Source organism: Poeciliopsis prolifica, unplaced genomic scaffold, assembly GCF_027474105.1.
Source record: "Poeciliopsis prolifica strain line A6 unplaced genomic scaffold, Auburn_PproV2 SCAFFOLD066, whole genome shotgun sequence".
NCBI lineage: Eukaryota > Metazoa > Chordata > Actinopteri > Cyprinodontiformes > Poeciliidae > Poeciliopsis > Poeciliopsis prolifica.
Genome location: NW_026562441.1, coordinates 1,108,076 through 1,239,675, shown reverse-complemented (window position 1 = coordinate 1,239,675; position 131,600 = coordinate 1,108,076). Strand labels below are relative to the sequence as shown.

Sequence of the window (131,600 nt, the reverse complement as noted above, 5' to 3'; positions counted from 1 at the left end):
TGTTTGTTCTGCTGGTTTCAGGGCTCGTGGGTGAAAATCTATTTACTCTACATGGAAACATTTTAGTTGACCTTTGCAAACAGTTGACCCACATTTGACCCACGTCATTCAGCTAAAAACAGATACTGAATTAACTTATGTAAACTTCTGGATTGTGTGAAAAATGTTCTGGAATTTACCAAATAGAAATAATTTTGTAATCCCAACAAGTTCGGTCTGATTTAATTTCAAAGAGTGGGAGAAAAAGTTTTGTCTTTTTATTTTGCGTGTTTAAATCTCTGGCTTAACTGTGCATTTACTGCATTAATAGGAGCTTATCTTAATATTTTTTTGTGGCATGAAGGTTTAATAAAACAACCTTTTCGATCATTTTCATGATATAGTTTTAGGTCACTTCAGAGTTTATTTATGGGAAGTTTGACCGATTTGTTCTCTTGCTCCTAGGCTGGGATGACTCGTCGTGTAATAACAAGCATCCTTCTGTCTGCGTCAGGAAACTCTGAAAACTGTGAGCTTCCCAAAAAGGCCTGATGTGTAAAACAGAACCAGTGGAGGATCAGAGCTGCTGTTTCTGTTTTCCTGCCTTTTTAACCTTCATAGACCTTTATAAGGTCTATGTTTCTGCCTTTTTGCTTTCTATAATTTCTGTCTTTAATGCAACCTAAGGAATGAAACGACAAGCAAACAGCAGCTGGATTGTCTCTCTGTAATAAAGTCAGACTGAATAAGTTTTAAGAAAGAATATTCTATGCAAAACTTTCTGCTATTCTTTGGCCAAGAAAAAATAAAACTTTGAGCAATCAAAACAAGATGGTGTGTGGTTTATTCATCAAATTCTTGTGATGCTCTGTTTTCTGAACTATTTTATAAAATCAGCACTATCTGGTTAAAATAAACAGGAGTAACATTTGAGAAAGATACTGCAAACAGTTAATGTAAAAACTGCATAAATAAGATGTGTTTTAATGTAAGGTCATGCAGAGGAACCGGGATTCTGCACTGGCACAGAAAGACCTGAAATGTTCAACTTTGACCACTAGATGGCGCAATGTGAGAATAATTTAATTGATATGTTCTGGGTCACACAGTGGATGTGTGTTGTTTTTATATTCATTGTGATAAATGATAATATTGTTGTTTTTGCTCATGGAAGAACAGATTCTCAAAGATCAATACACCTGAAATTCTGATGAACATTTATCACTGGAATTGGAAGATATTTTAAATACCCCAAATTAACAAACAAACACGGGCGTTTTACGTTCTGTAAAAAGCCTGTCCTGCCTATTTTGGCTGATACGGGTAGCAAGGAAGTTGCTGAATAAGCAACTGTGGGGCGACTATTGTTACTTGCTGCTGTGCAGACATGACCTGGTTTTTTGTACTGTCTGAATTTACAGTTTATGCTAATGAGCTATATGTGAATGTTCTCTGCTTGTCACCTGCCAGAGCTGATGTCTGCAGCTGCAAGAACCAGATGAGTAAGACACTTCTCAGCACCAGACCCCTGCAATCCTGCAAGGATCAAAGATGTTTTCCTTAAAAATCTAACATCGTAGGTGTTCCTAAACTTTAAAGATCCACTCCTTATAATTCCTAGTATGACACTGCTCAGTTTTCCCGTTCGCCCATGTGTCGTATCTTTTACAAGCACCTGCTTCAGGCTGGCGTGGGAGCTGCATTCTGTCTTTGGGTGTGGTTGGACTAATCCAGAGACACTGTTTATTGGGCAAATATGACCGGCAAGTTTTGGAGTTGAGTACACAGAGAACCGGTGCATGCACAGAGAGCATTTTTGGACTTAGTCGTAAATACGTTAAAAAAACGAATCAATTTTATCTCCTCCAGGATTTGATCTTAAAGTTAAAAAAAATCCCAAATCCAGATGTGTTCATGGTTCAGATACTAAACAAAGACAGTTGAGACTAAATCACTATCATCTGTGGCGCTTGATGCCAGTACAGAATATTCTAGTGAAAGTTTGAGTCATATCCTCCCTTCAACACCTGAGGAGAGATTTGATTGACCTCTGTCAGAAGCCCCGCCCACAAGAGAGAGAGAGATTTTCTGAATGAAGTTTGTTCACATTCATATCAGATGTTTGAACCTGATGGGGTCAGGTGTGTAAAGGTTTAGTCAAACTTGAGGGTTTTTCTCATAAAAGCAGAGAACAGTGATGCATTTTTGTCTTTACTTTGTCCTGGGACTGCTCTCATCAAAAGGTATGTGTAGTTTGAAGTTATTTCCTCTGGAGTTCATCTTAATGAATTATAAATGTGCCTTGACATGTTGAATGTGTTGTGGAACTCAGTAAACTGGCAAAAATGCCATTTAAAGTGAGATTTTTATTTCACTGGAACTAAAGAAAGTTTTTAAAGTGGAAAAAGTTTTCAGTTTCTCGTTGCTTTCTATGATGCAGTGTAAACAGTTAAAGTGCAGCTGCTCCAAAACCAGTTTAAACTGGTATTAAATTGAACATGAAGTGAGGTTTAGGTTTGCTTGACGTCAGTGTGTGGAAAACTTTCATTCATTTTACAATGATCCACGTAAGAGGGGACTTCCAGGGTTTGTTATCTTATCTGCTTTGGCTGCAAGGTTCAGGCTCAAGTTCAACACTTTTGTTTAGTTAACTCTCTGCCCCATTTGCTTGTGATAATAGTTTGTTCCGTGGTATTTGGTGTCAGACAGGGTTCCAGCAGCAGGTGTTGATACGTGATATGGAAATGTAACAAAGATAACAAAGCCCTGTGGCAAAGTGTGTCACAATCATTGGTGCTTGAAATACTGTGAATGCTTTCTCTTTTAAAGATTATCTTAAGGTTGTTTAGCCATGCAGCTGGTAATGCTGCTGCCTTTTAGGCTGGGCTCCTCATTCAGGGTTTTCTCTGCATGTCCTGGTTTCCTCCATTAATGCAAAACATGACTGTTGGACTAATTGGGTCCTCTAAATTAACGCTGAGATAAAGGAGAATGTAAATTGTCATTTGTTGTGTGTGCGGCGCTGTGATGGACTGACCTTATTGCATCCAGCCTTTCGGCCAACGATGTCTCAGCAGGAACTTCTGGTATTGAGGGGAAGCCTATGGCAATACTTGAAGTAGAAAGAAACAGCTATTTGCAGACTATTTGGGCTTGTGGTTGTCATCCTGATGGAGACCACAAGCTGAAACACGTTGCTCTGCAAATAAAGTCTTTTTAGTTTCTGCAGGTGCTGCTGGAGTTTTCCCTTCAGCAGATCTTTGATCCTCTCTGCTCACCAAAAATGGCCAAAACATTTTTGGATTTCAGGCTCTGGTTCCCTGTGTGGTGATAAACCGTGTGGACGGTTCTGAGGTGCATTATACGGCACATCGTTTGAGATTGAGCATCACAACTCAAGTCCAACAGTCATGCAATAAAAACAGTATTAAGACTGGTTTCATTACTGTCGACTCAAGATCTTGATGTAAGTTAAGTTGATGTAGGAATTGGAATAGAACAGGAATTCATTTCTGTACAACAGAACAAACATGACAGGCAATCAGCACAAAAAGATTCATACAAAGATATACAAATATAAACAAAAGGAAATAAAAATACAGTTACAGCAGGTACAGTTTTTCAACATAAATATTGCATTGCCATGAAAAGCAGTATATCCCAGTCCACAATAATGAGCAGCTCAGTAGGTTAATTTAATTTTATTGCACAAAATGTGCATGTGAATTAATTAGATCAACATTCCTTTCATATTTAGTGATCCTAATGACGCTGAAACATCAACGTCAACAACCACGGGAATTTCCCTTCACATTCACTGCAGAATGAAGCCAAGACTTTGATGATGACATTTGTTCATGATCGTAACATTATGTCCTCCTGCATTTAGCTGGGTACTTTTTGACTGACCAACTATTTTCTGAGTACATCTGTTTCAAAGTTGCACAATATTCAAACTTTACAGTTGTAGCTTGTAAACTGAGAGCGTGAGTCACGTCTGTGTTGTGTCTTAAGGCGGTACTGAAACTGACGACGGTTTATTTTTGACATTCCAGAAGATTTATTTGCTTGATCCATTCGGGTTTCCAGGCTTTGCATGTGAACTGCACCTTCAGGAGTGGAAAAGTTTAGTCTGCGTGAAAAGTGATCACACCCTGAAAGAGCTGCAAACCTGCTGCTTTTTATCTTATGAACGCTTGAGTTATTGTTTTATACTTTGCCTAAACAAGTTGTCTGAATCACGGGGCTGATATGTTGGTTCTTCTCACTTGATGGGAGAGTCTTCCGTGCAGAAAAGTGGGTCGTTTGGGATCAAAGGCCTGTGAGGAAAGTACAGGATTGCATAATTACATGAAGAATGTGGAAGAGCTTCTTCAGAAACCTGTTTGCATTAAGAGTCAAATCAGTTTTAGTGACTAAAACTGAAAATCTCTAAGACCGTCTTAAAGCAAGAGTTTTAAAAGGAGAGAAAATATGTTTCTATCATTTTGTCATAATTTACTAATCATCTATTACTTTTATTTTAACCTAAACAATATTTATTTCACACAAACATTGTTTGTGAAATTAAAACTTATATTGCATTTTGCATCCTTAATCTTGTCTTGCAGGTTGTTTCTCTGAAAATCCTGACCCCCAGAAGGTCGTGGCCTTTGCAGGTGAGAATGCCGTCCTGCCCTGCAGTTTGAAAAACTCTGGCAGCGATGATCTGCCTACAGTGGAGTGGTCCAAGGAGGGCCTGAAGCCCAACGTGGTCTTCTTGTACCGCAATGGCTTTGAGACGTTTGAGATGAAGAACCCGGCCTTCGAGTTCAGGACGAGCCTCTTCATGAGGGAGGTGAAAAACGGGAACGTCTCGCTGAGGATCTGCAACGTGAAGCCGTCGGACGCCGGGATCTATCAGTGTTTGATCATCCAGAGGAACGGAAGCAGAGATGCTACCAACATGCAGCTGGATGTTGGTATGACGGCTTCAGCTCCTGTCGGCTCAACATTTTCCATATTGATGCTGGATTTTAATGTTTTCTTATTTGTCCAGCTGCAGTGTCTGACCCAAAGCTTTCAGTGGATTCTGTCCAGAACCAGAGAGTGACGGTGGCCTGTGAGGCGACCTGCTGGCTGCCGGCTCCACTGATGGAGATTGTGGATGAAAACGGGAAGAACATCACAGACACTGTGGAGATACGAGCAGCAGATCCCACTGAATGTTACACAGTGAGGCAAACGGCCAGCGTGCCGAGTCACACAACCAGGTAACAGAACAAGACTTCAGGTTTTCTTCTGCCTTTTTACTCAACTGGGCAAGAAAGTCAGGATTTATTTCAGTTTGTCGGTCAATTAACCAACCAACTATTTAATTATCTACCTGCTTACTGTTAAACCTGCTTTTCTTTTCCTTACTTTCCAATTACCAGAAAAAGCAAGATATTTCTTCACAACAGAGCTACTAGTAGGGTGGAAAGATTAAATTGGGAATAAAACAAAGAAATAAGAAAGAAATTAAAGTCAAGATTATTAGAATAGCACATTTCAGAAACAAGGCAGTTTGAACCAAAAACATATAATAACCAATTAAGGAACAACCAACAAACATTAGATTTAGTCAAATGCCATCATCAAAATCACCAACCAAATACACATCAATGATGCAATTCTGCCACCTGCTGACAGCCAATGGTAGCTGCAGCTGAAAGAGTGAAAATATTTCAAGATTTTATTTATTTGTTTATTTATTTATTTTCATTTTAATCGGGTCTTGAGCCTCCAGAAAATGGTGCTTGTCTCCCTCTACAGTAGGGAAAAGAATGGTGGCTTTTCACAGAATGCTGTATCCAAGCATAGTTAAAGAAAGTTGAGTGGAAGAAAAAAGTGTGAATCAGAAACAGTGATGATTGCAGCCTTAAGAAAAGTGTTAGATCCTGAACATTTTATGAAAAAGGCTTAACAAAAACGGTTGTTGAGTGTTCTAATATCAACAAGCCTAAAAGCAAGTCAACATGGCCTTTCTGTGTCTGATTATTTTCACCACTAGAGGGAGCTCAAAAGGAGTCATTAGGAATTTGACAGTTTTAGAAATTTTGGGAGATTAATGTTGTCATCTGTTTAATATTCTTTAAATGGTTAATAACAAGTCCAAGACAAAGTGTTCATAATGAGACAAAAAGTAGGTCCAGAACTAAAAGCATAAAATATAAATTTATTTAAACACTGATCTGTGTCAACAGGATCGTCTGCAGAGTCAAACAGCCGCAGACGAACCAGAGCAGAACTGCAGAAATCCTCCTTCCAGGTACAAAGATGTCTAATCTAATCAATATGTTATATTTCATTATAGTCGCACCGTTAAACTATTCTGTATTCTATATGTATATTGTGATCTAACATTTTATTGGAGACAACATAAAATAAAATGCAAAACAGGCTAAAATGCTTTATACCAAAGATCATTCAGTGATGCTGGAACAAATTTAGGAATTTAATTGCTAATTAAATTTTTAGCAGTTGATCTGAATGTTAATCTTTCCATATTGTTGCTCCAGCTCAGTGGATGAGGTCCAGACCCGTCCAGCTCGCCGTCTTCTCCATTGAAGCGACAGCTGCAGTTTGCTTTCTTGGACTCTGTGTCTGTGGCGTCTGGTGGGCATGTTCCAAACTCGGTAAATCTGAACTTTATTCAACAAATTAAACATTTTAAAAGGAGATTGTTAATGCAGTAGTTGTTTGAACGCAGACAAGCAGAGCTGATATTACAAACTCAAGATTTTAAATGTAGAGTATGGTTTTTATTCCAACGCCTTTATAGTGGCCAATAAAAGGAGATGTCATTAAATCCTGATTATTTTTGTTTTTGTCTGTGTAGCTGAGCGAAAGCAGCAAACCCAGGGAATTTCATCGGATCATGAATTAATAGGAGTCACCTGTGAAGGTACGTTCCTACTAAACCCACTAAGTGAGACTGATGAGGTCGACAATACGGCAAACAGGATCATCGAGAATCTGCAAACAGAGTTGGCTCATCTCAAGTTGGAGAACTGCAACAAAGACCAGACTATCCTGAAACTGTTGGGGAAAATCCAATCCATGCCTGCTGCTCCCCAACACAACCAGCCAAGAAACTCCCCTCACTGGGATTACCCAATTCTTCAGGTCTTCAGACCACAACTTGAAGAGCACAGAGTTTCCTGTAACAAAACCAGGCTCCTCAAAACTGCTGAGCTCCCAAAGCCAAAGTGGGAATCTCGACCTTGGCCACAGAAAACACAGAGTCGTCCGTATTCACAGCTGCCCAGCTGAGCTGATTTCAGCACCGGTGGTCCGATGGGACGAGGAAACCGCTTCCCCGCCTCACATGGTTCTCCACAGCGACTCACGTCAGAACGCTCGGCTGCTTCAACGCAAACACTCTTTAGGGCTGCTTCCATCTTTTCCTTCCAAAAACTTTTACTTTCCTCTCCCTCGTTTACCAGAGCAGTGAAGAACCTTTCAGCAAATGAGTCAAATCTTTCTTAATCCAAGTTTACCTCTGAAATGTGGGCCTGATGTTTTACAAGAGGATCAACTATGAATTCATGAGGATGACTTTCATACAGTAAATAATATGTATTTTTGCCGTGTGATGGTTTATTGCAAGATGAATCACTATGCAGTCAAGAAAGGTGAGTTCTTGACTGAGTGACTTGATGTTTTCTTGCCAGAAAAACCTGCTGAATTTCTAGAATTAGAATAAAATAGAAACAGAATAGAAAAGAAATTCCTTCTTCCAGAGAGGAAATTATGGTGCAAATGGAAATTAAAGCTTGTACATTCACACAAAAATAAAATTATAAAAATGCTTGAAAGTGGAATAAAGAATTATGTCTTAATGCAATTTAAATTTTTAACATTTTCCTCTGCTGCTTTTCTTCTAAAAAAGTTTTTTTATATCAGAGTTCATCGTAGTGAAGATGAAACAAATTTCTCTAATGTTTGTTGAAAGATGAAGATTAGAAACTAACTTGGTGTTTTCTTAATTTAAATATTCCCTCTCATGCTCCGAGGTGTTTCTGTCCTGCTGCAAAGACACTGACTGTGTGCAACAGTTTATCTCCAGATACGTTACTGTTACATTGCTGGTTGGATAATTGAATATTTAATCTCTAACACTAGTTGGCTGGATGGAAATGTGAGAAATAATTTTTATTCTCAGGTTTTTAAAATGCTATGTAATGGGTCCATTTTGCTTTTATTGTAGTTGCATCCAGCTTCATTTTTTTGTGCTCCTACTTTTAGAGCGCGCACTTTTATTATTTATTTATTTTTATTTTTATTTTAATGTTTGAATTGTTTAGTTTCTACACTATTGAGCTCTGGGATGGTTTCCATCCTTTTCTTTTCTCCTGTTTCCTACTGTAGATGTTCATGTTCATGTAAACTTCTGCACTTGATAAATTTTATTTTTAACAAGTATGTGTGTTATGACCTTTTGTATATTTTTGTTACGTTGTAGAATAATTTTCACAAATGTTTGTTCATTTATTCAGAATAAAATGTAAATTGTAATGATCAAAACTGTTTTATTGGGATATCTTGGACTAGACAACAACTTTGTACTTGAATGTAAAATATATTTATTTATCACCAAAAGTGCAATGTCTTCATTATGAGCACAAGGAAAACAAAGATGAGAAAAGGAACCAATAATTAACTGTTGCAGAACCTAGAAAGTTACAAATTATTGAAACCTGCAGGAATCTTATGATGAATAAGATATTTAATCAAATAAAACTGAAACAGTGTTTGTAAGTTTCTTGATTTTGCTGTTTTCTTTAAATATGTTCCTTGGAGCAGCTGCAGGAAGCGGCTCCTCCTCGGCGCCGTTGTGTCTTTGTGAATCCTGAATGTTTTACTGCAGGCTGAACTCATGGCCTCCGGTTCACTGGAAGTCTTTCAGTCATTGGAAATTTGCAAAGAGGAAACTGAATGTTGCTTCAATAAAAGTGGCATCCGCCCCTCTGTCTTCGCCTTTCAGACTATTTACCAATTGACTTGTTTTCAGTGTCACCTCAGTTTTAATTCTACAGCAATGATCAAGAATTATTAAACGAATTTAGTCTTCAGTGAAAATGACATGCTTTTTATCCCCAATTGTGTTTGTTTGTTTATTTCAACAGCAGATATTTGACATCAGTAACAATTAGACTAATCAGAAAAACAAAAACAGGTTTCCCTCCAGGAACGCTAACCTCCACAAAACGACTATAAGAGCTGCAGAAAATTTGAGATTTGTCAAATCAGAAAAAAGAAACTCCAAACATCATTAAAATTACTACAATTTAGTTTTTGGTTTTGCTATTGGATCTTTTCTGCTGTTTTTTTGTGTAAAGAAATGTAGACATTTTTATTCTCGATCCATCTCTGTTTCCTCTCTGGATGCATAATGGCTACTGGACACAGGAAAACAATTTAACAGAACTTTACTTTTGTGACTAAATAAATAAGTTGGAAATTAATTTTTATTTTTATTTTAAATTAAGTATTTGCTTGAGGCAAACAGAAAATGGAACTTATTGCAGTTTTCTTTATGGACAAAAACAATTATATTATTTATAAGACTGTACATTATTAATGTTGTGATAGTGTTTCTCTAAGACTTTCTTGCTTCATTATTATAATTTGAGCCTCGTGTCTGATCACCAGACAGACACAAGGACAGGTCAAAGGTCATCTGTCAAAACAGTTTGATTAAAGGGAGAACGTTTACTTTTCTCTCAGATGCTAGAATTGCCAAATATTTCTTCTCTTTCGCGTCTTGTTGTTTATGACATGTCTTCTACTCCGATTAGGCCGGGTCCATTGTAGGTTGAGGCTAAACTTGAGTTGAAAATCCAGCCAATCAGATCAATCAGGAAAGTTACTAAATGGAAATATGAAGCTATATTTGCATTTTATTTATGGGATAAAAGCTTAAAGCATCCTGACCTCTGGCAGGTTCAGAACAGAATGGCCTTTAGGAAAATCTCCAGACCGTTTGGCCAATCTGATATCTGAGCTGCTGCAGCTTGGAGCTCCTTCAGCCTGGTCATGGTTGTCCTGCTCTCCTCTCACTGCTCTCTTTCTTCCACAGTCACTCAATCTGTGAGGACGACCTGATTAGAGGCAAATGCCTGATTATTGTGCTCAGTCTAACGGGTTCATCTGCGTTTTGCCTTCTCAATAGAAATGGAAAGATAAATATCTTATTTTGATATGTGAACTTAGTTGCAACACTTTAGTTCCTGTTCAACCAGATGTGAACTAACAGTTCATTTCTTTGGAATTTCATTTCCTCATCTTGCGAAAGTAGCAAAATCAGAAGCTCTATAAATATTAAGTGATTCTACAGTGAAGTTAAAGGCGCTGGCTTTCTGAAAAGACAGATCATTCTGCATCAGGTTTGCTGATCAAATTCCTGCTCATCTTTTTTGTGCCATTGTTTGAATGTTCTTGACATGAATGCTTTATTTCAATTTGCCTTCAGCTTTTATATTTCCATCGTCTCCATCATGAAGTTGTTGGCTGTGTTCCTCGTTTTCTCCATGATGGTTGTGACCATTGCTACCTGTGAGTATTTATTACTTTTGAAGAAATCAGAAAGTGACTAAAATACAAGCAGAAACACTAATTCCTGTTTTAAATGTCAACAGCTGTCTCCAATGATGGCACTCCTGGTGATGATCGGTGGGTGTTTTTGTTATGTTTTATTTCCTTAGACTGAATACTCAAACACAAATTCTAAAATACGTTGATCTTCTTGTCGAGTACTTTATTAAAACATAACACATATTTTCTTTTCAGAATATTTAATAGACTTTTATTAAAATGTCTCCACTGTTTTTTGCAAAGCACACATGTAGTTTTGACCTGCACAAGGGTCAGTGTGTTATGTAATTTATACTTAATTTAATCTTACATCATTTTGATTCAACGAAACAATGTCACTGTATAAAGCCACATAAACCTCTTGATCTGAACTCTGAATCCATTTGTTTATTATCAGATCTCCTTCTTGTCCTTTCGGCTGGACTCTGATCAACAGTCGCTGTTTTCAATATGTTGCCAATGAGATGACTTGGGCTGGAGCCGAGGTGACTTCCAACGAGACTCCTCTCTGATTTCTTTCACACATTTCTTTAGCACATCATTATTTGTTTATCTATAGAGAAACTGTCTGTCCATGGGGGCAAACCTTGCATCAATTCACAACATGAACGAGAACCATCAGATTCAGACTCTGATATTTACAGCAAGTCATGAGTCCAATGAAACATGGATTGGAGGCTCTAATGCACAAGAGGTATTGTTACCAGTGCACTTTATTATTTTGAGTATATTGTGAAAGATTGAATGAAATGTATCATCTGCTGAACTCTGTCTTCCAGGAGAGCATCTGGTTATGGAGTGATGGAAATCTATTTAGCCACACAAACTGGTGTCCAGCAGAGCCTAATAATACTAATGGCATGCAGCACTGCTTACAGATAAACTATTCAGGTAAAAGAAAATTATTTTTGAATTGCTATAACAACTAATAGGTAAAGGCTTATTTACTGTGCATGCAAACTTTTTGGTTGATCTACATCTACATTTATTGCAGTAGCAGTAGGAGGATAGGTTAAAAAGCTTTAGTTGATCAAACTTTATAAAAAATGATACTGTGTCAGGTTTTATTAGGATTCTGTGTTTGCGATGACTCATTTATTCCCTTACTTCTAGGTGCAAAGTGCTGGGATGACTTCGACTGTGGTGCCCGTAAACCTTCTGTCTGTGTCAAGACAATGTGAAAACTGTGAGCTTCCCAAAAAGGCCTGATGTGTAAAACAGAACCAGTGGAGAATCAGAGCTGCTGTTTCTGTTTTCCTGCCTTTTTGCACCTTCATAGAAAACCCAAAAGATATTTCTGCTTCTCTACTTCCTATCATTTCTCTCTTTAATGCAACCTAAGCAATGAAGCGACAAGCAAACAGCAGCTGGATTGTCTCTCTGTAATAAAGTCAGACTGAATGAGTTATAAGAAAGAATTTTCTATGCAAAACTTTCTTCTATTCTTTGGCTGAGCAAAAATAAAACTTTGAGCAATCAAACAAGATGATGTGTGTTTTATTCTCAGTCTTTGCTGTGTTTAGTTTTAACACTATCATACACTAGTTATGATGTCATTAGAATTTAAATATCACAGTAAACATGACATTTTGCAAAGTGTTGTCATTACACGTCAAACTGTTGGTCAGTGCTGTAATGCAATGTGTTGTGTTGCTAAGGCATTTATTGATTTATAAACTACCAACAGTATTTTAAAGTGTTTTCTCTCAGTGGAAGAACTTTAGGGCTGGGTGATGTGCTCGATCATCCTGTTTTAGTCAGGCTGCCAGCAGCAGCGTTCTGCAGAAGTAAAGTACTTCATTAAGTAAAGTTATCTTCATTAATTAAAGAAATTAATTCTGTTGATTCCATTATTTAGTCATTTGGAATCCACAACTTTTTCATTTAAACTTAAATAGATCCTCATTGACTAACATATTCTTGATAACATGACACATATTTGCTTAAGTCACAAAGTCCCAGGTCTTTGAAGAAGAGAAAACTTTAGTCTTATCACAACAGCAAACGCTCTCACCAAGCACCACAAAAATAAAAATGTCACAAGTTACAGAGACAACATATCATAACTCGGTGTATAAAATGTCAACTGTTGACAAAATCTACAAAAAATATGTTTTAACAAATCATTTTAAATGTGTGGTGGTTGTAGAAATTGCAGCTATTTAAAGTTCTGAGAGAATTTGGATTTTTGTGAATGTTTGAGAATCATTGAATGTTAAGTTTTTGAGCTTCCACCTCTCCTCCTCCTCTCAGCTCCTTCAGACTAGTGGCAGCAGCATTTAGCAACAGGGACTGCACATCTACAACACTCCTAATAGCGACTGTAAATAGCATCAGTGGACTGGAGGAGAAATGTTGTGAAGGAAGGTCTTTCTTAAAGAGACAGAGCCCAATTTCAATGTAACATGTCATTTCTGTTCAGTTGTTTTACTTCATTGTGCTAGAAAATGGAACCATGTGATATAGATATATAATAGATAAATAGATGATAAAGATGATAATATCCCCTTTAGATGATGTTAGAACCTATTAACATATTATTATGGACTGACAGTAGAGAAAATTCAGTTTATACCACCTGGTGATGTGTTATCTTCTTTGCTTTGTGTTTGGAGCGCTCCTGATCAAAGGTAAGAAAGAAAGCATATTACAACACTTACGTCATAGTTTACAGAACTTAAAATAATATCGAAGTGGTTGGATTTCTCTCAATAAAGCAAGTCTGTTAATAATAAATGATACAAAGGAGTAAAAGGCTTTAAATGAAAATGAAACAGTTTATACATGAATGCAGATTAAATGTATTAAGCAAACAGCAAAAAGAATAAAAACTTAAATTTGGGAATCTGTGGAATCCAGTTTATTTTTTACTAACTGCTCGATGAATTGGTTAAAAAGTTTATTTTCTCTATTTTTTATGTCTGTAGTTCAGTTAAGAGAGTTTAGGTTTAAATTTGAGAGGCTGGGAAGTTTCCAGAAATGATTTAGTAACATAAAGCTGCATGTAGAAACATCTATTTTAAATTGTTTGCTTTCACTTTAAAACCAGACAACTTCAATGGCATGAGTTCAGACCAGGTTACTCAGTAACCAGCTGGACTTTGTCTCAACATGAAACCTGACCAGCTCGTTTTACGGTATAGAACCGGAAATTTCATACTCCAACTTAAATGCTATTATTATGGACTGACAGTAGAGAAAATTCAGTTTATACCGCCTGGTGATGTGTTATCTTCTTTGCTTTGTGTTGGAGCGCTCCTGATCAAAGGTAAGAAAGAAAGCATATTACAACACTTACGTCATAGTTTACAGAACTTAAAATAATATCGAAGTGGTTGGATTTCTCTAAATAAAGCAAGTCTGTTAATAATAAATGTTACAAAGGAGTAAAAGGCTTTAAATGAAAATGAAACAGTTTATTGTGAAGCCAAATCAGATCGTGTGTGTGCATGTATGAAGAAATATCAGGCTTCCTCTAATCTCTGACGGCCAAATAGTTTCACTTTCCAAGCTGCTTTTTGCCTTCTTGCTCATTGTTTGTTCATCCAACTCAATCTAACAGAGTTTGCTCTTCAGTCGGATGCACTTGCTAGGATTTAGGACAGAAGTTTGTCTTTTGTTTCACCTGTACTACAAAAACCACACTTTGATTCAGAAGGTAAGTTCTCTGCAGGCAGTTACTGTAAATCACGTGAACATGACAACGCACTTTCTTCAGCTGCCTTTACAACATGGAGAAAGTCCATTTGGAAAAAACCCATCATCCAGGCCTCTGCTTCTATATTTAGGTAAATGCAGACACACTCAGTGTGCATTCTGCAGAAAAAGTTCTATTGCAATCAATTTTTAGATATAAAATAAGAAAATTGGGCAGCAATGGTTTCTAAATGGAGAATTAAAAATGTATTCGTCTGATAGGGATGTTTTAATGAAACAAAATATATCTGACTTCATTTACACATTAACAAATATTAAATAAAGGAAGTGGAAAATTATTTGTATTGAAGTTACTGTTAATAAAATAATTTTTAGATTTGCCAACTTCAAGGATTAGAGCGATAAAACTTTATATCTGTTCAGAATCTGTTTTTATTTCCTCAGCTGTTTTCCAGCTCAGATATTATTTAACAACATAAAGCAAGTAAACTGTTGGCTAAAGTAGAATAATTCATCATAAGTTGCTTCCTGATGATGTTTGTTGTATTTTACAGGACATGCGTGTCTGTCTGCTCAGCCTGGGCAGGTCGAGGCCTTCACTGCTGGGATCGTCGTTCTCCCCTGCAGACTGAACATCCGTCCCAGTGACTATGTTCAGACAGTGGAGTGGTCCAAACTGGTCGAAGGCCAGAAGCCAGTCGTCGTTTTCCTGTACCGTCACGGCTGCGAAACCTTCGAGATGAAGGATTCCGACTTCGAGTATCGGACGAGCCTCGCCATGAGGGAGGTGAAGAACGGCAACGTTTCGCTGAGGATCTCCGGCGTGAAGCTGTCCGATGGCGGGACGTATCGGTGCCTCGCCATTCAGAACAACGGCCGCAGACAGGAAACCAACGTGGAGCTGCTGGTTGGTGAGTCAACTGAAGTGACCTGTCAAGTTTAAACCAAACAACCATGGCAGAACAGCACACACTTTAAAAATATATCCTCTTTATAACACTGTTTTTAATCTTTATATAACAGAACTGAAGTCTTATTTTATCCTTTATCATGTCTGATTACATCATTTCTGAAAACCACTGTTTACTTCAGATGCTTTTATTTTGAAGTAGCATTATCATTTTGGCCTCTGTTCACAATTTGCTTTCCATCTAAAAGTTCACATGGAAAAATAAGGATTTTAATTTGACATTTTTGTTTGTTTAGTGCTCAATATGAAACTCAGAAGGAAATAATCTGACTTCTGAAACTCAACAGTTCATATCTGGCAACAGTTCTGAACATTTTACTTATATTCTGATCTTAACATAAAGTTTCTTGTCATTCCAGCTTCCTGGGTTGAATCCACCACCACAACCACTCTGATATATGTTGCTTTAACAGTTTCATTTGCCTTTAATCTACTGTTGGTGTCATATCTGTTGGTAACAAAGAAGCCAATGAATTGTGGTAAGTTAATGTTCTTATTTAGCAGAATAAATACGTCAATAACTAAAGTGATGGTATTTCCAGAGAGAGACCAGATGGGGAAATATGAGCAGAAAAAACTGACGTCACACAGGAATTAGGAAAAGAACATTGTAATATGAATTACTTTTGCATATCTTGTTATCAGTTGATAAGAGAAAATATATTTGATTGAATGAGATCTGCTAAATGTGATATTTATCCAAACAGATAACAGAAACCATATGGCATATTGTACAATTTACTTACATCAGTTTTCTGTGAAACTGAAAGAGGATAAATAAAAAATACATATTAGTATCATTGTTGTAACACAGTCAAAATCACTACATACATAATTTTTATGCACACACATATGATCTTTTCATTAGTGACAAACAGAGCAAACTATAAAAATGCAGAACTTCTCCCCAGATCAAAGTGTTTGTAGCAATTTAACTTATAATACTAACAGATGATGTTTCAACAGGCAACAAACAACAAACAGGACTGAGAAACTGCTGCTGATTTTCAGAAAACTGACCAGGAGCGACCACTAGAGGGCATAGTTTAGCAAGAAATAAGACAATACTTAAACAGCTAAGCAATGAACATAAGATAATTTTAAACATAATTTACTCTGAAAACTAGATTTGTTATGTAAACTACTTCTCTTTGAACCTTTTTATAAACACTAGTGGTTGATTAGGAACCTCTAACTGTTAATAACTGATTATTCTTCTTTAAGAGTTTGCACTAAATGGGCTTTTAGTGATTTGTAAGAATCCCCAGATGTGTTTTTTAAAGCTCTAAAACAATAAAAAATTGTTTAAATTTTAAAAGGGGTAGATCAAAAGAGAAATGTAAACTGGAAAAATTAATAGTGTGAATTATAGTAACTTAGAGAAATTATACAAATGGGATAACAGTCTCAACTTCTGCTTCTTCCATTCTGTCCATTTCCTGTCATTCCTCTTTGTGGTTTTGTGGGTTTTTTAATACAAAACGCTTCATACCTCATTCTGCATAGGATACATTTTTTTCACACATTGTCATATTCCCAAAATAAAGGTTTCATCGAGTATTTTTTTATTTATTTTACTTTTTTGCCTTAATCTTTTTCTTTTCTTTTTTGCAAATAAGTCACATTATTTTAGGAAGGTAACAAAATGCTTGTGCCTGGTTGCTCATGTTTTCCTTATTGTTTAAAAAAAACATTCTTAAAAACATTAAATGTTTCTGATGTTTCCATCTGGCTCTTTTCTGACTGTCTGAACCCAGATGGAGAAAAACCATCACAGCAAAGGACAAGTTGGACCAAACCGTGACGACTGACGTCAGTGAATCCAATTCCCTTCTGAACCAGCTGAGTCTGACTGAAAACAAGCAGAACTGCATCTTGGAGGAGCTGCACCACCAGAGGCGCAAAGCGGACACCATCCAAATAGAGGACATCAGTTTCTGGAGCCGTTCGATCTGTCGACACCAACATCCAACAATCAGCCAGAGCTCCACCGGATCGCCCCGGATCCCTGGAAAACCCGATCTCTCATGTCTGATCCCGATCCTGACGCTGAGGCAGCAAACTCACCAGGAGATCAGGAGCCAAACCAGGCCTGTTCCTGACCCGAAACATCTGTCCAAAAACCAAATGCAGAAAAACCTCTCAACTCCTGAATGATCATCGTTCACAAAGCAAGTTAACAAATTTTGTTGGTTTAACTCTGAAGTTGAGGTTAATATATTATGACTGATCTTAAATAAATCGTGTTCCTGAATGTTTCTAAGAAACTGAATGACGGACAGCATGCAGACTTGTTGCCGCTACTTGTTGCCGCGACTTGTTTTGGTGTTTTTGATTTAAGCTTTTGATGGATAAACTTCATGACGATCAGAGTAAAACTCTGAACTGAACAAATGTTTCTTATTCATTTATTGACGCTGAAGTGAATCAATAAAGGAAACCTGAAACTTTTCAAAAACATCTCATGTGGGCGGAGCCTCAAGGTCACGTTATAATATTAGAAAAGGTTAAAAGTTTAGTGAAAAACTTTTCCAAGGTTCTGTAAATATTCAGAATGTTTAGACCGGAGTTAGCTTTAGACTAAGTTAGATTATTAAAGATTGTGAGAATTAAATGTAGCATATTTGAAAAGACAATCTAAATTGTTATTCAATATAAATGGCTTTTAACCAAGATAATAGGCCAGTTTCCTTTCTTTTTTCTTTCAGAAGAATAGGTCCGACTCAAGAAAGAGCAGTTAGACTAGAGTTTTGCAGCTGCGAGTGTTTTGTATTTGCAATGTGAATATCATATTTACATATTTACAACCACAACATTGGGATATGCAAATGGCCATCAAGGAAAAAAACAAAACAATGAAAAAAAAGAAAAATAGAGGAGAAAAGAAAACACAACAAAGGGGAAAAAACAAATTAATCAATCGTTCCCAAAGTTCATCTTACAACTCCTTAGTCCATCCACCCCGAATGGGGATTAATCAGGCTCGCAAACAAGGCGAGTATCCAGGCGTGGTTCACGTCCTGGGTAATGAAAGTCCAATCAAAGAAGGAACAGAGTCTTCTGTCATCAACAGGTGAAATCTTTCTTTGGCTCTAGGCCTCGTCTCATAGCTCACCATCCACCTGGCCTGTTCCGCAGTTTTGCGTCATACTACCGGATCTTTTTCATCTCCCTTTCCGGCTCACAATAATGGGCTCCTGCCAGCTCTGCTCCTTCCAACGCGTTCTACCCTTCACGCCCCTTCGCTTGAGCTAATATACCTACCCGGTAAACTGGAAAGGTACATGTGACCCCAGTACTCAACCGCGATTGGCTAAATGATAATCTCGCGAGAATCACTCATAATACTATTAAAACATCGCGAGATTTGAGGCTAAAAGGCAAAAGAGTAGAAAATCAGAGGAAATGAAGGTTTAAAATTACACTCGGGTTACATAAAGGATATGAAATAAATGTTTGACTCTGAGATTAAACTGAGATTTTGTGGGACTAAATAAGAATTAAATATTTTGTTCTTTTAATAATCTTATAAGAGTAAAAAGATAGATAGATAGATAGATAGATAGATAGATAGATATAGATAGATAGATAGATAGATAGATAGATAGATAGATAGATAGATAGATAGATAGATAGATAGATAGATAGATAGATAGATAGATAGATAGATAGATGATAGATAGATAGATAGATAGATAGATAGATAGATAGATAGATAGATAGAGAGAGAGAGAAGCTGTTATGTCCGACTGCAGTGAAAGCAGCATGACGCACCATTGAATTAAATAACCTATAAATCTCAGTTTTCATGGTTTACCTTTGATTTTATACTGACAAATTGAAACCAAGCACTTCACTACCAGAAGTTAAATGACAGCAGAAGGAGCTTAATGACCATTAAATCGTCACTATTACTGATCAGTTTTAAATGTTTCGTGAGAAATGCAAGAATCTGGAATGATTTTTTTTCCGAGTTACAATGAATGCATCATTTTGTAATAAAGTTTTTTTTTTTTTTTTTTTTTTTTTTTTTTTTTTTTGCGGAAGTCTCAGTTCCTGTCTGGTTCTGATTGTGAATGAATCCCTGCTGCTGTATCTCCTGTAAATAAAGACAGGAACTCCGTTTCATCCTCGGTGATGTATTTGCATCTCTTCCTGGTTGGACTGTCGCTGTTATTCTCAGGTAAGGGGTCAGAGGTCATAAATGTTTTTTTCCTGTAGTTTCAGAGACGATCTGTGGAGAATTTGCTCAGTCATCCGATAACGTCTTTTGTTAGTGATCGATTACATAAAGTTGTATCTATTGATAAGGACCAAGGAGTTAAATGACAGCAGAAGGAGCTTAATGATCATTAAATCGCCTCTATTATTGATTATTGACGAATCAGGAGTAAAATATTGGTTTGTACTCCATGATTCATTTGACTGTGTAAATGTGCGCTAATAATAGTCTATTGTTCTCACCGCAAGCTGTTGCTTTCTCTTTTCCTTTTAAAACAATGTGACGTCAGATGAGATGTTATTCAGATAACTTTATATAAACCTGGAAGCGTAAAAACTAACTGTGACTCAAAGGGTATGAGGAGTTTCTTCTGCTTCCTCTCTATGGCTCTTGACTCCAAGTTCACCACCAGTTTCACAATTTGTGCACAAATTGTGATGGGTTTGGGTTTTATGTATCTATTTAGTCCAAATGTAAACACATGTCCTGTGTTTACATTTCAGTCTGATCAAGTTGTGTCCTCATCCTAATTTTTAGCTCCCTCCACAGATTTCCCTGCTAAATTGTGATTAACCCTGAAAAACCCCTATAGTTGGAGTTTAGGTTGATAATTAATTGTAAATTAATTCATAGATGATTGAAAAATCCCATCTTTACTTTCAGTTTTATTATGCCTAATCAGCCGATGCTGTGGTAACGTTTTTATTTGATGGGGTGTTTACAACACCCCATCATAAAAATGAAGGAGTCTTCATAAACGTCTGGCTGTTGTGATGAAACGTTATTAGATAAATATGACTCTTTTAATGCAAAATTGCACTAAAAGCCCATTAGATGTGTTAACTTGCATTACAAGTGTCATTATTTACTGAATGATATTTCATGACAACATTCATAAAGACTCCTTTATGATCATAACATCATGTTTATGATGATGTCAATAAATGTTTCCGATGCGGCTAATATTTTGGTTTTGTCTGGAAAAGTCAGTAATCTGCTAGTGATGCTCATTTTTGCAGGAGTTTCTTCCACAGATGCTCAATCTAATCAAGTCGATGCTTTTGCTGATGAAGACGTCATCCTTCCCTGCACCTTCAACATCCCAGCTAATGAAGACATTCCCACGGTGGAGTGGTCCAAAGTGGTGGAAAGGGTCCAAGCCAGTAATCGTCTTCTTGTACCGCGACGGCTGCGAGACCTTCGGGATGAAGGATCCAGACTTCGAGTACCGGACGAACCTCATCTTGAAACGGCTGCAAAACGGGAACTACTCACTGAGAATCTCCAAACTGAAGCTGTCCGACTCCGGAACGTACCAATGTTTGGTCATCCAAAAGAACGGAACCAAAGAACAAACACGAGTGGAGCTGGTGGTTGGTACGTTTCTTTCAGTCACTTTTGTTTGGTAACTCCTCTGTTATTGATGGAGAGTTAACGCAGCGCAGTATGTCATTTTATTCTAATAGCATCTGTTAAAATCAAAGTTACAAAGGGCTTCATCTATGATCTTGACAACTGGGGAAAACCTTTTTTGCTGTAAGCAGGAGTCCAATATTTTGTTGTTTTAGAGAAGAAAAAGAATTATGACATGATTTGGACTTATGGGCTCAAATCAGTGACATGCAGTGAGACTCTACCAGCTCAAATGCACCAATCCTCAATCCAACATAGAAGCTGTATTTTAATTCTGATCACACCTAAATAAAGTGTCTAACAACATGATTACAAGAAAGATAAAATAATATTTAATAAGGTCAAATGTTTCATTTGGCTGACCTCTCTTCTGATTAAAACTGATTATTTTACAATGTCAAATATTTCTTTCATTCAGTTAAAAGAAAACAAATGACATCCTTGTTTCTCATTTTTCTTTCACTTTCAAGTATCTGGCAGCTGAAGAGCGTGACCTTGAACGGTTTTCTTCAAGAACATCTCTTGCTTGTTGTGTCTGTGGGGCTCAACACTGCCCCCTGTCAGTGAGGCATGATGCTTTCTGCCTCTGCATTTTCTCTGCATATGGCCGATCAGAAATAAGTCACATTAAATGTATCAAACAGACAAATACATTGGGAATATAAAGACAGACAGCAATAAGTAGTTGAAATACCCATTTTTAAATACCGGGATTACAGGCCCACACTTCACTGTCTCCAATCTATACATATCAGCAAGTAACAGAGGAAACTCTCCCTTTGAGTTGGTGAATTTTTTTCTTTTAAACACTCTTCACAGCAGTGGTAGTGATGGTCTGTAATCTCTGTCTCCACAGATTCGTGGTCTGAGCCGAAGCTTTCTGTGGTTTCTACCGACGGCGGAGAAGTGACCGTTGAGTGCAAAGCCCTCTGCTGGAGGCCAGCGCCGCTTATGACGATCCTGGACAATGAAGGAAACAGATTGACTGAAGAACCGGCGAAACAAGAAGAAGATCCCAGAGGATGTTACAACACAAAGCAAAATGTCACCCTGCTAAAAGCAGTAAGCAGGTGAGTTACCTTTAGAGTCTCTTTATATTCCTGGTTGTGTTTGAACAGACTGACCGATTAATGTGATAAAAGTGTTTTGGAGCATGAGCATCTCTTTTTATGCCAACCACTAGAGGGAGCTAATGCCTCACTGGTGTCCAGAATGAAGGATTTTTACATTATTATTAGATCAGCATTATTTCAATTCGGCAATTAAACTGTTTGTTTCACTAAATGTCTCTAAGATCTACTTGGGCACTTTCAATTTTACTGCAATTCTTTGTGTTGTTAATACCAACATTTCTCAGAAAAAGCTGCTAATTTCGTTACATGTTATTTAATTCATTACAGGGTTTTGTGCAGAGTCCAGCAGACAGAGAGGAATCAAAGCAAGGTGGCAGAAATACTCCTTCCAGGTACAAATATGATAGTTTTCATTTTCAATCATTTTTTAAATGATTTTTCCATCTTAGGCAATAATTTATTTCCTTTACATGATGCTGGATGATGTCAACTTATTAAAACATGCTTTAAACGAGAGATGCATGATCCACTATTAATATCAGTGACAATGTGGCCACTCCATGAGGGCAGATCTATTCAGTCTATTTCTATGCTTTGTGCTCTGAGTGACATCATAGTTTATTTATTTTACATTATATGTAGAATTTCTAATTTCTGAACCATTTCAAAGGTTTGTTGACGTTTATTTTGTACATATTTGACCAACATGATCAGTTTAGTTTATTTTCTATTTGTGTTACTTTGGCTGTTTAAACTCACTAATTGAACTGACTGAACAAATTCAGGATGTTTTTACATGTTTGACCACGAATGCGAAGCCATTGGTTTACTGGTGCAGAGTAAATGTGTTGTTGTCTGTTTTACAAAGAAGAAACAAAAAAAAAGGACATAATACAAATTCTTTAAAAAATAAATCTTGGGTATATTTAGGGCTGATATTTATCACATGTTTCACTGCAGGTCTCTGGAAGGAATCCCACACTACAGTCATTTCAATCTCAGTAGCAACAACAGTGATATTGTGCCTGACGGGTTTTATTTTGTATTGGTATTTCTGCAAGAAACGCTCCAGTTCTGGTAAGTTGTCATTTTAAATCACGTTAAAAAAATACAAATCTATGAGTGAAACAACATGGCAGACAAGCTCCAATAGATTATTTATATATTGTATTATATTTACACACTCACCGGCCACTTCATTGGGTACACCTGTCAGCCAATCACATGGCAGCGACTCAATGCATTTAGGGATGTAGAAATGGCCAAGACTATCTGCTGCAGTTCAAACCGAGCATCAAGACGAGGATGAAAGGTGATGTAAGTGACTGAATGTGTTATGGTTGTTGGTTCCTGACGGGCTGGACCGAGTATTTCAGAAACTCCTGATCTGCTGAGGTTTTCATGCAACCATCTGTAGGTTTTACACAGAATGGGCCGAAAAGAGAAAATATCCATTGAGTCTCAGTTCTGTGGGAACGAACACGTTGTTGATGCCAGAGGTCAGAGGTGAACGGCCAGGCTGGTTGAACTGATAGAACGACAACAGCAACTCATTTAACCACCGATTCAACCGAGGCCTGCAGAAGAGCAGCTCTGAACACACAACATGTCAAACCTTGAGGCGGCTGAGCTACAGCAGCAGAAGACCACAGCGGCGCCACTCCTGTCAGCTAAGAACAGGAAACCGAGGCTCCAATTCACACAGACTCACCAAAACTGGACAATAGAAGATCAGAAAACGTCGTCCGGTCTGGTGAGTCTGGATTTCTGCTGCCACATTCGGATTGAAGGGCCAGAATTTGGCCTCAACAAGAGGAAGCATGAATCCATCCTGCCTTGTGTTAACAGTTCAGGCTGGTGGTGATGATGTCATGGTGTGGAGGATATTTTCCTGGTACTTTGGGCCCATTAGTACCAACTGAGCATCACAGCCTACCTGAGTATTGCTGCTGACCAGAAGACCATGGCTACTTCCATCAGGATAACACACCATGTCATAAAGCACCAATCATCTCAGACTGGTTTCTTGGACAATGAGTTCACTGAACTGGAATGACTCCACAGCCACCAGATCCAACAGAAACCTTTGGGATGTGGTGGGAGATTCATGTCATGGATCTGCAGCATCTATCAGGTCAATATGGACCCGATTCTCTGAGGAATGTTTCCAGTACCATGAAGGATTAAGGAAGTAAAGGGTCCAACCCGGTACTATCAGGGTGTACCTAATAAAGTGGCCGGTGAATGTATAGATGCAGCAGCATAGATCTGCTGCGTGGAGAAGATCTCAAAACCAGCAGCTAACAACCAAAGTATATAATTAATAAATGACATACAAACAATTTAAGAAAAGACATGTAAAAAGGATAAACTTAGGTAAGAAATAACAGAATTAAGACAAAACTGATTCAGATTAAAACCCAAAGAATGAAACTGAGACTTTTAAGTGGTTTTAAAAATGTCTAATGTTTGAGTGGACCTGATATAAAGAGACAGTTTGTTCATAAATTTATTTTATCCAGAGCTGGTGTCAGTTAGATCAGAAATATATGAGAACTGAACAAACCTATTGTTCATTTTTTGACTCATGCAATGACTGTCCAATGAGAGAATCTATGAAACACTGTTGATATTTAATGTTTTCACACAGAGAGAGGGACGAAACTACAGATGACCATCAACTCGGACCAAATCAAAGAAAGTGACTCTCCTGACCCCTTAATCCAGCAAAGCATAACGGACAACAAACTAAACAGCATGAATGAACAAAAAGAAACAAACGATCCTAACCTGAAATTCTTAAACAAGTCAAGTTACTGGAAAACCTAAACATGTCCTTTATTTTCCTGAAAGAGTGGCTTGAACAAGCACATTGAAACACTAGCAGAGCAGATGTCTTCAGTTCATCAGCTCTTCTGGTGCTGCTGTGACCCAATCTGTAAAAATCTGTGTGCCAGAAAAATTCAACCAAAACTTGAAGACATCTGACAAATATGTTTCCAAATAATCTTAACAAAGGCGCATGTTTAATTTTTAACCTAAAGAAAACAAACAGCTTCAATCATGAATTAACTCATTATTTTCTTTGAACAGAATTCATAAAACCATTAAGAAACATGATTCTGTTCAATAATCAGAGCTGATGACTGTGTGCAAATATATGTCAGCCAAATCCAGGTGAAGGTGTTGATTTTTACAGGAACGGTTTCAGAAGGTTTAAGACAGAATATGCTGCACAGCTTACTGAGCAAAGCAAACCTTTTAGAGAAGTTAGAGGAATATAATGCCAGATATTAAGCATTTAAATGTATTTTCAGTTACTTTTTCAATAAGTTTACCAGTTTTAATAAGCACAGACAAAGTTGTGGTCACTGTGTCATGAACACTTTTAGCACCTCTACTGTATTAAAGGCCATTTTAGTTTTTGAAGTTCAGTAAATATAAATCCTGTTGAATGTTGTAACATAAACCTAACAGAGCCATCACTCCTACCTAAATATATTCTTAGCTTAAAACAAAAAAAAAAATCATTGCCTGGTTCCCAAACTAGTGAGAGAAGTTCAAACCAATACATTTTCTGCATTATGCATTGATTGTTCGTTAGTTTAAAACATTAATGACCTGCTGTACATCAGGCTCTGGACGTTTTTAGCTCTCGCCAGCGAGCGTCTGAGTGCGGACTGTCTGAAGGGTCAGTGTGGTTGATGTTTGCCTTTTCTTTAAGGGCTGCATGTTTTCAATGCTCCAGCATATCCACTGGATGAACGGTTTGAATCTTACCCATTCAGTTCTCCAGAGGCCTTGTAATAAAATACTCAGGTGTGTAAAGTTAGAGGGGAATGATTATGGACGATGTCGGCCTTAAAGACTAACTTTGGACGCGTCTGGAAGAAATGCTGGAGTCAAAAGTAACGAACATGAAACTTGTATTTTTATGACCTATCGCATCTTTTTTCTCAGGGATTTATTTACAAGGGAGGAATCACTTGCTGCACTTGAGCCAGTTTGACATTTTTAGAAAGAAAAGCTGGTGACTATTTTTTGTAAATGTTTTTTATTGTAGGAACATATGTATATTTTTATATTTATCTTTACATTATTGTTACTTATTGTAAAGTCTGACATTTGTCATACATGAACTTGAGGAAAAAAGAATGCTATGATTAGCATTATGATGTTATATTATTGCTGACAGTATGCACATGAACCCCTGTCAGGTAAAGTGTTTGGTTGACTGCTCTATTTAAAAACTGTTTATTCCCAATTATTGATGTTTATTTAATTGTGATACTGTATTAATAATGTATTTGTTCATCCATGGTGCTGGTACACATCCAAAGGACACATCCTTTGTGTCCATTTGTTGATGTTTGTTATGTATATGTGTTATTAAGCTGCAGGTTTCTCTCATGTATTTGTTTCTACACAAATGCAAATGAACAAGAATAAATAAAATAAACATTTGGATAAAGTTGCATTTCAAAAGTCAATATATTTTCTCTGGATTTTCAGTTATAGATGGAAACAGCTGAACACAGAACTACAAGTTCCAGATATTTAGCATGATCAGCAAGTTACAACTGATGCAACACCGTAACGTTCATGTAAGGTTATGGTGTTGATGTTCTGCCTGATGCTCTGCTTGATACCATCAGTGTATTCAGACAGTTTGAATTCACTTTTTCCATCTTGAAGCTTGACTATTTGTGCTTCCCATTTGGTCTGGATGTCAAACACAATCTGCCTGCCTCCTGAATAACTTTCCGTTTTTCCACCTGCCTGTCTCTGTTGTTGAAAGCGAGATGCTAACACTCACAAATGAAATCCAGGGCAATCCAGGGTGTTGTGTGTGTGTGTGTTAGCATCTTGTGGTATTTGTAGGCCTGCATTCTCCCATGTGAAGATGGTCTAATTAAAGTACAGATCCACTATGCCTGACAAACACCTGCTGACCTGCATAAGGCTCATCCTGCCACGACTGAGAAAGTGTTAGAACTTCCTCTAAACCAGGTTTAGAGGAAACTGTATTAGTATTAGTTTTTAGTTTCATTTTAAAGCAGTTTCTGTCACTTATGTCAATGAAGATGTTTTAATCTTTGTTGCAAGTGGTAGCTTCAAGTCTGCTGCTTTCTCTCAGAGAAAATGTAGAAAATCTAGCTCTCTGGCACCCTTTCTCCAGACATTTGTGCTGTATTGGATTTAGACTTAGACTTGTACTTTATTGATCCCTTGGGAAGACTCCATCAGGAAATTAAAGTTACCAGCAGCTCACAGGCAAAAAGTGGCACACAGTAAGCATACGCAAAAGAATACAAAAAAATACAAATTAAATACAATACACAGTAAATTAACCCTCAATAAAGAACCATTCCTAGTTGGAATAGTTTGTACAGTTTGTTCTGTGAACCTTCATTTTCAGAAAGGAAATGCATGTATCCGACACCTTCAGTAGCCTCTGCAGATCTTTGCTTCTCACAAAGGAAGTGAAAAGCGTGTTTTTCAGTCAGTCGACGGTCAGACAGGATGCTGGTAACAGAGTTCTGCCTGATGCTGAGTGAGTAAAAACATTTTCCATCCTTTTGTCTGTTTGTAATCTCTCATTATGTCCTAAACTGATTGTATGTTTTTCTGATAAAACTGTATACAAATATTTTCCAGCACATTTTCTTTTTTCCTCTCAATGTTCACGTTGATTTTCTAGAGCAGTTTCGTTTCATACTGTCTGTGCAACTTCCTCTGTTATTTTTTCTGTTTCAACTGCTCACCATTTTTTATTTGTTGATTTCTTCAGTTTTGTCTTATAGTCAATGAGTTTTGCTCTGTTTTTTGTTCCTAATGCGACATTGTGAGTTTGAATTCCACTTCATCCTCTCATCAGTTCTCTATTTCGATCAATTAGTTTTTGTGTCTAAAATGATATTTTCCTGAATGTATTGCTGATGTGAGCCGTCTGATCCGCCTCAGCCTGCCTCCAGGTCAGCCCTGACCGCTCCCAGTTCTTCCGGTACGACTCAGTCGCCCTGAGCTGCAAGGATCCGATCAACTCCACCGGCTGGAAGGTGAAGAGAAGAACTTCAGACGGCGGGGTCAGGCCGTGCAACTCCGGCTGGGGCTACCCCTCGGTGGCGTCCACCTGCACCATTGGCAACACCTACCCCACCGACACGGGGGTCTACTGGTGTGAGCTGGACACAGGGGAGCGAAGCAATGAGGTCAACATCACCATCACAGGTACAGTGGATGTTTAGAAATAAATTCTAGAAATCTGTCAGTTTGGGTTTTGATGACCTTCTGCAAAATGGCGACTGTTTTGATCCTTATTTGAAGCTTATTTTGTCTTTTCTGTGCCAAAAAAATTCAAACTGTGTTTTTTATACGTTTTCGATCATTTGGCTTTTATTAAAAAGATGACTGAAAGCACATGAATGAAACTAACCTGTTATTGTGCATATTATGCATACAATACAACAGTCTGACCATTATTTTCTTCTAACACAGTTTACCTTTCTGATGTTGCTGTTAAACATTTTCACTTCCTGTTTCTTGTTAGCCGTAAACTTGATTGGAACGAAGTGCAACAAAAGTGGAAAATTACCTACAGAAATGTCCAAACGAAGCCACAAAAGTAAAATCAAAGAACAAAATGTAGATATGGCCTGGATCTGGAGTTCCCCTAGGTTCCATTTTGGAGCCCCTCATTTTTCTACTAGTTCTAATAAATAAATTATGCAGATGATGTACAGCTCTACTTTACAATGTCACCAGGTAATTATGAACCCATTAAAGCTTTGAGTAGATCAGTAGAACAAATTAAAGTCTGGATGTGGAATAACTTTATTCAATTTTCTCAAGTTGTTATTTTTGGATGTAGAGTCAACAGAGAGCTTCAGTTATTACATCCGGAAACTAGAAATCTAGCCTAAAATCACAATGTAGCGATGGACTTTAAGAGCCACATAAAGACGGTTACAAAGTCAACCTTCTGTCACCTGGAGATAGAAGGTTAATTTTCCAGAATTAAAGGATTAATGTTCTAGAAAGATATAGAAAAACTCATCCATCCATGCATCTATCTATCTATTTTTCCTTCTTTCCTTCCTTCCTTCCTTCCTTCAGGATTCAGTTTTTATACTTCTTGAGAGTTGCCTTTGACTAAAAGCATGTTGAACATTTATTAATATTATTGCCTTCCTGTATTTTCTCACTTTAAAGTAAGGATTCTTGTTGTTTTATGTTTTCTTCTTGTGCTCCAAACCCAGATTGTTACAAGTAAAAAAAAAAACTGTGCTGTAGCTTTAAATTAAAAACTACTTCAGCCAAAGTGACTGCATAGTGGATCTGAAATATTAAGGCTCAAATACAAAAACCTATTTTCCCCCAAAGATCGCACAGTGATTCTGGAGAGTCCTGCCATGCCGGTGTCAGAAGGAGCTGATGCGGTCCTGTACTGTAAAGCTGAGACCAACCCCTCCAAACACAAATACAACTTCTTCAAAGATGGCCGCCTCATCAGGAGCAACTGCTCAGGAGAGATGACCATTCTCAGCGCTTCCAAATCCGATGAGGGGCTCTACACCTGCAGCGCCGCAGGGCTTGGAGAATCAGAAAGCAGCTGGCTGACGGTTTTCAGTGACCAAAACAATCAAGACATCCAATTGAGTGAGGAGAATCCTTCATATCCCTGCAGCATTTGATAGATTTATTAGACCTCCATTTCAGAGCTGTCTGAAGTCAGATCATTTCCATAAAATATTTTTTACATAAACACCATCACTTGAATTTAAAAAGAAAATATTGTTTTTATCTACAGCATCTCTGTCACCAGCATCTTCAGCTTTGCCCACAGCCCCAGTTTCATTTCCTGGTTCCAGACTGTTGTGTCACCTCATAGTGGGAATACCTTACCTGTTGTCCACCATCCTACTGGGACTCATATACAGAGACAGGAGGAGAGGTAAAGCTGTCTGTCCTCGACGTCTTATGTTCTCATTTCTACTCAGAAACTTTTAAAATCTGAAAAGAAAAAATTAGAATTATAATCAACCTATGGAGAAACTGGACAGTATTTATGCATACAGTGTAGCCATTAAATAGAAATCACAAAGATTTTAATTTCACCCCCCCTCTGGGTCTAATTTCTTCCGTGTTTTTAAATCACAACTATAGACAAACAAATTAAGGAAACCAGACAGCAGGAGGTGTTGCTGTAGGGAATTAATTAGGTTAATTATAGTTATATACATACTGTATACATAGTAGTGATGTCACGGTTGGTATTGTAACAGTGTGTTTTGTGTTAGCTCACTTTGGAGGAAGTGGCTAGCTGTAGCTGAAGTCGCTGATTTATAAAGGCTTAAGGCAGCGACCACAGAATCAATGAACCTTTGTTTGAAGATAACCTTTCAGTTTATTAATAAAGAAACAGCTTTTAAATCATTTTAGCACATAGTGAGAAAACTTTCAAATTATTTGCTTTTGTTAAAGGGATATTTAGGAACAGGAGGCTTATTAATTAAGATTAAATGATGCCAAATCTATTTTAAAAAGCTTGAGTAGGGTTTTTGTTGTTGCTAAATGACATTAAATATATTTTATATATAAATCTTCCTGTTTATCAACGACATTCCTACAAACAAAACAATACACAAACTATTTTGAGACTGTGTTTTACAACTGAAAACATAAAATGTGTAGATCTAATCACTAGTGTTTTTTTTTTTTTTTTTTTTTACAGCTACTCAGGTAGTTGCAGCCCAGAGGAAAAATCTTGATGTTATCATGGAAAGGATTGTGTGAGTAATCTCCAGAAGCCGCTGACCTCAGAGAAGATGATGTGCGTCCGACCACATCGGTTCAGAGAAATGTCTCCAGCATTCAGGAAAAAACAAATCGAGATTTCTTTGGTGCTCAAGTAGATGTATTTATTTTATGAGAAGTTTCAACAGGAGAGGACAGTTTTGTCTTTAAATCTAGAGTTTTGTTTTACAGTGAAGCAGAATCAAGATGCATAAGTGGTGACTGTGAAGAGGAAGTGGAAATGTCACTGATGTTTGCTTTTAAAAGGTGCCTGTGGTTTTGGCTGCAAAGTCACTGTCATCAGCTTTTTGTCCGGCCTTTGCTTAAAAGGCTGGGGGTGTTTTCTTGGTGGACTTTTCTGTGGTGGTGTGTGTGTGTGTGTGTGTGTGTGTGTGTGTGTGTGTGTGTGTGTGTGTGTGTGTGTGTGTGTGTGTGTGTGTGTGTGTGTGTGTGTGTGTGTGTGTGTGCGTGTGTGTGTGTGTGTGTACTTGTTTAGGACCATATATGGGACATTACCGACTTTGTGAAGACAGATGGGCATTAAGGGGACCAAACCTCATCTTAACATGGTGGACTTCTTTGTAAGGCATAGGTTTAGATTTAAGTTGGGAATTAAGTTTTGATAAAGGTTATTTTTAATTACATACTAGTAATAGGTTAGAAAGTAAAAGGTTAGAGTAATAGGTTGGATTAAGCGTAAGTGCAGTTAATAAAATAAACAAAAAACAATACAAACTCCTCATTTGGGTAGAAATAGAAACTTGTGTGTGTCAGTAAACAGTTTTTGAGGTTGCCTTATCCTCCTCCACATGCAATTTGTTGTTCTTTATGTCCTCATTTGGTACTTTAGTAGGGCAGTTGTGGTTAGATTAATGGAAATGATGTACAAGTTGTTTCTCAGAAAAAAGGATGCTGTCCTAATTTTATGCCCACAAGTCAGAATTTGGATGAAAAACCCATACTAGGTTAATGGTTAACACTTACAGTTTATGCAAACAAAAACAACCAGGCTTGGGTTTGTCCAGTTTATTTTAATTACCTACAGATTCTGAACTCCAGCAGAGTTCAGAGTCGGTATACAAACATTCATAAAAGACATTAAGTGTTCCCTGATTTAATGTAATTGGAAAGTCACAGAATTGGCAACAGATGGGCGACCATTGTTTAATGAAAATGAGCAACCATGACCTGCTGGACGGGTATTTCAGTCAAATCTCTGTCATGGCAGATCAGAGGAGGACAGTGGTTGATCTATTGACCTCTGCTGATTTATCATCACCTCTAGTGTTTGTGGCATTTGTCTTAATGATGCAACATTACAGTTATTATAAAGAAGCTAACTCCCTCAATGACAGGAAAACCAGTGACTCTTGTGCAGATCAGAACCAGGATGTGTGTACAGTGTACAATGAACAGTGAAGATATTCAAATCATAAATATATGAAATATACTGAAGAAAAAGTATTGTTTTATTAAAGTGTACTACAAGAACATTTACTAAGGATCAGAATTGTGATTCCAAGCAGTCACACTGAGGAAATCAGAAAACAATGACAAAAACACCAGATAATGTTTATCAGTAGAGCTACAATCTGCAGCAGCTGTAGATAATCTAAACTAGAGTTGGTTTGTGTTTCTGTGTTTTAGTAACTTAAGCAGGGCTTGATAAGGAAGAAATACTCACTGCAAAAACGGTTCTCGGAACCACTGGTCAGAGCCATCATGGAGAAAACCATCAGGAACACAGCCGACAACTTCATGATGGAGATGAAGTGATGGGGCAAGCTGAAGGCAAACTGAAATAAAGCATACGTGTTAATAAAATTCAAATATGTTGAAAAAAAGATGAGCAGAAATTTGTTCAGCGAACCTGATGAAGAGTGATCCGTGTTCTTAGCCAGCAAAGAGGACGGATGATTCTTCTACAAGGCTACAATGTAGCCTTCACTGCAGAATCACTAGATATTTATAGAGCTTCTAGTCTTGATACAACATGAGGAAATGATACTGACAAACATTGCACAGAATTGCATAACCAGGTCGTTCATACTTTCATTAGTTCCAGTGCAATAAAATGTCACTTGAAATGAAATTTTTGGTGATTCAATGAGAGCAACTCCAGAACAAAGTAAAGACTAAAATACATCAGCAGGTGATATAAAGCAACTTTTCTCTGCTTTTATGAGCAAAGAACCATCAGACTAGAACTTGTGTGATATTGATATTTATATTGTAATAACTAGCATATGATAGTGTTAGAAATAATTCAGGAAACAGAGCACAACAAACACACATAATAAACCATCTTGTTTTGATTCTTCAGTTTTATTTTTGCTCAGCCAAAGAATAGAAGAAAGTTTTGCATAGAAGATTCTTTCTTATAACTCATTCAGTCTGACTTTATTACAGAGAGACAATCCAGCTGCTGTTTGCTTGTCGCTTCATTGCTTAGGTTGCATTAAAGACAGAAATTAAAGAAAGTAAAGAATCAGAAATATCTTTAGGGTTTTCTATGAAGTTGCAAAAAGGCAGGAAAACATAAACAGCAGCTCTGATTCTCCACTGGTTCTGTTCAACACATCAGGCCTTTTTAGTAACTTCACTGTCTGCGTTTCTTGATGCAGACAGAAGGCAGCTTGTAATGACACTCCACGTCATCCCAGCATTTTTCATCTAAAAGCAAGAGGACAAATTATCAGTCAAGCATCACGTAGTGAAAACCCAGATATGATCGATGCAGGATTATGAAAACGATTGGAAAGGATGATGAAATGAATCATCTTGCCACAAAAAATAAATATAAACTCCTGCTGTGGAAAACATACAGAATTTTTATCTTGTCTGAAGTTAAATAAGTTCAAACTTCTCTTTTTAAGATAGTTAAAGTTACTAGAATAATTTATTTTCAGTAAATGTAAACTAAACCATTTGAGAAACCAGTTCTGTAATTTTCTTCAAATTCAGAAGTTTACTTATCCCCAAAACTGAGCAAAATGTATGAAAACATCAGATTTAACTTAAGATGAGCGTTTACAAAAATGTTTACATGGAGAGTAAATAAGCTTTTCACCCACAAGTCCATTCATCAAGTGAAAAATCAGATGTACGATATTTTCTTTTACCTGAAAAGTTCATCTGCATACAGTGCTGGTTGCCTCCACCATTATTAGGCTCTCCTCGACACCAGTTTGTGAAGCTCACAGGACAATCACCTCTCCACCACCAGGATCCCTCCTACAATAGTGTTCAGCAGATTACACATTTCAGTCAGTGTTTCACAAAATACTAACATAAAGTGTACTGGCAGAAATGTTGCGGTTTTATTACTTTTAGATTTGAGCGCTGCATTTGACACTTTTGATCATCAGATTCTTTTAAACAGATTAAAACATTGTGTTGGCCTGAGAGGCCCAGTATTTGAATGGTTCAAATCTTATTTAGAAAACAGAACTTTCACAGTTAATCTTGACCAATGCTTTTCTTGGGCCAAACCTTGAAAGTATGGCGTCCCCCAAGGCTCAATTTTAGGTCCCATTTTTTCATTTTATATTTATTTCATCTAGGTCAGATTTTCCATGAATTTAACGTTTCCTTTCATTGCTTTGCAGATGACGTCCAGATTTATATGCCCCTTAAACTAAAAAATGGAAAAAATGAATCTCTTCAGCTATTGACAGATTGTTTGGCAGAAGTTAAATCTTGGATGGGACAAAACCTTCTTCACCTAAATCAAAGAAAAACTCAAGTTATATTATTTGGCCAAAGTCTTTACACTACAAAACCAGATCAGATTCTGGGTTCTTTGGCTCAATTTCGTGAGACCTTTTGATAGCTGTTTAAAGCTCGATAAACAAGTTAGTTCTGTCGTTAAATCTAGTTTTTATCACCTACGGATTTTAGCAAAAATCAAATCTTATTTTTGTTTTGAGGACTTTGAAGGACTGATCCATGCCTTCATTACCACTCGTCTGGATTATTGTAATTCTTTATATAGTGGCATGGTTAAATCACAGATTCATCGACTTCAAATGATCCAGAATGCAGCGGCACAGCTTCTTACAGGAACCAGGAAGCATGACCATATAAGGCCTATGCTGGTCAATTTACACTGGCTGCCTGTTATGTATAGAATAGATTTTAAGATTCTTTTATTAACTTATAAAGTTTTAAATGGGTTATCTCCCCCTTATCTTCAGGATCTTTTAAAATTTCAGTCTGTGTCCAGAACCCTCAGATCAAACAATCAGCTTTTACTTACAGTCCCTCGGACCCGACTAAGGAAAGGAGATCGGGCTTTTTCTGTTGTTGCTCCTAATTTATGGAACAATTTGCCTTTTCAGATTAGATCTGCTAGCAGCCTGGATCATTTTAAATCGCTTCTCAAAACTCATTTTTATTCGTTGGCTTTTAACTGAAGCAATTTTTTGATATTCTGTTTTTATCTATTTGTGTTACACGTTGTTCCTGTGCAGCACTTTGGTGCAGTTTTATACCTGTTTTAAAGTACTATATAAATAAATTTGACATTGACATTGACAGAAATACCTTCTCTGCATTACAGCCTCCCAGCCATGCTCGTTCATCTCTACCAGTTTTCTCACGTATCAGTTTCTGAACCTCGCCGTAGTAGTACATGCTATAAATTGATGCAAGGGTTGCTCCCATGGCCTGACAGTTTATCTACAGAAAAACAGACAGGAGTGTTTAATGAGAATAGTGAAGAACAGTAAATAGTTCTTTTATCAATTTACTGAGTTGGGTTTTCTTAATTGAGAACAGTGAAATAAAAGATATCAAAAGAAATTAAGAGAAATCTTTTTGGGAAATCACCTCAGCTTCAGGCCAAATCATGGGTGTGGCAACATAGTGATAGCAGAGTTGTCTGACTTTCCTCCAGCCACTCGGACAGGGTTCCGGAAAAAATGTAAAATATGGCACTGATGACAAACAAAATTCCAGTCAAAAGGTTTATCTCAGTTTTCTGGCTGATCAACAATTAAAAAGTTTGACCTTCTGATTTTAGCTAAAACTGCTTTTTTTGTGTTAGGAACATTATCTAAGTACATTTTCTTTGATTTGAATGGTTATGTTTTCATATTATTATTCTGTGTGTTGTTTTCTTGACTCCTTTCCTTTATGGTATTCTCTTAACTGCTTATCTAAGTGCTTTTCCTTAAGGGTTAGAGATGTTTTACACATTCCTGTATCACAAGCTGCTTTGATCTTTATCTGTATCCTGAAAGCAATGTTCCCTCTAAGCTGCGCGCCTGCGCAATCGCGCATTGCTCACATATTCTCAGCGCACAAGAAAATCTATGTAGCGCATAAAATAAAGTCCAACGTAAAGTGGACATTGAGCTCAGACATCAGTTTTGACGATGGACCAATAATTTTTTTTTTCCGTACTAGTTTGCGATCGAACTCAGTGAGTGACAGGAATCCATCCAATGATACGATACGGTTCACTTTTGCTATGCAGCCAATCAGCGCATGCTGATTGGCTGTGTGTACGTGGGTTACGTGCCTTGGTCATATGCGCCGTGCAGGTGAGAATAGTGCGGTAGAGTTAAGAAACGTGAAAGCCATCACCTTATCATGTCTACGTGGGACATCCACTCACCAAGCCAAAGTAAAAAAAAAAAGAAATGCACTTCTTCTAAGATCAAATGGAATCAAATCAAATGAAAAGAACGATGTGCATTTGATAATGAAATGTTGAGTTCAGACTTTTGACTATGGATAAGCAGACATTTGTACACTGGCAGAGAAGTATGAGGCCATTCTCCTCCACCCACAGATTATGGAGGCCGTTAACAGTCAATATGCTGAATTCAAGTACATAAAGCAAGAAGCAGACTGACCATCAACCTGGACAAAGTGAACAACCACTGGAGAAGTGAGAAGACGTGAGAAGGGCAGACGTGAAAAAAACTGTAATTAAATATTTTACGAGAATTTATACTGCATCACAAGCTACAGAAAGCATTTCATTGTGCAAAATGTGAATGTTTTAATATGAACAAACTTTTATATCTGAAAGGTGTAATGTCTCATTTCTCACCCTGGCTGAAGCAGGACTCTTACTTATAGCAAACGAATGAAAATTGCTGATGTAATTTGATTTTTTTAATAAGCAATGCAACTTTCTATGATCCCAGATTTATGACACTTGTGCGTGGCCACGCCGTGTACACTGATGATGCTCACAGTGGTCCTCAGTGTGCCCAGGAAGCTTGTGTGTATGCCCAGACACATGAATAATTAGAGGGAACATTGCCTGAGAGTGGTCATCCTTGTGTCCTAACAATGGGATATCAACGGAAGACTTCCAGAACATCCTGTGGGATAGTGTATTGGTCAATGGTTTGCATGAATGTGTGAAAAAGTCTACTTCTTTGTCTATTGACATAATAAAAGGCAGTTGGGGACTGAGAGCCTGCGGAGTTGATCCCAGACAGAGTTTTGCAGCGGTTCTCCGGGTCGGGCTCTGCTCCCCTCTTCTGCAGAAAAGTAATTTGTGTCTTTGGTTGATTCTTGCAGGTTGGGGAACAACATAAACCCAACATTTTGCCTAAAAACATATGTTTTTTTTTGTTTTTTTGGGGGCTTTTTTGCTAAATATAGTTAGAAAGTCACAGAATTGGCAACCGATGGGCGACCATTGTTTAATGAAAATGAGCAACCATGACCTGCTGGACGGGTATTTCAGTCAAATCTCTGTCATGGCAGATCAGAGGAGGACAGTGGTTGATCTATTGACCTCTGCTGATTTATCATCACCTCTAGTGTTTGTGGCATTCGTCTTCATGATGCAACATTACAGTTATTATAAAGAAGCTAACTCCCTCAATGACAGGAAAACCAGTGACTCTTGTGCAGATCAGAACCAGGATGTGTGTACAGTGTACAATGAACAGTGAAGACATTCAAATCATAAATATATGAAATATACTGAAGAAAAAGTATTGTTTTATTAAAGTGTACTACAAGAAGATGTGTCACATTTACTAAGGATCAGAATTGTGATTCCAAGCAGTCACACTGAGGAAATCAGAAAACAATGACATACACACCAGATAATGTTTATCAGTAGAGCTACAATCTGGAGCAGCTGTAGATAATCTAAACTAGAGTTGGTTTGTGTTTCTGTGTTTTAGTAACTTAAGCAGGGCTTGATAAGGAATAAATACTCACTGCAAAAAAGGTACTGGATACCACTGGTCAGAGCCATCATGGAGAAAACCATCAGGAACACAGCCGACAACTTCATGATGGAGATGAAGTGATGGGGCAAGCTGAAGGCAAACTGAAATAAAGCATACGTGTTAATAAAATTCAAACATGTTGGTAAAAAAGATGAGCAGAAATTTGTTCAGCGAACCTGATGAAGAGTGATCCGTGTTCTTAGCCAGCAAAGAGGACGGATGATTCTTCTACAAGGCTACAATGTAGCCTTCACTGCAGAATCACTAGATATTTATAGAGCTTCTAGTCTTGATACAACATGAGGAAATGATACTGACAAACATTGCACAGAATTGCATAACCAGGTCATTCATACTTTCATTAGTTCCAGTGCAATAAAATGTCACTTGAAATGAAATTTTTGGTGATTCAATGAGAGCAGTGTTAGAAATAATTCAGGAAACAGAGCACAACAAATACACATAATAAACCGTCTTGTTTTGATTCTTCAAAGTTTTATTTTTGCTCAGCCAAAGAATAGAAGAAAGTTTTGCATAGAAGATTCTTTCTTAAAACTTATTCAGTCTGACTTTATTACAGAGAGACAATCCAGCTGCTGTTTGCTTTTCGCTTCATTGCTTAGGTTGCATTAAAGAAAGAAGTTATAGAAAGTTGAGAAGCAGAAATATCTTTAGGGTCTTCTATGAAGATGCAAAAAGGCAGAAAAATATAAACAGCAGCTCTGATCCTCCACTGGTTCTGTTCAACACATCAGGCCTTTTTAGTAACTTCACAGTCTGCTTTTCTTGATGCAGACAGAAGGCAGCTTGTAATGACGCTCCAGGTCATCCCAGCATTTTTCAGCTAAAAGCAAGAGGACAAATTATCAGTCGAGCATCACGTAGTGAAAACCCTGAGATGATCGATGCAGGATTATGAAAACGATTGGAAAGGATGATGAAATGAATCATCTTGCCACAAAAAATGAATATAAACTCCTGCTGTGGAAAACATACAGAATTTTTATCTTGTCTGAAGTTAAATAAGTTCAAACTTCTCTTTTTTAGGTCAGTTAAAGTTACTAGAATAATTTATTTTTAGTAAATGCCAGAAAACTAAACCATTTGAGAAACCAGTTCTGTAATTTTCTTCAAATTCAGAAGTTTACTTATCCCCAAAACTGAGCAAAATGTATGAAAACATCGGATTTAACTTAATCAATGGACTATCTCAAGCTGGAAACAAGAAACTGCTGTGCCATTGTCCTCACTGAAACATGGCTCAGTGCATCGGTCCCAGATAGCGCAGTTAGCCTGGACGGCTAACAACATTCAGAGCCGACAGAAGCGGTGCTCTCACAGGTAAAACCCGAGGGGGTGGCGTTTGCATCTACACGAAGAACAGCTGGTGTAACAACGCTTCCAGGGTCTCCAGTCACTGCTCTATAGACATTGAACTCCTGACTGTGAGATGTCGACCCTTTTATCTGCCACGTGAATTCACCAGCGTCACCATTGTTGCTGTTTACATCCCACCCAGCGCCAACACAAAGCAAGCCCTCAGTGTTCTCTACAACAACATCACGGACATGCAAGCCACACAACCGGAAGGTGTTTTTATTGTTGCTGGCGACTTCAACCAGGCCAACATGAAGACCGTGCTTCCAAACTTTCACCAACATGTGGACTTTGCTACTAGAGGGGAGAACACTCTGGACCTTGTCTACACCAACATAAAGAAGGCCTACAGAGCAGCCCCCCGCCCCCACCTGGGCTCCTCAGACCATCTCTCTGTCATGCTAATTCCTGCATACCAGCCCCGGCTCATCAGAGAGAGACCTGCAGTGAAGAAGGTGAGAGTATGGCCTGAGGGTGCCATGTCTGCACTGCAGGACTGTTTTGAGTGCACTGAATGGGGCATCTTCAAGGAGGCAGCAACAGACAACCAGCGCACCAACGTGGAGGAGTATGCTGCATCTGTATCTGACTATATCAGTTGGTGCAAAGAGACAGCAACAAAAACAATAGTCACTCGGGCAAACAAGAAACCTTGGATGACCAAGGAGGTGGGAACGAACCTGAGAGAACGCAATGCTGCTTTCAGATCTGGTGATGCTGCGGCTCTCAGGTCTGCGATGGTCAACCTGAACCGGGCCATCAGAGACGCGAAGCGAGCCCACAGCCGGAAAATCCAGGGTCTCTTCCAGGACTCCAACAACACCAGGAAACTGTGGCAGGGCATCCAGTCTATCACAGACTACAAACCCACACCCCCATCCTGCCAGACCGACACTGGCTTCCTCAACGAGCTCAACAACTTCTTCAGAAGATTTGAGGAGCTGAACAACAACCCTGCGAGGAAAGCGACACCACACCCCGATGAACAGGCGCTCAGACTAGAATTATCAGCAGTGCGGAAGGTTCTGAGGAAGGTCAACGCGCGGAAAGCTGCAGGTCCGGACAACATTCCAGGTCTGCTAATCAAGGAATGCTCGGACCAGCTGGCCCACGTGCTCACGGACATCTTCAACACGTTCCTGGACCAGGCTGTCGTCCCACGGTGCTTCAAGTCTGCCACTGTCGTTCCGGTCCCGAAGTCAACCACCATCACATGCCTTAACGACTTCCGCTCCGTCGCACTGACATCCACCATCATGAAGTGCTTCGAAAGACTTGTTAAGGACCACATCATCTCCACGCTCCCCCCATCACACGACCCTTTCCAGTTTGCATACCAGTCCAAGCGCAGTGCTGAGGATGCAGTCTCCACTGCTCTCCACCTGAGCCTGGAGCATCTGGAGGAGAAGAACACCCACATGCGGATGCTGTTCCTGGACCTCAGCTCAGCGTTCAACACGATCATCCCCCAAGACCTGGTGGGCAAACTGGGCCCCTTAGGAATTAACACCCCCCTCTGCAACTGGCCGCTGGACTTCCTCACTGACAGAACCCCCCTTCAGACCTTCTACAAAGGGACCATTGAGAGCCTACTGACCAGCTACATCTCCATCTGGTCTGGGAGCTGCAGGGCCTCTGACTGGAAGTCTCTACAGAGGGTGGTGAGGACAGGGGAGAAGATCACGGGGCTCTGCTCCCCTGCATCAAGGACATCGCAGAGAGGCGCTGCCTATCTCGCGCTCACCAGATCCTCTCCGACCCCACCCACCCCAACCATGGACTGTTTTCCCCCCTGGCGTCTGGAAGAAGGTTCCGCAGCATTTTGTGCAGAACAACCAGACTACTGAACAGTTTTTTCCCCTGGACCATCACACTGCTTAACGCCACGTAACACCCCTCCACACACACACACACACACACACACAAACCAAATCACCCCCCCTCCCACACCCCCCTCCATGGACATGGTCAATACATGCACTTTAGTTTTTCTCACAACACTGAACCTGTGTATTCTATGGCACTTGTATTGTATTTATTTATTTATTGTGTAGCATAAGGTGTTAGCTCTGTTACACTGGTAGCCAAGTAACGACATTTTGTTGTCAAGACTCACCTTGTGTTTTTTTGTACAATGACAATAAAGGAAGTCTAAGTCTATGATGAGCGTTTACAAAAATGTTTACATGGAGAGTAAATAAGCTTTTCACCCACAAGTCCATTCATCAAGTGAAAAATCAGACGTGCGATATTTTCTTTTACCTGACATGTTCCTCTGCATACAGTGCTGGTTGAATCCACCATTATTAGGCTCTCCTTGACACCAGTATGTGAACGTCACAGGAAATTCATCGCTCCACCACCAGGATCCCTCCTAGAATAGTGTTCAGCAGATTACACATTTCAGTCAGTGTTACACAAAATACTAACATAAAGTTGATAAGGAATAAATACTCACTAAAATAGATGTACCTGAAACCACTGGTAAAAGCCATCATGGAGAAAACCATCAGGAACACAGCCGACAACTTCATGATGGAGATCAAGTGATGGGGCAAGCTGAAGGCAAACTGAAATAAAGCATACGTGTTAATAAAATTCAAACATGTTAAAAAAGATGAGCAGAAATTTGTTCAGCGAACCTGATGAAGAGTGATTCGTGTTCTTAGCCAGCAAAATGTCATGTCCAGTGTTTCCCTGAGTCTCGTTGTCTCCTTGTTGTCCTGTCTCCCCATTAAATCTCCCCAGGTGTGTCCCATCTCCCTGATTAGCCCCTGTGTATTTAGTCCCTCATGTTTCCTATCTTCCTCGTCGGGTCCTTGTCGTTGTGACGTCTTCCTCGTCAGCTCCTGATGCTGTGCTGTGTGCACGTTCTCCTCTGTCGTTTTCTCTCGTAGTTCCTCGTAGTTCCTAGTAGTTCCCTCATTATTCAATGTAGTTATGCCTACCTGTTTCTCCACATGTATGACCTGTTGCTACCGGGATGAGCATCAGCTACGCTCTAACTTGCTGCCAGGCCGCGAACTCTGCAACTATTTTATTTTTGGATTATTCATTGTTTATTTTTGGACTGTTTGTTATTTTGGACTGTCCCACTTCTGTTTGTGTTTTGGATTATTATTTATTAAACCATCCTCAACCTCATACCTGGGGTTTCTGCGATCACTCATTCCTTCCACACCTTAAAAAAACACAGCATTGTGACACAAAGAGGACGAATCATTCTTCTACAAGGCTACAATGTAGCTTTCACTGCAGAATCACTAGATATTTATAGAGCTTCTAATCTTGATACAACATGAGGAAATGATACTGACAAATATTGCACAGAATTGCATAACCAGGTCGTTCATACTTTCATTAGTTCCAGTGCAATAACATGTCACTTAAAATGAAATTTTTGGTGATTCAATGAGAGCAGCTCCAGAACAAAGTAAAGACTAAAATACATCAGCAGGTGATATAAAGCAACTTTTCTCTGTTTTTATGAGCAAAGAACCATCAGGTTTGACTAGAACTTGTTATAATGTGATATTTATATTGTAATAGCTAGCATATGATAGTGTTAGAAATAATTCAGGAAACAGAGCATGTCAAGAGAAGTGGAGTTTTGATGACTTTACTAAGTCCTTTGGGACAATTGAGGATGAAGAATCTGCAGAAGGTGTTGGACCCCCAGCATGGGAAAGGTCTGACCTCGAAGAGGGGGTGTCAAGAAAATCCGAGATAATCCCACTTCCCCATGCTGGAGATTTTAGTTAACAGTAACCACAAATAAAGTTACCTTTAAAATAAGTCACACAAATCACATCTAGATCCAACAGTAGAACCAGACTGCAATAAAATAAATCTGGTTGTGTGTGTTGTTTTGTCTCCTGCAAACTTAGCTTTAATTATACTTATTTATTTCTATCTAATCATAAGAAATCATAGTCAGAGAGAGAGATGAGACAGGAAGAGCAGGTTTCCTGGAAAAAGAGGAAGTAAGTTTTCAGCTTGTAGCTGTATAAAAATAGCTGAGACTATTCCTTGTTTAAAAGCATAAAAATTTTAAAGGATAAAATCTAAACATTTTGAGTAATTAGATAAGATTTAAAGTAAAGTATTTATATTAATATTGGTTTACTTATAACAATACTTACTGTAACTTGTGGAAAAACGTACAAGTAAGACAAGTAACTGTAACTTTGGTATCAAATAAGGAAAGACTAATAAGTTGTGGTTATCATAAAATTATAAATGAATGCTAAATTAAAGAAACTAAAAGGTTTATGAATGTGATTTTAACATTGAACTTGAAATGGTGTAAAACATGTAACTGCTATTAAAGATCACTGATGATGTGTTGGAGGTAGATAGTAGGTGAAAGGTCAGGGGTAAAATGGGGACAAACGGGAAAGCAGAGATGACCAAGACCTTATTAGGAGATAGCTTGTTGAACAGCTTACATGTGTCAGAGACATGGGAGGAACATTGAGCAACCCTGAGACATTAGCCAAGAAATCAGGACAAAATGTCTCTAAGACAGTGATGGATATGAGTTTATCTGTCCAAACATGTTACCCAATAAAGCACAGCAACAGTGTTAGCCAATGAAAATGCACTGAAAGCGGGTATAAACCCTATATAAGGGGAGAGCAAAAGAGGAATCTTTGGTTGGATCCTCCAGGCAGCTTCGAGTCAAGACTGAGACGGACAAAGAACTCTGCAGCTGAAGAAGAGCCGGGGCCACAGAGCCGAAGACTGTCCTGTGCACGGGGACCAACCCATCAGCCCCGCAACATGTGGCTTCAAATTGGACTTCTCTCATCGGCTGGGTTCAGACCCAAAGGACAAAGATGAAGATCAAGACAAAGACAAAGACCCAAGTCCTGTGTGACCTCACCATCGATGCAGAGATGAAAGCTCATCAGACCAACAGAGATCCCTGCCTTCATCAATCAACCTCCTCTTCCTCCTGCTGCAACACCTTCTTCATCATCGATCCAGTTCTGGGGTTCGAGACACCGAACTACGTCCATCTCTCTAAAAGGTTCCCTTTTTAGTTATTAGTATCAGCGTTAGGGAAAGACAGGCTGGATTATTGATTTTACTTATTTGATTATTTCTGCTACTTAATTAAGCTGTACTGACCCTTGCAAAATTGCTTTACCAATAAAATATTTCGCATAAAGAAAATCTAAAAGATGTTGTGGACATTCAATTAATGAGTCCCATCAAAGTTCTTTGATGGTAGTAAAATAGCTGTGATGTTTGATTCTGGGGAAGAAAACTAGGTAATGTTTTATAGGTTGCTTTAGCCCAAATTTAAAACAACATCCTTGGGACTCACCCGAGTCACTAAAACCAACCTGATTCAGTAACAAGTGCAAGTTGCAAAAAAGAGAAGGAGCGACCGTTAACAGATGTGCTCCTTGGAACTAGTTGGCTGTATGCTGCTCAGTCTGGCTAATTCACAGGGGGAAGAAGGGTGGGACATCTGGATGTAGGCCGTTAGTAGTCAGGCGAATCCTTTCTGGAAACCAGATTAAACAGAGTTTACTTCAGTCCTGGATAGGGTAAATCCCAGCAGATTTAGGAAACTCAATTTACCCGTTAGATGGAGAGCTGGAAGCACATCTCCCCTCTCAGAAGAGGAAGTAGTGACTGAGAGAATAGAGAGTGAAGGAGGGGGGAGCGGCAACGACAAGCACAACAAACACACATAATAAACCATCTTGTTTTGATTCTTCAAAGTTTTATTTTTGCTCAGCCAAAGAATAGCAGAAAGTTTTGCATAGAAGATTCTTTCTTATAACTCATTCAGTCTGACTTTATTACAGAGAGACAATCCAGCTGCTGTTTGCTTGTCACTTCATTGCTTAGGTTGCATTAAAGAGAGAAATGACAGGAAGTAGAGAAGCAGAAATATCTTTTGGGTTTTCTATGAAGATGCAAAAAGGCAGAAAAACAGAAACAGCAGCTCTGATCCTCCACTGGTTCTGTTCAACACATCAGGCCTTTTTAGTAACTTCACAGTTTTCAGAGTTTCTTGAAGCAGACAGAAGGCAGCTTGCGATTACACTCCACGTCATCCCAGCATTTTTCAACTAAAAGCAAGAGGACAAATTATCAGTCAAGCATCACGTAGTGAAAACCCTGAGATGATCGATGCAGGATTACGAAAATGATTGGAAAGGATGATGAAATGAATCATCTTCCCACAAAAAATGAATGTAAACTCCTACTGTCTGAAGTTAAATAAGTTCAAACTTCTCTTTTTTAGGTCAGTTAAAGTTACTAGAATAATTTATTTTTAGTAAATGCCAGAAAACTAAACCATTTGAGAAACCAGTTCTGTAATTTTCTTCAAATTCAGAAGTTTACTTATCCCCAAAACTGAGCAAAATGTATAACAACATCTGATTTAACTTAAGATGAGCGTTTAGAAAAATGTTTACATGGAGAGTAAATAAGCTTTTCACCCACAAGTCCATTCAAGTGAAAAATCAGACGTACAATATTTTCTTTTACCTGACATGTTCATCTGCATACAGTGCTGGTTGCGTCCAAGATTATTAGGCTCTCCTCGACACCAGAATGTGAAGCTCACAGGAAATTCATCGCTCCACCACCAGGTTCCCTCCTAGAATAGTGTTCAGCAGATTACACATTTCAGTCAGTGTTACACAAAATACTGACATAAAGTGTACTGGCAGAAATACCTGCTGTGTATCAGAGCCTCCCAGCCATGCTGGATCAGCTCTACCAGTTTTGTCACGTATCAGTCTCTGAACCTCGCTGTAGTAGTACATGCTATAAATTGATGCAAGGTTTCCTCCCATGGACCGACAGTTTTTCTACAGAAAAACGGACAGAAGTGTTTAATGACAATAGTGATTTTTTTAGTTATTTTAGATAAATCTTTTTGGGAAATCACCTCAGCATCAGCCCAAGTCATGCGTGTGCTAACATAGCGAAAGCAGTGAGGGGTGATTTTCCTCCAACCATGCGGACAGGGCTCCCAAAAATGTGACAAAAGTGGACCTGATGACAAACAAAATTCCAGTCAAAAGCTTTATCTCAGTTTTCTGGCTGGTCAACAATTAAAAAGTTTGACCTTCTGATTTGAGCTAAAACAGCTTTTTTTGTGTTAGGAACATTATCTAAATACATTTTCTTTGATTTGAATGGTTATGTTTTCATATTATTCTGTGTGTTGTTTTCTTGACTCCTTTCCTTTATGGTATACTCTTAACTGCTTATCTAAGTGCTTTTCCTTAAGGGTTAGAGATGTTTTACACATTCCTGTATTAGGAGCTGCTTTGATCTTTATCTGTATCCTGAGAGTGGTCATCATTGTGTCCTAACAATGGGATATCAACGGAAGACTTCCAGAACATCCTGTGGGATAGTGTATTGGTCAATTGTTTGCATGAATGTGTGAAAAAGTTTACTTCTTTGTCTATTGACATAATAAAAGGCAGTTGGGGACTGAGAGCCTGCGGAGTTGATCCCAGACAGAGTTTGGCAGCGGTTCTCCGGGTCGGGCTCTGCTCCCCTCTTCTGCAGAAAAGTAATTTGTGTCTTTGGTTGATTCTTGCAGGTTGGGGAACAACATAAACCCAACATTTTGTCTAAAAACAGATGGGTTTTTTTTTTTTTTTTTTTGTTTTTTGGGCGACCATTGTTTAATGATAATGAGCAACCATGACCTGCTGGATGGGTATTTCAGTCAAATCTCTGTCATGGCAGATCAGAGGAGGACAGTGGTTGATCTATTGACCTCTGCTGATTTATCAGCACCTCTAGTGTTTGTGGCATTCGTCTTAATGATGCAACATTACACTTATTATAAAGAAGCTAACTCCCTCAATGACAGGAAAACCAGTGACTCTTGTGCAGATCAGAACCAGGATGTGTGTACAGTGTACAATGAACAGTGAAGACATTCAAATCATAAATATATGAAATATACTGAAGAAAAAGTATTGTTTTATTAAAGTGTACTACAAGAACATTTACTAAGGGTCAGAATTGTGATTCCAAGCAGTCACATTGAGGAAATCAGAAAACAATGACAAAAAAAACCAGATAATGTTTATCAGTAGAGCTACAATCTGGAGCAGCTGTAGATAATCTAAACTAGAGTTGGTTTGTGCTGTGTTTTAGTAACTTAAGCAGGGCTTGATAAGGAATAAATACTCACTGCAATAATGGTTCTCGGAACCACTCTGACCATCAGTCACCATGATGGTCAGAGCCATCATGGAGAAAACCATCAGGAACACAGCCGACAACTTCATGATGGAGATGAAGTGATGGGGCAAGCTGAAGGCAAACTGAAATAAAGCATACGTGTTAATAAAATTCAAACATGTTGGTAAAAAAGATGAGCAGAAATTTGTTCAGCGAACCTGATGAAGAGTGATCCGTGTTCTTAGCCAGCAAAGAGGACGGATGATTCTTCTACAAGGCTACAATGTAGCCTTCACTGCAGAATCACTAGATATTTATAGAGCTTCTAATCTTGATACAACATGAGAAAATGATACTGACAAACATTGCACAGAATTGCATAACCAGGTCGTTCATACTTTCATTAGTTCCAGTGCAATAAAATGTCACTTGAAATGAAATTTTGGTGATTCAATGAGAGCAGCTCCAGAACAAAGTAAAGACTAAAATACATCAGCAGGTGATATAAAGCAACTTTTCTCTGTTTTTATGAGCAAAGGACCATCAGGTTTGACTAGAACTTGTTATAATGTGATATTTATATTGTAATAACTAGCATATGATAGTGTTAGAAATAATTCAGGAAAAGGAGCACAACAAAGACACATAATTAACCATCTTGTTTTGATTCTTCAGTTTTATTTTTGCTCAGCCAAAGAATAGAAGAAAGTTTTGCATAGAAGATTCTTTCTTATAACTTATTCAGTCTGACTTTATTACAGAGAGACAATCCAGCTGCTGTTTGCTTGTCGTTTCATTGCTTAGGTTGCATTAAAGAGAGAAATTATAGAAAGTAGAGAAGCAGAAATATCTTTTGGGTTTTCTATGAAGATGCAAAAAGGCAGGAAAACAGAAACAGCAGCTCTGATTCTCCACTGGTTCTGTTCAACACATCAGGCCTTTTTAGTAACTTCACAGTTTTCAGAGTTTCTTGAAGCAGACAGAAGGCAGCTTGCGATTACACTCCACGTCATCCCAGCATTTTTCAACTAAAAGCAAGAGAACAAATTATCCGCGTCGGGCTCTGCTTCCCTCTTCTGCAGAAAAGTAATTTGTGTCTTTGGTTGATTCTTGGAGGTTGGGGAACAACATAAACCCAACATTTTGCCTAAAAACAGATGGGGTTTTTAGTTTTTGTATTTTTGCTAAATATAGTTAGAAAGTCACAGAATTGGCAACAGTTGGCGACCATTGTTTAATGAAAATGAGCAACCATGACCTGCTGGACACGTATTTCAGTCAAATCTCTGTCATGTTTCTGTTTCCCTTTCAACTCAGTCAATTGTTTCTGTTTTGTCATGTCTTGGACTTTTGATAATCTAGGTGAGATGCTTATTGTAACATTCTTCTTGCATTGAATTCTTTTGGATAAAACTCTGGAAATATCTGAAGTCAGCTGTCGTATGATTGCACTTTCTCACTGCACATATACAGACACAAGAATTCGGGATCAGAGGAATGAATTAACGAGCTAAATCAAGTTATTCCTCTTTTTAATTCTTAACAACTTCCAAAACCTCAGCATGAGGCAGATTATGAATCTTGGAGGTCTCAAATAGCACTTTTAAATGCAGATCCAAGTCTTGCACCTTTACATGTTACAAGGCGCATTTTGGAAGGTTTACTCCCCCCAGCTGCTGATCTATTGAGGGGTTTGGGGCCTGATACCCTCCCTGAAACATTTTTGCAGGTACTTGATTCTGCATATGCCACTGTTGAGGACGGAGAAGAGTTGTTTGCAAAATTTTTAAACACGCTTCAGGACCATGGGAAATGACCATCTTCCTACTTGCAGAGACTCCAGTTGGCTCTCGGCACAGTGGTGAAACGTACACCTTGGCCCTGGTTGTTCCAGACCTGCGATCGGCGCAACCTCCCATTCTGATTGGTACCAACATTTTGGATGTTGTGTATAATCAGTGCTGCCAGTCACAGTCTGAGTTCCATCCTGTGCCTTTTGGATACAGACCAGTGCATAAAATTTTGGAGTTAAGGCACAAGCTAATAACTGATGACTATCATGGCATTTTAAAAATGCAGTCGTCCACACCACAGGTAGTTCCTGCTCAAAAGACTGCTGTGTTGGACGCTCTTTTCATATGCCCATTACTGCAAGGTGAAAGGGAAGTAATTATTCAGCATCCAACCTCTTTTTCTTTACCTGGTGGTTTGATAGTAAAATCTAGTCTTGTTGATCTACCTCCTGTACAGCCTGCTTCTTTACCAGAGGTGATTACTAATGAATCTGACCATGACATTGTGATTCCAGCAAGAGAAGCCATCGCTGAAGTCAGTACCATCCAGACCATTCTTCACAAAAAGCAGAGTGTACATCAACCTTCTCATAGTGCAGAGCCAAATCCAGTTAAGTTGAATTACAACTTTGGAGACTCCTTGCTTTCAACAGAGTGGAAGCAATGTATAACAACCATGCTCGACAGCATGCCAGATGTTTTTTCAAAGCATGATCTTGACTTTGGTTGTACAGATAAGGTCAAGCATGAAATCAAGCTCTCAGATCTTACTGCGTTTAAACAGCGACCAAGACCCATCCACCCCTTAGATGTGGACGCGGTACGTAAACACCTTCAAGAACTGTTGCAGTCTGGTGTTATACGTGAATCCAACTCACCTTTTGCTTCCCCCATAGTTGTGGTGAGGAAGAAAAATGGTGCAGTGTGGCTCTGTATCGATTACAGGAAGTTGAATGCACAAACTATCAAAGATGCATATGCTTTGCCAAAGCTAGAGGACACATTTTCAGCCCTGACTGGTTCAACATGGTTCTCCACATTGGATTTAAAGTCTGGTTACTACCAGATTGAAATGAATGAAGCAGACAAAAATAAAACTGCATTTGTCTGTCCACTTGGATTTTATGAATTTAACCGCATGCCTCAAGGTGTAACAAATGCTCCTAGCACCTTCCAACGCCTCATGGAGCGGTGCATGGGAGACATAAATTTAAATGAAGTGCTTGTTTTTATTGATGACTTAATAGTGTTTGCACCAACTTTAGAGGAGCATGAACTCCGGCTGAAGAAAGTTCTTCAACGCCTGAAAGAATTTGGACTAAAACTGTCAGTTGAAAAGTGTGTTTTCTTTCAGACGTCTGTTCGTTACCTTGGACATGTAGTTTCAAGTGATGGAGTGGAGACGGATCCAGACAAAATTTCCACATTAACATCTTGGCCGGTTCCACAGAACCTAAAAGAGCTCAGAACATTCCTTGGATTTGCAGGATACTACCGCCGGTTTGTGGAAGGATACTCATCAGTGGTTAAACCTCTTAATGAGTTAACAGCTGGATATCCACCCTGTCAGAAGAAAGCAAAACGTATGAAGTCGCAACATTACCTTGACCCCAAAGAACCCTTTGCTTCTCGTTGGACAACAGCTTGTCAGCAAGCTTTTGAAGAAGTATTCCGGAAGCTTAGTACAGCACCCGTCCTTGCATTTGCAGATCCAGGTAAACCCTACATCTTACACACAGATGCTAGCTCTACTGGCCTTGGTGCAGTCTCATACCAAGAACATGATGGGCAGAACAGGGTGATTGCATATGCTAGCAGAGGTCTGTCCTGCAGTGAAAGTCGTTATTCTGCTCATAAACTGGAGTTTTTGGCCCTCAAATGGGCAGTTACAGAAAAATTCTATGACTACCTGTATGGATCTGATTTCACTGTAGTTACAGATAGCAACCCATTGACATATCTGTTAACTTCTGCTAACTTGGATGCTACAAGTTACAGATGGCTTTCAGCTCTTTCAACTTTTACATTTAAGATCATGTATTGGGCTGGCAGGTTAAATGCGAATGCTGATGGGCTTTCTAGGCAACCTCATGCTGAGCAGGTGACTGATCCTTTGTCTCTGAAGGAGAAAGAGAGAATATTGAGGTTTACTGAACAACACCTGGAACATCCATCCTGTATTTCTATTGACCAACACTCAGTCCAAGCAATATGTGATAGGCAACTGGTGTACAGCTCACCCAACCTGGACCAGGTTGCTGCTCTTGTGCAAACTCTCTCAATTAACACTGACAGCTTACCAGACAGTTTTGTTGATGATGTACAGTTCTCTTCACCTGTTGTACCATCTTTCTCTGAAGGTGAGATTGCTGCCAAACAAAGAGCCGATCCAGTCCTTCAGCACGTCATCGCTCAGTTGGAACGAGGGGAAACCCCGCCGCCAAATCTGCGGGAACAGCTCCCTGATCTGCCATTACTCCTGCGAGAGCTTACACGGTTGGAGCTCCATAATAATGTTCTTGTCAGGAGAAGGAATATTGGAGGTGAGCTTAGTTACCAACTTGTACTTCCAGAGGAATGGCGGCCTGAGGTTCTCAACCAGCTTCATGACCAGATGGGCCATTTGGGTACCGAAAGAACGCTGGACCTTGTTAGATCACCATTCTTTTGGCCACGAATGGCAGTTGTTGTTTGTAACAAACTTAAGAACTGTGAGAGATGCATCCGGAGAAAAGCACAACCTGAGAAAGCGGCACCACTTGTCAATATTAAAACCTCCAGACCACTCGAACTTGTCTGTATGGACTTTCTCTCAATAGAACCAGACCGGAGTAACACTAAGAATGTTCTAGTGATAACTGATCATTTTACGAAATATGCTATTGCAGTGCCAACCCCAAATCAAAAAGATAAAACTGTAGCAAAAGCATTATGGGAAAATTTTCTTGTCCATTATGGAATGCCAGAGCGTCTCCATAGTGACCAAAAGGGACTGATTTTGAATCTCATACTATCAGAGAGCTGTGTCAAATCACAGGAATTCATCTCCACCGTGACCTGCTGTTGCCTTGTGGCTATTTGTCCCCAGCCTCCAAGCCAGAACAGGTAAAGCCAACAACTGCAATTACACCTGTGACTTCAGAAAATGTTGATCTTTCACACCCTGAAAATGAAGAACTGTTTTTACCTGATTTACCTGATTACTCCAGCCCCTATCTCACTAGATTTACAACTGAGGTTGACTTACCTGCTCCTGCATCTACTATCATTCCTGCCCCTGTGGATTCGCCTGGCCAGCATCCCCAGAGCTCTTTGAAAGAAAAAGTCTGTGAGGAACAGGAAGTGGAGTTTGGACCTGAACCTGTTGCTGAACTGAATATGGAACAAACAGCTGAAGACGAAGCAGATTCTGCTAATTTGGAGCCTCCGGAGGAAAATGCCTCCTCTCATTCAGGACCTGTCTCCCCTCACCCAGAATCTGTATCTTCTCCTGGAAAATCCAGTGTGTTAAATGATTCTTCGGCTACAGAACTCTTCAGCCTAGATCCTGAACTACCTGTCAGATGTTCTACGCGAACACGTCAGCCATCAACTCGTCGGCAGTATTCAAAACTTGGGCATCCATTTCTCCAGAGCATTCAAGCTCTGTTTCAAATCAAATCAAATTTTATTTGTATAGCACATTTCAGCAAGGCATTTCAAAGTGCTTTAAATCATAAACACAAGAACACAAAGTCATGCAACATATAATAGACAATACATTGTTACATATTACATTTCAAATACAATTCTAAACAGTGTTTTTAGTTGCGATTTAAGGAAGTCAGGGTTTCCGCTCTTTTACAGTTTTCTGGAAGTTTGTTCCAAAGTTTTGGTGCATAGATGCTGAAAGCTGCTTCTCCTCTCTTGGTTCTGGTTCTGGGGATGCAGAGCAGACCAGAACCAGAAGACCTGAGAGGTCTACAACAACAGCAGATCTTTGATGTATTCTGGTTCTAAACCGTTCAGTAATTTATAAGCTAACAACAGTATTTTAAAATCTATTCTTTGAGCTACAGGGAGCCAGTGGAGGGACTTTAAAACTGGTGTTATGCGGTCTATCTTCCTGGTTCTAGTGAGAACGCGAGCAGCAGCATTCTGGATCAGTTGCAGCTGTTTGATTGATTTGTTGGACAGGCCTGTGAAGATGCTGTTACAATAATCAATGTGACTAAAGATAAACGCATGAATGAGTTTCTCTAGATCTGGCTGAGACATTAGTCCTCTAATCCTGGAGATGTTCTTCAGGTGATAGAAGGCCGATTTTGTTACTGTCTTTATGTGGCTCTGGAGGTTCAAGTCCGAGTCCATCACTACTCCTAGGTTTCGGGCCTGATCGCTAGTTTTTAGTTGTAATAACTGAAGCTGTGCATTGACTCTAGATCGTTCCTCTTTAGGTCCAAAAATAATGACTTCAGTTTTGTTTTTGTTTTTTGGAACATCCACACATTTATCTGCTCTAAACATTTATTCAGTGATTGGATGGGGTCAGAGTCACCTGGTGACATCGTAATGTAGAGCTGTGTGTCATAGTTATGGTAGCTAATATTATTTCCTGTTATGACCTGAGCTAGTGGGAGAATATAAATATTAAATAAGAGGGGTCCTAGGATTGAACCTTGGGGTACCCCACATGTGACCTTTGACCTGTTTGATGAGAAGTTTCCAATTGAAACAAAGAAATCCCTGTTCTTTATGTAAGATTCAAACCAGTCGAGCACCGAACCGGAGAGTCCGACCCAACTTTCAAGTCGATTCAGTAATATGTCCTGGTCCACAGTGTCAAGAGCTGCACTGAGGTCCAACAGAGGACTCAGCACAGTTTTTGCATCTGCTCTGGAACTAGATGAGACCTCTACATCATGTGACGGTGTGGTGTGTGACCAGCCGGTTGCATGTGCGAGGCCGCACATGAGTTCAGGGAGGGAACCTGTAACCCGCAATTAATCTAAGACTTTTATTTTTGCGGGCCCACTTCCTGTATTGTCCCAAACTCTCCAGCTTATTTAAAGCCCGCCTCCAGCGCGCATGTTAAAAAACATTCCCAGCTGTTTCACGGTGATTGTGGTCTGCTGTTGGCGTTCTTTGCACAAACGCACCCAAATCTTTGAATACACTGATTTGATTACTGAATTATTGGCACGGATTACGTGGACTGTCACATTGGATTCTGTCCCAGCTGATAGTGGCTATAAGTACGCCCCACACTCTGAGAAGGTCAGGTTTTTATTTTTCCAATGGATCAGATCCTCACCCTGATCTGAAGATGGTGAGCTAAGGACAAAAGGACTATGGACTTCATGATCTTGGATTTTAATTTATTTTGAGTCAATTATCTTGTCTCCCTGTACTGGTGCAATTGTCTGTTCTTTTTTATACAAATCACTTAATATATATACGCCAAAGCTAAAAGGACTATTCTGTTTTTTTTTCTCCATTCACACCCTCAGACTCCTTAAAGGGCCACTCTTCTGACACTGCTTTTGTAGCCGCAGTTAGCCTCTTAGCCCGTAACTGTTACAAAAAAGTATTGTTTTATTACAGTGTATTACAAGAAGATGTGTCACATTTACTAAGGATCAGAAATGTGATTCCAAGCAGTCACATTGAGTAAATCAGAAAACAATGACAAAAAACACCAGATAATGTTTATCAGTAGAGCTACAATCTGGAGCAGCTGTAGATAATCTAAACTAGAGTTGGTTTGTGTTTCTGTGTTTTAGTAACTTAAGCAGGGCTTGATAAGGAAGAAATACTCACTGCAAAAACGGTTCTCGGAACCACTGGTCAGAGCCATCATTGAGAAAACCATCAGGAACACAGCCGACAACTTCATGATGGAGATGAAGTGATGGGGCAAGCTGAAGGCAAACTGAAATAAAGCATACGTGTTAATAAAATTCAAACATGTTGGTAAAAAAGATGAGCAGAAATTTGTTCAGCGAACCTGATGAAGAGTGATCCGTGTTCTTAGCCAGCAAAGTGTCATGTCCAGTGTTTCCCTGAGTCTCGTTGTCTCCTTGTTGTCCTGTCTCCCCGTTTGATTCTCCCCAGGTGTGTCCCATCTCCCTGATTAGCCCGTGTATTTAGTCCCTCATGTTTCCTATCTTCCTCGTCGGGTCCTTGTCCTTGTGACGTCTTCCTTGTCAGCTCCTGATGCCATGCTGTGTGCACGTTCTCCTTCGTCGTTTTCTCGTAGTTCCTCGTAGTTCCTAGTAGTTCCCTCATTGTTCAATTTAGTTATGCCTACCTGCTTCTCCACCTGTATGACCTGTTGCTACCGGGATGAGCATTAGCTACGCTCTACCGTGCTGCCAGGCCGCGGCCTCTGCAACTATTTTATTTTTGGATTATTCATTGTTTATTTTGGACTGTCCCACTTCCGTTTGTTTTTTGGATTATTGTTTATTAAACCATCCTCAACCTCACACCTTAAAAAAACACAGCATTGTGACACAAAGAGGACGGATGATTCTTCTACAAGGCTACAATGTAGCTTTCACTGCAGAATCACTAGATATTTATAGAGCTTCTAATCTTGATACAACATGAGGAAATGATACTGACAAACATTGCACAGAATTGCATAACCAGGTCGTTCATACTTTCATTAGTTCCAGTGCAATAAAATGTCACTTGAAATGAAATTTTTGGTGATTCAATGAGAGCAGCTCCAGAACAAAGTAAAGACTAAAATACAGCACCAGGTGATAAAAAGCAACTTTTCTCTGTTTTTATGAGCAAAGAACCATCAGGTTTGACTAGAACTTGTTATAATGTGATATTTATATTGTAATAACTAGCATATGATAGTGTTAGAAATAATTCAGCAAACAGAGCACAACAAACACACATAATAAACCATCTTGTTTTGATTCTTCAAAGTTTTATTTTTGCTCAGCCAAAGAATAGAAGAAAGTTTTGCATAGAAGATTCTTTCTTAAAACTCATTCAGTCTGACTTTATTACAGAGAGACAATCCAGCTGCTGTTTGCTTGTCGCTTCATTGCTTAGGTTGCATTAAAGAGAGAAATTAAAGAAAGTAGAGAAGCAGAAATATCTTTTGGGTTTTCTATGAAGATGCAAAAAGGCAGAAAAACAGAAACAGCAGCTCTGATTCTCCACTGGTTCTGTTTTACACATCAGGCCTTTTTAGTAACTTCACAGTTTTCAGAGTTTCTTCATGCAGACAAAAGGCAGGTGGGTACCACACCATATGTCATCCCAGCATTTTTCATCTAAAAGCAAGAGGACAAATTATCAGTCAAGCATCACGTACTGAAAACCCTGAGATGATCGATGCAGGATTATGAAAATGATTGGAAAGGATGATGAAAGGAATCATCTTGCCACAAAAAATGAATATAAACTCCTGCTGTGGAAAACATACAGAATTTTTTATCTTGTCTGAAGTTAAATAAGGTCAAACTTCTCTTTTTTAGGTCAGTTAAAGTTACTAGAATAATTTATTTTCAGTAAATGACAGAAAACTAAACCATTTGAGAAACCAGTTCTGTAATTTTTTTCAAATTCAGAAGTTTACTTATCCCCAAAACTGAGCAAAATGTATGAAAACATCAGATTTAACTTAAGATGAGCGTTTAGAAAAATGTTTACATTTACAGTAAATAAGCTTTTCACCCACAAGTTCATTCATCAAGTGAAAAATCAGACGTACGATATTTTCTTTTACCTGAAAAGTTCATCTGCATACAGTGCTGGTCATGAAAAAAACCATTATTAGGCTCTCCTCGACACCAGTTTGTGAAGCTCACAGAAAATTCATCACTCCACCACCAGAATCCCTCCTAGAATAGTGTTCAGCAGATTACACATTTCAGTCAGTGTTACACAAAAAACTAACATAAAGTATACTGGCAGAAATACCCGGTGTTCGTCAGAGCCTCCCAGCCATGCTGGATCAGCTCTACCAGTTTTGTCACGTATCAGTCTCTGAACCTCGCCATAGTAGTACATGTCATGAATTGACGCAAGGTTTGCTCCCATGGACCGACAGTTTTTCTACAGAAAAACAGACAGGAGTGTTTAATGAGAATAGTGAAACAGTAAATAGTTATTTTAGAGAAATCTTTTTGGGAAATCACCTCAGCATCATACCAAGACATGCTTGTGCCAACATAGCGAAAGCAGTGAGGGGTGATTTTCCTCCAACCATGCGGACAGGGCTCCCATATATGTGACAAAAGTGGACCTGATGACAAACAAAATTCCAGTCAAAAGCTTTATCTCAGTTTTCTGGCTGATCAACAATTAAAAAGTTTGACCTTCTGATTTGAGCTAAAACCGCTTTTTTTGTGTTAGGAACATTATCTAAGTACATTTTCTTTTATTTGAATGGTTATGTTTTCATACTATTATTCTGTGTGTTGTTTTCTTGACTCCTTTCCTTTATGGTATACTCTTATCTGCTTATCCAAGTGCTTTTCCTTAAGGGTTAGAGATGTTTTACACATTCCTGTATTAGGAGCTGCTTTGATCTTTATCTGTATCCTGAGAGTGGTCATCCTTGTGTCCTAACAATGGGATATCAACGGAAGACTTCCAGAACATCCTGTCGGATAGTGTATTGGTCAATTGTTTGCATGAATGTGTGAAAAAGTCTACTTCTTTGTCTATTGACAATAAAAGCAGTTGGGGACTGAGAGCCTGCGGAGTTGATCCCAGACAGAGTTTTGCAGCGGTTCTCCGGGTCGGGCTCTGCTCCCATCTTCTGCAGAAGAGTAATTTGTGTCTTTGGTTGATTCTTGCAGGTTGGGGAACAACATAAACCCAACATTTTGCCTAAAAACATATGTTTTTTTTGTTTGTTTTTTTGGGTTTTTTTTTTTGCTAAATATAGTTAGAAAGTCACAGAATTGGCAACAGATGGGTGACCATTGTTTAATGAAAATGAGCAACCATGACCTGCTGGACGGGTATTTCAGTCAAATCTCTGTCATGGCAGATCAGAGGAGGACAGTGGTTGATCTATTGACCTCTGCTGATTTATCAGCACCTCTAGTGTTTGTGTCATTCGTCTTAATGATGCAACATTACAATTATTATAAAGAAGCTAACTCCCTCAATGACAGGAAAACCAGTGACTCTTGTGCAGATCAGAACCAGGATGTGTGTACAGTGTACAATGAACAGTGAAGACATTCAAATCATAAAATATATGAAATATACTGAAGAAAAAGTATTGTTTTATAAAGTGTATTACAAGAAGATGTGTCACATTTACTAAGGATCAGAATTGTGATTCCAAGCAGTCACATTGAGGAAATCAGAAAACAATGACAAAAAAAACCAGATAATGTTTATCAGTAGAGCTACAATCTGGAGCAGCTGTAGATAATCTAAACTAGAGTTGGTTTGTGTTTCTGTGTTTTAGTAACTTAAGCAGGGCTTGATAAGGAAGAAATACTCACTGCAAAAACGGTTCTCGGAACCACTCTGACCATCAGTCACCATGATGGTCAGAGCCATCATGGAGAAAACCATCAGGAACACAGCCGACAACTTCATGATGGAGATGAAGTGATGGGGCAAGCTGAAGGCAAACTGAAATAAAGCATACGTGTTAATAAAATTCAATGTTGGTAAAAAATGAACAGAAATTTGTTCAGCGAACCTGATGAAGAGTGATCCGTGTTCTTAGCCAGCAAAGAGGACGGATGATTCTTCTACAAGGCTACAATGTAGCCTTCACTGCAGAATCACTAGATATTCATAGAGCTTCTAATCTTGATACAACATGAGAAAATGATACTGACAAACATTGCACAGAATTGCATAACCAGGTCGTTCATACTTTCATTAGTTCCAGTGCAATAAAATGTCACTTGAAATGAAATTTTTGGTGATTCATTGAGAGCAGCTCCAGAACAAAGTAAAGACTAAAATACATCAGCAGGTGATATAAAGCAACTTTTCTCTGTTTTTGTGATATTTATATTGTAACTCAGGACACAGAACTCAGAATTAAACACAGAAAAACACAGAACCTGACAGTACCCCCCCCCCCCTTAAAGGGCGGCTACCAGACGCCCAAAAACAAAATCCAAAACCCAAAAACCAGGGTGGGCGGAGGGGCGATGGAATGAGGGCCAGAGTCCAGAAAACAAAAAACTACCCCAAAAGGTGGGCAGAAACAAAAGGAGGGGCCAAGAGTCCATAACTAAACAGAAAGTGGGCAGGCATCGAGGAAGGTCCGGAGGGCGTCCTCGGCGCCAAGGGACACTAGGGGGCTCTGGAGGGACGCTAGGGGGCTCTGGAGGGACGCTAGGGGGCTCTGGAGGGACGCTAGGGGGCTCTGGAGGGACGCTAGGGGGCTCTGGAGGGACGCTAGGGGGCTCTGGAGGGACGCTAGGGGACACTGGAGGAACGCTAGGGGACACTGGAGGAGCGCTAGGGGACACTGGAGGAGCGCTAGGGGACACTGGAGGAGCGCTAGGGGACACTGGAGGAGCGCTAGGGGACACTGGAGGAACACTAGGGGACACTGGAGGAGCGCTAGGGGACACTGGAGGAGCGCTAGGGGGCACAGGAGGAGCGCTAGAAGGCACGGGAGGAACACTAGGGACAGAGGCTGCACGGAGCAGCGGCACGAGGAGCAGAGTCCACGGAGGCCGGAGCGGAATCCGGCGTAGCAGGAGCCGGAGCGGAATCCGGCGTAGCAGGAAACGGAGCGGAATCCGGCGTAGCAGGAGCCGAAGTCGGAGCCGAAGTCGGAGCGGAGTCCGGCGGCGCAGGAGCCGAAGTCGGAGCGGAGTCCGGCGGAGCAGGAGCCGAAGCCGGAGCGGAGTCCGGCGGAGCAGGAGCCGAAGCCGGAGCGGAGTCCGGCGGCGCAGGAACAGCAGCCGTAGCGGAGTCCGGCGGCGCAGGAACAGCAGCCGGAGCGGAGTCCGGCGGCGCAGGAACAGCAGCCGGAGCGGAGTCCGGCGGCGCAGGGAACAGCAGCCGGAGCGGAGTCCGGCGGCGCAGGAACAGCAGCCGGAGCGGAGTCCGGCGGCGCAGGAACAGCAGCCGGAGCGGAGTCCGGCGCGCAGGAACAGCAGCCGGAGCGGAGTCCGGCGGCGCAGGAACAGCAGCCGGAGCGGAATCCGGCGGCGCAGGAACAGCAGCCGGAGCGGAATCCGGCGGAGCAGGAGCCGAAGCCGGAGCGGAATCCGGCGGCGCAAGAACAACAGCCGGAGCGCAGTCCGGCGGCGCAGGGACAACAGCCGGCGGAGCGGCACGAGGAACCGAGGCTGGAGCTGGGGCTGGGCTGGCGGAGCGGATGTCCGGCTTGGAAGACCGAGGTTTTGCAGTCATGGCAGAGAAGGCTGTCCGGCGCACCTCCTCTGCCTCCCGCTGCAACTCCACCAGGACTGGATGCTGAAGACGTGGAACCCAGTAGTCCAACAAAAGCCCCAGGCGTATGGCGAACCAGGCCGTCTCAGGGCCAAAGTGGACGTACTCCTTGACTCCTCATACTCGCATATCGTTCGGAGTAGCTCCTCTAAACCCTCTGGGTCCATGATGTTATTCAGCGAGCCTCACCTTGTCGTTGGTCGGGTCCTTCTGTCATGAAGTGGTGGTGTTTGAGGTGGTGAGGCAGACGCTGGAGACCCAGGTAGGTGAATGGTGAGTAATTTAATTAAAATAATCCACAAAAAACACAGTCAACAGAGTCCACGGCCAGGCAGCACGGCTGAGCGGAAGCCAGGGCTCACACCGGTAGCAACTGGTCTTAAGGGCAGCACAAAACAAACGAGCGACAACAGTTAGACAACGACCATAGGACAATCTGACAAGGACCCGACCAGGAACAAAGGACACAGGAGGGACTAAATACACAGAGGGTAATCAGGAGAACAAGACACACCTGGGAACAATCAAGGGGAAGACAGGACAACGAGGAGAACTCAAGACACAGAAACTCAGAATTAAACACAGAACCTGACAATTACATAGAGACATACCAGCTGCTGTTTGCTTGTCGCTTCATTGCTTAGGTTGCATTAAAGAGAGAAATTATAGAAAGTAGAGAAGCAGAAATATCTTTTGGGTTTTCTATGACGATGCAAAAAGGCAGAAAAACAGAAACAGCAGCTCTGATCCTCCACTGGTTCTGTTTTACACATCCGCGTCGGGCTCTGCTCCCCTCTTCTGCAGAAAAGTAATTTGTGTCTTTGGTTGATTCTTGCAGGTTGGGGAACAACATAAACCCAACATTTTGTCTGAAAACAGTTTATTTGTTTGTTTTTTTTGCTAAATATTGTTAGAAAGTCACAGAATTGGCAACAGATGGGCGACCATTGTTTAATGAAAATGAGCAACCATGACCTGCTGGACGGGTATTTCAGTCAAATCTCTGTCATGGCAGATCAGAGGAGGACACTGGTTGATCTATTGACCTCTGCTGATATATCAGCACCTCTAGAGTTTGTGGCATTCGTCTTAATGATGCAACATTACAGTTATTATAAAGAAGCTAACTCCCTCAATGACAGGAAAACCAGTGACTCTTGTGCATATCAGAACCAGGATGTGTGTACAGTGTACAATGAACAGTGAAGACATTCAAATCATAAATATATGAAATATACTGAAGAAAAATGTAACCCACAATTAACCTAAGATTTATTTTTGCGGGCCCACTTCCTGTATTGTCCCAAAACTCTCCAGCTTATTTAAAGCCCACCTCCAGCGCGAAGTTTAAAAAACATTCCCAGCTGTTTCACGGTGATTGTGGTCTGCTGTTGGCGTTCTTTGCACAAATGCACCAAATCTTTGAATACACTGATTTGATTACTGAATTATTGGCACGGCTTACGTGGACTGTCACATTGGATTCTGTCCCAGCTGAGTGGCTATAAGTACGCCCCACACTCTGAGAAGGTCAGGTTTTTATTTTTTCCAATGGATCAGATCCTCACCCGGATCAGAAGATGGTGAGCTAAGGACAAAAGGACTATGGACTTCATGATCTTGGATTTTAATTTATTTTGAGTCAATTATCTTGTCTCCCTGTACTGGTGCAATTGTCTGTTCTTTTTTATACAAATCACTTAATATATATACGCCAAAGCTAAAAGGACTATTCTGTTTTTTTTTCTCCATTCACACCCTCAGACTCCTTAAAGGGCCACTCTTCTGACACTGCTTTTGTAGCCGCAGTTAGCCTCTTAGCCCGTAACTGTTACATAAATTGGTGAGCTAGCCAGGAGTCTGATATTGTGAATGTTTGGTGAATGTGTTTTGTATTGAAATATGAATTTCTTTGATCAAATTGGTATCAATGTTGCTAAATCTGTCATCATTAGTGGTGTTTCGAACATTGTACATTGAACAATGAGGGAACTACTAGGAACTACGAGGAACTACGAGAAAACGACGGAGGAGAACGTGCACACAGCATGGCATTAGGAGCTGACGAGGAAGACGTCACAAGGACAAGGACCCGACGAGGAAGATAGGAAACATGAGGGACTAAATACACAGGGCTAATCAGGGAGATGGACACACCTGGGGAGAATCAACGGGGAGACAGGACAACAAGGAGACAACGAGACTCAGGGAAACACTGGACATGACATTTTGCTGGCTAAGAACACGGATCACTCTTCATCAGGTTCACTGAACAAATTTCTGCTCATCTTTTTTACCAACATGTTGAATTTTATTAACACGTATGCTTTATTTCAGTTTGCCTTCAGCTTGCCCCATCACTTCATCTCCATCATGAAGTTGTCGGCTGTGTTCCTGATGGTTTTCTCAATGATGGCTCTGACCAGTGGTTCCGAGAACCGTTTTTGCAGTGAGTATTTCTTTCTTATCAAGCCTGCTTAAGTTACTAAACACAGAAACACAAACCAACTCTAGTTTAGATTATCTACAGCTGCTCCAGATTGTAGCTCTACTGATAAACATTATCTGGTGTTTTTTGTCATTTTTTCTGATTTACTCAATGTGACTGCTTGGAATCACAATTCTGATCCTTAGTAAATGTGACACATCTTCTTGTAATACACTGTAATAAAACAATACTTTTTTGTAACAGTTTACGGGCTAAGAGGCTAACTGCAGCTACAAAGCAGTGTCAGAAGAGTGCCTTTAAGGAGTCTGAGGGTGTGAATGGAGAAAAAAACCAGAACAGTCCTTTTAGCTTTGGCGTATATATATTAAGCGATTTGTAAAAAAGAACAGACAATTGCACCAGTACAGGGAGACAAGATAATTGACTCAAAATAAATTAAAATCCAAGATCATGAAGTCCATAGTCCTTTTGTCCTTAGCTCACCATCTTCTGATCCGGGTGAGGATCTGATCCATTGGAAAAATAAAACCCTGACCTTCTCAGAGTGTGGGGCGTACTTATAGCCACTATCAGCTGGGACAGAATCCAATGTGACAGTCCACGTAAGCCGTGCCAATAATTCAGTAATCAAATCAGTGTATTCAAAGATTTGGGTGCATTTGTGCCAAGAACGCCAACAGCAGACCACAATCACCGTGAAACAGCTGGGAATGTTTTTTACATGCGCACTGGAGGCAGGATTTAAATAAGTACTTCTTGTGCCCACCAATCCTTTAGGTAATGGGGAATATGAAAGTGAGCCTGTTGTGTGGGGACATTCACTGATTGCAGCTCCCACTTGTCCCTTAGTAAGAACTGCTTCTAGTCTGATGGCTCACTTTTCTCCCAGGACTGCTGTTTGTGCTTAATCTGACGCCGTTTTTCTTCAACCAGGCTGGAATTTGGCTGACTAGAACAGTTGGGAGCAATGTGACCATCCTGTCCACATTTAAAGCAGAACCAGGGCTTTGGCCTACTATTGGCTTTGCCAGGTTTTGGTTTCTGTTTTTTCAGCTGATTTTCTGGTTTAACAGACTTGGAGTCCTTAGACAGTAAAGCTGTCATTTGACTCTGCAGCTTCAGCATTTGCTTCCTCAAAATCTTCAATAACACTTGAATTTGATTGATCGTCACATGAGCATGCACTGGTAGTGGTGCTTGCACATTCACACGATGCTTAACTGATGGCATATGCTTTTTCATCAACATCTCTTTGCCAACTGTCTGTCTTCTTCTGTTCTCAGTGTTGATAAAAGCGCTGAGAAGGGAGGTGGTTGGTCTCTTTTCTTTATCATGCTGTTATCCCAGCAACCTCTACAAAATTGTTTTAACAAATATTTGTCCATTTCAGTTGCGGGAATCCCCCCACGTTTCACCACTGTGCCGAGAGCCAACTGGAGTCTCTGCAAGTAGGAAGATGGTCGTTCCTCATGGTCCTGAAGCGTGTTTAAAATTTTGCAACAACTCTTCTCCGTCCTCAACAGTGGCATATGCAGAATCAAGTACCTGCAAAAATGTTTCAGGGAGGGCATCAGGCCCCAAACCCCTCAATAGATCAGCAGCTGGGGGGAGTAAACCTTCCAAAATGCGCCTTGTAACATGTAAAGGTGCAAGACTTGGATCTGCATTTAAAAGTGCTATTTGAGACCTCCAAGATTCATAATCTGCCTCATGCTGAGGTTTTGGAAGTTGTTAAGAATTAAAAAGAGGAATAACTTGATTTAGCTCGTTAATTCATTCCTCTGATCCCGAATTCTTGTGTCTGTATATGTGCAGTGAGAAAGTGCAATCATACGACAGCTGACTTCAGATATTTCCAGAGTTTTATCCAAAAGAATTCAATGCAAGAAGAATGTTACAATAAGCATCTCACCTAGATTATCAAAAGTCCAAGACATGACAAAACAGAAACAATTGACTGAGTTGAAAGGGAAACAGAAACAAACAAAAGATGCATCTTTTGGGAACCTCTCAGTCAGCACAAAGAGATTCGAACTTCTGCTGTAAAACAAACCATTTTATAAGAATGTGTAATCCCCTCATTTGAATATATGCATTAGGAGGTGTGTTTTTCCTTTGTGCGGGCTGTCTTAAATGTTAATTTTATTACCTCTGAGACCTACTGAAACACCCAGCTCTTCTCGTACCAGCCTCTTGGCCAGACTGTGATTTACGGCGTGCATCTGGAACGTTATCTCTGTCTCAAAATGATTCAACAAGAAACCAGTTGGTATTTAAACAAATTCGCACAAAATCTATTGCTTAATACTAACTATAAGTTGGATCTAAAACTAACTAATTAAAAACATGATTTTCATGCTTAAAGAAATATATTAATATGTTTGATTATATGATGTAACGGACTTCTATAGTTTTTTAATGTTTGTCTGAACTATTCAACCCTGAGTAAAGAATTTATTGCTCTGATAGCCAATACACTCCCTGTCTGAAATGCTCCTTAGGGAGTATAAGACTGCTTTCTGATTAGAAATTTAAGTAAGTTCAGAGAGTCACCAGCTGTCTTAGTTTGGATTTGTATCTAAGTTTATTAACGTAAAGTTAGCTTGTGTACTATTGTGCTACTTTTAAAATTCTATTTCAACATGACACAAAGAGGACGGATGATTCTTCTGCAAGGCTACAATGTAGCCTTCACTGCAGAATCACTAGATATTTATAGAGCTTCTAGTCTTGATACAACATGAGGAAATGATACTGACAAACATTGCACAGAATTGCATAACCAGGTCGTTCATACTTTCATTAGTTCCAGTGCAATAAAATGTCACTTGAAATGAAATTTTTGGTGATTCAATGAGAGCAGCTCCAGAACAAAGTAAAGACTAAAATACATCAGCAGGTGATATAAAGCAACTTTCCTCTGTTTTTATGAGCAAAGAACCATCAGGTTTGACTAGAACTTGTTATAATGTGATATTTATATTGTAATAACTAGCATATGATAGTGTTAGAAATAATTCAGCAAACAGAGCACAACAAACACACATAATAAACCATCTTGTTTTGATTCTTCAAAGTTTTATTTTTGCTCAGCCAAAGAATAGAAGAAAGTTTTGCATAGAAGATTCTTTCTTATAACTCATTCAGTCTGACTTTATTACAGAGACAATCCAGCTGCTGTTTGCTTGTCGCTTCATTGCTTAGGTTGCATTAAAGAGAGAAATTAAAGAAAGTAGAAGCAGAAATATCTTTTGGGTTTCTATGAAGATGCAAAAAGGCAGGAAACAGAAACAGCAGCTCTGATCCTCCACTGGTTCTGTTTTACACATCAGGCCTTTTTAGTAACTTCACAGTTTTCAGAGTTTCTTGAAGCAGACAGAAGGCAGCCATCACACCACATGTCATCCAGCATTTTCCACCTAAAAGCAAGAGAACAAATTATCAGTCAGCATCACGTAGTGAAAACCCTGAGATGATCGATGCAGGATTATGAAAACGATTGGAAAGGATGATGAAATGAATCATCTTGCCACAAAAAATGAATATAAACTCCTGCTGTGGAAAACATACAGAATTTTTTATCTTGTCTGAAGTTAAATAAGTTCAAACTTCTCTTTTTTAGGTCAGTTAAAGTTACTAGAATAATTTATTTCAGTAAATGCCAGAAACTAAACCATTTGAGAAACCAGTTCTATAATTTTCTTCAAATTCAGAAGTTTACTTATCCCCAAAACTGAGCAAAATGTATAACAACATCTGATTTAACTTAAGATGAGCGTTTAGAAAAATGTTTACATTTACAGTAAATAAGCTTTTCACCCACAAGTCCATTCATCAAGTGAAAAATCAGACGTACGATATTTTCTTTTACCTGAAAAGTTCATCTCCAAACAGTGCTGGTTGAATCCAAAATTATTAGGCTCTCCTCGACACCAGTATGTGAACGTCACTGGAATATTATCTCTCCACAACCAGGATCCCTCCTAGAATAGTGTTCAGCAGATTACACATTTCAGTCAGTGTTACACAAAAAACTAACATAAAGTGTACTGGCAGAAATACCCAATGTGCATCAGAGCCTCCCAGCCATGCTCGATCATCTCTACCAGTTTTGTCACGTATCAGTTTCTGAACCTGGTGTAGTAGTCCATGTTATATATTGATGCAAGGTTTCCTCCCATGGACTGACAGTTTTTCTACAGAAAAACAGAGAGAAGTGTTCAATGAGAATAGTGAAGAACAGTAAATAGTTATTTTAGCATTTTCTGAGTTGGGTTTTCTTAATTGAGAACAGTGAAATAAAAGATATCAAAAGAAATTAAGAGAAATTTTTTTGGAAATCACCTCAGCATCAAACCAAGTCAGGCGTGTGCCAACATAGCGAAAGCAGAGTTTGTTGATTTTCCTCCAACCAGACGGACAGGGCTCCCATAAATTTGACAAATGTGAACCTGATGACAAACAAAATTCCAGTCAAAAGCTTTATCTCAGTTTTCTGCTGGTCAACAATTAAAAGTTTGACCTTCTGATTTGAGCTAAACTGCTTTTTTTGTGTTAGGAACATTATCTAAGTACATTTTCTTTGATTTGAATGGTTATGTTTTCATACTATTATTCTGTGTGTTGTTTTCTTGACTCCTTTCCTTTATGGTATACTCTTAACTGCTTATCTAAGTGCTTTTCCTTAAGGGTTAGAGATGTTTTACACATTCCTGTATTACGAGCTGCTTTGATCTTTATCTGTATCCTGAGAGTGGTCATCCTTGTGTCCTAACAATGGATATCAACGGAAGACTTCCAGAACATCCTATGGGATAGTGTATTGGTCAATTGTTGCATGAATGTGTGAAAAAGTCTACTTCTTTGTCTATTGACATAATAAAAGGCAGTTGGGGACTGAGAGCCTGCGGAGTTGATCCCAGACAGAGTTTGGTTCTCCGCGTCGGGCTCTGCTTCCCTCTTCTGCAGAAAAGTAATTTGTGTCTTTGGTTGATTCTTGCAGGTTGGGGAACAACATAAACCCAACATTTTGTCTAAAAACAGATGTTTTTTTTTGTTTGTTTTTTTTGGGGGCTTTTTTTGCTAAATATAGTTAGAAAGTCACAGAATTGGCAACAGATGGGCGACCATTGTTTAATGAAAATGAGCAACCATGACCTGCTGGACGGGTATTTCAGTCAAATCTCTGTCATGGCAGATCAGAGGAGGACAGTGGTTGATCTATTGACCTCTGCTGATTTATCAGCACCTCTAGTGTTTGTGTCATTCGTCTTAATGATGCAACATTACAATTATTATAAAGAAGCTAACTCCCTCAATGACAGGAAAACCAGTGACTCTTGTGCAGATCAGGACCAGGATGTGTGTACAGTGTACAATGAACAGTGAAGACATTCAAATCATAAATATATGAAATATACTGAAGAAAAAGTATTGTTTTATTAAAGTGTACTACAAGAACATTTACTAAGGGTCAGAATTGTGATTCCAAGCAGTCACATTGAGGAAATCAGAAAACAATGACAAAAAACACCAGATAATGTTTATCAGTAGAGCTACAATCTGGAGAAGCTGTAGAGAATCTAAACTAGAGTTGGTTTTGTGTTTCTGTGTTTTAGTAACTTAAGCAGGGCTTGATAAGGAAGAAATACTCACTGCAAAAACGGTTCTCGGAACCACTGGTCAGAGCCATCATGGAGAAAACCATCAGGAACACAGCCGACAACTTCATGATGGAGATGAAGTGATGGGCAAGCTGAAGGCAAACTGAAATAAAGCATACGTGTTAATAAAATTCAAACATGTTGGTAAAAAAGATGAGCAGAAATTTGTTCAGCGAACCTGATGAAGAGTGATCCGTGTTCTTAGCCAGCAAAGAGGACGGATGATTCTTCTACAAGGCTACAATGTAGCCTTCACTGCAGAATCGCTAGATATTTATAGAGCTTCTAATCTTGATACAACATGAGAAAATGATACTGACAAACATTGCACAGAATGCATAACCAGGTCGTTCATACTTTCATTAGTTCCAGTGCAATAAAATGTCACTTGAAATGAAATTTTTGGTGATTCAATGAGAGCAGCTCCAGAACAAAGTAAAGAAAAATACATCAGCAGGTGATAAAAAGCAACTTTTCTCTGTTTTTATGAGCAAAGGACCATCAGGTTTGACTAGAACTTGTTATAATGTGATATTTATATTGTAATAACTAGCATATGATAGTGTTAGAAATAATTCAAACAGAGCACAACAAACACACATAAAAACCATCTTGTTTTGATTCTTCAAAGTTTTATTTTTGCTCAGCCAAAGAATTGAAGAAAGTTTTGCATAGAAGATTCTTCTCTAAAAACTCATTCAGTCTGACTTTATTACAGAGAGACAATCCAGCTGCTGTTTGCTTGTCGCTTCATTGCTTAGGTTGCATTAAAGAGAGAAATGACAGGAAGTAGAGAAGCAGAAATATCTTTAGGTTTTCTATGAGAGATGCAAAAAGGCAGGAAAACAGAAACAGCAGCTCTGATTCTCCACTGGTTCTGTTTTACACATCAGGCCTTTTTAGTAACTTCACAGTTTTCACATTGTCTTGACGCAGACAGAAGGCAGCTTGTAATGACACTCCAGGTCATCCCAGCATTTTTCATCTAAAAGCAAGAGGACAAATTATCAGTCAAGCATCACGTACTGAAAACCCTGAGATGATCGATGCAGGATTATGAAAATGATTGGAAAGGATGATGAAATGAATCATCTTGCCACAAAAAATGAATATAAACTCCTGCTGTGGAAAACATACAGAATTTTTATCTTGTCTGAAGTTAAATAAGTTCAAACTTCTCTTTTCAAGATCTGTTAAAGTTACTAGAATAATTTATTTTCAGTAAATGACAGAAAACTAAACCATTTGAGAAACCAGTTCTGTAATTTCTTCAAATTCAGAAGTTTACTTATCCCCAAAACTGAGCAAAATGTATGAAAACATCTGATTTAACTTAAGATGAGCGTTAGAAAAATGTTTACATTTACAGTAAATAAGCTTTTCACCACAAGTTCATTCATCAAGTGAAAAATCAGACGTACGATATTTTCTTTTACCTGAAAAGTTCATCTGCATACAGTGCTGGTCATGAAAAAACATTATTAGGCTCTCCTCGACACCAGTTTGTGAAGCTCAGGAAATTCATCACTCCACCACCAGAATCCCTCCTAGAATAGTGTTCAGCAGATTACACATTTCAGTCAGTGTTACACAAAAAACTAACATAAAGTATACTGGCAGAAATACCCGGTGTTCGTCAGAGCCTCCCAGCCATGCTGGATCAGCTCTACCAGTTTTGTCACGTATCAGTCTCTGAACCTCGCTGTAGTAGATGTACCTGAAACCACTGGTCAGAGCCATCATGGAGAAAACCATCAGGAACACAGCCGACAACTTCATGATGGAGATCAAGTGATGGGGCAAGCTGAAGGCAAACTGAAATAAAGCATACGTGTTAATAAAATTCAAACATGTTGGTAAAAAAGATGAGCAGAAATTTGTTCAGTGAACCTGATGAAGAGTGATCCGTGTTCTTAGCCAGCAAAGTGTCATGTCCAGTGTTTCCCTGAGTCTCGTTGTCTCCTTGTTGTCCTGTCTCCCCGTTGATTCTCCCCAGGTGTGTCCCATCTCCCTGATTAGCCCCTGTGTATTTAGTCCCTCATGTTTCCTATCTTCCTCGTCGGGTCCTTGTCCTTGTGACGTCTTCCTTGTCAGCTCCTGATGCCATGCTGTGTGCACGTTCTCCTCCGTCGTTTCTCGTAGTTCCTCGTAGTTCCTAGTAGTTCCTAGTAGTTCCCTCATTGTTCAATTTAGTTATGCCTACCTGCTTCTCCACCTGTATGACCTGTTGCTACCGGGATGAGCATCAGCTACGCTCTACCGTGCTGCCAGGCCGCGGACTCTGCAACTATTTTATTTTTGGATTATTCATTGTTTATTTTTGGACTGTTTGATATTTCGGACTGTCCCACTTCTGTTTGTGTTTTGGATTATTATTTATTAAACCATCCTCAACCTCATACCTGGGTTTTCTGCGATCACTCATTCCTTCCACACCTTAAAAAAACACAGCATTGTGACACAAAGAGGATGAATCATTCTTCTACAAGGCTACAATGTAGCCTTCACTGCAGAATCGCTAGATATTTATAGAGCTTCTAATCTTGATACAACATGAGGAAATGATACTGACAAACATTGCACAGAATTGCATAACCAGGTCGTTCATACTTTCATTAGTTCCAGTGCAATAAAATGTCACTTGAAATGAAATTTTTGGTGATTCAATGAGAGCAGCTCCAGAACAAAGTAAAGACTAAAATACATCAGCAGGTGATAAAAAGCAACTTTTCTCTGTTTTTATGAGCAAAGAACCATCAGTTTGACTAGAACTTGTTATAATGTGATATTTATATTGTAATAACTAGCATATGATAGTGTTAGAAATAATTCAGGAAACAGAGCACAACACACACACATAATAAACCATCTTGTTTTGATTCTTCAAAGTTTTATTTTTGCTCAGCCAAAGAATAGAAGAAAGTTTTGCATAGAAGATTCTTTCTTAAAACTCATTCAGTCTGACTTTATTACAGAGAGACAATCCAGCTGCTGTTTGCTTGTCGCTTCATTGCTTAGGTTGCATTAAAGAGAGAAATGAGAGGAAGTAGAGAAGCTGAAATATCTTTTGGGTTTTCTATGAAGATGCAAAAAGGCAGGAAAACAGAAACAGCAGCTCTGATTCTCCACTGGTTCTGTTTTACACATCAGGCCTTTTTAGTAACTTCACAGTTTTCACATTGTCTTGACGCAGACAGAAGGCAGCCGATTAGAACATTCCAAGTCATCCCAGCACTTGTCATCTAGGAACAAGAAAACAAATCAGTCACACATCACATCATAAAAACCCTTTTACCATAAGAAAATTAATAGAAGCTCCTGCTGTAAATTCAGTAAATATTTATGCAGGTCAACTAAAAAGTTCACATGCACAGTAAATTAGTTTTACCCATGAGTCATCTTACCAACCGAAAACACAGACAGTTGTGATATTTTCCTGTACCTGAATAGTTCATCTGTAATCAGTGCTGGTTGCCTCCATGATTATCAGGCTGTCCAGAACACCAGTCTGTGTAGATGAACCGGTTCCCATCGCTCCACAACCAAATGTTGTCCTGGAAGACAATAAACAGCAGATGATACATTTCATTCAATGTTTCCCAAAATACACAATAAATAAATGTAGTGGCATCAATACCTCCTGTGCATTAGAACCTCCAATCCATGCTGTTTTGGCTCCGTAACTTGCTGTAGCTATTATAGCCTGAATCTGACGATATTCGTTCATGTCTTGAACTGATGCAAGGTTTCCCCCCATGGACAGACAGTTCCTCTGCAGGCATAACAGTTAGAAGTAGCTGGACTTCTTCAGCAAAGAATAAAAGAAAATAAGAGCACAATGTTGTTGGAAATCACCTCGGCTCTCGCCCAAGTCATGGGTTTCTGAACATATTGAAAGCAGCGACTGTTGATGGGAGTCCAGCCAGAAGGACAAGCATCAGATCTCTGGAGCAAGTCAACTTGTTCTGACAGCAAACAAATGCAGAGTTCAGATCAGGGGTGCATGTGACGTAACTCTAAAGATTACCTTATTTTGTCACATCAAAATGATTCAGAATCAAATTTATTGAAGCTCGATGTCAAGAAATAACCCAGTGTGGCAAACGGTTACAAATAACGAAAGCCTTCTTATTTTTTACAGGTTTTATTTTAACAGGAGTTTTCACCTGATTCTTCACTTCCACATTTGTCATCTGACTTTAGTGAAATCAGAAATATGATCTTACCGTTGAAAGTTTAGTGGAATGAAAGAAATAGGTTTTCGAAAAAATGATTCTCAAAACTCCTGACATGCAGTACTCATGTAAACTTACTTTGTTGCCGCCCTGCTCTATTTATCATGGATTAGAGTTGGGACTAAAAAAAACGACAAAAAACCCACTGACCCATCAGCAGAGGCATCATTAGGGGCAGCTGTGGATATTTTAAACAGGAGTTAGTTTGTTTTTTAGTCAAACTGCCAACATCAACTCAATGCAACCAATAAGAAACAACAACAAACATAATAAAGCTATAAATGTTGTTTGCTAAGTTTTCTTGACAAGCAGCTAAAAAAGAAGTTTGAAGTTAAAAAGCAGAGATAAAAATCGAACTGAGTTCAGAACCGTCGGTTTGTTTCTTCACCTTCTGAGGGTTTTCTCCAAACCAAATGTTGGCTCCAAACATGCATGTTTAGACAGCTTATAAATTCAATAACTCCAATGTCAGCAATATTTTATTCAAGCTTTAAAAAATGATGGACTTGGAAACTGAAACAAAGGTAAATGTATTGATTATTTTGACTGTATTGATCCAGTATTGGTCTGTCTGGTTTCAGAAAAGGAAAACAGCAACGATACTCTGATCCAAGATAATGGACGGTACTGGTTCTGTTAGATCCTTGTGTCTGTCCAGTACAGACTCGTGTACTGGTTTTGATCCAGTAGATCATAATAATGTCTATGCTTTGTGCCGCAGGGATCCAGTAAACAGCACCAGGCAAGCAAGTTTAATTTATATTTATATTTGACAAATTGCAGTTTGAGTAAATTATTTCCCACAAGCCACAACTAGAAACGGAAATCACAGAGTCACTGCTTGACCAGTTTAACTTCCTGCTCTTTGCTTCCACCTAGTGAAATACTAGAGTACTGGTCTGACAAAATGCTTTTCATTATTTTTTATAGGCTTGTGGTTTGTTTAACAGCCACAAATCAAGGATGGAATCAAGCCTGTAATCAGAGTGTCATGATTTTGTCCCACAAAATTACTCAATATATGAATGAGTCAGCATAAAAATGCAGAACAAAGTTTCAGAAAGTGACCTGTCATTGCAACGTTAATAAATAGATAAACATGTGATATCTATTGATGAATAGATATCACATGTCTCCTTATTGGTATAACTGTAGATTAATAAATAGATACATAAAAATGTAATACTTCTTCCATTTTAAAACAAATATTTTAATTTGGTTCCATAAACACAAGAATTGGACTGAAACCAGCAGATTATTTCAGTATTCAAGAATTGCAAATGCTTAAGTAAAACAACCTTAAAATAATTTTATAATGTTAAATTTGAAACTTCAAAATCTTTTCCCTGTTTGGGAAGATAGAAATCTTACAGATTTGCACATTGGAGACACAAAGAGACACAGATTGGTCCCAATTATTCCTAACAAATAAAACCTGGGAATCTTTTTAGCAGGGATCTTACTTTTATTAATCAAATATATATTTAAAACTGGATTTTACCACAGACACAGAGTCTACCTCTTCTCTCTCTGGGAGAAAATATCTGACTCTGATATGATGCTTTAATTGGTGCAATAGAATTGACTGACGACTGAACATTATGTGGATTCATTTGCGGCCTGTCATATGAAAAAAATAAACAAGATTAAATATTAATATAGAAAGAAAGAAAGAAAGAGAAAGAAAGAAAGAAAGAAAGAAAGAAAGAAAGAAAGAAAGAAAGAAAGAAAGAAAGAAAGAAGAAAGAAAGAAAGAAAAAAAAGAAGAAAGAAAGAAAGAAAGAAAGAAAGAAAGAAAGAAAGAAAGAAAGAAAGAAAGAAAGAAAGAAAGAAAGAAAGAAAGAAAGAAAGAAAGAAAGGATCAGATTTTATCTTGTTTTTGTGGTTTTCAAGATTCCTAAAAGTATTTGACCACTAGATGGCAGCAGAGTGTAGAACATCTCAGACTGAATAAATTGTTTATTAATTCTGCTGAATTGAACTTCAGGTAAATTGTGAACATTTATCTCTTAAGTTGAAGAAAACCACTGATTGTGAGAAAATGATGATTGATTCATGGAGTCGGCAGGTTTATTGATCCTCTGGGTTGATTAGAGACGTTGTTACCTTTAACTCGGTTATGTTTGTTGTTAAAGACATTGGGTGGTAAGTATCCTGTCAGATTATTGCTTCAAAAAGTGTGAAGGACTGATGCAAAGTTGATGCAAAGATTACATGGGGTCATAGGTCATAAAGGTTAATGCCTTACCACTGCACACACCCAAACAGAAAACAAATCAGAACTATTTAACATTTTTAGCCGGATTGTGGTTGAGTTGTTTCAATGTCAACGTTTCAACAGGAGTTTATGCAACTGATGGAAAATAATATGGCCTTTCAGGTTTATGTTTAAACTCTGATCACCTGCAGGCTCAAACCTGCAGGACTCCCTGAGGCGCTTTGACAAGTAAAACAAAGGCTCCTTTTATTCCACTGGAGTCAAACTCCAGTCCTGAAGGGCCTGAAATCTTTAGATGAGCCTCTGCTGCAACACCTGAATAAGATCATCAGCTCATTAAGTCTCTGGAGATCTGATCCACACAAGGAGGAGGTAATGAAGCCATTTCATGCCAGTGTTTCGTCTGTGGCTCATCTAGAAACTGCAGGACATCTGGAGGACTGGAGTTTAAGATCCTGCTGTAGACAGAACAAACTCCTCACTGATACGACACCAGCACTGACTCATCAATGTTCCAGCAAGAACTCCATTTAGAAAATATGTTTGGTTTATTTATTTATCTTATAATTTCTGAGTTTAATAATTTGTGAATAAACCTCACCACTCTAATAATGCTTGAAACAGCAACCCAACTTCAAAATAGTGGCCGTTTTTTAATGTGATGCTAATTTAAGCTGTATTTACCCACAGAGACATTAGACGTCTCTGTGGACGACCTAATGTCTCTCTGTGGACAGTCTAACGTCTCTCTGTGGACACTCTGATGTCTCTCTGTGGACGACTTAATGTCTGTGGACGGTCTAATGTCTCTCTGTGGACGGTCTGATGTCTCTCTGTGGACGACTTAATGTCTCTCTGTAGACAGTCCAATGTCTCTCTGTTGACAGTCTAATGTCTCTCTGTGGACGGTCTGATGTCTCTCTGTGGACGGTCTAATGTCTCTCTGTGGACGGTCTAATGTCTCTCTGTGGACGACTTAATGTGTCTCTGTGGACGGTCCAATGTCTCTCTGTGGACAGTCTAATGTCTCTCTGTGGACAGTCTGATGTCTCTCTGTGGACGACTTAATGTCTCTCTGTACAGTCCAATGTCTCTCTGTTGACAGTCTAATGTCTCTCTGTGGACGGTCTGATGTCTCTCTGTGGACGGTCTAATGTCTCTCTGTGGACGGTAAATGTCTCTCTGTGGACGACTTAATGTCTCTCTGTGGACGGTCTAATGTCTCTCTGTTGACAGTCTAATGTCTCTCTTTGGACGGTCTGATGTCTCTCTGTGGACGGTCTAATGTCTCTCTGTGGACGGTATAATGTCTCTCTGTGGACGACTTAATGTCTCTCTGTGGACAGTCTAATGTCTCTCTGTGGACGACTTAATGTCTCTCTGTGGACGACCTAATGTCTCTCTGTGGGCGGTCTAATGTTTCTCTGTGGACAGTATAATGTCTCTCTGTGGACAGTATAATGTCTCTCTGTGGACGACTTAATGTGTCTCTGTGGACGGTCCAATGTCTCTCTGGACGGTCTAATGTCTCTCTGTTGACAGTCTAATGTCTCTCTGTGGACGGTCCAATGTCTCTCTGTGGACGACTTAATGTCTCTCTGTGGACGACTTAATGTCTCTCTGTGGACGGTCTAATGTCTCTCTGTGGACGGTCTAATGTCTCTCTGTGAACAGTCTAATGTCTCTCTGTGGACGACTTAATGTGTCTCTGTGGACGGGCCAATGTCTCTCTGTGGACGGGCCAATCTCTCTGTGGACGGTCTGATGTCTCTCTGTGGACGGTCTGATGTCTCTCTGTGGACGGCCACGCAGGCATGTTAATGAAAGTAAGAAGTTGTTCCTGGATTGTGCATCTACAGACCTGCCTTGTTCCAGCACTTAAATCCCATTAAATCCCATTAAATCCCATTAAATCCCAGTACTTCAGGCGATTAGTGTGTAAGAAGTGTTACATGCTACACTTTGTTTGTTAAAGATCATTTAATGTCAGTTCTCTTTCACCTGTGTCACTGCCTTTTAACCTCACTATTATCCACTTAGCCAAATCATAACACTTTAAGTACCTTGAGATTATTACAGATAAACTAAACTGTAGTTAAAAGCTTTAACTCTGTCAACATGCCTGGCATCTTATCAGCCCGACTAAAGGAAAACCAGAATTTTCTGATAAAGTTTAGATGATCTGTGATCATGTTTGCTTCGGATCAGTGAAATCAGTCTGTTTTTCTACAAGTGTTAATCTATCAAATGCATTTCAGTAATAAATGATCGTTATTTAATATCAGATGAAAGTAAATGTGAACTTTGTTGATAACTTTGTGCACATTCAGTATAATTTACTAAAACAAACTAAGCTTGCACTTACACTGGTTTCAATATCAAGTACATATTAGACAAACTAACAAATTATTTTGTTTTTATGTGAGGAGAGAAAAAAAAAACTGGCATAAATGGTGTCTAAAGAAAAACTGGATAACTGAGGAATTAAACAGAGAAAAACTGAAGCAAAGAAAAACAGAAACAAAACAAACAACCTAGGATCCAGACACCCTCATTTTATTTTATTTTTTTTACATTTTAGTTGAAATAAAAACATTTAAAACAAATTACAAAACAATCTCTTAATACTGTGAACATATAAGTGCAAAAGGATGCTGAGCCGGCCCAAGGCAAAAACAAATAAAGTATCTACTTGAGGCTTCAGCTGAAGTTCAAGAAAACTGTTTCTAACTGCATTTAATGAATTATAAGCAGCACATCTGTTAACTGACTGCAGACTCTGTCAAAGCCAGTAGTTTATGTAACAAAGAGAAAAAGGCGAAAGGGGAGCAGCTTTAAAAGTTCCTATCAGTTTGTACATCAGTTTATGCATAAGGAGTAAAGATTATTGCTCTAAAAATACAAAATTAACCATAAGCTTTTTCTACAGCTGTGCAAATACTATAAGAAAAACAAATGATTGCTTCACACATGATTTTAACAGATGTCATAATGATTATTGGTATTTTTTGTTCTTGATCAAATCAGATTGAAATATTTGTGTAGCTGAACTGGAAGCTGCATCATGATGATCTGATAACATGGAGACAGAACAAATATTATTTATACATATTTATCTGTAAAATATAGCTGAGATATTCTTCTGCAATGTTTCCATATATATGGTTGTGGAACTTAAAATATTTACATTTATATTTCAGATTAACACAATGAGTCAGAATGACATGAATAACTATTAAATGAAACTGTTTTGCTGTTTATATTGAAGTTCATGTCAAACTTATAAAAGTTACTAAACGTCCCAAAGTTCTTACTTTTTAACTAACAAGCTGTTTAAAGATTCCCATTATTTAAAGTTTATGAAATCAGATGAAAATACTATATTGATCTGTTTTGAATGGGAGAATAAATCACATTCCTCTATAACTTTAATATTGTTCATCTTATTTTTCTTTTTGCTTCAACATACAGATGATACATTTTCTTGTCTTCATTGTCTTCAGTTCACCAAAAGGTGATCAGAAGTTTTTCCTTTTCATATCAGTCTTGGCTACAAGAAAAAAGATCAGCAGTTAAAAACATGTAAGATCTTTGGAAATTTAATAAATTACTTCAATAATTAACAGATGGTAGCATGTTGAATTACTTTCCCATGAACTCAGCCAGAGGGCGCTAAAGTTTACTAACGTTTACATTTCATTTGTCTTTTGCCTTCATTAAAACCTCCATTACCACTAAAGTCACCAGATTAGAACCAGATTCAACATCTTTACCTCATTGATTGTCTTGTTTTATTTCAACACAAGACAAAAACACAGCCAGAAAAATTACATTCCTAAGACCTTCAACATTTTAGAGAAGATTAAAAACACAATGAACTTCATTTCAGGACAGCTTGGCTGGAGCAGACAGAGCTGCTCCAGAGAGAGTGGGGGCGTTTAAAGGAATGTGTGTGTGTGTGTGTGTGTGTGTGTGTGTGTGTGTGTGTGTGTGGGTGGGTGGGTGGGTGTGTGTGTGTGTGTGTGGGTGTGCGTGTGTGTCTGTGTGTGTGGGGAGGGGAAGGAAGAGGGGTTGGGGATGAGACAGAAAGAGAGAGAGAGAGATGGAAACCTATTTCAACAATAAACTGAACTCCCCACACTGTTTGATAAATGGGATCAATTGTAATGATTGTGACTGAATAAAAAATATTTTGTAAAGTGAGTCAGGATGACATTAGATGTGAATTGGTGGTGTAGAAAATAAACTGAATTGAACTGAAAAGTAACTGAATGTTAAGCAATTGGGAAAGCAACAGCAAATATTCACAGATGTAATTACAAAATGTAGTTAAATATATCAATAAAACGTATATATACCACAATGTGGTATATATTTATAAGTTATGTATTGCTCTGATGAAATGAATGTTTGACCAGAATCACATCTCACTTTATTTGAAAATCTTGTTCTCTCCTCGCCCTTCCTTTGACTCTCTATAACTGTGTCCACATTGCCAAAACCTCCAGCTGCTCTGTTTATCAGAGTCACTGAGAGGAGAGCAGAACTAAAGATTTGCTTTCTGAGCAGAGGCCAAATGAGTGCCAGCTGTTTCTCAAAGTTACTTTTATTTTAGAATAGCTTCAGTAAAACTCCTGGATATTCCAGGGTAACAGAATCAGAGATAAATTAGGACAGAAAACAGTTTCACAAGAATTTTTCATTTGATAAACCATCACTGGAATATTTTATAAAAACTCACCTCGAGCCCATTTACGGTACGTGTAAATACACAAGATTAGTATGAAGTTGTAGAGGATGAAGAGGAGGAGGCCACAAATCACTCTTTTCCAAATAAAACCAGGACCAGTACCAGGAGGAGGAGAAGCAGAAGGACGAGGAGGAGGAGAAGTTTCTGCTTGGACAACTCTAGCTGTAAGCAAAAAAATAAATTAATTAAATATTTTATTTAATTTCTGGCAAATAAAAGCTACAAAATGTTCAATCACAATACAAAATGGAAGAACCAGAAGGTTTCATCCAGTGGTTTGTGGACCAGTCCTGAAGAACTGCGGTTCTGAAACTGACTGGCTGTCAGTCGCTCTGAACAGAGAAGATTAAAACTCTAATGATCTGAACTAGAGTTTTTAATCGAGCCAGTCATTGATTCAGTTATTGATCCAGTCATTGATTCAGTCATTGAATCAGTCATTGATTGAGTCATCGATTCAGTCATTGATTCAGTCATTGAATCAGTCATTGATTCAGTCATTGATTCAGTCATTGAATCAGTCATTGATTCAATTATTGATTCAGTCAATGATTCAGTCAGAGATTCAGTCATTGAATCAGTCATTGATTCAGTCATTGATTCAATTATTGATTTAGTCATTGATTCAGTCATTGATTCAGTCATTGATTCAGTCATTGATTCAGTCATTGAATCAGTCATTGATTCAATTATAGATTCAGTCAATGATTCAGTCAGTGATTCAGTCATTGAATCAGTCATTGATTCAGTCATTGATTCAATTATTCATTTAGTCATTGATTCAGTCATTGATTCAGTCATTGAATCAGTCATTGAATCAGTCATTGAATCAGTCATTGATTCAGTCATTGAATCAGTCATTGAATCAGTCATTGATTCAGTCATTGATTCAATTATTGATTCAGTCAATGATTCAGTCATTGATTCAGTCATTGATTCAGTCATTGATTCAGTCAATGATTCAGTCAGTGATTCAGTCATTGAATCAGTCATTGAATCAGTCATTGAATCAGTCATTGATTCAGTCATTGATTCAATTATTGATTCAGTCAATGATTCAGTCATTGAATCAGTCATTGATTCAGTCATTGATTCAGTCATTGATTCAGTCATTGATTCAGTCAATGATTCAGTCAATGATACAGTCATTGATTCAGTCATTGATTCAGTCAATGATTCAGTCATTGATTCAGTCATTGATTCAGTCATTGATTCAATTATTGATTCAGTCAATGATTCGGTCATTGAATCAGTCAATGAATCAGTCATCGATTCAGTCATTGATTGAGTCATCGATTCAGTCATTGATTCAGTCATTGAATCAGTCATTGATTCAGTCATTGATTCAGTCATTGAATCAGTCATTGAATCAGTCATTGATTCAATTATTGATTCAGTCAATGATTCAGTCAGTGATTCAGTCATTGAATCAGTCATTGATTCAGTCATTGATTCAATTATTGATTTAGTCATTGATTCAGTCATTGATTCAGTCATTGAATCATTGAATCAGTCATTGAATCAGTCATTGAATCAGTCATTGTATCAGTCATTGATTCAGTCATTGATTCAATTATTGATTCAGTCAATGATTCAGTCATTGAATCAGTCATTGATTCAGTCATTGATTCAGTCATTGATTCAGTCAATGATTCAGTCATTGATTCAGTCATTGATTCAGTCACTGATTCAGTCATTGAATCAGTCATTGAATCAGTCATTGATTCAGTCATTGATTCAGTCATTGATTCAATTATTGATTCAGTCAATGATTCGGTCATTGAATCAGTCAATGAATCAGTCATCGATTCAGTCATTGATTGAGTCATCAATTCAGTCAATGATTCAGTCATTGAATCAGTCATTGATTCAGTCATTGATTCAGTCATTGAATCAGTCATTGATTCAATTATTGATTCTGTCAATGATTCAGTCAGTGATTCAGTCATTGAATCAGTCATTGATTCAGTCATTGATTCAATTATTGATTTAGTCATTGATTCAGTCATTGATTCAGTCATTGAATCAGTCATTGAATCAGTCATTGATTCAGTCATTGAATCAGTCATTGAATCAGTCATTGATTCAGTCATTGATTCAATTATTGATTCAGTCAATGATTCAGTCATTGATTCAGTCATTGATTCAGTCATTGATTCAGTCAATGATTGAGTCATCGATTCAGTCATTGATTCAGTCATTGAATCAGTCATTGATTCAGTCATTGATTCAGTCATTGAATCAGTCATTGATTCAATTATTGATTCAGTCAATGATTCAGTCAGAGATTCAGTCATTGAATCAGTCATTGATTCAGTCATTGATTCAATTATTGATTTAGTCATTGATTCAGTCATTGATTCAGTCATTGATTCAGTCATTGATTCAGTCATTGAATCAGTCATTGATTCAATTATAGATTCAGTCAATGATTCAGTCAGTGATTCAGTCATTGAATCAGTCATTGATTCAGTCATTGATTCAATTATTCATTTAGTCATTGATTCAGTCATTGATTCAGTCATTGAATCAGTCATTGAATCAGTCATTGAATCAGTCATTGATTCAGTCATTGAATCAGTCATTGAATCAGTCATTGATTCAGTCATTGATTCAATTATTGATTCAGTCAATGATTCAGTCATTGATTCAGTCATTGATTCAGTCATTGATTCAGTCAATGATTCAGTCAGTGATTCAGTCATTGAATCAGTCATTGAATCAGTCATTGAATCAGTCATTGATTCAGTCATTGATTCAATTATTGATTCAGTCAATGATTCAGTCATTGAATCAGTCATTGATTCAGTCATTGATTCAGTCATTGATTCAGTCATTGATTCAGTCAATGATTCAGTCAATGATACAGTCATTGATTCAGTCATTGATTCAGTCAATGATTCAGTCATTGATTCAGTCATTGATTCAGTCATTGATTCAATTATTGATTCAGTCAATGATTCGGTCATTGAATCAGTCAATGAATCAGTCATCGATTCAGTCATTGATTGAGTCATCGATTCAGTCATTGATTCAGTCATTGAATCAGTCATTGATTCAGTCATTGATTCAGTCATTGAATCAGTCATTGAATCAGTCATTGATTCAATTATTGATTCAGTCAATGATTCAGTCAGTGATTCAGTCATTGAATCAGTCATTGATTCAGTCATTGATTCAATTATTGATTTAGTCATTGATTCAGTCATTGATTCAGTCATTGAATCAGTCATTGAATCAGTCATTGAATCAGTCATTGTATCAGTCATTGATTCAGTCATTGATTCAATTATTGATTCAGTCAATGATTCAGTCATTGAATCAGTCATTGATTCAGTCATTGATTCAGTCATTGATTCAGTCAATGATTCAGTCATTGATTCAGTCATTGATTCAGTCACTGATTCAGTCATTGAATCAGTCATTGAATCAGTCATTGATTCAGTCATTGATTCAGTCATTGATTCAATTATTGATTCAGTCAATGATTCGGTCATTGAATCAGTCAATGAATCAGTCATCGATTCAGTCATTGATTGAGTCATCAATTCAGTCAATGATTCAGTCATTGAATCAGTCATTGATTCAGTCATTGATTCAGTCATTGAATCAGTCATTGATTCAATTATTGATTCAGTCAATGATTCAGTCAGTGATTCAGTCATTGAATCAGTCATTGATTCAGTCATTGATTCAATTATTGATTTAGTCATTGATTCAGTCATTGATTCAGTCATTGAATCAGTCATTGAATCAGTCATTGATTCAGTCATTGAATCAGTCATTGAATCAGTCATTGATTCAGTCATTGATTCAATTATTGATTCAGTCAATGATTCAGTCATTGATTCAGTCATTGATTCAGTCATTGATTCAGTCAATGATTCAGTCAGTGATTCAGTCATTGAATCAGTCATTGAATCAGTCATTGATTCAGTCATTGATTCAATTATTGATTCAGTCAATGATTCAGTCATTGAATCAGTCATTGATTCAGTCATTGATTCAGTCATTGATTCAGTCAATGATTCAGTCATTGATTCAGTCATTGATTCAGTCACTGATTCAGTCATTGAATCAGTCATTGAATCAGTCCTTGATTCAGTCATTGATTCAGTCATTGATTCAATTATTGATTCAGTCAATGATTCGGTCATTGAATCAGTCAATGAATCAGTCATCGATTCAATCATTGATCCAGTCATTGATTCAGTCATTGATTCAGTCATTGATTCATTCATTGATTCAGTCAATGATTCAGTCATTGATTCATTCATTGATTCAGTCAATGATTCAGTCTTTGATTCAGTCATTGATTCAGTCAATGATTCAGTCATTGATTCAGTCATTGATTCAGTCATTGATTCAGTCAATGATTCAGTCATTGATTCAGTCAATGATTCAGTCTTTGATTCAGTCATTGATTCAGTCAATGATTCAGTCATTGATTCAGTCATTGAATCAGTCATTGATTCAGTCATTGATTCAATTATTGATTTAGTCATTGATTCAGTCATTGATTCAGTCATTGATTCAGTCATTGATTCAGTCATTGAATCAGTCATTGATTCAATTATAGATTCAGTCAATGATTCAGTCAGTGATTCAGTCATTGAATCAGTCATTGATTCAGTCATTGATTCAATTATTCATTTAGTCATTGATTCAGTCATTGATTCAGTCATTGAATCAGTCATTGAATCAGTCATTGAATCAGTCATTGATTCAGTCATTGAATCAGTCATTGAATCAGTCATTGATTCAGTCATTGATTCAATTATTGATTCAGTCAATGATTCAGTCATTGATTCAGTCATTGATTCAGTCATTGATTCAGTCAATGATTCAGTCAGTGATTCAGTCATTGAATCAGTCATTGAATCAGTCATTGAATCAGTCATTGATTCAGTCATTGATTCAATATTGATTCAGTCAATGATTCAGTCATTGAATCAGTCATTGATTCATTCATTGATTCAGTCATTGATTCACTCATTGATTCAGTCAATGATTCAGTCAATGATTCAGTCATTGATTCAGTCATTGATTCAGTCATTGATCCAGTCATTGATTCAGTCAATGATTCAGTCATTGATTCAATTATTGATTCAGTCAATGATTCGGTCATTGAATCAGTCAATGAATCAGTCATCGATTCAGTCATTGATTGAGTCATCGATTCAGTCATTGATTCAGTCATTGAATCAGTCATTGATTCAGTCATTGATTCAGTCATTGAATCAGTCATTGAATCAGTCATTGATTCAATTATTGATTCAGTCAATGATTCAGTCAGTGATTCAGTCATTGAATCAGTCATTGATTCATTATTGATTTAGTCATTGATTCAGTCATTGATTCAGTCATTGAATCAGTCATTGAATCAGTCATTGAATCAGTCATTGTATCAGTCATTGATTCAGTCATTGATTCAATTATTGATTCAGTCAATGATTCAGTCATTGAATCAGTCATTGATTCAGTCATTGATTCAGTCATTGATTCAGTCAATGATTCAGTCATTGATTCAGTCATTGATTCAGTCACTGATTCAGTCATTGAATCAGTCATTGAATCAGTCATTGATTCAGTCATTGATTCAGTCATTGATTCAATTATTGATTCAGTCAATGATTCGGTCATTGAATCAGTCAATGAATCAGTCATCGATTCAGTCATTGATTGAGTCATCAATTCAGTCATTGATTGAGTCATCGATTCAGTCATCGATTCAGTCATTGATTCAGTCATTGAATCAGTCATTGATTCAATTATTGATTCAGTCAATGATTCAGTCAGTGATTCAGTCATTGAATCAGTCATTGATTCAGTCATTGATTCAATTATTGATTTAGTCATTGATTCAGTCATTGATTCAGTCATTGAATCGTCATTGAATCAGTCATTGATTCAGTCATTGAATCAGTCATTGAATCAGTCATTGATTCAGTCATTGATTCAATTATTGATTCAGTCAATGATTCAGTCATTGATTCAGTCATTGATTCAGTCATTGATTCAGTCAATGATTCAGTCAGTGATTCAGTCATTGAATCAGTCATTGAATCAGTCATTGATTCAGTCATTGATTCAATTATTGATTCAGTCAATGATTCAGTCATTGAATCAGTCATTGATTCAGTCATTGATTCAGTCATTGATTCAGTCAATGATTCAGTCATTGATTCAGTCATTGATTCAGTCACTGATTCAGTCATTGAATCAGTCATTGAATCAGTCCTTGATTCAGTCATTGATTCAGTCATTGATTCAATTATTGATTCAGTCAATGATTCGGTCATTGAATCAGTCAATGAATCAGTCATCGATTCAATCATTGATCCAGTCATTGATTCAGTCATTGATTCAGTCATTGATTCATTCATTGATTCATTCATTGATTCAGTCATTGATTCATTCATTGATTCAGTCAATGATTCAGTCTTTGATTCAGTCATTGATTCAGTCATTGATCCAGTCATTGAATCAGTCATTGATCCAGTCATTGATTCAGTCATTGATTCAGTCATTGATTCATTCATTGATTCAGTCATTGATTCAGTCAATGATTCAGTCATTGATTCAGTCATTGATCCAGTCATTGATTCAGTCATTGATTCAGTCATTGATTCAGTCAATGATTCAGTCATTGATTCATTCATTGATTCAGTCAATGATTCAGTCTTTGATTCAGTCATTGATTCAGTCAATGATTCAGTCATTGATTCAGTCATTGATTCAGTCTTTGATTCAGTCAATGATTCAGTCATTGATCCAGTCATTGATTCAGTCAATGATTCAGTCATTGATTCAGTCATTGATTCAGTCATTGATTCAGTCATTGATTCAGTCATTGATTCAGTCAATGATTCAGTCTTTGATTCAGTCATTGATTCAGTCATTGATTCAATCATTGATTCAGTCTTTGATTCAGTCAATGATTCAGTCAATGATTCAGTCATTGATTCAGTCATTGATTCAGTCATTGATTCATTCATTGATTCAATTATTGATTCAGTCATTGATTCAGTCATTGATTCAGTCAATGATTCAGTCATTGATTCAGTCATTGATTCAGGTTGGAGCAACAATGCAAGCTGCAGGATGGCAGCTCGGGTGTTTGGGTCTGCAGAGTTCTTACTTTACCTGGCCTCTGAAAGTCTAAGGAAACCTGCTGAATTTCATCAGATAAAAACTTTTAAAACTTTTCTGATAATTAATTGAGCATATCATGCAGTCTGACAGCTCAGATTAATTAGAATGTCTGCATGATTGAATTTAAATTGTTTTTTTATAAAGTGCCTTGAAACAACATTTTGATGAATATAAATAAATTGAATTGAACCGATAGGTTTATATATTTATCTGTTTATGTATTTGTAGGATTAAGGCATGAAAACATCAGTGCCAATAATCATTTATTGGTAAATTACAATAATTTTAAAGGACTTTGTTGGAGTGTCTTTTAGAGTTACTTTCTGGCATAAACTGAAAAGAAATTAGCATTTTTACAAAATATTCTGAAAATTATTACAGGATAATTAACATTATTTTACTCCTGTAAGAACATTTATGTCATTTGAACAAACATAACCGTAAATTGCAGAACATATCTATTTAAATAAAATAATACAGCCAAGAAAAACAGGCTTCTTTAGTGGCAACACTTTAGAGATTGAGGTCAATTATACGGACTGGTTGAGTCAGAGTTGCATTTTTATTTAAAGGTTCTTTTCTTAAAGGTGACTGATATCTGACAGCCTGAATGAAACAAAGATCATCACCTTTCACTGCCAGCCAGCTCTTCGGTGACTCTCTTTTAGAAGGATGGACACATTTGTAGAAACCTTCTTCTGCTTTAATCGTCATTTTCCCTTGTTTGTCTTTCCCAATGAAGACGTCATCTTTGTAGAACGCAGCTTCAAAGTTTGAGGTGGAGATGTCATCATCTTCTTCTTTGTGGGAACAACCAAGTGTCACATTTTCTCCCTTAAAGACAGGATATGAAGGACTCTCGAGGATCACACTTCCCTCTGAAATAAAATCATTTAATAAGAATCATGTTTTCTAAAAAGATAAAAAAAATCCAAGTTTAGAGTAAACTCAGTCAAGATGCTTGTCCATTACCGACTACAGTGAGATTGACCCTGTTGCTGCATTCTTCTCGCTCAGATTGACACCAGTAGACACCAGTGTCAGTTGGGTAAGCATCCTCAATGGTGCAGGAGGATTCTCCGGGGATTGCCCAACCGAACTGACATTCCTGAAGAGGGTTGTTCTTTATCGTCCTCATCACTTTCCAGCCACTGGAGTTTGTCACACAGGTAAGAGTGATTTGGTCATACTGGAAGAACTGGGATCGGTCAGGAGTGACAGTCAGTGTAGCTGCAGAGGAAAGAGCAAAGAGTTTGGATTCATGTGATTGACAATAATTGGCTTTATGATGAAGAGATGTTGTTTTTGTTTACAATTATAACATTATTTAGTAAATGCCACAAACCACAACTGAAACATTCATAGCTAATAATGGAATCATCATGATTGCAAAAACTAATGGAGTGGATGAATTCAATATTTCTGAAGATAGAATGAAATGAGTGAAACCAAAGACTGAGGTAGTTAGAGGTAGTTTCTATGTGGGTTTGTAGCCATCCAGAAAGACTCCAGTATTGACTCACTGCTCAGGTCATTGGTGGCAACTCAGCATTTCCTGCAGCTAAATACATTGACTGTGATAAAATATAAATGAGACTCAGTAGTTCAGGTCCCGGATGGGATGAGCTGGGACTGTGTGGAGCCAAGTGAGTGGCAGAAATTGACTGCTCTAATTTATTTGTGTCTTCAATGAGCATACCCTAATGCTCCAGACTAACATGCAGTCTTTGTCCAGGTGTTGCCCTCCTTCCTGAACCTTCACTTATCTGAGTTCTCTAATAACCAGGATTCCAACTTCAAGAACTCAGCTTTCCTGGCAAAGGAGGGCAAACATGGAAAAGTGATTCAGCTGCTTTCTTGATCACACTGATTGAGTGTTTACCCCTCAAGTGTTTGTTTCCTTGTATCACTGAAAAACATCCTTTAAAATGATGAAGAGCGAACTGAGCAGATTGCATTTCTCATTTGGTCCCACCAGTTGTACAGGCAGATGAGAAACCAGAGCAGGAGGGAGAATAATTCCAACAGAGACCAAAGAAAAACTGGCCAGGACTCACATTCCTGTCTAGCTAGTCATCCTGCTCTGGCTTCTCAAAGTCTTGGGTCATGCAGGAATAAATTCAAGCAGCATCAGCCTATAAACCAGAAGATTTGCCTTGAATTTTGGCCTGAATGGGGAGATTCTGTTGCCTCAGAGTTTTTGGCCATGCTAGCATCTCTGACATTTGCTGAGAGGGTCTTTAGCATTTCATGTGACCTCATTCACTGAAATATAGAAAGAGTCATTTCAGAGAGAATAACTTTCCCCAGTTTAGTTGAGGTCATTAGACACATTTTGCATGCACACCTTATTGAAAAGCTGTCATTATTATTAGTACAAATAGAAACATTAATGAGATATAGTTTCATTTGTTGTAAAACTGCACAAGGGGTTATCCTCACCCACAAACCATACTGCTAAATATTTTGTTGTTTTATTTAATTTGCTATAAAGACCCAGTACAGTGTTTACAGTATTCAGTGCCTTATTAATTAATGTTTCAACACCTCAATAGTTTCTCTGAACTTTCATCAGATTTTAATGAAACTCTGTTGCGTTGGTTTATTTTAACTTGTTTGTGCAAGTTAAAAATGGACCGGGGTTTTATGTTTGGTTTTATAAATAGTTTGCATCTTAACTACCCTTGCAGAACAGTTAAAGTTGAGCAGAAACGTTCCTCATCCATTGCTTATATTTTGGACATGTTCATTGCACTTGAGCGAGCTCCCAGAAATGAATGCCTTTTTTTGAATAATAAATTTTCCTGTTGCCATCAATAATTCAAATTCTTTTGTAAAAACTGCCAAAACAGGACTACAGTGAAAAAATAATCACACAAAACTGGAAAAGAAAAGTTTTTAAAAACTTGTATAAATACATTATGTTCCTGTTTTGTTTCTATATTTACAGGTGGAAAAATTAGTAAACTAAGAGTTTGCAAACGTCAACAACTAAAGTTGCAATAAATGCTATTTTGGTAACAGTTTATTTGAAGAGGTGTGCATAAGACTGACATGACTTTGTCATAAATATGACAAAGCCTGTTATGAGCATGAAGGAGACTTTATAAATGTTTATGACTTTGGTGATTAAAATCATTAAAAAGTCATTCAAAGTGTCAACTTTGCAGTAGTCTGTAAACGACGACACTTTTAATGCAAGTTTATATCATATAGAGTTTATACCCTCTGACCTCTCAGGTCAGAGGGTCAGTTCTGCTGGCCTTGTTTTCAGCTTTGGTTAGTAACCACAGTCTGTCCTAAATAAGTTGTGCATCTCTGAACCAAATAATTTACCTTCCACTCAGGGGGATGGAACAGTTTTACAGATGAAAGTGCAGCTGCTGCACTTTTTTGTTTGTTTCATTTTGTATAAATGAAATGTATTTTATTTATGAAAAATAGCTCCTACATTATGTCAAAACAAAAGAAAATTGACAAATCTAGGTAGAAAGTAAAATATATACATTAGTCAACGCAAAATAATTCAAATGGCTTGCATAGATATAATTTGGTTAAGTGGATATTTAGAGCAAGATGGTTACAAACTGGATTATTCCATAAAGGAAACATCTCAACATGTTACTAAGGAATGCTAACAGACAGTTGGAGGCTAAATTGAAATAAATAAATACCAAAGTGTTGCTACTTACAGAGCATGAGGCAGAGCGAAGAGAAAGCCATCGTGTTATGATGCTCTCTTCCGCTAAACCACAAAGTTTATTCAGCTTCACATCTGCTTCTTTCAGGAAGTCAGTGGCACATAGAACATAGCAGTAAAAATGATATATCATCATTATCAAAGAAAATTCCTGTTGTTCTTTTACTGAATGTGTTCATCTCAGATATCCTGAAAAGTGTTTTCACAAAGTTTACAAATTTAGTAAAAGATTATCATATTCTGTTCTTTACCAGCTGAACTAAAAACCACATAAACACTGACCTTGAGTTTCTAAGGAAACAGGAAATGAGCCGCGCTGCATGTGAGAACATGAGATACCCAGTTTGTGGCTGAAACTGCTGAAACTGACATGAGAAACAGTGTGATCGCTCACATCCTGTCAAGTTAGTACTTCTTTTTGAATTCTTCAGCAAACACATTTTATTGTGACTTTACAAAAATGTTTGATGAAACTGTCAAACTTAGAATCTCTCATCACAACAGAAGCTGCTACAGCTTCATTGTTTCAGTTGTGTCCACCCTATAAATCACTGCGTCCCTGTTTGCTTAGTGTTTGCTAAGCAAACAGTGTGTGTGCTCTGTGTGTTAGTGTACACAGATAAAGCCCTTATTCATTTAAAATGTGTTGTTGAATTCCATCAATCCTGAACTGATCGTCCATGTTCTGTCACAGAGCAGGAAGGATCCAGCTCAGACATGCTGTCAACTGTGTCAAGAAAATCCGAGTTCATCCCGCTTCCCATGCTGAAGATTTTAGTTTAACAGTAAACAACAAATAAAGTTACCATTAACATTATTCACACAAATCACATCTAGATCCAACAGTAGACCCAGACTGCAATAACATAAATCTGGTTGTGTGTTGTTTTTGTCTCCTGCAAACTTAGCTTTCATTCTACTTATTTTTTCTATCTAATCATAAGAAATCATAGAGAGAGAGAGATGAGACAGGAAGAGCAGGTTTCCTGGAAAAGAGGAAGTAAGTTTCCAGCTTGCAGCTGTATAAAAATAGCTGAGACCAGTCCTTGTTTAAAAGCATAAAAGTTTTAAAAGACAAAATCTAAACATTTTGAGTAATTAGATAAGATTTAAAGTAAAGTACTTATATTAATATTGGTTTACTTATAACAATACTTACACTTGGAAAAACGTACAAGTAAAACACTTATAAAGGTTTACTTATAAAGATCACTGATGATGTGTTGGAGGTAGATAGTAGGTGAAAGGTCAGGGGTTAAATGGGGACAAACGGGAAAGCAGAGATGACCAAGACCTTATTAGGACATAGCTTGTTGAACAACTTACACGTGTCAGAGACATGGGAGGAACATTGAGCAACCCTGAGACATTAGCCAAGACATCAGGACAAAATGTCTCTAAGACAGTGATGGATATGAGTTTATCTGTCCAAACAAGTTACCCAATAAATCACAGCAACAGTGTTAGCCAATGAAAATGCACTGAAAGCGGGTATAAACCCTATATAAGGGGAGAGCAAAAGAGGAATCGTTGGTTGGATCCTCCAGGCAGCTTCGAGTCAAGACTGAGACGGACAAAGAACTCTGCAGCTGAAGAAGAGCCGGAGACACAGAGCCGAAGACTGTCCTGTGCACGGGGACCAACCCATCAGCCCCGCAACATGTGGCTTCAAATTGGACTTCTCTCATCAGCTGGGTTCAGACCAAGGACAAAGATGAAGATCAAGACAAAGACAAAGACCCAAGTCCTGTGTGACCTCACCATCGATGCAGAGATGAAAGCTCATCAGACCAACAGAGATCCCTGCTTTCGTCAATCAACCTCCTCTTCCTCCTGCTGCAACACCTTCTTCATCATCGATCCAGTTCTGGGGTTCGAAACACCAAACTTCATCCTTCTCTCTCTAAAGGTTCCCTTTTTAGTTCTTAGTATCAGCATTAGAGAAAGACAGGCTAGATGATTGATTTTACTTATTTGATTATTTCTGCTACTTAATTAAGCTTTATTGCTTTACTAATAAAGAAAATCTAAAAGATGTTGTGGACATTCAATTTATGAGTCACCTCAAAGTTTTTTGATGGTAGTAAAATAGCTGTGATGTTTTATTCTGGGGAAGAAAACTAGGTCATGTTTTATAGGTTGCTTTAGCCCAAATTTAAAACAACATCCTTGGGACTCGCCAGAGTCACTAAAACCAACCTGATTCACTAACAAGTGCGAAAAAGAGAAGGAGCGACCGTTAACAGATGTGCTCTGTGAAACTAGTTGGCTGCTCAGTCTGGCTGATTCACAGGGGGAAGAAGGACGAGACATCTGGATGGGGGTCGTAGAAATCACGCGAATCTTTTCTGGAAACCAGATTAAACAGAGTTACTTCAGTTCTGGACAGATTTAGGAAACTCAATTCATCGTTTAGATGGATTAAGATGTTATTGCAGTGGCAATTTCAAATGAGGTGGTCCGCTAGTGTCTGATAAATGTGGTAAGTGGTTCTCAGCATGAAATAGTTTGAGAATCACTTTATGGTTTAAAGTCATAATAGAAAAGCACAAAGATTCTCATTGGCTGCAACAGCTGGGAGAATCTTACTAGGATGCAAGATGCCAGAAGAAAACAGCTGATCTAACTGTACAAAATAATGAGCTAATTTCTTATAAGCAATCAAATGAAGTTTATCCAAGTAAATTATTAAAGGTGACGTTTTATGAAAAAAAAAGAAAAGTAAAGTTTTTAGCTTTGTGTCATGTGATGTTATTCCCTCATTCAAAACTTGCCTGAATTGTTGCCTTGGTTTTTTCAAGCATGTTTGAAAAAAAATCCCTTAATCTCCATGGCAATCATTCAGCTGCACAAACACCTGGTGGGGTTTAGCTCCGCCTTCCTCAGAGCTGCTGTTTCCAAACTGAGCTTCTGTCTATCAGAGGAGCCCTCCTCCACATGACTCCTCCTCTCAGATCCTTCAGACTAGCCACCAGCAATTAGCACTCACCTGCTGGAATTGCTGATCTGGTTATTTGTGCGACTTCTCAGTGAAATGAAGTTAAAATTAGGTTAATATCAGCCATGTTTCGATGATTTCTTGAAGGCAGCATTACAGAGAAAACATGAGTTTTTAAAGTGACAGATGCCCAATTTCAAGACGTTAAATTTTCTTTTAAGTCATATTTCATTTTAATAGCCTTTTGTTAACAACTGAAGGCAACATAGCTACTTGATTACGCTATAAAATGGCTAAATTTGAAAACTTAATACTGACCATTAAGTTATCATATAAAAAATGTAAATAAAGTACATTTGCCTCATTTTGATTTTAAGTTAATGTAATAATTTTTAAAGTTGAATCTCCATTCTCTTTTTTATTATAGGATTTAAAAGCTGGTGATTTGAGATCATACACAAAATGTTGTTTTTACAGTCATGTATTCAAACAGAGATAATGTAATAATCTCTGTTTGGCCTCTATCCTGATATATTGTTATATTTTGCACTAATATGAAACTAATTATAGAGCTGAAAGCCTTTACATTTTTCCTGTTGTTCTTTCCATTTGTGCTCATAAGTTTCAGATGTTGAGTTTCAGATGAGATTCTGGTTAATTTGACCCAAAAGTGACAAAAAAAATCATAATAAACTTTTTTTTTAATTAACTAGAGTCCTAATAAACTAAATCAATATTTAGAATGTTTTAACTTAGATTTTTTAAAACAGATCATGTGTCACCAATTCAATTGTTTTGTCCTAAAAATGCATTTATTTTTTAAAGCACATCGGAAAAACAAAATAAATAATGAAATAATCTTGAAAGAAGTATATTTAATTGCGATGTCATTTCATCTTCTTTGCTTCCACTGCATCATTGGTCCCTCAGTTTTAGTCGCTATAACACTTGTCAAAGTCCAGGTCCGGATCCGGCCTGCGAATGAAGAATGAATTATCTGTGGCCCCCAGGATGATGTTTAATTACTATTAGAACCGGCCCGCAGAAACTTTGGCTGTAATTAAACTAACGGTATGTTTGAGGGCCGCACTGAGTTAACTTGGTGAATTTTAAGCTGTCAGACGTGTTTAGTGCACTTTAGTGCTTCAATACACTCCAGGCCGCTTCTTTGTTGTTGCAATCATCGATTTTCCACTTTATCTGCCATAAATTCAGACTTTACAGGACTGACACATACTGAACCATACAGCAGTGCCAACAATAAAGCGACATTATAGCACGACCAACAGAAATTACGACCATCACCGCCGCACTCGTTTCCTCATACACACAAAGTCAGAGCGCCAGCATGGCTCCCATTCACACCTTAGTGACAGGTAGACGGCCACGCCCACCTCGACACGCCCATCTCGACACGCCCACCCCGACACGCCCACCCCGACACGCCCACCACCCAAGTGTCAAAGCCACGAGCTGCTGCCACATCATTGATTGCTTATTTCAATCATATGCCTCTTACAGCAATAAAAGAATATAATCTATCAAACTTCTCAGAAACACACAAAGACAAGAATATGGACATCATAGAGCAGCACAATAAAGCATTTTCAGTTTATAATGTATGCACTTTAATTTATGTATTTATCTTGATATTAAGAAACATTTAGTTTTTCAAAACAATTAAATTTGCTGCTGTTTGCCTGTTGAAAATGTTTTTCCTTGAGGTTACCGAGATAGTTGTAACAAAATATCGCTTTATTCTTTTAATTATTAAATAATATATGCTGTGTTAGGTCTTGGTTCAATAACTATGTGCAATCATTTCAATATATTTGAATAAACGTTGAACCAGTCCGGCCCTCGGCTTGTAGCAAATTTGTTTTTTTGGCCCTCGGCGTTTTGACTTTGACATGGTTGAGCTACAGCTTTGACACAACATTCAGCAAAACCTTTGTCTTCATCCCAGACTGGCACTTTATCTTGCAGCTCAACCAGAATGATGCATATAAATGTTTATAAAAATGATTCATTTTATTCACTTCCTTCAGATGTTACTAATTCTGTCTCATCACTGTGATTTACTTTGACATGATCTTTAGCATTTGTTGTTCTGTGTTTAAATGCTCTATGTAACTGTAATTCATTGTGTGGATGATGGTTTATTACATAATTATGAACTCAATAGACAAACTGATGATTAAATAATAAATTAACGCAGAGCATATGGCTGCTGTCTCACTTTCATGTTTAGCCATATTGAAGCTTTATCGCTTCCTGATTGTGCAACTGGAAGCCTGAACACACACACACACACACACACACACACACACACACACCACACACGCACACGCACGCACACACACACACACACACACACACACACAAAACACACACACACACACAAACACACACACCCCACACACACACAAACACACACACACACACACACACAAACACCACACACACACACACACACACACACAACACACACACACACACACACACACAACACACACACCCCCCACACCACACAACACACACAAACACACACACACACACACACACACACACACACACACACACACCCCACACCACCCCACACACACACACACACACACACACACACACACATGTAAAATAGCTAGACTGACAGATGGCCTCTGTCCTGATATATTGTGTTTGCATACACCACACGCAAACACAAACGAATCAAAAGAGAAAGTGTCATTGGGTTTAACTCTCAGCCATTTCAAATACTCGTTACAATCTTTAAAGAGAATCATTAATCTGCTCTCTGGTAGAAATGAAGATGTTTCTTCAGGTTTTGTTGGTTTTCTTGATCAGTCAGATATCTGGGACGAATCAAGGTAAGTTAAGATATTTTACAGATACGTAAAACTCTTCCGCAGTTTTCCAAAACTTGATACGTGGTGTAAGTTAAAGAGTGCGGTGGTGATATTGTATAACCACTTTATGGTTTCCTGAATTTGTGTGTAACTGTCCATCTTTTCCCGGATTAGGATTAGGATTAGGACTGAAGAAAAAAAGGCTTTGTTAATGTTAAGATAATATTTTCTATGAATGATTTTGAGCGTCACGTTGCACATTTAGATCTGGAAAACAGTCATCAATGAACATAAGTGCAAAGTAACACAAATACAAATCATTTTAATCATTAATATAAAAGATAAGTGTCATAAATCTTTGCAGCAGCCAAATAAATTAAATCTGCTGGAGGAGAGCTGAACAAGTTGTGGGACAGGAACATTAATTATGTCCATATAAAATAGTTTTATTACAACAAAAATATAGATTCAAAAGATGCATTAATGTTTCAATAATCTTACATTAATGTTACCATATTTTAAGTTTTTATTTAACTAGAAAATATCCTAGCAATTAGAAACGTATTTAGATTTTAACAAATAATAATTAAATTAATTTATTTTTTGTCAAATTAAAAACAGATATTAACGTTCATAGTGCATAGATATGATGTATTTCAAATCGTGGGTCTCACCCGCTGTGGGTCAGAACCATATTCTGATATAAAGAAACGGTACCACAGCATTTGGAGCTCTCCAAAGATCCAAACATTTGCTGAAATACTGCAGCAACAATTTGGACAGCAGCATAAAACCAAACAAGCCACATTTAAATAAACCAAAGATATTCTGACTAAGAACCTCAGCATCACTAAGACTGTTTAGATATAGACTTAGTGAAGTCTAGTGATGAGGGGCTCAAGCAAAAATCATTCATTGATTATTAGTTATTATTTATGGTAATGTCATTCTGACTAGTCAGAATATTAATATCAGATTCAAGCATCAGACATAAAAAACTGTTGATCACTAATTAATTTGAAGATAAAGGAATTTTGACTAAATCAGAATATCTAATTTAGTTTTGCTGAGTCATTGTTTGCTTGTAAGATATCTATAATTTAATCTTATCTAGTCAAAATGTCCTATCAAAACATTTAAGATATCATGAATTAAATATGTTTAATTAGAATTATGACTAATCAAAACTAAAAAGGAGACATCTTGAATTTACTTCATGACTAGGCAATATTTAATTGTTTATATGTTTCACATAGGGCTGCACAGTGGTGCAGTGGGTAGCACTGTTGCCTTTCAGCAAGAAGGTCCTGGGTTCGATTCCCGGCCAGGGGTCTTTCTGCACGGAGTTTGCATGTTCTCCCTGTGCATGGTGGGTTCTCTCCAGGTTCTCCAGCTTCCTCCCACAGTCCAAAAACATGACTGTCAGGTTGATTGGCCTTCCCAAATTCTCCCTAGGTGTGTGTGTGTGTGTGTGTGTGTGTGTGTGTGTGTGTGTGTGTGTGTGTGTGTGTGTGTGTGTGTGTGTGTGTGTGTGTGTGTGTGTGTGTGGTTGTTTGTCCTGTTTGTCTCTGTATTGCCCTGCGACAGACTGGTGACCTGTCCAGGGTGACCCCAGTGACCCCGCCTCCCACCTGGAAAGCAGCCGGAGAGGCACCAGCCCCTCCCGACCCCGTTAGGGAGAAGGGTGACGGAAAATGGATGGATGAATGTTTCACATAGTCAGTAAATCATTGTAGATATTTTGAATTTAAGGCTCCATTCAACTCAGTGGTACATCTGACGTCATTAGATATAGATATATAGATATATACACTGCTCAAAAAAAAAATAAAGGGAACACTCAAACAACAGAATATAACTCCAAGTAAATCAAACTTCTGTGAAATCAAACTGTCCACTTAGGAAGCAACACTGATTGACAATCAATTTAACCTGCTGTTGTGCAAATGGAATAGACAACAGGACAAAGTATTCAATGAGAATATTTCATTCATTCAGATCTAGGATGTGTTATTTGAGTGTTCCCTTTATTTTTTTATGAGCAGTATATATAGTTCCTTTTGTGACAATCTTAAAATACATAAAATTTCCAGAAGGTTTGATGCGTCCGCCAAGTTTAGTGAGTTTCCGATGTAGTACCATCATATCAACTCAAGAGGTTAAGACTGTTAAAGGGTCCTAACTATTTTCTCCAGTAAGTTATATGGTTTTGTTATTTTACTTGAGTTAAACATGAGTAACCTCTATTAATGGGATAGATTCATTTTTTCACAATTGTAAAGATCCTACAGGAGAATAAGTATGAATGTTAGCTGAACAAAAAACAGAATTAGTGCTGATTTATTTTTATCTTTGTTTATTCTTCCAGATGAAGTGAAGGTTGTTGGTCATGAGCCGATATCTGCAAAGGTGGGAGGCGACGTCATTCTGCCATGTCATCTGGAGCCTCCATTTGATGTGAACAATCTTACAATCGAATGGAGATTCAAGGATAAAATAATCCATTTGCATCGCAGCCGAGCTACAGATGATGAAACTCCAAACCCAAAGTACATTAACCGAACCTCCATGTTCCATGATGAGTTTGAAAAAGGCAACATTTCCCTCAAATTGACCAAAGTAACCCAGGAGGATGAAGGGAATTATATTTGCTTTGTTCCCAAACTGCAAAGTCAAGTCAGAAAGGGAAACGTTACTCTAATACTTGGTGAGTTTTATAAAATTAAGATCATTTAAGACAAACTAAATGAATATATTGATGTCTCTAACTCTTGATGTAATTCTTCAACAGATGAAAATGGATCCCAAGGCAACTTGACTGCTACTAGAGGTAAATATGTTTAACTAGGTAACCAGTGGTTACTGGCCCTCTGACTCAGTTTCAGATTTTCTTTGTTACCTGCAGCCATTGAGGCTCATTGGGTTGAATATTCATCTTCAGGCTTTTCCTGTTAAAACATGTTGATGTTCAGCTGGCAGATAAAACCTGAAGACCTGTGTGTGTGTGTGTGTGTGTACGTGTGTGTGTGTGTGTGTGTGTGTGTGTGTGTGTGTGTGTGTGTGTGTGTGTGTGTGTGTGTGTGTGTGTGTGTGTGTGTGTGTGTGTGTGTGTGTGTGCGTGTGTGTGTGTGTGTGTGATAACATCTGAATGATGAGGTGACTGTTGGTTCACAACTTTGATCTCATGAATAAAACAAAAATATGCAAAATTAAATTCAAAATATTCAAAAACAGAATGTTAAAAACACAATTTTCTTTTTTGTCACAGGAACTGATCCTGGAGTTATTGTTGGAATTATTGGTGCTTTTATTGGTGGTGCTGTTGTTCTAGGAGCACTCATCATCATCATCATATACTGTGTTCTACGTTGCCGGAGACGTGAACCAAGTAAGTCAGTCATCGTCTTTTTAAGTCATGCAGGATTTTGTTAAATTAATGATTATCTCCATAGATGCATATTTCCAATTGATAGAAAATATAGTTTTTACTAGATCGCAAAAAATGATCTGAAGTGGAAGAAAAGCAAAACTTTTGATAAACAGGAATTAGAAAAGTTATGCAACTTTCACATATTTATCAATATCTATTGATGTTTGATGGAAAAGAAAAGAAAACAAGAAACTAAACCATTATGAGTTTCCTTTTTTCTCTTCAGCTCTTTGTTATTTATTGTAGCTTTTCTGCCTGATCAGGTTGATGAAACATTTTTACCAGTTAAAACTGATAAGGAGAATTAAATATTGTCGCCTCATTTATATTGTGTGTTAAGATAAATATTCACTGTTGTCTATTTTCTGTTGTGTCCAGTTATTCAATGCTGGAGCAACAACTATTGTAATATCCTTTGGTTTCTGAATTGTCTTATTTTTGTCAACAAACATCTGGAAACAAATAATTTCAGAAAAAGTCAAAACTTTAATGCTTTACTTTATTTTTTGCTGATTGATGATAATTTTGTTTAGAAAAACTAAAATGACAGTTTGAGAAAAACACAATTCTGTTTTTCTTCAAGTCATCTTAATAATAATGTAACTTTGGGAAATCAAACAATCAGATGATGTTATTAATAAAATGTTTTGTTTTCATAGATCGCAGAGAAAATGTCGACCCAGGAAATGAAGCTGAAGTAGAAATACCTTTACAGGATCTGGGACAAAACTAAAGAGTCTGAATCTTCCACCTGATCTAAAGTCTCTTCAACCATTTGGTATGAAAACTGTTACAAGAATAGAAATGTGGATAATAATATAAGAAACTGAATGCATTAAACCCAGAAGGAAGTTATTCATATTAGGTCAAAGATTTAATCATCTTTTCTTGAGCTTAAAAAAATGAAACAAGAATCCTGTAAGTTAAAGAACATCCCAAGTTAATTTCTGTTAATTTCTGTTAGTGAATCTTATTTTTAATGTTCATAATCTTGTTACATGAATAACCAAACATTTATGTATTTTATTATAATTTTAGTTTCTTGCTGTCGAGTTTTTCAATTCATGAATCAGCAGTGAATTCATTAGTTCATCTTTTCTTCCATGTTCAGTAGTTCTGTATATTTATTATTTCCTCCTGTTGGAAAAATTAGAATCTAAGTTCATTTAATTATGAGTTCATCTGAAAGGTTTTCATATTATTATGCTTTCATGACTCCTTTTCTTTTTTGTTACATTATTAACTTTTCTTTGGACGTTTGCTTTAATATTAGGAACGCTACTCACTCTTCTTGTTTTATCAATGTTTGCTTGGTGATTAAAAATGTTTACTTCCTCTTCTGGTTCATCAGACTGTCTGTCTAAGACAAAGCCAGCTTTGTGCCTTGTAAGAATGTCCTACAAGACGTTTTGTTGATGAATATGAATTATGGTCTGGTAAGAATAAAGACTGTGTTCATAATTACTTTTCCACATGGCGGTGATGAGTCATGTCTCTTCCACCAACACTGAACCCAGTGGAGACTTGGAGCTTCTTCAGCCTGGTGAATCAATGAATCACTTGTTCATTTGAGTCAGGAAAACGGAAGCAGGGAGAAAATGCAGGACAAGGAGTTTTAAAGTCCCAGGCTGAGAAAACCTGATTTATGATGAAGTGAATCAGAGTCACTGAACTTTAACTCTGGGCCAAAGTTCTGTTCATATTGAGAAAAGTCCATTTGCACTGACATTTATACTATCAAACCAATGAGACTTTTTATAATTCATTGAACTGAGTCTTAATATGGCTGATTAATGTAGGAATAAATGGCTGCTGCAAAGTTATAGACTGAATAAAACTGAGCTCTTTATACTTTATATTTCCTAATAATATCTCAGAATCAAATGGCTCTTTGGTTTGATCCTCTAAACCAAAGAAATTAGAAAAATTATTATTTTTAGTGTTTTCCATTCTGTTTATGTTTTTTGCATCAATAAATGTTTTTTAATGTTTAATTTGAACTGATGTTAAGCTTTGACTCTTGTAAATAAAACCCTTTAAAACATTGTTGTATTTTGTTTTATTCAAGCCAAGTTCAATATGTGGCCTGAGATGTTTTGACTGTACAAAATGCAAATTAGTTTAATATGGAAGAGGAAGCAGAGCGGCCATTTTGTCAAAGCCAACCTGTTTGTCCTGTTATTAGCAGTCAAAGGAAAAACAAACCAAAACATGAAGCCATTAATGAGTTATATTAAAGTAAAAGTTACAGGTAGTTATGAATTATAACAACATTTAATCCTTGTTTTTTCTTGTGGGTCAAAAGACCATTAACATTTTCACCTGTAGAAAAAAAAATACCCTAAACTATCTTTTTCAACTTGAAATTTTCTGAGTTTTCCTAAATTGACCCCATCATTAGAAAAAGTGATACTTTGTTTTTATTTATATTTCTATGTGGGCTGTTCACCACTAGGGTACAAGGATTGTCTTATGGGTCATTTTGGACCCGTGAATTATAAAAGCATTTAAACACCAGAAAAACTCTTCAAAGGCCACATAAACTCTCTCTAATACACACACACACACACACACACACACACACACCATACAGCACACAACTCCACACACACACACACACACACACACCATACAGCACACAACTCCACACACACACACACACACACACACACACACACACACACACACACACACACACACACACACCCACACACACAACTCCACCACACACACACCATACAGCACACAACTCCACACACACCACACACACACACACACACCACACACCATACAGCACATAACTCCACACACACACACACACACACACACACACACACCCACACACAACTCCACACACACACACCATACAGCACACAACTCCACACACACACACACACACACCATACAGCACACAACTCCACACACACACACCTTTAACATGCAGATGTTAAAGTTTCATCTCCTGCCAGCAGTGACATGAGTGATATTTTGGAACCAGATCATTTAACTGGTGAGCAGCAGCTTGCAGTGAAACCAATGCTTGAAAATGATGTTGGCGTTATTCCCACATGCACATTTCTCTCAAAGATCAGAAACCAGTTCAAAAAACTGGTTTCCCAGGAACCACTGCACCAGGAAGTAAAAACCTACCTGCAGGACTTGATAATCAAAGGCTGGGTTACAGTTGTCCTTTTCTTCACCGATAGTCTGTGTGAGGAAAAAATCAGGCAAGCTAAGGCTAGATTATCAAGAACTTAATCGCAAATCAATACCTGACAGACATCCCATTCCCAGAATACAAGACATGCTGCAGGGTAAGCTTGTACCCGAGCTTACAGGTAGCTCTTGGTTTACAGTATTGGACCAGGGAAAGGCTTTTCATCAGGGATTTTTAAATGAGGACAGCCAGCCATTCACAGCATTTATTACTCCATGGGGTTTAAACCAATGGACTAGAATCTCATTTGGACTCAGTTCAGCACCAGCAGAATTTCAGACAAGCATGGAGGAGTGTTTGTGGGTTTGTGTGATGATGTCTGCCCTCTTTACCTTGATGACAATAAATCATTTGAGGACCATGTTGAACATGTAATACCAGTCTTACAAAGATACCAGAAACATGGGGTTAAACTTACTGCTAAGAAGTCTGAACTTTTAAGCCAGTGGTCAGGGATGTGGGTATATGGTGTCAAAAGAGGGTCATAGCATGGGTCCAGCAGAGATCGGCCCGTTCTGGCGCTCAGAGAAAAACAACCCAGCACAGTGGGAGAGGTGAGACAGTTCTGGGCTTTCTGTCTTATTACAGATCTTATAATCAAGACTTTCATGCATCGCAAAGCCTTTGTATGAACTGATTGCAACCCCAGCAGATGCTAAAAACCCCCTCCAAGGCTAAAAAAACAGGAAACTAGAAAACAGAGGAAAAACAAACTAAACAGGGGAACAGCTGCCCTCATCATTCCCTGTTAAATGGACAGAAACTCATCATCACGTTCTGTGCTGGTAGAAACGTTAAGGAAAAGCAGAGCAAACAGCCAGCAGGTGGTACTGGGTGGTACCGGGTGGTACTGGGTGGTACTGGGTGGTACCGGGTGGTACTTGGTGGTACTGGGTGGTACCAGGTGGTTCTGGGTGGTACCGGGTGGTACCGGGTGGTTCTGGGTGGTACCGGGTGGTTCTGGGTGGTACTGGGTGGTTCTGGGTGGTACTGGGTGGTACTGGGTGGTTCTGGGTGGTACTGGGTGGTACTGGGTGGTACTGGGTGGTTCTGGGTGGTTCTGGGTGGTACCGGGTGGTTCTGGGTGGTTCTGGGTGGTACTGGGTGGTACCAGGTGCGTCGCGACTCGCGGTGACAGTCGGTACCGTGTCTTTAATGAAAATGTCTGATATAAACCAGACATTCTTTCTATCTGTCGGTGGTACCAGTAAAACCCCAACATACCATGAATTTATAATAATCAAACGCTGTGACGATGTAGGAGCAGTGGTGACAGTTTGTGGATCATTTTAAGCTATAAAAGACGAAACAAAAAGAAAAGTTGTTTGATAAAAGGATCAGCTGCTTTATTTGCTGCTTATGTTATTATTATGTTTCTTCTAGTTATTATTTTTAACTGAATAAACATAACCACATGTAATAAACATATATAATAATGACCTTTACATATAGTAATAAACATTTTCTCATATCACCTCTGATGTCCACCGGACTCTCAGTTGCCATGTCAACTGTTTGGGATTCCCTTCCGTTCTTACGTCACCGCGCTTTCTGATTGGCTCCCTGTCACATTCAACAGGCTGAGATAATCTGGCCAAGACAATGTTGAATTTTCAACACACCATCATGTGACACACCGCACACTGCGGGCGTTGGAAGATTGTCCTGAAGGGAAAATCTGGGCAAAAATAAAAGGCTTTAGCGGAACACAGACATGCATTGTTCCGCTAAACACTGCATGGGTGTTTAGCGGCAGTGAAGTGTCATTTCGAAACGGTTCTTGTATCGGTCACGTGACTTGCTGAAATCAATACGCGCTGATTGATCGGTGTTGCCAGACCCATCACTAATTTTCACCATTAAAGCGTCACTGAATTCATTGTACCTGGATCTACCGGCTCCGCCTGCCTCACACCGCTATTTCTGACTCTCATGCAGAGTTTTCAGGTTTTCCTCCATTTCTGCTGACTGTCACTCAGAGTGGGTGGAGTTTGCCCTCGGCAACAGACAAGATTCCTGTCAAAAGGTGTATGAACTCCTGCTTTCTCACAGTTTCCTAGTGGAGTAAAGAGAATAGTGAGAAAGTGGGCTAGTGTGAGTGTGTGTGGTGTGTTGGTGAAATATGGCTCACAGCTGCAAAAAAACATAGAATTAGATTTTTATTATTTTTTTTTTTAAATAAGAAACTATTACATGGCTGCTGTCTCGTGTTCAGCCATATTAAAGCTTTATCGCTTCCTGATTGTGCAACTATGCGCCCGAAAACACACACACACACACACACACACCCCCACCCCACACACACACACCACACACACACAAACGAATCAAAAGAGAAAGTATCATTGGGTTTAACTCTCGGTCATTTCAAATACTCGTTACAATCTTGAAAGAGAATCATTAATCTGCTCTCTGGTAGAAATGAAGATGTTTCTTCAGGTTTTGTTGGTTTTCTTGATCAGTCAGATACAAGGAGTGAATCAAGGTAAGTTAAGATATTTTACAGATACGTAAAACTCTTCCGCAGTTTTCCAAAACTTGATACGTGGTATAAGTTACAGAGTGCGGTGGTGATATTGTATAACCACTTTATGATTTCCTTAATTTGTGTGTAACTATCCATCTTTTCCCGGATTAGGATTAGGATTAGGACTGAAGAAAATAAGTCTTTATTCATGTTAAGATAATATTTTCTATGAATGATTTTGAGCGTCACGTTGCGCATTTAGATCTGGAAAACAGTCATCAATGAACATAAGCGCAAAGTAACACAAATACACGTCATTTTAATCATTAATATAAAAGATAAGTGTCATAAATCTTTGCAGCAGCCAAATACATTAAATTGTGGGACAGGAACATTAATTATGTCCATATAAAATTGTTTTATTACAGCAAAAATGTAGATTCAAAATCTGTACAAACAAAGTCTGAGGATGGATGACTTTGTTCCATAGCTTACACCTAAAAAAAACACACACACACACCTAATCTTTCTCTAAATGAAACCCACTTCTTCCCTAAAGCTGAAGGTTTGGAGAAACTCTGAACAATAAAGCAAATAAAGCTTCTGCTCTCAGTTTTTAGCAATTATGGGAATACCTCTCCTCTATAACAGGGTTTAACAGTAGTATTTTCTTCTTTTCTTTTCTAGAGATTGATTAAAAAAATGACGAGACATCAATTTGTGAAAAAAAAACAAAAAAATGTGAGCATTTATTTTGAAAGAACTCAATAATCCTGTATTTTCCCAACAGTTTTTACAACTGTAAGCATTTAAAGGATAATAGATGAGCAATAATGTATTTACTCCTGTGGGACAATAAAGAATATTGTTGTAAAAGAATTATGTTTTTCTATAATCGATTTATTAAATTATTCTGACAACTAACCAGACAAAAATTGACATATTCTGCAGATGTTTTATTTAAACACTTTGACTTATTTAATATAATATTATAAATACTTTAATAAATCCCAATGAGCAAACAATTCAAACTCCCTTAAACCAAACAGCATTTTATTGCATAAAGTCAATAATAACATTTATTTAGTGAATGTTAATCATCTGTAGTAAAAGTTCAATCTGCAGATAAAAATCTCTCCTAACATCAAGTGAAAAGTTCTGCTTATTTTAACATTTTAACATTGCAGGGCTGATTATTGGTGCTTAAGAGAAGATTTGTTGTTTTTTTTACAGCTAAATATTGAGGAGTTTTCTGACTCTCCATCTTGTCTTTGTGACAGAAAGCTCTCTAGATGGAGCTGAAAGACTCCCATGTTCCAGTTCTCAGTGTGTCTGCTCCTCTCTTTCCCTCTCTGTCTCCTCAGCAGCAACATTTGTAGTGAATGTGACACAGAGCAGCTATCAGGCAGAGGAGAAGCAGAGCATCACTCTGGAGTGGACCTTCACCACCAAGACTCAGGGAACCTGGAAGAAACTGTCCATCTACTGCAGCTTATTGAGACCTGATAAAGAACTAGTTCTCTATCGGGTTCTTGAAGGAGTTGAGATTCCAGAGTCTCAGGATGATCAGTTTTCAGGACGAGTCCTGAGCAACAAAGACGTCCTCAGAGAAGGACGAATCAGACTCCATGTGTCCAGACTGAGGACTGAAGACTCTGGTCGGTATTGGTGTGGAGTGAGAACTGAAGATGGATTCAACTCTGCAGAATGTCGACTCAGCGTTTCTGGTGAGTTTCTGCTTTATTTCTATAAAACTGAAATAAAACTGAGAAAATGAACAGATGGATGAAACTAAAAGTATCTGATTAATCAAATATTCAACTAAATTAAATGAAACTACAGTATATTGGACATTTACATTTACACATCCTCATATTATTGATCTAATGTCCTTTGGTTCTGTGTTTATTAATCTATTTATTAATGTCTTTTGAATTCACACATCAGCAGTTTATATCAGCTGTTGGTCAATGATCCTCCTGATTTCACTGCTGATCTGCAAAATAGTTTAGATAAAACTCCTGAGCCTGTTGGTTGTTCAGTGATAATTGAACACATTTGAGGCCCTACTGCCCTTTTTTAGTTGATATTAAGTTATTTTTATTTTTATCTGTATGTCAGGAGGCCTGCTTGTTCCCCTCAGCAATAATATTTAGCTAAATATAATAATTTAGCAAACTAAATTATGCCTCAGTCTAATAATGGCTCTCAGTTTTCTGCCTCCATGTCACCATGAACCCGGTGAAGGAAAACTGGGTTCATGGTGACTCAACATCAACATGACCAGAAGGGGAGGATCTGTATCCTCTATCAAATTATGGGCAAGAATATTTTTCATAAACTGGTTTGTGAATAAAAACGTAGATCTGATGTTGATGTTAGAAAAACTGTTTCTATTTATATTTTCTAAATTGTCCTGCAGTAGCGGGACAAAACCCGCCTCGCAACTAAACACAGAAAAGATTCGACTGCAGAGAAACTTCTGACTTTAACTTCATCGTTCTGCTAAAAGCCCGGTTCTGCAGGCCGTGTCAAGTTCTTTTCTAATCTGTGCAGCTTCCCCACTTGAAAAAGGGACGGATAAATTGATGGATAAATTGATGCAGACGTTCATTAAAGGGTTCTCAAAGGACCAGGCAGTTTTCTTCATTTTATCCTCCATTTATTCAATGTGTGTCAGGACATGTTCACATTTGGTCCAGAAGCAGATAAAAACCTTTAAACAAACCAGAAGAAAAAAATAAATCATTACTTATCTGTATGTAAGTTTACATAAATTAATTTCACTCAAATATATAAACAATAAGCAAACCACAATGAATCAAACCCACAAAGTAACTAAACTTAAGCTCCTCAACTTTAAATTACATTTCAAATTTATATTTACAATGACATAATATTTACATTTATTTAAATATACAAATATCTACTTTTCAATATTAGTCATAAATATTTATTTAATAACTATAAAAAGTTTCAACTTGTTATTCTTCTTAATATAATGCTAAATTAATTAACATTTTAACTTAACACGTAAATCCACTAATTACCAACATGTAACGCTCACTGAGGCTAGGCGCCTGACTACAGCCAAATATAGCAATAGGCAATCAGAAGGGTTCGCCTGAGGAGCCCGTGCATGTGAATAAAACACCAACAGACAGGTTGTAAGTTTAAGTCATTGTATTCAAAAGCATATTTTTGCATATATTTAGGGAGGTATTCAATAATAATAAATATATTTGTATTTTCCTATGAGTATAAACAATAGTTACAACAAGAAGACAACAAAGATAAATCAATAATTAAATAAATAAATATTTAGCTAAATATTTATTTAATTAATAGAATGAGAGTTCTTTTTCTCATTCAAGTCCAGTACTTTACATGCAGAGTGATTAATGATTCACCAATCACAGTCCTACTAGGTCCTTTTGTTTTCCCTAGTCCATAATCCAGGGCTATAGGTCCAGAGAACTAAAGCAATTTGGTCCAAGTTAGTCCTACCGCAAAGCTGCGGTGATCTGGTAGCTCATCATCCTGGGTTGAAACCGGGGGTGGAAAAAAAAACCTGACCTAAACAAGGTCATAAATAAAACAAATTAGGATTTAACAGGCTTAATCTGCTATCTGAGACACATAAACATTCATTACAAAAAATAGTTATATTCCATAAAGTATTTATCAGAAATGATTCAAATGAGTTTCAAATTAATCACATTAATGTTACAGATTGGAATCAAGTTACAGATCAAGTAGTCAGAGATCTAGTAAAATTACTGATCTAATAAAGTCACTGATCTAATAAAGTGCACTTTCAAGTTGTATCCAAGTTTAATAAACATTAAAGTCAATTAAACTAAATTGACTTAATTACTACTTCAAATAGTTTGGGTTTTTTTCTGTTTTGTTGCGCAACCCTAAAGAAATTAACCAATTCCAAAGTTCCATTGGCCGTTAACAAAATCAATAAAAAGTAACTAAAAGTATTCGTAAAGGACAAATTTACAAAAATCAAAAGGTTTGATTAATTCATTAAGAATATATATATTCTATTCGGCCACAAAATTAACAAAGAAAGAATGATCTTTTAGTTTACAAGACCATTTTAAAACGCCAATACATCATTTTAAGTGGGCGTGTCGCCACCGCATTTCTACTATACAAAAAAACCAAAAGACGTAAAATAAACGACTCACCGTCGAGCAGTTGTCAGACTATACCCAATATAATCCTTCGGCTGTGTTAATTGGGCTCGATTTTGCAATATTCTTCAGCGATTTAGGAAAACGCCAACACCAGCAGCCAGCCACAGCGACAGCAGCAAAAGCAATTGAGCAGATCCGAGTGCAGGTCTGACCCCGAATTTAAAGCGTGTTGTCCGGTTTGACCCGCCAAAATAAAATACGAGTTTATTATTTTGTGCAGGTTACAAACACAACAATCAGTTCAATCATAAAAATCAACCAATCAACTCCGCTTCAGTTCCGCCATGTTGCAGCTCATGGTGTTATTAGCTGGTAAAGCTGGAATCAAACTCCTCCGTCAGGAGGATCGGGGGTAACTTTGCAGTCCGATCTCATCAGGAATCCAGCTCGTGTTTTACCGGCTGCCTTTCCGCCCGACAACAGGTTCATCCAGATCTGCACGAGTCAACCAGGATCTCTGATCTAAAGAGCCACAAACTCCCGTCCTCTTTTTTTTTAAATAGATCTTTATTGAGAAACAGAATACATAACAATACAAATACAGTAATGACTGCCAGGGGTCACAGACATAGACAGTACATCACCATGACATCACATGAACACGTTTTTTTTTAAACAAAGTAATCATAAACAAGTAAGGCAATTACAGTAGTGCAATTCTGTATAAGGCATATTTAAAGTGGAAATATAAAGTAACATTGACAGTAAAAAATCTGTATTACAATTAGTAATAGTGAAACAATAACTAAAAAAGGCAGCAAGGGGATTCATAAATTAGGATTATATACATCAGTAGGCAATTCCATTAATATTTCAGTCAGGGATTCATACGAATCAATACATTTCTAGGATTTCAAATATAACTGGAATTCAGATAAGAAGATGTTAAAGACTGGGGATGATCTCAGCGCTCTTTGTTTAGAAATAAAAAATTTTGCCAAATAAAATATTAAGTTACAACAGAGTTCTATAGTTTTGTTTACTAATAATACTCCAAAAGTTACCATATCTCTAGAAATATATTCAGGAAGTGTGATTTTTGAACTGATCCACCTTTCTAAGCAATTCCAAAATGTTTTGGTTTGGTTGCATTCATAGAAGATATGGTCAATCGTTTCAATATCCGTTCACAAAAGGAGCACTTATTGTCATCGATATTAAATAGATTTTTAATAATTCTTTTGAATGGTAAATTGCATTTAAAATTTTAAAGTGTGTTTCTTTACCTTTTGGTTGAATAGGGAGTTTAAGATAAATAGTTCTTAACCTTTCAATTGACCTATTATCAAACTTGCAAAGAATGTTATTTCTATTTATTTTCCCAGGGAACAAAGTTTCGTTTAGACAGTTTCTAATTGTGTGGTTATTGAATTTTTGGTCAGTGAACGAAATTTCATTAATAAATAAATTGGGTAATTGTGGGTCATCGGATTATTTGTTATCAAATGTTTTACCTGATTAATAAATTGTTTTGGAAAGGCATTAAATAATTTGGTAAATTCAGCTCTTGGGGGAAAGAATTGATATTGTGCACATAATTGTTCATAGTTTAACAGGCAACTATTAGCATCCATTAAGTGTATAATAGACCAAATATTCTTCTCCATCCAATCTTTGTAAAATAAGGATTTATTGTGATGTAATACGAATCTGTTATTTCATATGATAGAGGAGTGTGGCGAGTAGTTATGTACATAGAGCATTTTCCAGTATACATGTTTATGGAACTCTGATAGTTTAATTGGCAATTTATGAATATTGAAATCAGCTAGAAGTACAAGTTTTAAACCACCTATTTTGTTAAATACATAATTAGGGACGCAATACCAAAATAATTGAGAATTTTTAACCCAGGATTTCAACCAATTAATCTTAAGGGTTCCATTAAGACATTCAAAGTCAATTACTTTCAGACCGCCATCTTTGATTTCTTTCACCATATGACTTTTCCATAGGTAGTCTGGCCTGTTCCTCCAAATAAAGTTTATGTTCATTTGGTTAATAGTTTTAGTTAAACTATTTGGGATAGCAGTGCTATAGCTTGAATAAATGAATCTTGATAAACTTTCCATTTTTGTTAAATAAATACGTCCTAAGATAGAGAGGTCTCGTTGGAGCCATGAGTTAAGTTTGGATTTACATTCTTTAATCTTGTTTTCAATAGTTAAGGTTGATTCTTGGGTTTTGGTTATTACAGTTCCCAAGTATTTAATTTCAGATTTAATGCTCGATATTTCTTTTAGGGGAGTGTTATGAATGGCTTTTAGATTTAGTGTTAGTCCCAAAGCCTCAGAAATATTTTTTATTTTATCAATTACAATTGGAACCTGCTTGTGATTTGTTTAAGAAAACGGCGGTGTCATCTGCTAACTGGCTAATGATTAATTCTGTACCAAAAACATCTAATTTCTCAATGTCTGCACAGTTTTTAAGATAGATTGCTAACATTTCTGCAACTAAATTAAAGAGATATGCGTAGATGGGACACCCTTGAGGAATACCAACATTAATGTTAAATCTGGCTGTGGTGCCCTGTTGAAAATATAAGTTTAGTGAGCATAACTGTAGAGACAGGTCAACCTTTATGCATATGAAATATAGCATGACCATTTAGATAGATAAAGATCCAGACTGGGGCAGCCGGTGACTCTGAACTTGCATAAATCTATAGGGAGGAATTTTTAGATAAACAGTGTGGAACTCCTCTTTGTGATTTGCAGGCAGGGAGTCTGTCTGTTATTAGAATCAACAAATTCCTTCGTGTGGGTTCAAAAGTTTGGTAGAACATTAAAACTTTAGAAGCCTTCTCCAAAGTATAATAAAATGTATTAAGAGATTTTATTAAACATCAAACAACATGTTTTGAATTAGTTAGTTTTAACCACACTATTTGCATGCATTTTATATTACTGAAATAGAATATAATTAGGAAACTATTTTACTTTTAAAATATTTCAGGTATTCTAAAAAGAGCTTTTCTAAAAAAATAGAAAACACTTTAGTTCTTAGATCCAAACTTATAGTTATTATTTAGCATTAGATTTTGTTCCTGCTTGTTTAAAATACAAACTACTATCTTGTTGAATCTTTTGAGGCAGAGAACGCTCCAGCTGCACGTCATAAATCATGGGCTGGGATGTGAAAGCAGGAGACTGGCACGAGAAGATCTGCATGTTTTAACAGGCCACAGAGGTAATAGAATTAACATTGACACAGCCCTGCAAGCCACGACACACCTTCTAATGCATATATTTAAATTAAGGGAACTACACAGTCTTATAAAAAGCTTTGTTTTACAGCTGAAGATCGAATTGCTTTTTGCCCGAGTGTGCAATTCCCGGAAATGCATTTTCTGTTTTCTTTCCTTTCAACTCGTTGCAGGTATTTCTGTGTTGTCACGTGTTGGACTTTTTGATAATCTGTGTGAGATGCGTTGTGCTCCCTTTACTTGTTGTTCTTTAAATAGGACAGCCACCACGAGCATTCGGTCAAGAATGATAAAAACGTTTCAGGTCTTGATTTCCTTTAATAGAGATGAGAAGAGTGAAGCTTATTCAGAGCTCTGAGCTCTTAAAGTGACATACACACAATTAAATAAGTCCATTTTCAACAAGATGCTTATGTGACATTCTGTATGCATTGAATTATCTGGATAAAGCTCTAGATATCTGAACTCTGATATAGTATGATCTTTATGTTTGATCGTATTATTTTCCCTGCGCACGAGGAGACTCAAGAACCTGGGACACAGAGGAAATTAACGAGCAAAGTGAAAATATTCCTTTTAAATCTTAACAGCCCTAAGGTAGTATTACACAACTATTAGTGTTTTGATATAAACCTCTAATTAAGTTAATAAAATTGGCTCCGAAACCAAAATGTTCAAGAACTGAGAATAAGAATTGATGTTCCACCGAGTCACAGGCTTTATAAAAGTCAAGAAAAAGAATAAAGCCATCGTCTTGGATCATTTCCGTATATTCAATCAGGCCCAAACTCCCGTCCTCTGTGTTTGGCTTTCTCTTCCGCTTTTTGTCATTGTCCGTCCCTCTTTTAGGTCCGTGTGAAACACATGTAGCGAATGATATAAGAAACGGCACCGACTGTCACCATGAGTCGTGAAGCAGCTTAAAGCCCCGGTTCTACCCGGTTCCACCCGGTTCCAAAGCCACTGCTGACGGGATCTGGGTTGGAGGTTTGCGGCTGTAAATAGAAGTTACTGCAGAATCTCAAGTCGGCCCAATTAGAGTCACACAGCAAACATCAGAGAAAATCCTAGAGCAATAATCAGAACCGCAGCAGAAAACCAAACATCCCACATATAAATGAATCAAAATGTCTCCAAAGCATCAGAGGACTGACATAGGGGCCGCCGGGGGATTCAGGTGGATTCCAGGTAGATTCCAGAGTTACGCATCCTGTTCATGCAGGGCCGGCCCAAGGTAATATGGGGCCTTAGACAGAACCCTGTGGTACTAAGAACCTCAGCATCACTAACATGTTTAAATATCAATAAGGTGAATCTGTGAGAGGAGACCAGGTTTACAGTTTAAAATCAATCACTGATTATTGGTTGTTTGTTGTGATGTATTTATGAACAAACCCAATTCAAACACAAAGATTACGCCATTTTGTAGCCATGGTAACACAACAATCAACCTATCAAGATGATGCTTTAAATTTTTACAAAGTAAACTTCCTAATTAAAACCTGAATGTACTTTTCTTCCTCAGCTGAATGTATTAAATAAATTTAATAACATTGTCATTCTCTATAAATGATGCTACAGGTTTAGATGTATGGTCTGTGTTCAACCATTTCTATGGGCTCCTGAATGTCTGGAGGCCCCTGAATGTCTGGAGGCCCCTGAATGTCTGGAGGCCCCTAAATGTCTGGAGGCCCCTGAATGTCTGAATGGCCCCTGAATGGCCCGTACCAGCAGCTTCTGAGTTTTCTGAGATCTTACATTTCTAGATCTCAGAGGTTCTAACATCAAACAATGATATAAAGTTTAACCTTTGAGCTTTTTTGATCTGTAAATCAGTCTGCAGCCAGCTGTCAGTTATTATTAGGGCTTAATTGGTCAAATGGCAGCAAAGTTTCTAATTTCATAACTTCATAACCTTTGACCTTCTCTCCCATTGGTCAGATTACCAGCTACAGTCTCAGATCTACTCAGACCTCCAGCTTTCAGCAGCAGAAACAGAAACTTTATATCTGTTGGGGAAAATAGACGACATTTGCTTTGCATTTCCCCACATGATGGCAATGATATTGTATGATTCAATTAGACTCTTGATTAAAATAGGTTGTTGCTTTGTTGTTGTACGGTGTTTTTGTTCCATATGCACCTTTTTTAAATTTGAGCCCCGGCCCCTCCAAAGGTCTTTGCACGGCCCTGTTCAGTTTCCTCTTGAATTGTTGACTCCATGATTTTAAATCTGGGTAGCAGAAAACAATTACATTTTTGTATTAGATGCTCCTTATAACTGATACCAGAAGTGAAAACAAGTAAACAAATTCATTTCCTGTTCAGAGATGCATTTTTTTTTACTCAGTACATAATCATGAGCTGTTTTTTTAAGTAGTTGCATTTGGTTATAAAAATATCACTGTGACCACATATTAAAGAATATTAACTTAAATAAAAAAGAAATAATTGCAATGTTTTCTTTGGGTTGCTATGTCTTCTCCAGGGGCTCTAGAGCGCCCTCTAGCGCCCCCTGGGTGCCACTGTTCTCATAGTGTATAAATAAATAATTACATTAAATGAGAGTTTCTGCAGCTCCAGACGAGTTTAACATGATCCCAGAAACATTTACCATGAGATCATCCCTGTTTGTTTCTGGGATAATTTGACACAAAATGATTTTGTGTCTCGGTGAGTTCTACAAGTGGATCAGATTTCATGCCTCTACTGTAAAATTAATGCACAGGGTGTTTTGAAGGTTGGTAGGTGGCGCTCTTGCACAGTTTCTGTTGTGATTTTTGTGACAATATTAAAATACGTAAATTTCCCTGATACGTCTGCCAAGTTTATAAGTTTCCGATGTAGTAACACCATATCAACTAAAAGACTGTTAAGGTCCTAACTATTTTCTCCAGTAGGTTATCTGTTTTTGTTATGTTACTTGAGTTAAACATGAGTAATTTTACAGAAGTAAATAAAAATTAGTAGATATACATTTGTAAACAAATAAAAAACATTTATTTTAAAAAACCTCTATTAATGTGTTAGATTCATTTTTTCACAATTGTAAATCCTACAGGAGAATAAGTATGAATGTTAGCTGAACAACAAACAGAAATATTAGTGTTGATTTATTTTTATCTTGTTTATTCTTCCAGTGAAGGTTGTTGGTCATGATCCGATACATGCAAAGGTTGGAGACGACGTCATTCTGCCATGTCAACTGGAGCCTCCATATGATGTGAAAAATCTTACGATTGAATGGAAATTCAAGGGTCAAATAATCCATGTGCAACGCAGCCGAGCTAAAGATGATGAAACTTCAGACCCAGAGTACCATGACCGAACCTTCATGTTCCCTGATGAGTTTGAAAAAGGCAACATTTCCCTCAAATTGACCAAAGTAACCCAGGAGGATGGAGGGAATTATACTTGCTTTGTTCCCAAACTGCAAAGTCAAGTCAAGAAGGGAAACGTTACTCTAAAACTTGGTGAGTTTTATAAAATTAAGATCATTTAAGACAAACTAGATAAATATATTAATGTCTATAACTCTTGATGTAATTATTCAACAGATAAAAATGGATCCCCAGACAGCTTTATTCTTCCTGGAGGTAAATATGTTTAACTAGGTAACCAGTGGTTACTGACCCTCTGACTCAGTTTCAGATTTTCTTTGTTACCTGCAGCCATTGAGGCTCATTGGGTTGAATATTCATCTTCAGGCTTTTCCTGTTAAAACATGTTGATGTTCAGCTGGCAGATAAAACCTGAAGACCTGTGTGTGTGTGTGTGTGTGTGTGTGTGTGTGTGTGTGTGTGTGTGTGTGTGTGTGTGTGTGTGTGTGTGTGTGTGTGTGTGTGTGTGTGTGTGTGTGTGTGTGTGTGATGCAGTAAATGGTGACACCTGAATGATGAGGTGATTGTTGGTTCTTTGATCTCATTAAAAAAACAAAAATATGCAAAATTGAATTCAAAATATTCAAAAAACAGAATCTTCTAAAAACCTTTTTTTCTTTTTTGTCACAGGACCTGATCCACAAACAACAGCACCAACAACTGTTGGTGCTGTTGTTGGTGCTGGTGTTGGTCTAGCAGCACTCATCTTCATCATCATCATCATCATCATCATCATCATCATCACATACTGTGTTCTACGTCGTCAGAGAGGTGAACCAAGTAAGTCAGTCATTGTCTTTTTAAGTCATGCAGGATTTTGTTAAATTAATGATTATCTCCATAGATGCATATTTCCAATTGATAGAAAATATAATTTTTAATAGTTTGAAAAAACTGATCTGAAGCTGAAGAAAAGTAAAACTCTTGATAAACATGAATATGTAAAGTAATGAAGCTTTCATATATTTATGAATATCTATTGATGTTTAATGGGGAAAAAAAAGAAAATAAGAAACTAAACCATTATGAGATTCATTTTTTCTCTTTTGGTCTTTGTTATTTATTGTAGCCTTTCTGCCTGATCAGGTTGATGAAACATTTTTACCAGTTAAAACTGATAAGGAGAATTAAATATTGTCGCCTCATTTATATTGTGTGTTAAGACAAATATTCACTGTTTACAGTTTTTCCATGCTGGAGCAAAAACTCTCAACATGAACCAGTGAGAAATGATGGAGATATGGAAATGGAACCATTCCAGATTAATAACTTATGTTAATTATTTCATGTTTTATTTTCCTGCTCAGTGATAAACTAAGCAGTTACTTCATATAGATGTATGAATGTGTTTGTGTTGCTGCAGTCACTGAACATCACAGCTGAGCATCAAACCAGGAAGCTGAACTTCCTTGTTAGTGACTGAATGTGACAGACTAGATATTAGATCATTGATGTAGCAGCAATGAACTGGTGACCTGACTGGGTTCATCATGGCTCACCAGTATTCCCACTGACCTGAACAGGATATGAAGGTTTAGACCAGAGGGTCCAACCTGTGGATCCAGACGCACTAAAGAGAAACAGCCAGAAAACAACAACATTCATTCATAAAATGCTACAAATTAAACTATTATTTACTGCACATAACTTAGATTTTCTCTTCTTTGTTATACTTTCTTCAACAGAGAAGCTTATAGCTAATGAAATCATGTTTAAGATTATAATTAGAGCTTAATGAGAGACATTTCTTCTGCCTTCATTAAAGTTATATTCTCTTAATCTGACATCTGAATATACATTAAATATTCAGTTTAATATGAACATGTTTACATTTTATTGTAATATGCTTTGGTTTCTGGATTGTTTTATTTTTGCCAACAAAAATCTGGAAACAAATAATTTCAGAAAATGTCAAAACTTTAATGCTTTAATTTATTTTTTGCTGATTGATGATAATTTTATTTAGAAAAACTAAAATGACAGTTTGAGAAAAACACAATTCTGTTTTTCTTCAAGTCATCTTAATAATAATGTAACTTTGGGATGTCAAACAATCAGATGATGTTATTAATAAAATGTTTTGTGTTTCATAGATTGCAGAGAAAATGTCGACCCAGGAAATGAAGCTGAAGTAGAAATACCTTTACAGGATCAGAACAAAACCAAAGAGTCTGAATCTTCCACCTGATCTAAAGTCTCTTCAACCATTTGGTATGAAAACTGTTACAAGAATAGAAATAATATAAGAAACTGAATGCATTAAACCCAGAAGGAAGTTATTCATTAATAATCTTTATTTGAGATTTAATAAATGAAACAAGAATCCTGTAAGTTAAAGAACATCTCAAGTCCAAAGATGTTTCTGTAGTTTAGTTTCTTACTCAGGTTTTTATAAATTATTTGTCTTGAAAAGTTTTTTAATTCATGCAAAAGTTGACAGACTTGATCTCCAGCTTGTTCCTTCAAAAGGTTTTAATTTAATTTCTGTCAGTGAATCTTATTTTTTATTTGATTATTTTCTGTATTTTATTATAATTTTAGTTTCTTGCTGTCCAGTTTTTAATTCATGAATCAGCAGTGAATTCATTAGTTCATCTTTTCTTCCATCTCCAGTAGTTCTGTATATTTATTATTCCCTCCTTAAAACTGAAACATTCACATAGGAACAAATAACCTGAATATTTCTATGTACATCATCATACAGTGAATGTAAAAAATAACATTTTGATGCTATATTTCTTTATAAGCACATTATGTAAGATTGTTATTAAAATATCTTCTCAGGATCATTTATTAACATAAAATAGGAAAAGAAAATTAGAAATTGATCAATTACTTTAAAGATAGGATCATAAACACAACAGATATTATTCTAACTTTAAGTCAGTTTAGTGACTTTTCATTACAGACACTAAGCTTGAGGAAGGTAGAGAAGTTTTGTTGATGAATATGAATTATGATCTGGTAAGAATAAAGACTGTGTTCATAATTGTCCACATGGTGGCGCTGAGTCAGCATGGGGGAAATAAAGAAATGTCTCTTCCACCAACACTGAACCCAGTGGAGGCTTGGAGCTTCTTCAGCCTGGTGAATCAATGAATCACTTGTTCATTTGAGTCAGGAAAACGGAAGCAGGGAGAAAATGCAGGACAAGGAGTTTTAAAGTCCCAGGCTGAGAACCTGATTTATGATGAAGTGAATCAGAGTCACTGAACTTTATCTAACTCTGGGCCAAAGTTCTGTTCATATTGAGAAAAGTCCATTTGCACTGACATTTATATTATCAAACCAATGAGACTTTTTATAATTCATTGAACTGAGTCTTAATATGGCTGATTAATGTAGGAAAAAATGGCTGCTGCAAAGTTATACTGTGAATAAAACTGAGCTCTTTATTCTTTATACTAAATACTAAATATCTTATTTTAAGAGACATGTTTTCTTCATTTGTTGACTTTTGTTAATATATATCATATCTAACAGAATCTGATATTATTTACATTTTGTCTGGTGAACTTTTACTGTGTAACTCAAAGTAAAACTCTAGAGCGCCATCTAGTGGTGAAGTCAGAATATCCATCCATTTTCTAACACCTTGTCCCTCGTGGGGTCAGGAGGTCCTGGTCCATCTCCACCGGACATTTCAGAGGGACGGGTCACCTGGAAAGGTCACCTGGAAAGGTCACCTGGAAAGGTCACCTGGAAAGGTCAGCAGTCTGTTGCAGGAGTCAGAATATTATTCTGATCAATCATAATCTTTATTGGGGATAATATTGATCCCTCCTTGATGGATAATGTGAAACATGACTGTCCTCAGAATCAGATTTGTTCATCTTCTAGTTGGAAGTTGTTCATTTGTCCTAGACACTATTAAACTGTTGTCACATTAAATATGTAAAAAGAAATGGTCTCTGTGGTTCACAGGGACCAGCACCTCTGTGGACCAATGATGCTGTGAATCCACAAACACAGTGGATGCTGATCAAGATGATCAGTGAGATTTTTAGGTAGAATCTGAAAATATGAAGAATTAGTTTAAGTACTAATGAGTTTGTATGGAGGAACGAAACAGACTGTGAGTTGATTGAGCAAACTGACTGGCAGCCATTTTTACATCACTAGGAAACATGATCCTCTAAACCAAAGAAATTAGATAAATTAGTTTTTAGTGTTTTCCATTCTTTGTTTTTTGCATCAATAAATGGTTTTTGATGTTTAATTTGAACTGATGTTAATCTTTGACTCTTGTAAATAAAAACCCTTTAAAACATTGTTGTATTTTGTTTTATTCAAGCCAAGTTCAATATGTGGCCTGAGATGTTTTGACTGTACAAAAGCAAATTAGTTTAATATGGAGGAGGAAGCAGAGCGGCCATTTTGTTAAAGCCAACCAGTTTTGTCCTGTTATTAGCAGCCAGTCAAAGGAAAAACAAACCAAAACATGAAGCCATTGATGAGTTATATTAAAGTAAAAGTTATAGGTAGTTATGAATTATAACAACATTTAAGTTGGGATCAATAAATATTATGTTGAGTCAAATAAATTGAACAATACACCAAAATTAAGATACATTTTTTAATGTTAAAAAGCATTACATACATGTGGCACATATACATGTCTAGTAATGTCACTAGATACCAGTACGCAGTCCTTGTTACTAGACTTTTTAATATTGAATGTTAAAAGGTCTAATGAATGTTAAAAAGTCTAATAACATTTCTTACAAAGAGGTTATGTGTGTGCATATATACATATATAAATATGTTTTCCTGGAATAAATATTCTAAATAGCATTTAAAATAATCAGCTCCACTGAATTTCCTCAATTCCTCTGAATGTAAAATAAACATACAAAAATAAATAATGTTAAAAACAGTCTAAAAAATACCTTAATACAAACTAATCTTTAACATTAAATAAATAACAGTGAAATGTCTAAGCAGTTCACAGAAGCATCAGAAAGAGACACTGAGGTTCTGGTGTCATAATTCACCGGGATCTTGTTTGAGGCCAGCAGGTGAAAATGACAAATACTGGAACAAGAAAAAAGTGTTGGCTGTTTTTTTTTTTTCTTTCTTCTTCTTCTCTGAAATCTGGTCTCCACAGATGCAACTCATCCTGAGGTCTGGAGAAATTCAGCAGTCTGACATCCTTCTCATGAACAACTAGAAGAAGAAAGAGGAAATATTAAAACTTGAATCGCAGTCCATCCATTTTAACAAACGTTAAATATTAGGGTTGTCGCGATGCAGCTTTTTCACATCCAGTACAATCACAAAGTTTAGATGATTCCACATTATTTTATTATATTTTTCTGGTAATAAAAGGCTTCATCAAGTAATATTACTCAAACAGAGCAAAAGTCAACAAAAACAGTTATGAGACCAAATGACCCATTTGTTATTAACCAATATGTTTAAACTTAAACACAATAATATTCTGCAATTAAGTTAAATAAATTAAAAGTCCCTGAGAAAAAAATTCAAATAAATAAATGAAAACAAATTATAATATTAAAGTGCAAAGCAACAATTCAATGTCAGTTCAGTTTTTTTATCCATCAGCCTGATGCTGCTGAATGGTGGAACAACAAGGGTTGGAAAAACCTCACAATATTATCCAATTGTGAGAAATTAAGAGTCTATGGCTCCAATTTTCCTCCTGCAAACTTCATTTATTTTTAGCTAAAGTTATAGGGAATAATATATAAATTGGTATTTAATTCAATATATTTGAATTCAATATTTTAAACTTTACATAAAATAACCATGTTCAAACGCAGACTAGAAAGCCAACATGAATAATTTCCATCCTGTGTGGATTTGTAACCACAATAACAGCTGAAATTCAAAATGATTGCAGTTGACAAATAGGAGAAATGCAGAATGGTTCATTTTAAAAATAAAAATAAAAAATACATTGTTTGCTATTTTATGCTTCCAACTTACTGCCCAGATACGTGACGCCACTACAACAACTGAAAACTTGAAACACTGAGGTCAGACTTACATGTTTCATGATGGTTTATGAATTTATGGAATCGTTTTAAGAGGGATATTGGTTTCATCTCCAGTCTGTTTATTGAAACGCTTCTTCTTCTGAAAGACATTACAAATAGAACAGAGGTTAATCATCAATATGAACATCTGGACAGTGAAAACAGAATGCAATGGGCTTCACTGTGTCTGACTTACATATTCTTTAAAGAGGTAATAACAACCGATGACAGTGACAGCAACAACAACGGCAGCAGCAGCATAAGGAGCAACATCAGCAGCAGCAGCAGCAGCAAAGACGACGACAATAAAAACAACAGCAGCAAAATCAAGCCACCAATGTTGTTCAACTGAAAATAAAAAATGAGATTAAATAATTGCACATTTATAATTGAAAAACTATTTTTACAATGAGAGTGAGCTGCTGCATGATTTACCTTCGGACTTCATGTCAGTTCCGTTCTGTGACTTTGAAGTGCTGTTTTTTCCATCTGAGACTGTTTTAGAACATTTTGGGTCAGAACCATTTGTTATCCAAAAAAATAAATAAATACATAAAAATTTCAGCATATATTTTACTGGTTTTATAGATTTGCCTCTGAAATTTTAGATGCCACCATTTTTCCACCATCTTCTGAGTTTAATCAAAGCCAAACAGTAAAGATTCATAAAGAAACTGGGATATTATATCATAGCTATGCTACTGTATTTGTAGTAACTGATTTATCTTACCTCTTTTTGTAGATGATTCATTCTTCACGACTGTAAAGCAAAATTACACAAACCAGAAATCAACGTTAAAAGTACATAATTTTTCTCACAAAACAGAAACGCATAATTTTACTTGTGAACTTCATACGCTACCATTTTGAAAACATCTGTATTTCTTTTACATAATTTGTTTACATATGTTGTTAAACAAGCATTTAAACAAATCAACATTTTCTGAAACATATTTAGGATGTGATTTTAGATTATACTGGTTTAAAATATCAAGACAAGCACATATCTGTTGTATTTATATGATGTTAAAATCTTACCAACATTCTGGTTGATGCAACGTCGTTCAGAATTTACGATACAGCAGCTATAACTTCCACTATCTGTGTCCTTTAAATCTAAAATGTTGAGCAATGTGCTGAGCCCTCCGGCAGAAGGTGTGAGGCTAAATCTTTTTTCATCAGCGTTTTCCTGGATCTTTCCATTTTTTACAATTAAGATATCTTTACTGTCTTTACTCCACTCCAAAATATCATTGTCTTGTAAAGTATAGTCTTTGTCACAATCCAAAGTGATATTTGTCCCAATCACTGCTGTTTTATCCTCCTTGCTGGACTTGCTGGAGATTAAACTTCCTTTATTGTCTTGACCTGGGGGAGAAAATGGCATCAACAGACAGAGATGAGGAACATTAGAACTCATTCATTTTTCATAATTTTTTTTATTTGTAGAACAGATATTTCTACTAAATATAGTCATATTCTATATTCTATATTCTAAATGCTCAAATCCTAATTTATTACTTAGTTTTATCTTTACATGTATGCAAATGAAGGTAAGAAAATAAAAAACAACTTAAAAGTGTTGACTTGAATTGTGTTTATGACAGATAATACAACATTCTCTCTCAGTGAGGCTTATCTTTAGCACACAAAATATGTATAATGTGTCCAAATACTTTGACATTTCACTGCTTACAACCCTGAGCCAGTGTGAGATTTGCATGTCTCAGTCCACTTTCCTGGGGAAGCAGAGGGTGTGGTGCATAATAACACATCTATGTTAGCAACTCTACAGCAGAGGGCTATGCTGTGCAGAGCCACACAGAATGATGGTACTTTATCTAAAGTGCAGCACTTTTCACCAATAACCCACCAAATCATTCACATAAAATTCAAAATGTCTGTCTGTGCATTGATCAGTGTGATCTGGTCTCAGGTTTTCTGTGAGTCTGAACTTTGTTGTTAAATTGAGTTTCCCTGTGAGTTAAATCAACAAACCAATTAGAAAACACTTTGCTCTCAAGTCTGTGGACTTGAGAGCAAAGTGCAGGTGAGTTTGGGAAACTCATAACTTATCAACCTGCCAGGTTTGATTGGCTTTTTATTGGTTTTTAAATGTGAACCTTTTTATTCTTATGTTTGCAGTTTTGACAATTTCACAGCGAGATGTTCAAGTCATTTCCTGCCTGTCAGTGATTTAAAGTTACCTAATAATCTAATGGTCTTTGGGCCAACAATAGTAACAGCATTCAAACATTTGTACCATAAACGCTGGCAGTGAGAACATGTGATTCATTGACCTAGAGATAATATTTTTTCAATTTTCTTACTTCTTTTCGCTCTCAGCATGTATTTGAACTTCTCTCTTTTATTTACTTCAGCTCAGCTCACAGTTTTAACAAATTTAGTAGCTTTCTGTGTTTTTCTAAATCTGCTCCTAAGTCTTATCTTTTCAGGCCTGATACTGCCTCTAATGGCGTGGAGGTGGTAACACAACTAATCTAATTACATTACTAAATCAGAATAACAAAAGTCTTTATTATTTACTATTAATTTTGGTATTACCGGCAAAAGATAAATTATCTTATAAAACACCTTATTTTTTCATTTTCTTAAGGAAGTAGAGGAAATTAAATGAGCTAAACAAAACGTGAAAGTGATTCCAGTTTTATTTGATGGCCAATCTGTTGAAACTGGGGCTAATTTTACATTTCTTGTGTCGTTCCTGGACAGTCAGCTGAACTTTGCTGGAAACCCTGGCTATATTTTTAAGAAATGTTCTCAGAGACTTTATCTTTTAAGAAGATCTAGAGATCTTTGTGTTACCCAACTAGAGGTTGTTGAGTTAAAATGTTAAAACTTAACATTCTAACTTGAGTTTTAACTCAAATCAAAAAAACATTTTAAATTCAAGTTTTAACTTTCCATCTCCTCGGCTGATTGGTCACATGAATGATCTTTTAAGAAAACTTTCAGGTATAACAGCAGGTCAATGGTGATGAAACCAAAAACAGCAGAACATGAAAGACAGCAAGAAATATTTTAGCAGAGAGCATAAATCCTCTTTATTCATCAGTTTGGACCTCTGAGTTTATGAAGTAGTTACTGTTTTCCTCTGGTAACTAAGAATCTATCAGAAATCATTTATTGACAGAGCAATAATTATTCTTTACCAAACTAAATGATAACATTTACCTGTAGTGTGCTGAGTGTTTTTCTCTATTCACAAATTGTTTATAATGTGATTCTATGAATATGATTTATCATTTAGTCGAAGGAAAATTTCCATGTTTATAGGTGTTGATAGTTTCATGTTATTTTTTGCTATATATAAGACTAAAAGCAAAAGGTCTCTTAGAATGATACACATGGCACCGTAAAACAAAAATGAATTTTTGCTTGTATCTGTTTAACAACCTAAATTGTTGTTCTTCTGTACCTAATTTATTTGTTTGTTATTGACTTTTGCTCAATTAAATTTCTCATGTATACATTAAAAAAATTATATTTTTATTATAGTTGATCATGTTGTTGCTCATGTCTCCTTATTTGTTTTATTCCTCCTATAATTAATGGAGATATAAAGATATTATTTATAATGTTTAAAAGAATATATTTTAAACATTAAAGATATTAATGTTAATTAATATAGTTAATTAATATAGGAAATAGCGCCCCCTTCTCTTCGGGAGTGCAATGGTCCCATTTCCAAATATGGTATGAGAGTGACAGTGGTCCGCCCCGCCCCTTCCTGTTTGCTCCAGCAGGTGAGTTTGGAAGTTCCTAGAACTTTCTGGAAGGTAAATTTTGGAAAAGCTAAACGCTTGAACTCATCATTTGAAGTTTTCTTTTTAGTTAGATAAAAACGTTCCTCGACTTTCCCACTTATCTGGTTTTGTAATTCCAGTAAGAAAAATGCAGGCAACAACATCAAACTACAACAGATTGTTTGATTTTCAGATCGTCCAAAACGTGTTACGTCACCACTGATATACAGTAGAAAAAAGGAAATCAATAATTAGTTTTTAGATCAACATTCTAGTGGGAGATTTTGTTTTATGTCGAAATGACAATCACAGCAGCCAAAACTGATTCACTGACAGTTGGTTAAAAAATCTTTACTTACCGCCAACTGTCTCCAGAAAAGTCAAAAAAATCACCACGATTCCTCCTAAAACAACGTTTTTCTTCAAAAGCATCATCCCAACGTAATGCTAGTGGTTGTTTAGATACGTGTTTTGTTCGAGCCGGTCTGAAGTGGAAGACAGGTGTTCTCCAATGAGTACTGAATTCATTAGCCTCGCGAGAACTGAGACTCAGGTGGCGACAGAAGGAACAAACGTAGGTACCAATCACGTGTTGTACCAAGAACTGGTTGGGTGAGATTGGGCGCGCCCCCGCGAGGAAGCCCGTCGCCGCAGCACAAAAAGGAAGGTAATGACTTTTCAGAGGTAATGTTTTACTTAATTTTATTTTAAGATAAATAAATGCACAATCTGTGATTGTTTCTTGGTTTTTCCTGCAGTGTGAGTTGATTTCCTCTGTCCTTACTGTGCACAATAAGCACTGTATTCAGCAATCTCTTCATCTATAAATAAACTTTAACTGCAGACATTCAGCATTTCTTCTGCTGAGGAGCGCTGCCGTATCTGGCGCCATCTGGTGGCCAAGTTGCACCACACTTTTATCAGTCATGTCTTCCAAGTAAAAGAGTAAGAGAGCCGCACAGAATTAGAAAAGTCGGTGATTGTTGTGTCTTTTTAGGACCACAGGTCTCCTGCCATCTGCAGATAGAAAACAAATCAAACAAATACTCTGATTACTCACTTCATTCTCATCTGAAAACCACAGCAGGTTCTTTTATTTGAAAATGTTACTGACAGACAATGAAACACAAACAAATTATAAAATAAGACAGAGTCCTTTTATATTCAAATAATGAGTCAACTTTATTTAGATATTTGTCCAAAAATAAGTAGAGCTCACAATCTGAGACGACTATCGGCACACAATGATCCAGAATCTGATCTTTGCCCAATAAATGACTGATGATCAATGATGATGATAATCACAGTTTACAACATTTATCAGCAACATTTATTGCTTTGTCACATTTAGTCTGACAGCAATAAATGTAGTTAGTTTAGTTGAATAAAAATGCTCCTGTGCAGCGATGGCCTCCATTGCTGATCAGAAACAGGAAGGGGCAGCACCCAAACAAACTCCAACAAAACAACTAACAAGATGACAAAGTAGCTCCATAAAGACATTTCTTCTCAGCAGTGAAGATTTGATGACAATGATGGAAACTACAGAAACTGAAACTAAGATCCACATTTTGACCAACTGGACCTCAAATCACTGCTGACTCTCTGAGTTTAACGAACTCAGCAGACGATCCGTCAGGGCAGGAAAATGAGAAGTAAAGTCTAATCCCAGCATATAGAGGCTCAGTGAATCTGGTTTCGACTCTGTGGAGAAGAGTCATGGTTTTAGAGACGCTGTAGAAACACAGAATACCTGCTATATGGTCCAGGTAAACTCCCACTCTGGAGGAAATTGGACGTCCCACTGGAGTTTTAATGTTGTTGTGATAAAATGTGTAACTGTTTGTGTCACAATATAAAGACCAGGATTTGTCATCGGATCCTAATCTTTCTGTTCTGCTGATGTTCCTGTATGAAACGGCTACGGCTCCTCCGCCTCTCCACTCCACCTCCCAGTAACAACAACCAGTCAGACTCTCTCTGCTCAGAACCTGATAACACAAACCATCAAATCTCTCTGGATGATCAGGATAAAACTGTTCACGGTTCACAAATGTTACCTTTCTTTCCCCCTCTGATAATAAAAGGAATCTGTTTAAGGTGTTTGGAGCCAGAGTGATTTTATTTGAAAGTTTTAAGAATCCAGCTCTGGTGTTTGGCCCTGGTTCTGATTTTGATAATGAATCACCAACTTCAGTTAATCTTGGTGAAATGTTTCTCCGTGTGTCTCTCAGGACGTCCTGTGTTTTGTCTGTGACCTCCGACAAAACTGCTGTCACATCATCAAACTTTTCCTGGGGTTGAATCTCAGATGATAAAAGCTTCTTGTCTGCTGTGTTTGGATCCAGAGTGATTTCTTGAGAATAATTTAAGAATCCATCTCTGGTCTTTGGTTCTGATTCTGGTTCTGACAGTAGAACATCAACCTCAGTGAGTCTTGGTGAGATGTTTGTCCCTGTGTCTCTCAGGATGTCCTGTACGATGTCTCTGAGCTCTGACACAGCTGCTGTCATGTCCTCAAAGTGTCTCAGAGGACGAACAATGATGCTGGATGATCCTGTAGACTCACTGAGTGCTGGCAGTGAGGGGTAGTTGAGGAGAAACTGGGTGTGATCCTCTGTGTGTGAGAGCTGCTCCAGCTCAGCGTCTTTCCTCTTCAGCTCAGTGATCTCCTGCTGCAGCTTCTCCTGAACATCTTTGACTCGACTCACTTCAGTTTCCTGCTGGGATCTGATCTGCTGCTTCACATCAGAGCTTCTTTTCTGGAGGAGACCGATCAGCTCAGTGAAGATCTTCTCACTGTCCTCCACTGCTTTATCAGCAGAGACATTGATGGCCTCCACCTCCTGTTGAAGCAGCTTCACATCTTTCTCTTGGTCCTGGATTCTCTGATGGATTTGTTGTTGACTCTCCTGGAGCTTCTTCTGCTTCTCATCTCTTTCTGCTGCAGCTGGGACTGTTTCATGGCCTTTATGTTCATCCATAGTGCAGAGATAACAGATACACTTCTGATCAGTACGACAGAAGATCTTCATCACCTCATCATGACGAGAGCAGACTTTCTCCTGGAGGTTCTTAGAAGGATTCACCAGCTTGTGTTTCTTAAATGCAGGTAATTGGTAATGAGTCTGAAGATGATTCTCACAGTAAGTAATCAGACAAACCAGACAGGATTTGACAGCTTTCATCTTCCTCCCAGTGCAGACATCACAGGCCACATCTTCAGGTCCAGCATAGCAGTGATCAGCAGGAGCAGCTTGGAGTCCAGACTTCTTCAGATCCTCCACCAACTCAGCTAACATGAAGTTTTTCTCCAGGTTGGGCCTCAGTCTGAACTCTTTCCTGCACTGAGGGCAGCTGTAGTTTCTCCTCTGATGTTCTCCATCCCAGTGGTCTTTAATACAGTTCATACAGCAACTGTGTCCACAGGGAATAGTCACCGGATCCTTCAGTAGATCCCAGCAGATGGAACAGGAATATTTACCTGGATCAATCTTATTTCCTCCCAGATCCATTTCACTTCTCAATAACACTGAATGTCTCTAGTTCCTCTTTCTCCCATAGATGTGTCCCAAAAGAAGCCAAACATCAGGTTGTTACGGATCTTCCACAGTTTGTTTGATCAGCTCAGTTATTCTACCAATCCTGAGCTAATCAGATGAGTGAAACAGGATGAACCAGAAATGCAGTGTCAAGAAAACCCTAAATTATCCCACTTCCCCATGGTGGAGATTTTAGTTTAACAGGAACAATAAATAAAGTTGTCTTTAAAATGTATCACACAAGTGACATTTAAACCTAACAGTAGATTTAAACTTTAATAAAATAAATCTGTGTTGTTTCTGTCTCCTGCAAACTTAGCTTTAATTATACTTCATTTTTCTATCTAATCATAAGAAATCAGTCAGAGAGAGTCATGAGACAGGAAGAGCAGGTTTCCTGGAAAAAGAGGAAGTGAGTTTCCAGCTTGCAGAAATTATAAAAACAAGAAGATTATTCCTTGTTTCAATGCATGAAAGTTTTAAATAATGAAATCTAAATATTTTGAGTAATTGGATAAGATTTAAAGTCAAACACTTATATTAATATTGTTTACTTATCATAATACTTATATTTACAACTGTGGGAAACTTACAAGTAAAACAACTTTGGTATCAAATAATTACAATAATAGATTATTCTTGGTTTCTTTTCAGAACATGTATTATAACTAACATTATGATTATAATATGAATAATAAGTTCTGGTTATTATAAATTTGCAAATGAATGCTAAATCAGAGAAACTAAAAGGTTTATGAATGTGATTTTAACATTCAACTTGAAATGGTGTAAAACACATAACTGCTATTAAAGATCATTGATGATGTGTTGGAGGTAAATAGAAGGTGAACATTTAGGGGTAAAATGAGGACTAACAGGAAAGCAGAGACGACCAAGGCCTTATTTGGAGGTAAATTGTTGAACAACTTTGACTTTTCAAAGAAAAGGTTGTGCAGGCAACAGATGTAGGAGGACCATTGAGCAACCGCAGGACATTAGAACAGACATCAAGACATAATGTCTTTGAGACAAGATGGATATGAGGTCAAGCAATCAGCCAATGCAAATGCACTGAAAGCGGGTATAAACCCTATAAAAGGGGAGAGCAAAAGAGGAATCTTTGGTTGGATCCTCCAGGCGGCTTCGAGTCAAGACCGAGACGGACAAAGAACTCTGCAGCTGAAGAAGAGCCGCGGCCACAGAGCTCACTCACTGTGAGCAAGCTGGATTCAAAATTATACACAAATTAAGAAAAATATTACTTTTGTTCAATAAAATGTCAGCAAATGCTCATAACAGTTGTTAACTCCACATGGCAACATTATTTGACATGGGGCATTTATATTATTCTTCGGTATACTTGGGTATTTATTTGTGAAAGTAAATTTATTAAAAAAGTTCTGTGAGTTGGAGCACATCTCCAGGGCCAATTAGGAGAGAGGATTTACCCTGGACAGATCACCTCTCCGTTAAGGGCAACAACTAAGGACAGAAAGTAAAGAGAAAGGAAGACATATGGTAAAGAGGTGTTGATGAAACCCCAGACCCTAAACACCTGTAGTCATTTAAAACCTCTCACCCTGCTGTGGTGACCTGACTTCCCTCCACAGCTTGAAGATAACCAGTAAGTGCTGCCACAGTTGCCATAAAACAGCTAATTTCAATGTGCCTGCAGAGTTTAGAACCATCGATTTTCTGTTTTCTCAATTTTTGTGTTTTTTAAGCCCAACCTGATCATTTATAATCAGAAATTT

At 37.7% G+C, this 131,600-nt stretch overlaps 12 protein-coding genes, 1 long non-coding RNA gene and 1 pseudogene across 14 annotated transcripts in view; 7 read left to right on the top strand and 7 right to left on the bottom strand.

Annotated features, from left to right (window-relative positions):
• The first annotated feature begins 2,114 nt into the window (after positions 1-2,114).
• Positions 2,115-7,859, top strand: LOC129351377 (butyrophilin subfamily 1 member A1-like). The gene is made up of 6 exons (XM_055020250.1): positions 2,115-2,222; positions 4,590-4,940; positions 5,018-5,231; positions 6,204-6,268; positions 6,519-6,635; positions 6,839-7,859. The coding sequence occupies exons 1-6, from the start codon at positions 2,177-2,179 to the stop codon at positions 7,270-7,272; spliced, it is 1,227 nt and encodes a 408-aa protein (XP_054876225.1). The 5' UTR covers positions 2,115-2,176; the 3' UTR covers positions 7,273-7,859.
• A 2,640-nt stretch (positions 7,860-10,499) lies between these two features.
• Positions 10,500-11,777, top strand: LOC129351334 (galactose-specific lectin nattectin-like). The gene is made up of 6 exons (XM_055020214.1): positions 10,500-10,557; positions 10,641-10,674; positions 10,994-11,081; positions 11,156-11,290; positions 11,376-11,487; positions 11,710-11,777. The coding sequence occupies exons 1-6, from the start codon at positions 10,500-10,502 to the stop codon at positions 11,775-11,777; spliced, it is 495 nt and encodes a 164-aa protein (XP_054876189.1).
• Positions 11,778-13,158: 1,381 nt separating this feature from the next.
• On the top strand, positions 13,159-17,997 carry LOC129351266 (myelin-oligodendrocyte glycoprotein-like). Its single transcript, XM_055020161.1, has 4 exons — positions 13,159-13,226; positions 14,808-15,164; positions 15,583-15,702; positions 16,981-17,997. Exons 1-4 carry the CDS (start codon positions 13,181-13,183, stop codon positions 17,025-17,027), a joined length of 570 nt encoding a protein of 189 aa, XP_054876136.1. The 5' UTR covers positions 13,159-13,180; the 3' UTR covers positions 17,028-17,997.
• A 1,273-nt stretch (positions 17,998-19,270) lies between these two features.
• LOC129351333 (butyrophilin subfamily 1 member A1-like) lies at positions 19,271-24,760 on the top strand. The gene is made up of 6 exons (XM_055020213.1): positions 19,271-19,406; positions 20,465-20,822; positions 21,715-21,928; positions 22,259-22,323; positions 22,892-23,008; positions 24,582-24,760. Exons 2-6 carry the CDS (start codon positions 20,480-20,482, stop codon positions 24,758-24,760), a joined length of 918 nt encoding a protein of 305 aa, XP_054876188.1. The 5' UTR covers positions 19,271-19,406; positions 20,465-20,479.
• Positions 24,761-27,450: 2,690 nt separating this feature from the next.
• LOC129351267 (Fc receptor-like protein 5) lies at positions 27,451-31,074 on the top strand. Its single transcript, XM_055020162.1, has 5 exons — positions 27,451-27,485; positions 27,896-28,162; positions 29,315-29,590; positions 29,742-29,885; positions 30,666-31,074. Exons 1-5 carry the CDS (start codon positions 27,455-27,457, stop codon positions 30,725-30,727), a joined length of 780 nt encoding a protein of 259 aa, XP_054876137.1. The 5' UTR covers positions 27,451-27,454; the 3' UTR covers positions 30,728-31,074.
• Positions 29,588-32,756, bottom strand: LOC129351268 (uncharacterized). The gene is made up of 3 exons (XR_008604718.1): positions 32,598-32,756; positions 32,412-32,523; positions 29,588-29,944 (listed from the first exon to the last, which is right to left on the bottom strand). It is a non-coding gene; the product is annotated as an uncharacterized LOC129351268 (long non-coding RNA).
• Positions 32,757-33,038: 282 nt separating this feature from the next.
• On the bottom strand, positions 33,039-47,813 carry LOC129351332 (uncharacterized). Its single transcript, XM_055020211.1, has 16 exons — positions 47,706-47,813; positions 47,498-47,630; positions 46,229-46,335; positions 46,014-46,148; positions 45,823-45,934; positions 45,333-45,398; positions 42,457-42,490; positions 41,952-42,219; positions 41,782-41,879; positions 40,422-40,706; positions 39,990-40,263; positions 37,922-38,033; positions 35,558-35,664; positions 35,273-35,407; positions 33,850-33,961; positions 33,039-33,400 (listed from the first exon to the last, which is right to left on the bottom strand). Exons 2-16 carry the CDS (start codon positions 47,592-47,594, stop codon positions 33,327-33,329), a joined length of 2,016 nt encoding a protein of 671 aa, XP_054876186.1. The 5' UTR covers positions 47,595-47,630; positions 47,706-47,813; the 3' UTR covers positions 33,039-33,326.
• An 8,372-nt stretch (positions 47,814-56,185) lies between these two features.
• Positions 56,186-58,047, bottom strand: LOC129351331 (ladderlectin-like). The gene is made up of 5 exons (XM_055020210.1): positions 57,945-58,047; positions 57,425-57,531; positions 57,207-57,341; positions 57,013-57,127; positions 56,186-56,557 (listed from the first exon to the last, which is right to left on the bottom strand). Exons 1-5 carry the CDS (start codon positions 58,045-58,047, stop codon positions 56,490-56,492), a joined length of 528 nt encoding a protein of 175 aa, XP_054876185.1. The 3' UTR covers positions 56,186-56,489.
• Positions 58,048-66,923: 8,876 nt separating this feature from the next.
• Positions 66,924-69,008, bottom strand: LOC129351373 (ladderlectin-like; annotated as a pseudogene).
• A 2,648-nt stretch (positions 69,009-71,656) lies between these two features.
• LOC129351372 (ladderlectin-like) lies at positions 71,657-88,161 on the bottom strand. Its single transcript, XM_055020249.1, has 7 exons — positions 88,117-88,161; positions 87,774-88,022; positions 79,981-80,151; positions 72,642-72,751; positions 72,424-72,558; positions 72,229-72,340; positions 71,657-72,028 (listed from the first exon to the last, which is right to left on the bottom strand). Exons 2-6 carry the CDS (start codon positions 87,856-87,858, stop codon positions 72,248-72,250), a joined length of 594 nt encoding a protein of 197 aa, XP_054876224.1. The 5' UTR covers positions 87,859-88,022; positions 88,117-88,161; the 3' UTR covers positions 71,657-72,028; positions 72,229-72,247.
• Positions 88,162-95,130: 6,969 nt separating this feature from the next.
• On the top strand, positions 95,131-101,946 carry LOC129351329 (CD276 antigen-like). The gene is made up of 5 exons (XM_055020209.1): positions 95,131-95,239; positions 98,997-99,335; positions 99,420-99,458; positions 99,897-100,016; positions 100,718-101,946. Exons 1-5 carry the CDS (start codon positions 95,131-95,133, stop codon positions 100,789-100,791), a joined length of 681 nt encoding a protein of 226 aa, XP_054876184.1. The 3' UTR covers positions 100,792-101,946.
• A 19,189-nt stretch (positions 101,947-121,135) lies between these two features.
• LOC129351371 (uncharacterized) lies at positions 121,136-126,805 on the bottom strand. Of its 2 annotated transcripts, none has more exons than XM_055020246.1 (7): positions 126,664-126,805; positions 123,576-123,905; positions 123,268-123,297; positions 122,973-123,032; positions 122,734-122,885; positions 122,549-122,637; positions 121,136-121,704 (listed from the first exon to the last, which is right to left on the bottom strand). In XM_055020246.1, exons 1-6 carry the CDS (start codon positions 126,737-126,739, stop codon positions 122,572-122,574), a joined length of 714 nt encoding a protein of 237 aa, XP_054876221.1. In that variant the 5' UTR covers positions 126,740-126,805; the 3' UTR covers positions 121,136-121,704; positions 122,549-122,571. The 2 variants fall into 2 exon arrangements, with proteins under 2 accessions (XP_054876221.1, XP_054876222.1); XM_055020247.1 differs by having other exon boundaries at positions 122,549-122,634.
• Positions 126,806-127,613: 808 nt separating this feature from the next.
• LOC129351364 (E3 ubiquitin/ISG15 ligase TRIM25-like) lies at positions 127,614-130,042 on the bottom strand. Its single transcript, XM_055020240.1, has one exon. The coding sequence runs from the start codon at positions 129,817-129,819 to the stop codon at positions 127,891-127,893; it is 1,929 nt and encodes a 642-aa protein (XP_054876215.1). The 5' UTR covers positions 129,820-130,042; the 3' UTR covers positions 127,614-127,890.
• Positions 130,043-130,863: 821 nt separating this feature from the next.
• The window catches only part of LOC129351328 (uncharacterized), a 3,544-nt gene continuing 2,807 nt past the window's right edge, over positions 130,864-131,600 (top strand). Inside the window, exons 1-2 of the mRNA XM_055020208.1 lie at positions 130,864-131,060; positions 131,457-131,470. Coding sequence (XP_054876183.1) covers positions 130,864-131,060; positions 131,457-131,470 — 211 coding nt within the window. The remainder of the gene's footprint in view (positions 131,061-131,456; positions 131,471-131,600) is intronic.

What these genes read in the sequence shown, in the direction of transcription:
- LOC129351377 (XM_055020250.1), top strand. Translation starts at nt 2,177, where the DNA reads ATGCATTTTTGTCTTTACTTTGTCCTGGGACTGCTCTCATCAAAAG. An exon ending in GGGACTGCTCTCATCAAAAG is followed by an intron (nt 2,223 to 4,589) that starts GTATGTGTAGTT and finishes CTTGTCTTGCAG; the next exon opens with GTTGTTTCTCTGAAAATCCT. An exon ending in GTGCCGAGTCACACAACCAG is followed by an intron (nt 5,232 to 6,203) that starts GTAACAGAACAA and finishes CTGTGTCAACAG; the next exon opens with GATCGTCTGCAGAGTCAAAC.
- LOC129351334 (XM_055020214.1), top strand. Translation starts at nt 10,500, where the DNA reads ATGAAGTTGTTGGCTGTGTTCCTCGTTTTCTCCATGATGGTTGTGACC. An exon ending in GGTTGTGACCATTGCTACCT is followed by an intron (nt 10,558 to 10,640) that starts GTGAGTATTTAT and finishes AAATGTCAACAG; the next exon opens with CTGTCTCCAATGATGGCACT. An exon ending in GGCACTCCTGGTGATGATCG is followed by an intron (nt 10,675 to 10,993) that starts GTGGGTGTTTTT and finishes GTTTATTATCAG; the next exon opens with ATCTCCTTCTTGTCCTTTCG.
- LOC129351266 (XM_055020161.1), top strand. Translation starts at nt 13,181, where the DNA reads ATGTGTTATCTTCTTTGCTTTGTGTTTGGAGCGCTCCTGATCAAAG. An exon ending in CAACGTGGAGCTGCTGGTTG is followed by an intron (nt 15,165 to 15,582) that starts GTGAGTCAACTG and finishes TTGTCATTCCAG; the next exon opens with CTTCCTGGGTTGAATCCACC. An exon ending in AAAGAAGCCAATGAATTGTG is followed by an intron (nt 15,703 to 16,980) that starts GTAAGTTAATGT and finishes GTCTGAACCCAG; the next exon opens with ATGGAGAAAAACCATCACAG.
- LOC129351333 (XM_055020213.1), top strand. Translation starts at nt 20,480, where the DNA reads ATGCTCAATCTAATCAAGTCGATGCTTTTGCTGATGAAGACGTCATCC. An exon ending in GGCAGAAATACTCCTTCCAG is followed by an intron (nt 22,324 to 22,891) that starts GTACAAATATGA and finishes GTTTCACTGCAG; the next exon opens with GTCTCTGGAAGGAATCCCAC. An exon ending in CAAGAAACGCTCCAGTTCTG is followed by an intron (nt 23,009 to 24,581) that starts GTAAGTTGTCAT and finishes GTTTTCACACAG; the next exon opens with AGAGAGGGACGAAACTACAG.
- LOC129351267 (XM_055020162.1), top strand. Translation starts at nt 27,455, where the DNA reads ATGCTGGTAACAGAGTTCTGCCTGATGCTGA. An exon ending in AGAGTTCTGCCTGATGCTGA is followed by an intron (nt 27,486 to 27,895) that starts GTGAGTAAAAAC and finishes GATCCGCCTCAG; the next exon opens with CCTGCCTCCAGGTCAGCCCT. An exon ending in GGTCAACATCACCATCACAG is followed by an intron (nt 28,163 to 29,314) that starts GTACAGTGGATG and finishes TTTCCCCCAAAG; the next exon opens with ATCGCACAGTGATTCTGGAG.
- LOC129351332 (XM_055020211.1), bottom strand. Translation starts at nt 47,594, where the DNA reads ATGAAGTTGTCGGCTGTGTTCCTGATGGTTTTCTCCATGATGGCTCTG. An exon ending in TATGCAGATGAACATGTCAG is followed by an intron (nt 45,399 to 45,822) that starts GTAAAAGAAAAT and finishes TCTTGCTTTTAG; the next exon opens with TTGAAAAATGCTGGGATGAC. An exon ending in TGATTTGGCCTGAAGCTGAG is followed by an intron (nt 35,408 to 35,557) that starts GTGATTTCCCAA and finishes GTTTTTCTGTAG; the next exon opens with ATAAACTGTCAGGCCATGGG.
- LOC129351331 (XM_055020210.1), bottom strand. Translation starts at nt 58,047, where the DNA reads ATGGGAGCAGAGCCCGACCCGGAGAACCGCTGCAAAACTCTGTCTGGG. An exon ending in TATTGTCAATAGACAAAGAA is followed by an intron (nt 57,532 to 57,944) that starts GTAGACTTTTTC and finishes GTTTGTCATCAG; the next exon opens with GTCCACTTTTGTCACATATA. An exon ending in TATGCAGATGAACTTTTCAG is followed by an intron (nt 56,558 to 57,012) that starts GTAAAAGAAAAT and finishes TCTTGCTTTTAG; the next exon opens with ATGAAAAATGCTGGGATGAC.
- LOC129351372 (XM_055020249.1), bottom strand. Translation starts at nt 87,858, where the DNA reads ATGACGATTAAAGCAGAAGAAGGTTTCTACAAATGTGTCCATCCTTCT. An exon ending in GTACCGTAAATGGGCTCGAG is followed by an intron (nt 72,752 to 79,980) that starts GTGAGTTTTTAT and finishes GTTTGCTGTCAG; the next exon opens with AACAAGTTGACTTGCTCCAG. An exon ending in GAGGTTCTAATGCACAGGAG is followed by an intron (nt 72,341 to 72,423) that starts GTATTGATGCCA and finishes ATTGTCTTCCAG; the next exon opens with GACAACATTTGGTTGTGGAG.
- LOC129351329 (XM_055020209.1), top strand. Translation starts at nt 95,131, where the DNA reads ATGGCTCCCATTCACACCTTAGTGACAGGTAGACGGCCACGCCCACCT. An exon ending in AAACGTTACTCTAATACTTG is followed by an intron (nt 99,336 to 99,419) that starts GTGAGTTTTATA and finishes ATTCTTCAACAG; the next exon opens with ATGAAAATGGATCCCAAGGC. An exon ending in CAACTTGACTGCTACTAGAG is followed by an intron (nt 99,459 to 99,896) that starts GTAAATATGTTT and finishes TTTTTGTCACAG; the next exon opens with GAACTGATCCTGGAGTTATT.
- LOC129351371 (XM_055020246.1), bottom strand. Translation starts at nt 126,739, where the DNA reads ATGATGCTTTTGAAGAAAAACGTTGTTTTAGGAGGAATCGTGGTGATT. An exon ending in TTTTCTGGAGACAGTTGGCG is followed by an intron (nt 123,906 to 126,663) that starts GTAAGTAAAGAT and finishes TTTCTCCCCCAG; the next exon opens with GTCAAGACAATAAAGGAAGT. An exon ending in TGAATCATCTACAAAAAGAG is followed by an intron (nt 123,033 to 123,267) that starts GTAAGATAAATC and finishes GTTCTAAAACAG; the next exon opens with TCTCAGATGGAAAAAACAGC.
- LOC129351364 (XM_055020240.1), bottom strand. Translation starts at nt 129,819, where the DNA reads ATGGATCTGGGAGGAAATAAGATTGATCCAGGTAAATATTCCTGTTCC.